Raw genomic sequence first — 143479 nt, 5'->3', positions numbered from 1 at the left:
GACAAATAGTGAAATATTTGGATACAGGTAATGAATTGACTTAGAATAAGGAAGGAATACCAACACTGAAAGTTAAAAAAAGAGAGTTTTTTTGAAGATTGATTCACCCATGACAGTTAGGTGCAAGATATCTATTAGGGAAAAATAGTGAAATATTTAGATACACTTAAGTAACAGACTTGGAATAATGAAATTAAATCAACACTGAAGATTAAAAAGCAAATGATTTTCAAAGATGGATAGACCCATAATAGTTTAGGTAAAATATCTCCAGTCGGGCAGTTAAGCCAAACGTCCATAAAGCCTGGCAGTCAAGACAATATTTGTAGTCAGGCAATTAAGTCAACCATCTTTTAAGGCAAGCAGCAAGACAAGCATCCTACAAGCCTGGTAGTTAAGCCAAGAATCCTTCCAGACAGGCAGTTAAGCAAAGCATCCCTCAAGCCAGGCAGTTCAGCGAAATATCCTTCAAACCTTACAGTGAAGCCAAACATCTTTAAAGCCGGGCAGTTAAGCCAAATATCTTTCTAGTCAGGCAGTTAAGTCAACCATCTTTCAAGCTAGGCAGTTAAGACAAGCACCACATCCTTCAAGCATAGTAGTTAAGTCAAGAATCCTTCCAACCGGGTAGTTAATCAAAGCATCCTGCAAGCCATGCAGTTCAATCAAGGTTCCTTGAAACCCTGCAGTTAAGCCAAACGTTTTTAAATCCAGGCAGTTAAGCAAAATATCTTTCCAGCCAGGCAGTTAAGCTAAATATCTTTCCAGCCAGGCATTTAAGCCAAATATCTTTCCAGACAGGCAGTTAAGCCAAATATCTTTCCAGCCAGGCAGTTAAGCCAAATATCTTTCCAACCAGGCAGTTAAGCCAAGCCTTCTTCAAGCCAGGCAGTTATGACAAGTATTTTTCAAGTTACAAAGTTAATAAAAGCATCCTTCAAGCCTAGTAATTAAGCCAAAAAGATTTCAAGCAAGGCAAAGCAAAGCCAAGACTCTTTCAAGGCGACCACTTCAGCCAACCATCTTTCACTACAAGCAGTTGAGCAATGCACCTTTCAATCCAAGCAGTTATACTAAGAATTCTTCAACTCAGGAAGTTAAGCCAAGCATCTTTCAAGCCTTGTATCTTTCTAGCCAAGCATCTTTTACACCTGACAGTTAAGCCAAGTATTCTTCAAGCCACGCAGTTAACCAAGAATCATTCAAGGCACACAGTTAAGCCAAGAATCATTCAAGCCACACAGTTAAACCAAGAATCCTTCAAGCCACGCAGTTAAGAGGAGAATCATTCAAGCCACGCACTCAAACCAAGAATCATTTAAGCTACGCAGTTAAGCCAAGAATCATTCAAGCCATGCATTTAAACCAAGAATCATTCAAGCCACGCAGTTAAAAAACCAAGAATTATTCAAGCTACGCAGTTAAACCAAGAATCATTCAAGCCGTGCAGTTAATCCAAGAATCATTCAAGCCATGCAGTTAAGCCAAGAATCATTCAAGCCATACAGTTAAGCAAAGAATCATTCAAGCCACACAGTTAAACCAAGAATTATTCAAGCCATGCAGTTAAGCCAAGAATCATTCAAGCTACGCAGTTAAGCCAAGAATCATTCAAGCCACGCAGTTAAGCCAAGAATCATTCAAGCCATGCAGCTAAGCTAAGAATCATTCAAACTACGCAGTTAAGCCAAGAATCATTCAAGCCACGCAGTTAAGCCAAGAATCATTCAAGCCACCCAGTTAAACCAAGTATCTTCATGCTATGCAGTTAATCCAAGAATCATTCGAGCTACGCAGTTAATCCAAGAATCATTCGAGCTACGCAGTTAATCCAAGACTCATTCGAGCTACGTAGTTAAGCCAAGAATCATTCAACCTACGCAGTTAAGCCAAGAATAATTCAAGCCACACAGTTAAATCAAGAATCATTCAAGCCACACAGTAAAGCCAAAAATTATTCAAGCTATGCAGTTAAGCCAAGAATTATTCAAGCCACACAGTTCAGCCAAGAGTCATTCAAAACATGAGGCCAAGCTAAGAATCATTCATGCTATGCAGTTAAGCCAAGAATCATTCAAGCCACGCAGTTAAGCCCAGAATCATTCAACCTTTGCAATCAAGCCAAGAATCCATCAAGCCAGGCAATTAAGCCATGCATCCTTCAAACCACGCAATTAAGCCAAAAACATTTCAAGCCAAGCATCTTCAACTCAGGGAGTTAGGCCAAGTATTTTTCAAGTCAGAGAGTTAAGCTTACCACCTTTTAAGCCAGGTAGTTAAACCATTCGCCTTTCAATCCACGCAATTGATCCAAGTATCTTTTAATCCAGGCATTTAAGTCAAGCATCTCTCAAGCCACATATTTAATCCAAGCATCCCTCGAACCAGTCAGTTGAGCCAAGCATCTTTCAAGCCTGTTAGTTAAAAGAAGTATCCTTCAAACCAGGCAGTTAAGCTGAGCACCTATCATGCCAACCAGTTAAGCCATGCATCTTTCAGGCCAGGCAGTTAAGCCAAGTACCTTTCATGCCAAGCAGTTAAGCCATACACTTTTCAATCCAGGAAATGAAACCAAATACCTTTCATGCCAAGCAGTCAAGCCATACACCTTTCAAGCCAAGCAGTTAGGCCAAGCATCCTTCAGGTCTTGTATTTAAATCTAGTAAATCGATAGTAAAGCAAAGCAGCTCTTAAGCCAGACTTTTAACTGTTAAGCCATGCAACTTTCAAGCCAGGTAGTAAAGCCAAGCATTCATCAAGGCCGGCAGTTAAGCCAAGCCTCTTTCAAGCTAGGCAGTTAATCCAAGCATCCTTCAAACTAGGCATTTGGGCCAAGTACCATTCAAGACAGACAAAAATCGATAGTAAAGCAAAGCAGCTCTTAAGCCAGACTTTTAACTGTTAAGCCATGCAACTTTCAAGCCAGGTAGTAAAGCCAAGCATTCATCAAGGCCGGCAGTTAAGCCAAGCCTCTTTCAAGCTAGGCAGTTAATCCAAGCATCCTTCAAACTAGGCATTTGGGCCAAGTACCATTCAAGACAGACAATTAAGCAAGGTATCTTTTAAGCCAGGGAGTTGATCCAATCATCTTTCACAAAGGCAGTTAAACCAAGCCACTTTCAAGCCAGGTAATTAACTCGAGCACCTTTCAAGCCATGCAGTTCTGACAAGAATCTTTTGAATTAGACAGTTAAGAGAAGCATCCTTCAAGCCAGACAGTAAATCCGAGCATCCTTCAAGTCAGGCAATAAAGCCAAGCATCTTTCAACACAGACAGTAATTCCGAGCATCCTTCAAGCCAGGCAGTAGGCCGAGTGGCTTTCAAGTCCGGCAGTTAAGAAAAGCCACTTTCAAGCCAGGCCATTAAGCCATGCACTTTTCACGTTAGGCAGTTCTGACAAGAATTTTTCAAGCCAGTCAGTTAAGCATAGCATCCTTGAAGCCAAGCAGTAAGCCGAGCAACTTTCAAGTCAGGTAGGTTAGCCAACCATTTTGCAAGCCAGACAGTTAAGCCAATCGCTTTCAAAGCCAGGCAGTTAAGCCAAGCATCACTAATGCAAAGCAGTTAAGCCAAACATTGTTCAAGTCAGGCAGTTAAGACAAGCATAGTTCAAGCCAGACATTTAGGCCAAGTATCCTTATATCCCAGCAGTGAAGCCAATCATTCTTTAAGCCAGGCAGTAAACCCAAGCATCTTCCAAGCCAAGCAACTAAACCAAGCACTTTTCAAGCGAGGTAATTAAGCCAAGCACCTGTCATGCCAGGTAATAAAGTCAGGCATCCTTCAAGCCAGGCAGTTATGCCATGCATCTTTAAAGACAGGCAGTTAAGCCAAGCGCCTTTCAAACCAGGCATCTAACACAAGCATCTTTTAAGCAGGGAAGTAAGACTAGGCATCCTTAAAACCAGTCAGTTAAGCCCAACTTCATTAAAGCCGTTAAGGCAAGCATTCATAAATCACCTTTCAAGACAGGCAGTTAAACCAAGCATATTTAAGCCAGTCTGTTCAGCTAAACCCCTTTCAATCAAGGCACTTAAGCCAACCCCCTTTCATGCTAGGCAGTTAACCCAAGCAGTTAAACCAAGCATCTTTCAAGCAAGCCAGTTAAGTCAAGCATCCGGCAAGCCAGGCAGTTAAGCCAAGCACTCGTCAAGTCATGCAATTAAGACCAGCATCCATCAAGCCAAGGAATTAATCTATGCATCTTTGAAGCCATGCAGTTAAATCAACCATCCTTCAAGTAAGGTAGTTAAGCCAAGCATCTTTCTAGCCACACAGTTAAGCCAAGCATCCTTCAAGTCAGGCCTTTAAGCCAAGAATCTTTCAATCCCGGCAGTTAAGCCAAGTCTGCTTCAAGCCAGGCTTTAGGCCAAGCATCTTTAAAGCAAGGCAGTTAATCCAAGCATCCTTCAAGCCAGGCAGTTAAGCCAAGCATTTTTCAAGCCAAGCATTTTTCAAGCCAAGCAGTTAAACCAAGCATTCTTCAAGACACACAGATAAGCCGAGCATCCATCAAGCGAGGCAGTTAAGCCAAGTATCTGTCACAGAAATTTAATAAAATGGGTTATCCGTTAATAAGTAGTATAATTGGTTAGGAAGCAGGTCACAAGATTCGTGATCTGTGATCCAGCCCCCTCGAGCCTGGGAAAAAAAACAGTCTGAGAATGTTTGTATGGCTACAAGTACCACCGTTGTATGAAGGTGACGGACGGAGGCATGTAACAGTCAGATGTGGCTGCATCACCTGCCACTGCTACCTAGAGTCCAGGGAGGCTCCCACAGCCCCATGAATGAGCAGGCCTTTAAAGCAGGCCATACACGCAGAGGATTGGTGCGCTGATTTGATCGCGATTGGCACGAACGTGTATGGGGGTTAAACAGGACAAACCCGTCGCGACTAGCATGTCCTCTCATCCTATCAGCATGTTTGACCGGACAGGCCAATCCCGTCGCGAAAGGCAGGATGGTCTGCCAGTCTCGTGCATGTATGGGCACGGTCTAGCATGCTGATTGGGTTGACTCTCCTATTTTGACATACTTCGTCCCTTGATCGCAGCACTTTTAATATAATAAAGATAAACTGATTGCAATTCGCAAGTTTGTAATATTATGCATTTCATTACTCTTTATTTTAGGTTTTCCCCTCACATTTCCATTCACCAAGTTATGGTTTCCTTAAATTTCCTTTCCTTTTCCATGGTATAGTTTATCTTTTAAACCACACATTATTCTGCCTTATTCTTGCAATAGTATCTTGTATTCTTATAATAAACAGATACTGAAATAAAAAGAAATAAAATAATATTCTAATTAAGTTTATGAATGCTCTTCATAGGAAAAAACGGTGTAAAATATGGATAGAGGATAAATTAAGTAGCTACTGACAATTCTATTAACTTACGCATATCTCTCTCAAATTTTCTCTCTGCCTATGTAAACGTAATCGTTTTCAAATTTCTATAAATTAACACAAAAACAAGTACAGTACGCTTAATCAAATGCGCAGTAGTGCTTCAGCATGAGATAATCTCCAGAAAGGTCTAAAAATCTATTTAGTATATTCCTCCCAGGAGACACTTGCATTCTCGAATTAATGGGGATAAACGGAAAAGGTAATTCTATAGTGACTTCAAGAGAACTAAGTACATTAGCACCGTGGCAGACAAATCCCCACCACGTAGAAGCCGACAGAGAATGCCTATCACGTTCCTTCGTATGATTATTTCAAGTCAGATTTCATAGATTAATATTATATAAAAAATAAAGAAGGTAAAAAATACCAAAATTTGGTATTTTCAAGATTAGATGTAAGCTACCAATTTTACTTGATACCAGGTAATGTCTCAAATTTAGTTTACAAATCCCAAAAAACGTAACCATGTGGGCCTATCCTGGGTGCCCAATCCTCTTGAACTAAGCAGGCTAGTCTGTAGCGTGTGTGGGCATTTCTCACATGATTGGAGCATCGCTCCAATCCTTAAGGACAAACCGTACAGTCAGTCCTCTGCGTGTATGGCCGGCTTAAGACCATTAGGCCAGTAGGCAGTATTCAGTAGACCAACAGCCATGATAGAATTCCTTCAGACATAGCTGGAATTGACACTTGACAAGCGTCTCCAAATCTACCTTCTTATAACTTAGTATCTTGTTTAATATAGCAGTCCCCCTTTGTGTCTTTTCTCTCTGCATGTGTCCTGACAAGCTGTAAAACATTCCAAGTATTATTTACACCTTGTGAGAAATTATGAGCACCAAAGTTACTTAACGGTTATAAACAAATAATTCCTAGACCAGGTAATTATGTGACTGAATAAACTCCAACTCATTTATGTCAAATAACCTACAGACCAATAAATTGTTCCATTAACGATGTAACAGTCACCTACTTGCCCCGCTTTTAATCATTGAGAACTGTTTATTCTATAGAACATTGTGCATGCCACTCACCTATCAATGCAGGCAGTTATGCCAAGCATCCTTCAGGCCACTCAATTAAGCCAAGCCTCCTTCAAACAATTCACATAAGTCAAACATCTTTCAAGCGAGGGAGTTAAGCCAAACATTTGTTAACCAACACAGTTAAGCCAAGCATCCATCAAGCCAGGAAGTTAAGCCAGGCACCTTTGAAGCCCGGCAGTTAAGTCAAGCATCTTTGAAGTCAGGCAGTTAAGCCAAGCAGTTAAACCAAGCATCTTACAAACAAGCCAGTTCAGCTAAGCATCTTACAAGCCAGGCAGTTAAACCAAGCATTTCTTCAAGCGACACAGTTATGCCAAGCATCCGTTAAGCCAGGCAATTAAACCAAGCATCTTTGAAGTCAGGCAGTTAGGCCACGTATTTGTCAAGCCAGGTAGTTAAGCCAGGTATCTTTCAAGGGACGCAATTAAACCAAGCACCCTTCAAGCCAGGCAGTTAAACCAAGTATCCATCAAGCCAGGCAGTTAAGCCAAGCAGTTAAACTACGCTTCTTTCAAGCAAGCCAGTTAAGTTAAGTAACCTTCAAGTCACACAGTTAAATCAAGCATCCTTCAAGCCACACAGTTAACCCAAGCATCCATCAAGCCAGGCAGTTAAACCAAGCATCCATCAAGCCAGGCAGTTAAGCCAAGCATCATTCAAGACAAGTATTTAAGCCAAGCACTTAAAAGAAAAGTTAAAAGAAAAGCCAGGAATGACTGGAGAGAATATTTAGACATGAATGCAGATAAGGCCGGCAAAGCTATGAATTCAGGGAGTGGCTATGGTGTAAGAATTGCTCATAGAATTGTTAATACAATCACTGGGGAAAAGAAGAAGCATAATACCCATCAAAAAGAGAGATGGATCTGTTATAACAAAAAGATGAAAAAATGCAACGCTGCATGAAATACTTTAGTGAGGACAAGAATAGGATATATGAAGGGAATAATTTGACTGATATACCTGAAGCTCTGGAAGACCTTGATGTGCCCATGAATGAATTCAGTATGTCTGAAGTCAAAGCTATTATTAAAAAACTCAAGAGATGGAAAGCCATGGATACGGTGGAATTACTCTTGAGATGATATTGGCCAAAAATTAAGTGACTCCCAGAATACTTACAAGATTATTTTGTAGAAAGTTGCGTGAAGAGGCAACACCTGATGAATGGATGCTAGGAGTGTTTGTGAAAATGCCAAAAAACAAAAATAAAAATAAGGAGATCTGATTGATTGTAATAATTACAAAGGCATCACACTTACGTCAGTTGTCATGAAAATATATAGTATGCTCATTCTAAAGAGACTAGAGAGAAAGTTTGATGAAAAGCTGAGAGATGAGCAAGCTGGATTTAGAAAAGGTAGAAGTTGTACTGACCAAATTTTCATTTTGGGACATGTGGTACAGCAATTTGTAGAATATAGGAATCCACTTTTGATGGCATTTGTGGTCTATGTTACTCTATGAAAAAGCCTTTGATAGTGTGCACAGGCCAATTTTGCAGATAGTCCTGCTTTATTGTGGAGTTCTTCTTAAATATGTAAATTTGATTAAGTCTCTTCATGGGTATAGCAAGTGCAAAGTTAATGTTAGTGGAGTTCTATCAAATGTATTTCCAGTGAATGGTGGAGTACTCCAAGGGAATATGTTGTCACCTATGTTGTTTATCCTCCTCATGGATTTTGTAATGTATAATACAGTTGGGGATGGTGGAGAAGGATTGCACTGGATTGATAACAGGAAATTAGCTGACCAAGAGTATTCTGTTGACGCTGTCCTTATCAGCAGAACACTGCAGGACTTGCAATACTTGCTTACCAGAATGCAGGAAATGTCATATGATGTTGTGCTCAAGAGGAATAGAAGAAAGACAGAGATGGTGAGAACGAAATATGCAATGGAAGATGAAATATCATTAGAAGGAGAAAATATTTACGAGGTAGAATCCTTTTAATATTTAGGAACTGTGATATCTAATACAGGATCTTTAGAATTTGAGTTCAATGACAGATTGAAAAAACCAAATCAGACAGTGGCTAGGATAAGTTAAATTTGGAAATCAAATCTGAAATTACATATAGAAGTCAGGCTATATATCAGTTTAGTGAGTTTGGTGTTACTATGGTCATGAGTCGTGATATAATAATGAAACAATCTCCAACAGATTTAGTAGACTTGAGAATAACGACATCAGAAGAATATTGGGAGTTAAATGGCTGGACAGGAATAGAAATGAAACTATAAGAAAGATTACTCAAGTACCATATGTGAATGAGATCATGGTGCGGGGTAGATGGAGATGGTTTGGGCGGTATTAGGACAGTATCGAAAGCCAGAATGTCGAAAGACAGTGTCGAAAGACAAAGTGTCGAATGGACAGAATGTCGAATGGACAGTGTCGAACAGACAATGTGTCGAAAAGATAAAACGGATAAAGGATTACAATTAGACATCAATATAAGCAATAAAAATTATTTTTATGAGAAAATATAAAATATGAAAATACAGACACAAATGTATTGATGTATTAAAAAATACTTGCAGCAATGTTATTAAAAGATTGTGAGTGATGTTTCTAAAATATTCTAATCCAGCATCGACGTCGTATCGAAAATATTTTTTAGTTTATGGTTGAGGATAGCATATTTTTTTTGTATTTTCTTCTTATATCTCTAAAATCAAACAAAAACTCAAAAATAATAGAATAAGTAGTCTCATCTTAGTTTTCGGTAATGCAGTACACTAACGGTAGTCATATTTTGATCAATAAGACCATGAATGATATATAGTTGTTTTCCATTAGTGGCCGAATGTAAGAAATTAATGCTCTTCCATAACATCATTAACTCCCATAAAAAAAAGACTAGCAAGAGAGATAATTGGGGATCAGTTGAAGAACCCTTATGGAAAGTGCTGGAGTAAGAGCATAGAGCAGAAAAAAAAAATCTGAAGCAAATATGGGATGGAAGTTGAAGAAATTAAGAAGTTGGGGGAAAAGGACCCTGAAAAAAAAAGAAATCAAGAGAAGAATTATGGAAAAAATCGAAGAAACTGTTGAAGAAAAAAAGAAAGTGGTGAAAAAAATAAGATTTATAGAAGGAAATGGCCCACAACCTTATATCAGGTAAATGAATCTGGATAAGGCATCCTTTGTAATGAAGACAAGATTAAATATGCTCAATTTAAAAGTAAATTTCAGGGGAAAATGTGTAGAAAGTTTGTGTGACATGTGCAAAGATGAAGAAGATACTGCTGAACATTTATTTTTATGCCCAAAATTAGGACAGTTAATGAAAGTAGACATAAGTATAGGTACGCTGAAAAATCCTAGCAGGGATCCGGTTGCATACATAAATAGGGCAATGCATATGAAAGAAGAATTTAAAAAGTCCAAACTGACCACAATAGGTTGCCAAAACTGATGATAGCAGGGTGTTATCCTATCTGATTTTTAGGTAGAATGGGATAAAAGTAAAGATTGAGAATCTCATTATTAATTCATTTACGATACAGGTAAAATAAGCTTAATTACATTAAGAATAATCTTAGAAGCTTTGCACCTATCTATAAAGTGAGAGAGTGCCCGCAAACTTATTTTTGGGAGTGGGCAATAAGGAACCATGAACCAAGACTTGAAAGTTCCATCACAGAACCATCTTCTATTGGACCTCAAAGTATTAAGATTCTGGGTTGTTAAATATATTTTTACACCATTTTCATCAAATAGTAAGAATGGCTCTCCCCTTGTTACAGTAAAGTTTTCACCGCTAAAAGTTGAAATGCAAACTCTCCTTACTGTCCAAATTAGAGATTCCTTTCTTGGAACCTTTCCAACAATGGAAACTGGAATGTAGTTTGTGCACGGATTTATTATAGACGATGGGATTTCTTCAAAATGTTGAAATGAATTTTAATCTTATATGTAACTTTTAAGGATCAATATGATAAATGTCTTGCTGATGTGAATGTTCTGTAGTTTTGCAAATTATTTCACCTTGCGTTATTGCTCTGCCCTTACAATGGTGTCGTTTTTCACATTTCCAATATATTCGATCATTAATCAATTTATCTATCAGGTATGCATAGCCTTCGTATTGCAGTTTCTTTCCACCCACTTGAGTCTTGATTATTTCCATTATTATAGGTTTATTATAATGGAAATTTGAATTGAAACTGGAATCTCGAAGGAAGGTAACTGGTGGTGAAGAGCTGGTGAGTGAATCTCTAATAGAATGAATACTGTATATGTTAGTGTGCGAATGTTATACGTACACATTGTGGTTCCATCTTATGTCTCTTCAATGTGATATAGAAATATTAGACTTGTAGGTTACTTCTTAAAATAAGTCAAAGTTTTAGGTTAACTTTAAACAATTTATTGATAGCTCCATCACTGGAGTATGGATGGTTTGGTCGGATGACCATTCCGTATGAAAAGATGAATAGAACTGCTTTACAATAAGCTTGCGTTGATAACGTAACATTAGCTATCTCAGCGTTTCATATAAATACAAAGAGAAATGATCACGTAGCCTTATGGCCGGAAGTCAGGTGATTCCGGTAGGGATCAATACGTCAATTGTTTCTCACGGGAGGCGTTGTGACATGTTTACAAGACATACATAAATGTTTACTCATGCAATGCTTTCCAAGCATTGCTTTAGCATGGTCTATTTTCACATCCTGTTATGGCTGCTTTCCCACTCCTAATTCACCAATGACCCCTTGGGTCATGGGTTTAATAATGTATATATTACATTAGCTCGGACAGCTACCATTCAAGCATTGAACATTAAAAGTTACGTTAAAATATGTTTCCTAGGAGTGTGACTGGATATATATTTTAGTCATAGCCATAAAAAAGTGATTAAGGATGAATATGCAAAAAAGTATATGCAAAAAAAAAAATACATACCTAACGGACATAGTCATAAATAAAAAAAAAAATGCATGGAAAATACAGATCCATGTAGGCTATATATGGCCTAATTCTAGCAAATGATTATGAGGTACCACAAAAAAAATTGAACATGTACATACGAATTGGTAACTTGTTAAAGAATAGTTGTTACCTTTGTTAAAGATACAAATATATTATAACTGATATTATTGTTTGTTAGTAACTGATTAAGAATATTTGTTACCTTGGTAAAGATATAACTACATCAAATTGATATGATTGTGCATAAGATATAGATTCCAGGTACGTACACGCACCCTGGTTTCATATATATATATATATATATATATATATATATATATATATATATATATATATATATATATAGGGCTTAGATATTTTATTAGGTGCCCAAAAGATACTTTTTAACTGTTTATATATAAAATACAAATGCATTGTCCTGGAGTCTCTTCAACTACATATTACCAGCATGCTGACCGCTTTTCACACACTTCTAAGTTCCAGACAATTTTACCCCCCGAGTCGAGTGAAATGGCCAATTTCAAACAGTTCTAAATGTAAATGCTTTCAATGCAATAGGAGTGTTGTCTGGACGTGGCAAAACGTTCCTCTGGAGCTCTACCTGTTTTTGCCTCAATCTACGCCAAGCAAGGATGTTAACGGCGATAAGAATCACCACAGTAACACTGATTGATGCCAGCGACATGTAGAAACAAAGATTCCCCACTGCATAAGTCGGTGACGGGTGGTCCATCTCAGCTAGTTGTGTCAACCGATTAGCCACCCGTGTGTTGTATGGGAGAGGTAAGGATGGGATTGTAGTGGTCCACGTGAAATTCGCGAAGTAGGCCCGTTCCCTGATGACAGTGTTAATTCCTTGGACCGTGTAGTTCGTGGACGTCCCGATGCAACCGTCAGCTGCAATGAAGACCTGGGAGTGGATCGTGGATCCGTCCGGACATGATAAATTGAAGCCGGCCTTGTCGTATCGCATCCACAAGCCGTTGTTCAATCTGTAATTGAACTTATTATTGTCAAAAGGATAAAGTTTTTTCAGACAATCTTCGTGTGTATGGGAGAGAGAACCGTTTAGCACTATACCTAACTCGCATGAATCCATTGATATATGATGGAATTCAAAGGAGTCAGCTGTACATACTTTATTATTCATGGCTTCTGAACAGTGGGTTAATTTATCTAAGTCTCTAATGACCGTATATGTTTCCTTATCAGGGGAAATCAATACGTGTCCTGTCAAACTGGATATTACTGGACTTGAGTCATTCGACATGAAAGTTGGGAATGGTGATATTTTGTATGCTTGCCAGGCATCAGAAGAATCAAAGGGAATTGTAATCATGATCCTGTAATTTTCAACGCTTACTGATATTAAGCTATAATAAAATTCTATCTTATGGGTGTCTAACAAAGGAACATAACCCATTTTCTTCCGTCTGTTCTCCAAAATTAATGTTAGGTCTTTAATAGGCAAAAGATGTTGTGATAAAACACCCTTAGTTGCTAACGTAATAGCTTCCACATAGTCTTTTGATTTCTCAATAAAATGTGAAATTTTAGTATGGATATGATCTATTTTTGAATTATAATACGTTAACGTTGCCAGCAAGTTTTGTACTTCCATAATCTGACTGATATTACTAGAATGTTTGTTTGCCAAACTCATTATTTGATTAATTGATGTAATTGATTCCTCAGTTCTAATAAAACTAGTTTGTTTTCATGTTCTAAAAACTCAATTTTCTTATTTTGATCACTGATTTTAAGACGATTTGAAATTCCTAAGTCTAAACTTGCAACAGATCCAAAGATGTTTAGTGCAGCAAAAATAAATGGGTTACGTCTTTCAAGGTTATTGTGTCGCACAGTCCACATCAGTAGGTTCCGAGCCAGAGCTTCTGCCTCGTCAGTTTTATTTTGCAAGTCGTATGATAACATTTCTGCAATGCTTAATGTTGGTGCAAGGGAACTCTCTGTATTAAAAGGAAAATGATGTTGATGCATTTCATTTAATGAAGCAGCGAACCTTTACAGGTCGCTCTTTAGGTTAGTGACGTCATCCTCTGGGAAGAAAATCGCTTGCATATCTACTTCTATAACTATATTGCTTGCTGTAATGAAAACGTCTTCTGTTCTCTCTACAATAGTGCCATATTTGAAATCTATAATTTTAGTTTTAGGGCTCTTCCCACACGAAAAAAATGTCTGAACGAACAATATCACTCCTAACAATAAAAACTTCATTTTGGAAACCTGCAATGAGAAAAATATATGAAATTACTCCTGTTGTAAGAAAAAAAATGTTTACATACAAATATTATACAAGTTTCATAGATACAAAAATTTCCCTCTCTTCCTTCTCCCTTATTTTAATTTCTTATGTGAGCCAATGGTACAATTCTCTCATCAGTGGGTTGGGATACGTTTTGAACTCTAAATCTATTGGCCGTTAATGTTTCTAAAATGTTAAACGGGCCCTCAAACTTAGGTGTCAGTTTGTAATTGAGTCCTTTGCATACATATACTTGTATGTATACCTTATCACCCACGGTATATGTTTTAGTTGGCTTCGCCATTTTATCATGATTCCTTTTCATTTGTGATTCTTCTAGATTCTTTCGAAGGATATTATAACAACTTATGCTTGCATTCATAACATCCTTTAAAGGATTTGATAAATTAGTTGTAGGCGTTAATACATGGAAAGGCGTTCTAGCTGGGGTACCGTACAGTGCCTCGTGCGGCGACATTTTAATAGATACATGTTATGAGTGATTCAAAGTACTTAGTACCGCAGGTATGGCAATATCCCAGTTGGGGTCTGATCCCCCTAGTGTAACTCTTAATATGTTTAAAACCTTCCTATTCGCTCTTTCCACTAGCCCATTCAACTCTGGGTGATAGATTATGGTATTGATTTTCTTTATGCCAAGGAATTCACACAACGAGGTAAGGAAGTGCTTATTGAATTCTCCACCCGAGTCAGAGATTATCATGTGTGGAATTCCATGTTTACAAATGTAGCACTCGTAAAACTTCCTAGCGCATTCGATCGCGGTTTTAGTTTTAAGCGCTATCAGTTCTGTATATCGAGTCAAAGCATCTATAATTACTAAGAAGTGCTTATTTCCTCTGTCTGACTCGTAAAACCCTGTTAATAAATCTAAGTGTACTCTTTCAAAGGGTTGATTGGGCACAGGATAGGTCCCTAGGCTGACAGGTGTCTTCGTGTGCCCTTTGTTTTCCTGGCAAGTGCGACAATTAGCTATGTGTTTTTTTATATCTGTAAGTATCGTATGCCAATAAGATAATGATTTGGCTTACTGTGACATTATGGAGAACCCCGGGTGGCCATGCAATAGATTTGCATGCAACCAATTTAGGACAGTGGGTATAAGTGAGATTGGTACCACTACCTGGTCGTTAGTCACTTGTGGTGTATTGCGGGTTTTCCTTGTCACGGATCTACACAGAATATTATCTTTGATTATATAATTCTGCTGCGTATACTTTATATATTCCTTTTCCTTAGGATTTCCGTTCAAAGCATTTATGATTTTTTCTAATTGCTGATCTTTTCTTTGTTCAGTCTGTATTAGTTCAGCGCTCCAGCCCAGATCTTCTTGTTCAGATACAGTTTTAACAATAGGCATGGATGTTGATATATCTATTAATTCAGCTAATGGCTTCATACAAGATGACGCGGGGTTGCGTGATAATGCGTCAGCGATGATATTTGCTTTCCCAGGTAAATACCCGATCCTCGCGCCAAAGTCTTGGATGATCAAATGCCACCGAGTTTGTTTGGGGCTGTGACTAAAGCCTTTAAAGAAGTCGGTTAGGGGCTTGTGATCAGTAAGAATCTTGACGGGATAACTGTATATTATGAGCTTAAAATGCACTAGTGAATTAAGAATAGCTAGCCCTTCCTTGTCTATTACTGCATATTTACTTTCGGAAGGTCTTAGTTTACGTGAATAAAAAGCTATCGGGAAAAACAGTTTGTCATATTGCTGAAGCAATGCCCCACCTACTCCTAGGTCTGAGACGTCTGTTGCAATAAAGAATTCCTTACCGAAGTCAGGAAATTTTAAGATAGGAGAACTACACAGTTCATGTTCCAAGGTATCAAACGCCTGTTGATGCTGCTCAGACCATATGAAATCTACGCCCTTCTTCGTAAGATCGGTTAGGGGAGCGCCTATTATTGAATAATTGCGTATAAAACGCCTGTAATACCCATTACACCCCAGAAATTGCTGTATTCCCTTGACATTAGTAGGTATCGGAAAGTTACGGATAGCCGAACCTTATCGTGGACTACTTTAAGACCTTGACTAGACACCGTAAAACCTAAATAAACTAATTCTGTTTTGAAGAATTCCCACTTACTAATCTTTACCCTTAAATTATGCTTAGTCTCTGTAGCACTAGCTCCAGTTTACGTAAATGTTTTTCTAAGGTATCAGAAAAGATTACAAGGTCATCCATATAGGCATGCAATATATCCCCTAACAAGTCTCCAAACACTATGTTGATCATTCTAGTAAATGTTATGGGAGCACAACGTAAACCAAAAGGCATACGCAAAAATTCATAATGTCCCCTGGCTGTGCTGAAGGCAGTGTATGGGATACTATCTTCTTCTAATGGTATCTGGTGAAAGCCTTTAAGTAAGTCCAAACTGGTAAAATATTTGTTCTGACCTAGCAAAGATAAAATATCATCAGTACATGGCACTGGGAATCGATCAGGGATCGTTTCCTCATTTAAGCGACGGAAGTCTACGCAGATACGCCATGTTCGATCTTTTTTCGGTACAACTATTAAAGGAAAATTATAAGGGCTGTTCGATTTCCTAATTACTCCTTCTTCTAGCATTTTTCCTACTTCATCATTTATCTCATTCTGAAATTTCATAGGAAGTCTGTGCGAGGGTACATAGATAATTTTCTGCTTGTCTTTTAACCTTATTTGGTGTTCTATGACATCCGTTTTACCTAAGGATCCATCCGTAGTGGAGAAAACATCATGATATTTAGTTAAAAGATCAAAAAATTTCTGCTGAATTTCCTCTTCTTGAATGTCTTAACTGATTTTATTTTTTATAGATTGCAAAAGGGATTCATCCGCAACTGATTGAGCGTGATTGATCTCAGCGACGGTAAGAATGCGATGTTTATAAACTTCCACATCCAAGATATGTTGATTTTTGTGAATTACTAAAGTGGTATTCAAATGATTACAGACTTCAATATTACATTGTTGTTGTGAGCCGACTGTATAAATAGCTTGCGTGATGGACAATCCGTTAGTTTTCAGAGTGTCGGAGAGGATCAATATTTCAGATCCCGGCAAAGTTTTCTTTACTTGCACTAATATATTCGAAGTTACGTTCGGTAATTTGATAATGAGAAGCTGCTATGACCGGTGAACAAGAATTCTGTTGGGTCGCTTATATTATTTCTTGATTCATGAGACAAATTATTGGTTCTTCAACATACGTTATTGTTTTATTTGTCGTCTCCTTTTTATCCAAAACCGATTATAAGGTATTAGAAGACTTATAGAATTTTCCTTTGATATACACGCCGTGTTTGGCAGGGGCTAAGGTAATGTTTTGAGTGCCAATAGATGGGTATCCTATAATTACAGCTGGATACATATCAATGTTTTGTACAACGATAAAGTTATCGGCAAACATGCGCTTACCGACCTTGTACTGAACATGAGTTACTCCTAATACATTTAATTCATTATTTCCTATACCCGAGAGCCTTACTCCGGACTTCTCTATAGGGAAGTTCGAAAATAACAAGTGATGAGTCCTCAAATCCATGATATTACGTGGACTACCAGAGTAAAAAAATAATGTGAAGGATCGGTGTTCTAAATTTACAGCATATAATGTTGGTCATAACTCATTTTGGCTTATTATTGCGTGAATTTGTTGCAAATCTACGGGAACCTGCACTGATTTATTGGATTCGGCCGTGTGTTTCATAGGAAAACCTATTGCCTCACAATGATCTGATGGACTATTTGATACAAAAGATGTTGATATGAATGACCCAACATCACTCTCTCCCCCATTGGAGTTAACTACGTGGTATTTGCTTTGCTTTGCACATTCTGAAAATTCGTCTGACATTGCGAGTTCTGGCTAGACAGCCCAGGAACAGAGTTACTTGAACCACTATTTGTTTGTTTTTGGTTTTAAACTACATTGCCGTTCGCATGTTTCTTTTTATTAAACTGAGGATTTTTCTTTTATTTCCATAGGGAACTGTCTGCGTGTTTCTAGGATTCTGTTGTTGATTACGCGAGAAGCATCGACTATATGAATGGGTTGAACTGTTATGAATTGAACAAAATCGCGTCCTACAGTCTGCAATCAAGTGACCTTGACGTTTGCAATTGTAACAAGTCATCCCTGCAGCTTGATTATTATTAACTACGTTTACTTGTTGTGGCTTAGTTTCATTTTTTGCTAAGACTTGAGTAAGCAAGGGATCAAGGTCGGTAGGCTATACTTAGACATGTGTTTTTTTATCTGTTTATACACATCTAGTTCCGTACTTTCGGGCGTTAGCTTTTTATCAAAACATCGCACTAAAGCCTCAGGCAACATAATTGTCATGCAAGTTAAATACATTAGCCGTAAGAAATCTTTCACGGCGATGTTATCTCCTGTAACCCATGTGGAATTACTTAAAATATCCTGATATTCATTCAGCCGGTCGGCAATGAGAGCCGCCCGTTCTATAACATTAAGCTGAGTTATAGAGGCTTGATTAAGTGTATTTCTTAATGTCAAAACTACGTCTAAAGCTTCCTCACCGCCATATATTGCACGTAGCCTAACTTTGAAATCGTCCCATGTAACTGCCTCTTGGAAAGAGACTCCTCTAAGATACGCGCTTGCATCCCCTTTAGCAAAGTCTATGAAACTTTTAGCTTCTTGTAATTGTACAGATGGGTCTGTGATGCGTTTTGCGTTTAAATGAACATCTACTGACGAGATCAATGACTCGACATTCTGAGGCAGGAACCCATTGACTCAACCTTGAAAAGGAAGGATAGCTGATCTTGCACTTACTAGAGTTACCACGGGAGTGGGGTTACTGGGTCCGGGAGTCACAGGTGGCGTCATGTTAACTTTCACCTTTTTTCCTATCACTACGATTCCCTGCGATCCTATCAAAATATCTATATGAATACACACGTCCACTGCGTAAACGCATATGCACTATACAATAAAGATGTGTTGCAGATTATAATAAAGTCCCCCAAAATGATGATATTAAGAGTTAATGTGACAAAGATATTTCCCCAGAACTTCTGAAAGAAAACGGAATTAGCACAAAGAGAGAAAAAATTCAGCAGACGAGAATTCGTAGTTGAATATAGATTCCTTTAATGAAGGAAGATTAAGATTACACATAACTCACCCCAGCAATAATGGACGATCGACTCGTGACATAAAACACTTCACTAAAAAAGACCTGAATGAATAAAGGATGTACTTAGCTTTAGCATATATGCGTGAAGGTTGTTTTGATCCTATGATGTCACGTCCTCTCTCTCTCTCGTTTGCAGGAAGAGTTTAGCTGGCGTGATGACCTTCGACTTGGCTTCTCGTCGTGAGTTGTTTATTCGATGAATGTTTCACTTCCCGATGTGATTCTTGAATGTATGTGATGAAAGTTGTTCACTAAACGTTGATATAGATGAAGGACATTTCTTCGTATTCTTAGGATGTTTACTGATGCTTGTTGATTGAAGATCCTGGTTCCTCAGTTTATATCTGATTTATAGCTGATATTCGATGAGTTCATGACTTCGGTAGACGTTGATACTTCGTTGTAATTGTAGATTTATTACTGTTGTAACTGCTAATTATTACAGTTGTAACCGCTGGTTGTTATAGTTGTAATCTCTGGTTGTTATAGCTGTAATTGCTGGTTGTTATAGTTGTAATCGCTGGTTGTTATAGTTGTAATTGCTGCCACCAATTGTTAGTGTGCGAATGTTATACGTACACATTGTGGTTCCATCTTATGTCTCTTCAATGTGATATAGAAATATTAGACTTGTAGGTTACTTCTTAAAATAAGTCAAAGTTTTAGGTTAACTTTAAACAATTTATTGATAGCTCCATCACTGGAGTATGGATGGTTTGGTCGGATGACCATTCCGTATGGAAAGATGAATAGAACTGCTTTACAATAAGCTCGCGTCGATAACGTAGCATTAGCTATCTCAGCGTTTCATATAAATACAAAGAGAAATGATCACGTAGCCTTATGGCCGGAAGTCAGGTGATTCCGGTAGGGATCAATAGGTCAATTGTTTCTCACGGGAGGCATTGTGACATGTTTACAAGACATACATAAATGTTTACTCATGCAATGCTTTCCAAGCATTGCTTTAGCATGGTCTATTTTCACATCCTGTTATGGCTGCTTTCCCACTCCTAATTCACCAATGACCCCTTGGGTCATGGGTTTAATAATGTATATATTACATATATATGTAAAAGATATGTCAATCTAAATTCTAAACAATGTTATATAGTTAATGGGTAATTTGATAACGAGTGATTTCAGTCATTAGACAATTGGATACTTTATTCTCAATTTCTCTCTCTAGGATGTGTATGTAAGGATATATCAATGTAAACATTGTTATATAGTTAAAGATTTATTAGGTCATTATATAAATGGATACGTTATTCTATCTCTCTTTCGTCACTTTGTCTGTTCTACACTTTATCTGCTTGACACTGTCCATTCGACAATCGGCCTTTCTACACTGTATTTCGACATTCTGTCCGCACACGGTTTGGACATGCTCTTCCTACTTCCTACGAGAGATTAGTTCACCAAACTTTTAACTGAGCTTGGAAGTCCCAAGCCTACATGACTGAGGATTATGAAGCGTGAAGTAGATGATGAATGGAGAAGTAGTGAATAGAGACGACTGGAAAAAATCTAACAGAGGCCCTTTGCGTCAATAGGCGTAGGATCTTTCAAGGCATGCAGTTAAGCCAAGCATCTTTCAAGTTTGGCAGGTAAGCCAAGTATCCTTCAAGCCAGGCAGTTAAGCCAAGCATCTTTGAGTCAAGGCAGTTAAGCCAAGCCTTTATCAAGTTAGGTAGTTAATCTATGCATCCTTCAATTCAGGCAGTTAAAACTAGCCTCTTTTAAGCCAGGCAGTTAAGCAAAGTATCCATCAAGCCAGGTAGTTAAACCACAGAACCTTCAAGCCAGGCATTAATGGCATGCATATACCAAGCCAACTGGTTAATCAAAGCATCCTTCAATCCACGCAGTTACCCCAAGCATCATTCAAGTCAGGTAGTTTAACCGAGCATCCTTCAGGCTACGCAGTTAAGCCATGCATTTATAAAGCCAAGCATATTTCAAGCCATACATTTAAGCCAGGCATCCTTCAAATCACTCACATAAGCCAAACATCTTTCAAGCCAGGCAGTTGAGCAAAACGTCTATCACTACACACAATTAAGACCGTCCTCCCTCAAACCAGGCAGTTAAGCTAAGCCTCTTTGAAGCCACGCAGTTGAGTCAAGCATCCTTCAAGCCAGGCAGTTAAGCCAAGCATCTTTAAGCCAGGCAATTAAGCCAAGCAGCCTTCAAACCATTCACATAAGCCAAACATCTTTCAAGCCAACCAGTTAAGCCAGGAATCCTTCAAGCCAGGCAGTTAAGCCAAACCTCTTTCAAGCTAACCAGTTAAGCCAGGAATCCTTCAAGCCAAGCATCCTTCAAGCCAGACATCCTTCAAGCCAAACCTCTTTCAAGCCAACCAGTTAAGCCAGGAATCCTTCAAGCCAGGCAGTTAAGCCAAACCTCTTTCAAAGCAACCAGTTGAGCCAGGAATCCTTCAAGCCAGGCAGATAAGCCAAACATCTTTCAAGCCAACCAGTTAAGCCAGGCATCCATCAGGCCAGGCAGTTAAGCCAAACCTCTTTCAAGCCAACCAGTTAAGCTAGAAATCCTTCAAGCCAGGCATCCTTCAAGCTAGGCAGTTAAGCCAAACATCTTTTAAGCCAACCTTTTAAATCAGGTATCCTTCAACCCATGCAGTTACGTCAAACCTCTTTAAAACCAACCAGTTAAGCCAGACATCCTTCAAGCCAGGCAGCTAACCCAAACATCTTTTAAGCCAACCAGTTAAACTAAATGCCTGTGAAGCCAACCAGTTAAGCCAGGAATCCTTAAAGCCAGACTGGTAAGCCAAACTTCTTTCAAGGCAACCAGTTAAGCCAGACATCCTTCAAGCCAGGCAGATAAGCCAAACGTTTTCTAGGTTAAACCACATGTCATGTGTTTATAGTATGAAAAGTAATGGTCCAAGAACACTACTCTGAGGAACACCAGATATCACATTCTTATATCAATAACACTTTGCGATCTATTGCTTAAAAAAAATCAATAATTATGCTAAGAAACGACCCACCCACTCCCAACTGTTCGAGTTTGAAAACAAGTGCCTCATGATTAACATGATCAACGGAAGCACTAAAATCAAGGCCACTCATACGAACTTCCTGACCACAATCAAGGGATTTCTATATAGCACTGGAGATTGTAAGAAGGGCATCACATGCTCCAAGGCCTTTGCGAAAACCAAATTTCAAACTAGGGAACAGATGATTACCTTCAGCAAACCTATGGAGATATTTTGCCAAAAGACGTTCAAAAACTTTAGAGTATATGGTAGTTATGGAAATTGGGTGGTAATCAGTTGGATTTGAGCTACTGCAAACACATTTACATGGTGAAGTAACATTATAAATTCTCCAACAAGTGCTAAAAGCTCTTCTTGCTAACTTGCACAAAATAACAGATGACTTCGGAGCTAAGAATTCTGCGGTTTGTACAAGAAACAAAGGGAAATACCATTTGGGTCTACACCTCCATAAGCATCCAGGTCCATCAAGAGAGCTTTAATTTCATGAGATCAAAAAGCTAAACTAGTTAGTTTAGCTTTAGGAAAACAGAAATGAGGAAAATCAAGTTTATCATTACTCTGCCTACTGTCAAACACATCAGCCAAAAAGGTTGCCTTTTCCTCTAGAAAGTGAGTGACAGAGTCATGTGGTTTAAGTAAAGAAGGAACTGTTGCATCTACACCAAAAAGTGCAGATTTAAGAGTAGCCCACCACTTATGATCTTGGGTTTTACCATAAAGGGCTTTTTATGGTTAAATTGTATTCCTTTTCAGTTGAAGCATAAACTCACTCAGCAAAAACGCCAAGCTGCGTATAGTTATTCCAAGTCAAATCTAATCTGCTACCCTTCCAAAGATGTTAGGCCTCCTGCTTCTCCAAATAAGCACGTCTACAATCATCATTGAACCATGGTTTGTCCTTCACTCGGTACTTTAGCACACGAGAAGGGATACACCTATCAATTATGTTGACTAGATTCTTATTCAAAGGGACAACAGCATCAGCATTATTATACAATTGTAACCAATTGAAGCCCAAAAGATCACTCAAAATCCCATTCTAGTTTGCTTGAGATTTCATATAAAGCTTACATGAGTATGATACATCAGGGACAGGCTGCTCAGTCTTCAATACTAATGAAATCAAGACATGATTGGAGAACCATCCTTACTTGTTATAACGCAAGGGGAGTCTACGAGTATACGAGGTTCAAACAGTTACCAGACCTGTGAGTAGCTTTACTTGTGATTTGCTGACAGCCTGATTCAGAGGCATAATATAAAGCTTAAGCCATAGCGATCGATAGGAGAAACATAATTTAACCACTCCCTATGGTGAGCATTGAAATCACCAACAAAGACAAGAGGCCTTTCTATCGTCTTCTTCTATAATAGCGAGAAGACAATCAAAGATAGAATCATTCATGTCAGGATTCCGGTAGATTGAACACAAATAAAAGTTGTTATGCCTGCCACAAACTTTTATTACCTGAATCTCATGGCATCCACATTCATAGCAGGACTTATGAGAAGTGGAGTACTCATTCCTGATATACACCACCATTCCCCTGGCCTTAGGGATGGCATCACGTTTCAACATTATTGGCTTCTTAAAACCACTTATAAGAGGCTCAAGAGAGTGCCTCACATTAGAAACCAAAGCTTCTGAGCACTAAAGAATATCATACTGTCTGGACGCAACTGTAAGGTCTTGAATAGTTGCACGAAAACCACGAATATTGCAATACAGTGGACGACATTAACAAAATCTAGGACGTACTGGTCCCGGATTTTGCTGTGTCTAGACAGCATAAGAATTAATGGTAATAAAAAAGATACACCATACTTAAAAAAAACATATTAAGAAGAATGATAATATAAAAAAATATGCCCAGAAATATAAATAAAGAGATTGGTCAAACCCATAGACTATAGAAAAAAAAAAGTCGGAAAAACTGGTCAACATGGAAGCTAAATACCCTCCAGGATAGCCACTTCAACTGAAGGGGGAACAATAGGGATGGTTTCAAAGAGAAAAGAAATAGATAAGGAAAATACAACCTCTTGATAAATCCCCAGACATCCATGGCCCTTCTATTAAGCCTGCCCAACACACCATTTCAAAAAAAAAAAGAAAAAAAAGAGAGAGAGAGACGAGTTAGAAACAAAAATTGAATAGTGTGGCCGAGTGTACCTTCAAGCAAGAGAACTCTAACCAAAGACAGTGGAAGACCATGATACAGAGGCTATGGCACTACCTAAGACTAGAGAACAATGGTTTGATTTTGGAGTGTCCTCCAGACTCCTCCTAGAAAAGCTGCTTACTATAGCTAAAGAGTCTCTTCTACCCTTACTAAGACGAAAGTAGTCACTGAACAATTACAGTACAGTAATAAACCCCTTGCGCAAAGAAGAATTGTTCGATAATCTCAGTGTTGTCAGGTGTATGAGGAAAGACGAGAATGTGTTAAGAATAGGCCAGACTATTTTGTATGTGTAGGCAAAGAAAAAATTAGCTGTAACCAGAGAGAGGGATCCAATGAATTGCACTCTGGCCATTCAAAGGATCTAATAACTCTCTAGCGGTAGTATCTCTCTGTGTGTACTGTGTAGGCTAAACACACACACACACACACACACACACACACACACACACACACACACACACACACATATATATATATATATATATATATATATATATATATATATATATATATATATATATATATATAGTAAAAATACCCGTTATGCTAATTGAATAAATCACATTCTATATTGTATAGTGTAGGTCTACAGTGTAACTAGAGTTCAGCAACTACATTTAGTCACCTTACTATTCCTTTTATTGGGTGTTTATTATAGTTGTTCAAACTACGTTGCAAACGGATATAAAAAAAACGCAGAACTTGCATCTCTGTTAGCTGTTTAAGGGTAGTTTATTCATAATAAATAGTTAGGATAGGGTATGATATCTACGTGTTCATGTGTAGCCAGTTCAAGAGGACACTTTCCTTTGAGAAAAATTAAATTCGCATATTTCAAAAATGAAAGTTGCCTTAACGATTGGGTTTAATTTTTTGTACAAAAAAATTCCATACAAAATTTAGATACAATTTTGTGGCATAACATAAAATAAAACTAGTATAGAAACAACCACTTGAAATTCGAACCAACAAATCAGTTCTTCATCGTAGCACAATAAATACGCATTCGTTAATGAACTTACTTACATTTTACAATTGGATTTTACCAAGTTATAATCACGATAGAAATCATATGAGTTAAGAAATACAAAAATAATTCATAACTAGTAATAAATTTAGGATTGATTCAAATATTCCAATTTATTTTGATGTCAAGATTCTTCAAGTTTGGATCGGACAGTATCAACAAAAATGGTGTCGCTTTCAGAGTATGTACTACAATTTTTGGTTGTTTTGTCACTTCTAATTAATAATTTAAAGCTAGAGTGGTGTCCGGGGGATTTAAAATGAATGGTAACACCATTGCATAGTCGTAATTAATTAGATCCTGGCTAGGTTAGAAAATATAGTTAGTTTTGAAGCAACCGCAATAAAGTAGCCTACTGAAAATTAAGCAATTCCTGGGTTAGAATTAAGCCTTTTACCTGGCCCAGTTGGCCAAATCACGCCTACCTAGTTTACGGTATCAGTGTCTTACAATGACAGTCTTAGGTTAATGATTACCAAAGGAAAGTCTCAATAAATCGTTCAATACCGTAATGGGTAATCCTTTCCCGCATTCTTCCATCCCATTTCGAGTTTTTATTCAACGTAATGCCACGTAATTTCCCCCGTTCCATCTGGCCCTGAGTGTCCTCTAGGCCCCAAGGTCCGACCTTATGACCAAATAATTCAAGACCAATCTGAAAGTGATACAGCAACCGGTAGTCTGGTAGACTATGGTATTATGATTCTACTTTTACCTCGGCCTTCTAGTAAAGGCAACACCGTAGCACGATACAGTACTATAAATTATCGCCAAATACATGAACCATATATATTTTCCAAGTTGTACTATTTAATAGTTAAGAGGCCCTCAGTGGGAAATTAAACTTTTTAGATTGGGGTAAGGTGTTGTTTATAGATAGACGGACGCAGATTGTCTAATGCAAGTATATTGTTTTATGATACAATATTAGATAAAATTGCATAGTTACCAATATTCTCCATGAAGAAAATAAGGATTCGTGGAGCCTCTGTAGTTTATGGGTACAGCTCTTGGACCGGCCGAAAATTGAGTAAAAAAAGTCTGCAATCGGCTCTTTTTCAAGGGAATGATCACGGAATGAAATAATATTAAATTCACTAGTTTTGTAAATGCTTGTCCCAACAATCTACATACTAGGACCACTCTGGTCATGGATGTCGGAAACGTAGGAGAAAAATGGACAACTAACCCAAATTTCCCCTCCTAACCTGGCTTACAAGCCAAGTCCATACCTTCCTCGTGACCTAACCAGGGGGGCTGACGCCCCCCTGCGGCCCCCCAACCACTGTCGCTAACATACAAACCCAACCTAACCGAACCTAGTAGTTCCCAGGTCACTACCCCTACCCGGGGCAAGCCACTGGACCCCTTCGTAAGTCTCTCTCCTTCACAAAAATTGGTATGGGTAGTGTAAGGACAGTGAGACAAGCGTCACCAAGATCAACTGATACTTTATTTGAATGCGCACGGAAATACATAACAAGGTGCGGACGGAAACGTAGGATTACATTGGCGCCAAGTCAGATTGAAGTGCCCGCCAAAATATGTGTGTTTTCTTACACTTACAAATATATGAATTATGGGTTAACAAAAACATGTCATGAAACGATACATATATCAAAATGTAGCTCTGGTAGAGCGGAATATATATACATAGGACACCACAGTGTGGCGAAGAGAGAATTTAAATAAATAAGTAGTTTGTCGATTTTCTGGACGACGAAGGGATCGGTGTCCTTACAAGTACTCCCCCCCCAAGACATCGGGCGGCGTAGAGGGCTGATGATCAATCTTCGTATCTCTTCGGGCGTCAGAGGGTTCCTCTTGTTTTTGAACGGAGGGGCGCGCTGGCGGTCGGTGTAAGGATCTCTTCCTCTTGACGTCGTTTGATGATTTTTCCTTCGTTGGGCGGCTTGTTTTGTGGCGGGACTCTGGGTCTGCCAGGTCCAGCGGAGGCGGTGTCGCTTCCTTCGAGAAACGCTGGTTTCACGCGGTCTATAGAGACCCAGTCCTCTTGGCCATGGACGTCGAGAAGGAAGGCTTTCGTTGTCTTTTTAATAACCCGGTAGGGACCTCGATAAGGTCTAGTCAGTGGTTGTCGATGAGCGTCGACACGGACGAAAACGTACTCGCAGTCATCCAGGCTTTTTGGCTTGAAGTGCTTGGTTCTGTCCTGGTAAGTTTTGAGACACGGCCTGAACTTCCTGGCGATGTCCCTTAGGTGATCCAGCTGCGTGTCGTCGGTTGATGAGGGAAAGAATTCGCCAGGAACTGCGAGCGCTTCCCCGTAAACTTTTTCGGAGGGCGAAGGTTCGCCGTCTGCGCGAGGGGCGGTGCGAAGGCCGAGGAGTACCCAAGGAAGTCGTGATTTCCAGTCCCCGTCGGTGCAGCTCGCCATCAGGGACGCCTTGAGGGCGCGGTGCGTTCGTTCGACCATGCCGTTTGCCGCGGGGTTGTATGCCGTGGTGCTGTGGAGCGTCGTCCCCATCAGGTTCGCCAAAGCCAGCCATATTTCTGAGAGGAAAGCGGGGCCTCTGTCAGTCGTGATGTCGTCAGGAACGCCAAACCTGCTCACCCAGCTTGACAGGAGGGCATCGGCACATGCTTGAGTCGTAGCTTCGGTCATCGGCGATGCCTCCAACCACCTCGTGGAGCAATCGATGATCGTAAGTAGGTAGCGAGCGGATCCAGAAGGGGGCAATGGTCCCACGACGTCGATGTGTATATGTCCGAAACGTCTTTTTGGCTGGGGAAAATCGCCCACCCCCGATTCGGTGTGACGGCTGACCTTGCTTGACTGGCAGTTGATGCATGACCTCGCCCATTCCCGGGCGTCCTTTTTTATCCCTGGCCAGACAAACTTTTCAGACAGAAGGCGAGCGGTGGTGCGTCCTGAGGGGTGCGAAAGTCCGTGGATGATATCGAATATTTTCCTTCTGCAGGAGGCTGGTACCCAGGGACGAGGGCGGCCCGTGCTGGTGTCGCAAAGAATAGTTACTCCTGCTGGTCCGAGGGGAACCGCACTTATCTTGAGCACGGATGGCTCCGTCAGGTGAACCTGTGCTTCTCGGTCGGTGCGTTGTTCGGTTGCGAGATTGGCGTAGTCGATTCCCAGGTGGATCGCGTCAATTTCAATCCTTGAAAGGGCGTCCGCGACGGGGTTTTTCTTTCCTGGGACGTAACGTATGGTGCACCCGAATTCGGCGATTGATGCGAGATGACGTTGTTGTCGGGATGACCATGCGTCCGTTGATTTCATGAAGGCGTGGACGAGGGGTTGATGATCCGTTGCAATCGTGTAGGGGGTACCCTCCAAGATGTGCCTGAAGTGGCGGACGGCGAGGAGTTCCCTATCGAAGGTGCTGTATCTTGTTTCGGCGGGTTTCAATTTCTTTCTGAAGAATGCCAGCGGTCGAGGAGAACCATCGACGAGTTGCTCAAGCACAGCCCCGCAGGTGACGTTGCTGGCGTCGGTCGTTAGTCGCAGGGGCGCGTTGTCGTCGAAATGAGCCAGGGTGGTGGCATTCGCAAGGGCATCCTTCGTCCGAGCGAATGCCTGTTGCTGGGGCAAGCCCCACTCGAGTTTTTTTTGCTTTTCCTTTCAGGACGTCGTCGAGGGGTGACAGGGTTTGTGCGATGTTGGGGATGAAGCGCCTGTAGTAATTGACCATTCCCAAGAACTCCTGAAGTTGGCGAATGGTCGTAGGTATTGGGAACTTCCTGATGGCGTCGACTTTGGTTGTCATGGGTTTTACCCCGCGCGAGGATACACGGTGACCAAGGAAATCCACTCCCTCCGCACCGAACGTACATTTGTCGAAGCGTACGACTAGGCCGTTCTCCTGTAGGCGCTTTAGGACGGTGCGGACGTGTCCCCTGTGTTTCTCCTTGGTTTTCGAGAATATCAGGATGTCGTCGACGTAGCAGACGCAGAAAGGTAGGTCACCCAGAATGCTATCCATTAGTCGTTGGAAGGTTGCCCCGGCGTTGCGTAGACCGAAGGTTGAGTATGCGAAGGTGTAGGATCCGAACGGCGTTACAATGGCAGTTTTCGGGATATCTTCCGGGAATACGGGGACCTGGAAGTAAGACTTGAGAAGGTCCATCTTGGTAAAAAACCTTGCGCCGTGCAACGCGTTCGTTAGGTCCTGCATGTTGGGCAGTGGGTAGTGATCGGGCGTTGTGATGAGGTTGAGGCGCCTGTAGTCGCCGCAAGGTCTCCAAGACCCGTCCGGCTTTTTAACCATGTGCAGGGGTGATGCCCAGGGGCTCGATGCTTTCTTACAGATACCCATGCGTTCCATGTCCTCGAAGGCGCGTTTGGCATCCTTCAGTTTCTGAGGTGGGAGGCGGCGGAATTTGGCGTGAGTGGGAGGTCCTGTCGTTGTGATGTGGTGGTAGATGCCATGCTTGGACGGGGAACCTGGCGAGTGTCGGAGCTCGGGCTTGAAAACCTCGGGAAACTCTCGTAGGAGGTCGGCGTAGGGGTGCGTTGTTACGGCGGATACGGACATTGTTGCAGGGCCATGTTCTAGGGCGCGAGACTGGCAGGTCCCCGTGTCGATGAGACGTCTGTTAGCGACATCGACGAGGAGTCCATGGTGGGCGAGGAAATCCGCACCGAGGAGGGGGCGATTGACGTCTGCGATAGCGAAGGGCCAAGAATACGAACGGCCCATGATAGATATCTTGAGGGTCTTGATTCCATAGCACCGTATGGGAGATCCGTTGGCGGCGATGAGTGAGGGAGCGTTTTTGTCGGGACCACGGTCTAGGTCGGACTTCGAAGGAGGGAACGTTGACTGCATTGCGCCGGTGTCCACCATGAGTCTACGGTTGGAAATGGTATCGAGGATACAGAAACCAATCTTGTTATGGTTAACTGCGGCCGCGATGGTGGCAGGTGGATGCTTCTGGCGTCGTCTTCTAGGGAAACTGCATGGTGCTCTACATTTCTTGGCGTCACTGCCGAACTGTTGGTGGTAGAAGCACCATGCTGGGTTAGGCCTAGGGTTTGGTCGCGTCGGTTGCGGTGGTTTCTTTCTTGATAGAATGTTGATCTCGTCGTCCTCGAGGGCCATTGCCGAGGAGTCTATGGAAGAGCAGCTGCTGAAGGAGGAGAACGGAGGCGGTGTTGACGATGATGCTCCGAGGCGAGATGCTTTGGAGGCCTCGTGGAGCTTCTGAGCCTTCGACAGGAGTTCGTTCATCGGGAGCGTGTCGGCGTCTGTCAATTGGGCCCGTACGTCCTGTGGTAGGCGTCGAAGAAAGATCTCGCGAGATAAGCTAATCTCACGTCGTCGGCCGTTGCTGTCTGTTTTGGGGAGCATGAGCAGGCCGGTTAGCTCGTCCCACGCCTCGACAGGAGAGGTGTCACCCATGGGCTTGCCGGCGAGGTCCAGTACTTTCTGTGCCCTTGCTGAGACGGAGAGGGAGTAGATACCGATGAGTTTCGTTCTCAGGTCGTCGTATGAAACTTGGCCGGCCTGGGCGTCGAGCCATGGGGAGATCTTGTCGAATACTTCTTCAGGTATGGAGGTGAGAACGATGTCAGCCTTGGCGCAGGAGTCGCTGAGTCTAGCGACGCGGAAGAGTACGTCCGCTCTCAGGAACCAGGAAGCGGTGTTGTGTTGAGAAAAGGGCGGTAGTTTGACTTTGAGCGTGGAGGCGAGGCCGTTGGGTGCGATGGGCGTGTTGCTTCCTACATCGTGGCCAGACGACGAGTCGGCGAAGAGGTGAGAGGTTGATATGTCGGTTAAGCTCATCCTACTGCCTTACGTTCACCGAAGTGTGGGAGAACCAAAGGCAGGTTCTTGCCTAAGGTAACGGAGTATGTAGAAGGTAGCACGGCCGTAATAAGTCCGTTAATGGCAAAGCCAAAACCGCTGATGCTACTTTCAACTCCGGGGTCACCAGTTGTAAGGACAGTGAGACAAGCGTCACCAAGATCAACTGATACTTTATTTGAATGCGGACGGAAACGTAGGATTACATTGGCGCCAAGTCAGATTGAAGTGCCCGCCAAAATATATGTGTTTTCTTACACTTACAAATATATGAATTATGGGTTAACAAAAACATGTCATGAAACGATACATATATCAAAATGTAGCTCTGGTAGAGCGGAATATATATACATAGGACACCACAGTGTGGCGAAGAGAGAATTTAAATAAATAAGTAGTTTGTCAATTTTCTGGACGACGAAGGGATCGGTGTCCTTACAGTAGCACTCATAATTATATCTTAACCACATTGTCATAATAAAAAAGTTACTCAGGCTTACCTTAATATTCGATGTCGCTAAAACCAAAATCCTCGGGTTCTTGCGCCTTCAACCTCTTCCGGGGTGAACTTTCGACAACACTGGCGGTTCCTACACCTCCATTGTGGCCATTGTGCACATTACGGGCATCATGCATAAGGGCAACATCACCAATTTTACACTTCTCACATGGACCCATAGAATCACCTAAGAGCCCTTCTCGAAATAAATAATGAAAATTTCGGGGGTAACTTGAGTAAAGTCCCATAGGTGTAAATACCTTATTGTCTTCAACGAATCAATTTGATCAATATGAGTGATAAACTCAACAACATCGTTCAAAGAGTAACTATACGCAACACGTCTATCCATTAAGGCGGTTAGAGTTGGAAAGGGTCGACTCCAGGTCAATCTCGGGTCATGTGGGGGGGATTAAAATTTGAAATCACGCGGCCAATGAAAGGGTTAGTTCGGTCGGTTTGTTTGACACTGGTTTTATCTACCGAAATATCATAACTAGATGTTGGATAACCTAACCTTTGGTTGTATATATAACAAATTAGTATTCGGCATAATTTCAGGACGTGTCCCAACGAAATAACAATCTTAACAAGAGGTTAAAAATGAAGATTGTTGGAATTAGCGAAAACATAAGTCCGAACATCGATAACTATTCAAGCTTGCGCCACCAGCTGATAGGCGATCAGAGCGCTGCCCAACGGTTGTTATTATAGTCAGGCAGGAAACAATGCTTGGAGGAAATTTTACGATCGAGTAACTTGGCCGTGGCTTCAGCGGACAACGCAATGTAACGACCTTTCCCTAACCTAACAATTCATGATAATTATCATAGCAGTATCAAATGTCACTACAGTGAACCCTCGTTTATCGCGGTAGATAGGTTCCAGTCGCGGCCGCGATAGGTGAAAATCCGCGAAGTAGTGACACCATATTTACCTATTTATTCAACATGTATATTCAGACTTTTAAAACCTTCCCTTGTACGTAGTACTGTTAACAAACTACCCTTTAATGTACAGAACACTTAATGCATGTACTACAGTACCCTAAACTAAAACAGGCACAAATATTAAAGGTGATTTTATATCATGCATTTCCTAAACATGCTAAAAAGCACGATAAAAAATGGCAACCAATGTTTTGTTTACATTTAACTCTGATCATAATGTAGAAACAAACTGGAGGTAGAGCTTTGCTTATTACCCAGACATATTTCCCATACTTTTCCCTTAGAACTACATCACATCTTCCTACTTTAGATATATATATATATATATATATATATATATATATATATATATGTGTGTGTGTGTGTGTATATATATATGTATATATATATATATATATATATATATATATATATATATATATATTTTTATATGTATACACATATACATACCTACATATATACATAAATACATGCATACATATATATATATATTACTGTATATATATGGGTTATGGAAAAAATCCGCGAAGTGGTGAATCCGCGATGGTCGAACCGCGAAGTAGCGAGGGTTCACTGTATAAACGACGTGTCCCTAAAAACTACAAACTTAACGAAAGGTGTAAAAATGTAGATTGATGGGACAGTATTAAATTGTAAAAACGAACGATTCTTAGACTGGGATGACACGGGCTCTATCTATCGGGAAAGTTGGAAACTAAGCAGGAGCTAGCCGTGACTTGCGTTCGGACTGTGCTGAACTTAGAAAATATTGCCGTGGTAAAGGTAAATTATGATATTACTGTATTCAAAAAGATAAAATAACATCATATTATGGTATGCTGGATCATAGTAAAGAATATCTTCCCCATAATGAAAAACGATTTGGCTATTAATAAGAAAGATATCGCCCTGTCCCTAAAAACTACATTCACCCCGGATTCGTTATAGAACAGTGCAATATTGGTTAGGTCATTGGAACTTGTATAATTGAATAGATCTATGCAAATACAGTATTTGTAATCCCATATACTACTGGTGGAAACCTCTATTAACGAAATAATAAAAAATTCCCGTTTTGCTCCTTTAGTCATCTTGGCACAAGTCACAGGAGCCTCCTTCCACCTGGTAGTTCAGTAAAAGACATAGGAGGTTCATGTCACAAATACTTGGAGCCTTTGTATATCAGCGGTCAGCTCTTTCCCTGTGGATTAAAAATGGACATCAACTAGCTTAACCTACAAGCCTTGTCCTTACCTACTTACCTAATGGGGGCTAACGTATTCTAAGTTAGCCGTAGTCATACGTGCAGGAGGCCACTATCATACATATACCCCAAATACTTGTTTGAAAATAATAAATGTCCTGTTTTTCATACAAAACGTCTCTCTTATTTGTTTTATATATTAAAATGTTCAATATGAAAATAGTTCTTTTTTTATTTATCTTGTTAATAATGAAGGTTAGGTTAGGAATGTTCGATATATTTAGCCTGAAAATGGGAACTGGAAGCCAAGTCTATGTTCGAATAGAGAATGTAGTGTGAAGCTACAACTCGCCCCTTGTTAAGTGTGTATTCATCCCTTTAAATTTGTATACTCTATTCCTTTAAGATGCTAGTCGTGGAAAAGCAACAATGGAGTAAACCTCTGTAAATGACACTTGTTTGAATAGCTAGGAAAAATACAAACAATTTTTTAAAATTGTTTGTTTGTACACTAACAACACCTTACATTATTTTTATGGATATTCTTTCAGTGAAGCTGGAAGGTAGCCATTAGACTTTCAATGCAAGGTGACAACCCTACTTACCCTCTGTAGTTGGTCAGTAGGGTGTGGCTAGTGGCTACCCAGCCGCCTATATCTATTCAAAGCTTAGTGAGCTACGTCACTTTTTTCTTTTGGTTGATAGAGAATAGACTTCTCCCCTCTCTCCTTCTCAAGACTTAACCTTACAGACAATGCTTTACGTTCCTCCTTTTTCTTTTGCGTGTGTAACTGTGTTCTCTCTTTGTGAGGGTCGCCCTTGCAGCACCTTCATGTCATCGGGTGACTATACCGACCCACACTGTATGTGCCCGACCTGCAGGGGCCGACGCTGCAAGCAGGGTTTGCCCTGCGACGAATATAAGGAGTGGCCTGTCTCCCAGTGGGAGAAATTTGGGCATCACTGGAAGAAGAAACAAAAGAGAGATCTTTCTCCCCCAGGGTCCTCTTCTGGGGCGAAAAGATCTCAGGTGTCTTGTTCACACACTCCTGGGTCTCTCAATGAAGCTGCTCCTTGCTAGCCTTCCTCTGAGGGCCGATTGAGTAAGAGCACAGACTGCTTAACTCCTTGGCAGCCTAGGGGGTACTGAGGGGAGTTGTTGTTTCCCCTAGAGGAGCACTTTTGCCTCTAGCTGCCGGGGAGCCATTTTCTCTTGCAGAAATGTTGTAGTCTTTGGGGGGTTTCTGCTCCCCCTTCAAAGGAAGCACTGCTGCAATTCCTTCAGCGTAATGCTCGGAGAGACCCTTCGCCAGCCGCTTCAACACCTACAAAGTCTTTCACCCTCTCCTGGCCCTTCCATACATGGACAAGGTCAACGCTTTCGCTTGCCCCTCCAACGGCCTCCTGCTGACGACGAGTCCTCTCACCATCCTTAGACTTTGTCGTCACGTAACCCGCAGCCTTTTGTTTCTCCCCACAGGAAATGTTCCAGCTCATGTGCGCACCTCTCGCCTGCTACAGATGTTATGAGTGATGATCTTCAAGTGACCAGTGTTCCAACTGCTCGTCGATCAGCTGGACGAGACACACCACCTTCTCGTCCACAGGGACGATCACCCTCAGGACGTCTTTCGTGACAATCCGAGGATCATCACAGAGATCGCACATCATCACGCTCTCGGCGTTTTTCTTCACAAAGGCATTCACAATCTAAAGCTAAGCGCTCGCAATCTAGAGCTAAGCAATCGCAATAAGAGACTGCAGGTCATCACGATCACAGGCTGGATACTCTAGATCACGATCTGGACACTCGCTTTCACAAGCTAGACGCTCACGATTGCAGTCAAGGCACTCACCTCTGACACCGAGTCGCCCAGGGTACAGGCTTACCACTAGGCAAAAGAGGAGGAGGAAATGTCATGACCTGATCCAACCTCGTACGAGCAGGGATCTTGGCTCACCTCGGGAGATCTCTATTCGACCATTTCAGTCTCAACTTGTCGAGATTGTTCCTTCGGACCAGCAACCAGTTTCCTAACCACTCGTGGAAGAACAATCCTCTGTTCCTTAGTCTCGTGATCCGAAGGAACCGCAGGCTCTTTCCAGACTTTCCGTTCTGGAAAACCACTTCCCTCCCCGTAGAGAGTCGAAAGACTAAAACTGTTCCAAAAAATGTGAGAGTGAGGGAAATTCGGAGGCTGGAGTTAGATAGATCCTCTGAGGTGGGTCCCTCTCATGACCCAGCTGACGACTTCGACCTACCCCATAATCTTATGGATGAGAGCTTGGAGGTAGATGAGTTTATGAATACTGACGAGGAATATCTCTTTAAGGCAGCAAGTCCTAAGTTCCACTCCAAGGCTGAGCGTAAGGAGTTGCAACATGCTTTCTGGCAAGCCCTGGCCTGTATGAGGACTGTAAAAAAACTGTCGGATCCTGGTACCACTCCCCAGGAAGGCAAAGAAATGGTCCTTTATCAACTATTTGGTACCCAGAGACCCATTAAGACCAGTGCAGTCTTGCCCTGGTTGAAGAGATTGACAGCCAGAAGGAAGGCTATCACTCAGATAGCAGGTGCTTCCAGTTCTCTGAGAGCAGACTCCTCATCTAGGGCTCACCCAATTCCTTTCAACCTGCAAAGGAAGAACTATGAGATCGAGAACGAGCCCCTTCCTAACCTGATTCTCGACTCCTCAGTAGAATCCCCTTACTGTACTAGGGGTCTTTCAGTACAGAGACTTTTTTTTATTGAGGCTTCCTTTTAGCCATCTGAGCTCCTCAACATAGAGTGGCGCAAAGTACGCCATGCAGACTGCTTAATGGTTCGACCTATAGTTGGGGTCATTAGGCCACATTTTGCACTCCAAGGACCTATCTAGAGTTTACAAGGCATTCACTGGAGTCTTTCCTTTTGTCGGGTATCCGCACTTTGAAGTTCCTTTCGCACCACATGGTTAACCTGTGGGCAAATGCAATCCTAAAGGGAAGGGATACCGTGATTGGGAGATTCCACTGGCAAGTGCCGAAATTGAAGGTCACTTGCCTTAGAAATTCTAGAGGGATTCTCTCTATTCAACCCCCTGCAGGTAGAGAGACCAGCTGATAGGTGGAGACTATCCTCTAATCCTCCAAGGATTCTCTCCAAAGGCTTATGACTTCTCAGCCCTATGGGAGGGATCAGCCTAGCACTTCGAATCTCTCAACATCTAGGTCCTCTGGACCTACAAAGATGTCTAAGCGGCCTTTTCAAGCTAAAGAGCAGAAAGGAGGCAAGCCTTTCATAGGAGAGAGGTGGTAGAGGGGGTGGCCACTCCCACTATGAAGGCCAGTCCTCTCATCAGTCCACCAGTGGGAGGATGCCTGCGACGCCTCTGGCAGAGACGGAGAAGGCAGACACGGTCATCCAGACAGTAAGACCAAAGGACTTCATGTGCACATTGGTTCTCCAAGACGCATAGTTCCAGATCCCAGTCCATCCGTCTTCAAGGAGGTATCTCAGATTCATACACGAGAACAAACATTACCAGTTCAAAGTTCTCTGCTTCGGTCTCGCAACAGCACCCCAGGTCTTTACCAGGGTGTTTGCCCTAGGGTCATATTGTGCTCACAAGACCAGCATTTGTCTCTTTAAGATACATGGATGACTAGCGGATTCTAGCAGACTCGGATTTGACCCATCTTCATTACCGGAAAATGCTTCTCAAGTTTTGTCAGGGTCCAGGGATTTGATAAATCTCAAGGAGTCATCACAGCTTCCATCTCAGAGACTGGTTTATTTCGGTATACTGTACTGTAGTTATAGACACCCTCCTTCAAAAAGTCTTTTCATCAGGCAACAGACAGGCTGAGAGAAGTGGCAAGACCCTTCCTCAGACAGGAAAATCTTCCAGCCTGACAGTGGTTGTGCCTCCTTGGCCATATGACCTCCCTGATTTGTCTTGTTCCCAACGGCGGCCTCAGGATAAGATCCCTGCAGTGACAGCTAAAGTCCATGTGGAACCAACACCCCGGCTCCCCGGACATCTGGTGGGTGGCAGAGGAGAACTTCTCTACACACTCATCAAAAAAAGGATGGGGGGCCCATTTGCTGCATCACACGGTCTCAGGCCTTTGTTACGAGTTAGAAAGATACCAGCACATAAATCAGCCCCTCTAGCTCTCCATCAGTTGCTGGCGGGTCACTCTGTAGTGTTGATGCGCGACAATACTATGGTGATGGCTTTCATAAACAATTAAGGCAGTACCTTTTCACAGCCCCTATGCCATCTTGCAGTGGAGATTGTATGATGGGTAGAAAAACATTTGATGTCCCTATCAGCTCACTTCATTCCAGGCAAGAGGAATGAGCTCGTTGACAACTTGAGCAGGGCGATTCAGATAGTGGACTCCGAATGGTCTTTGAATCCTCTGATAGCTAACAAAGTCCTGACTTTGTGGGTTTCCCCGACTGTGGGCCTGTTCGCGACATCCTTAAACTTCAGGCTCCTATTGTACTACTCCCCAGCCTTGGACCCTCGGCAAGATGCATTCCAGCAACGGTGGGACAACATCGACATGTATACCTTTCCCCCCATTCTATTTGATAAGAAAAATGCTCAACAAGACCAGAGCATCCAACAACTTAATGATAACCCTCGCTTTGGCAGCATGCAGAATGGTTCCCGGACCTTCTGTAACTCATCGTAGATCTCCCAAGAGAACTACCTCCACGACCAGATCTACTCAAACAACCACACGTAAACATATTCCTCTTTGGCTTCACGCATGGAGACTATCCAGTGTCGCCTCTCTCAGAGAGGTTGTTACGAAAAGGATGTCTAGATACTTATGCAAATTCTCTCCCTCAGTATACTAGACAAAGTGACAGTCTTCTTTGGTTGGTGTCATGGAAGAGGTATCTCTCCCCTTGAAGCCACTATTCCAATAAGTGGAGTTTCTTGTATACCTTCGAGAGGAAAAATTATTTTTGGTCTCGGTGGTGAAAGGCTATTGCTCAGCCTTAAACCTAGCCTTTAGATTGAATAGAGTAGATCTTTCCTCTTCGTTGGAGCTTTCTTTTCTCATAAGTAGTTATGAGATCATTTGCCCCCAGTTGGAGATAAGACCTCCCCCTTGGAACGTGGTTCGCGTTTTGAGGTCCTTTAAAGGCCCTCTTTACGAACCATTATGCCATGCAACAGACCATAACCTCAGTTTGAAGACGGCATTCCTACTCGGTTTAGCCTCGGCAAAGAAAGTTAGTAAACTTCATGGTCTCTCATACAACATCGACCATTCAAGAGGATGGGGGAAGGTGACACACAGCTTCGTCCCTGAGTTCATTAGAATGACTGGATCCTAGATTCTGGCCTTCGTTCTATAACCAATGATCCTAAATTGTTATGCTGCCCAGTGGAGAGTTTGAGATATCTTGAACATACTGCAGCAACTTAGCCTTAGCTGTCAGCCCTATTTGTTAGCTCAGGTAGAATGAAGAGGGTGTCACCAAGAACACCATTTTTTCAAGGATTTACAAAGTTGTAGACTGCTCTAAATCCTGATCCTCCTCCAGTTCAAAGACCTAGAGCTTTTGATGTCAGGGGGCATCAGTACGTCCCTGGCATTCGAACGCAATTTTTCTGTATTGCAAGTGTTACAAGGAGGCGTGTGGAGGCAATAAACGACCTTCACCACTATCTTCAAGATGTGACCCACAGGACACTTGATACGTTCTCTATCGGTCCTGTGGTGGATGCACAAGTGGTTTAAGAGTATCTCGGGCTCCTTATTGGACAGGTAGCAGATGGTTGAGGGCATTGGTTACCCAGATTAAGTCTTGGATGAATGAAAGTATGTCTGGCTCTTTTCCTTTCTTCAGTTTCTCCTCTCTTGGGTAACAGTGCCATGGGTCCCTCTGCAAGTTGGCTTCAACCTTTGCAGGTGATAACCATTTCCCTCGTGTAACCTAGTATAGTTTGTTATTATTATATATTTGTACACGTCCCCAATGCTTCCCACGAGGTAAGTATTGGGAAACGTCTATATACATGTGCAATATTCCTATTTAAACTCTGAATATTCTTACTTAGACATTCATTTGCTATCTCACAACCACATAGGTTGCTCAGGTCGCTATCATACTCACTTTGTATTTGTTAGCGAGGTGGCAAGGTTCTCCTCTGATGCAGTCTTAATACTGTACAGTACAAGGAAACCCCAGGTCAATGACTAGGCCAGTAGTCGGACTTACCACCCACCTAAGGGTGAGTCATCCTTATAAATAACATAAGGTTTGTTAGTGTAGGAATAAATGACAAATTTGGAAATAATTTGTATTTTTCCCTCCCTAACTAATACAAACCTGTAGTTATTTATATAAATTGTCCCGCCATCACTTGTCCCCTGATAAGTCCTGCCTGCAATCAAAAGTGACGTAGCTATAGGCGGCTGGGTACCCCCCAGCCACCATTTACCGACATACTACAGTTGGGTAGGTAGGGTTGCCACCTCGCATTGAAAGTCTAAAGGCTATCTTCCAGCTTTGCCGAAAGAATATCCATATAAATAACTACAGGTTTGTACAGGTATTAGAGAAAAATACAAATTATTTCAAAATTTGTCATATTTATCAAAGATTTTCCTTATACAATATTTATAAGGTTGATAAAATTTATCCTTTAATTTCACAGTATACTGCCACCGGTCAGTGCTCCCATTTGGGACCGTGAAAGTGAGGACCGGCGGCGACGTAATCAGCAAGCACAATTGCAGCAGCAGGCTTTGGTCACAGCCTCTCGTGCAGCTCCTCCTTATGGCCACAGGAAAGGATGGATACCACGATCTCAAGAGGTAATGAATAAATATACCCATTGTTCTCATATGTATCTGATAATCTGTAGATATGGTTAAAGTTGATGAATTAAAAGTATTTTTGATGTACAATTGGGAAAAGTTAAGCACATTGGTAACTCTTTGGATAAGAAATTAAAATCTACATTCTCAAAGAGGAAGAAGATTCTCAAATTGCTAATTTCTAATATTTGCTCACCCTAATTACACAATTTAAACATTTTATAAAGCTTCACTCTTTAATCTTTAATCATTTATTGTTCCTGCACAAATACAAACACTTCACTATTTATAGGTATACAGTATTACTTTTGGCAAAGCTGAAATAGGAGCCATGATAATTTTAGTGAGGGATAACTACCCCACCTGCTAGTTTGGGGGTGGGAGTAGCACAGCTAACCCGCTCACTCACACACTTGGGCTGAACAGCTACTTTGGTTTTTGGCTCGGTAGAGAACAGACACACTGTCGCTCTCTCCTACTTTGACTTGCGTTAATATAATTTTTTTTTTTTTTCAGATTGTGTGTGGGTTTGGTAGTCCGATGTGTACTTTTCCTAGTCCCGAAAGCTGTCTTGTGGTACCTTCATGTCTTTACTCATACAAAGCTTTTGGGCAGTCTTGCTCTCCAGTCGAGTTTAGCCCTCCAACTTGTAATGTCATCAGAATTTCTAAATTCTTTGAAGAGGGACCCATACGAACCTCTCAGGCGCGTGTTGGATAGGGATCTTACCCTAAAGATGGTGTTCCTTCTCACCTTGACATCACCCATTCAAGGGGGACAGGGAAGTCTCTAGGTTTCGTCCCTGAGTTTATTGCTAAAACCTAGAATCGTACTTTATCGGATCGAAGGTTCCCTTCTTTTCAGGTGTCTAGTTTTCAAAAGGTAACTGATGAGCCTGATCAGCTTTTACCTGACCTTGCCTGTAGAACCTGTTCATAAGCACAGAGAAAACCAAAAAGATAACAAACACCATTTCCTTTTGGGTAAGGGAAGTTATTTCCTGTTCCATGCATTTCTCAGCAGCGAATTCTCAAGTCACGACCCACGACATCAGAGTCATTGCTGCCTCCTTGGCCTGTAAGAAAAACTTCTTTGTGTCACAGGTTCTTAGGGAATGGTTTTGGAAGACAAACCGCATTCACAGTCCAATACCTGAGGGATGTGACTCGTAGGACCATGGACACCTTTACACTAGGTTCTGTAGTAGCTGTTCAGCAGGTGGTCTAGCTTCCTTGACTCCTTAACAGGATCAGTATCTGCAGATTGATGGCTGAAGTTACATTTTAGTCTGGGATGAAAGTGAAGAGTGACTGGCCTTTTCCTTTCTATCTTTCCATCTCTTGGGGTACAGCATCGGTAACTCTTCACCAGCTGGACTTGATCTGAGACTGGTAAGCTCACTTGTTATCAGTTACAGGGCCTTTCAGACATCCTTGAGTCTGTTCCCAACTTTTCTTACAAGGTGAAAGGTGATAAACCAAGAAAACTTATTACTGCTACATTAGCAATATAGTGTCGCTTCAAGTTCGGCACAGTGAATTTTCCACCATCACCACCCCCGATAAGTCCCAGCTGCTTGGTTAGAGTGAGCTGAAAGGGTGGTGGTTGCCACCCAGCAGCCAACAGGGTGACTACCCTGCCAATTTTTCTTACCTCTTAAAAACGTTTAACTGGCGTACTCCAGCCTTCGATGTTATTCTACTCTAGCAGTACCAGCTGAACTCGGTTGAGTCCCTTGTCAGGCTGGGAGGAACGTAGAGAGTAGAGGTCCCCTTTTTGTTTTGTTTTATTTGTTGATGTCAGCTACCCCCCAAAATTGGGGGAAGTGCCTTGGTATATGTATGTATAAGTAAAGAACTCGAAGTTTTTATAGTTAGAAAAAATATAGATTACCTTCAAAATTTTTCATGTTTTATTGAAATGCTGTTTGTTTCAATGCAACATACAAACCTGAAATAGTCGTTAAAGCTTTTATGAGGTGTAACTACCCTCCTCTAGTTAGCGGGGTAGTCTAGCCACCCTGCTCACACCAGCGCTAGCGTCTGACTGGTTTACGATTAAAAGCAACTGTCCTAAAGCTTGATAAAGAGTCCTTTTTCTTACCTACCTATGCCAGTTTTGCCGATCGGAAGCAAAGAAATAGATATTTTTGTCATTCATAGGAAGGAGGTGGTCTCGATTGCAAACATTTATCAACTTTCTCCAACCGAGTTCTGGACACAACTACAGTATTATGTTCGTCCCGCCTCCCTGGTTTGTATTACAGAACTAGTTTCTAGATAGACTTATGCATACATTATCTGTCCAACAATAGATTGAAGATACATCTCAGTCTTACCTTTTGGATGTAGTTGCGTGCAATCAGTCTTTTTTGACCGGTCTCTTGCCCGACAGCGATCACTAAAGAGATTGGCTATAATAACATCTTCTAGGGAATATTGGCTACCCTGGAATCACTGATCCGTAAGCATACTTACAAGGTCAACGTTAGTAGATTGGAGGCAATTCCCACCCTACATAGTAGTTGTATGCAACTGGTTACATGTCATGACATTATTCAACTTGAGATGTCTACTGCTAGGAAATTTCTCGGCCCTTCGGAAGTAACCGATGAGTATTAACCTCTCTCTCGAGAGTCAAGGTTTCTTGTTCCACTCAGTGAAACTTGCTAACCCATAAGGAGAGGAGCAACAGTCACAATCTCTGAGAATTGTTGGCTATCCTACTGGGTAATTGTTTGACTAGGTAGCCCAGAGTCCATCCCATTTTCCAATAAATCGGAAGGGAAGAATTTTCATTTTTTTTCTTCACAGTTAAGTTGCTCCCGCAGCCTTAATAGCATTTTACGAGCAAATGCCTCCTCCTGTAGAACTGCATAACGTTACCCATCAGGCTTCTGCAGGAGACAGGTCGTATGAGGGTACTATGGTCTATTCTACTTGGGCATGAGGCCAGGCATGATTCTTGTGAGGAAGTGTTGCGCACCCATTCACCGAGCACTGGCTAATTGGGTGGGCTAGCTCTTTCGCCTGACAGAGGACTGCATGTGATCTAGGTCGCCTGTTATTTTGATGGTAGGGGTGGATACTTTACAGGACCAAACCTCGGTCAGTCTTTGTAATCGGAGAGACATTGTTACGTTCACACTCTGACCCTATATCAGATTCCTTTGCGAGGTAGCACGTTATCGAAAATATAGCGGACGAGGGTGCGTGCCTCACTTCTGCTACGCCTAGTGTTCTCTTGGGCGAGTCTTTCCATCAAGATTCGCACAACTAAGAAGCATTGTCTAGAATAAAAGTGAGTTCTACCCTACGAGCACGCACAGGGGTACAGATGCACAAAGGTGGACTACGTCTCAGTGGGGCGAACTGAGATAGGCGCATGCCAGCATGCTATATAAGCTCTCGCCCCGTGAACGCGCACACTCCCCTCGCAAGCGTGCACAGGCATATCAGTTACCTGTAAGAGTTGAGAAAAGCACTTGAGCCAGCATGCTTTTCCAGCTCTCGCCTCACTAGCACGTGCGCCAGGCAGGACAAACTGGAAGAGGTCCGCAAGCCAGCACACCTTACCAGCCATCATCTCACCAATGCTTTCTGTGCTCGGTATACTTTGCAAGAGAAGGTAGCTTTTCCTTTACAGGCCTATCTCTCAGTCAGACATGTGGATGGAACCCATTTCCTTGAAGTTAATCACAAGAAAGGACACGAGGCAACATCCTCCCGTGCTCTCCCTTTTCCTTAGCACTCCACTGAAGCCAAGGAAACAGGCTTGTGGGGTTCAATTGGGAAGTCTCCTTCTTGAGGGATACTCCCTGGTTCCAGGACCCTGTCCAGGCTTTCTCAGGGTCGACCGATCATCCTCCAACAGTTCCATCTTTGGTCAAGACTACACTAGGCAAGGTCTTTCCGTCTGAGGATCGAATAAAGAGACAGAGACAGCATGGAGTTTTCTCTCCCTAGACAAATTGTCAGCACATCAATGGCAAAAGCTGCTGGGGCACCTAATCTATCTAGAGAAGTTAGTGCCATACGGCCGTCTCCGCATTCAGTCTCTACAGTGGCAGTTAAAGACCTTTTGGGTTCAGCACAAATACACACTGAGCACTCTCGTGCCGGTAGGGTTCGAGCAGAAGAGAGACCTGAGCTGGTGGGTGTCAGATACCAACTTGCTCAAGGGAGGAGACCTTCCCTCTCCTCCCCCAGATTTGTTACTCTTCACAGATGCATCAAAAGAAGGGTGGGCGGCTCATCTATCGCACCTTACAGCATCCGGACTTTGGTCCGAATCTGAAAGGCAATGCCACGTAAACCTGGAAATGAGGGCAGCCTATCTGGCCCTCAAGCATTTCCATCGGCTCCTTTCAGGGCACACTGTAGTGTTGATAAGCGACAACACTATGGTGGTCTCTCACATAAACAAACACGGAGGTACCATTTCACAGCACTTACTGTATGCCAGCTGGCTGTGGAAATCATTAGATGGAGGGAAGACAACTCAGTAGCCCTATCAGCCCATTTCATCCTTGGAAAGAACATGCTGGCGGACAATCTGAGAAAGTTGGCTCCGAATGGTCCTTGGAACAACAGATAGCCAAAAAGTTTTGACTTTGTGAGATTCGCCGACAATTAACCTGTTTGCGACACCCCTAAACCGTTAGCTTCTGGTGTACTGCTCACCAGTACCAGGTCCCTGGGTGTTCTGGCAGGACGCTTTTCAACATCTGTGGGACAGAATGGACGCCTATGCGTCCCCGCTTACCTTCTGCCTAGTAAGGAGGCCATTGAACAAGGTCAGGGCATCGCAAGATTTAACGATGGCCCTCATAGCTCTACTGTCGTAAGAATCAGAATAGTTACCAGACCTTATACATCAGCACACACAGGCTCCGAGGGAGCTCCCTCCAAGTCCTGATCTACTCAGACAACCACAAGTGAAGCTTTTACATTGAGTTATACCGTCGCTGCTGTGAAAAGAGAGGCTTCTGAAGCCAGTTGTTAAGCATATGGCAGGATACCTCCAAGAGTCATCTGTCGCAGTGTATCAGGCGAAGTGGTCCGTCATTTCTGGTTGGTATCGAGGAAGGGGGTATCGCTCAACTCAGTGCCTCTAGATCAACAATAGCAGAGTTCTTATTGTACTTCAGGGAGGAAAAACTCTGTTAATTATTGGTGGTCAAAGGCTATTACTTGGCCTTAAGCCTCATCTTCAAGCTCAACAAAGTTAATGTTTCCTCCTTGATGAAATTGTCTCTCCTCATACAGAACTTTGACCACACCTGCCCACAGTTGGAAGTCAGACAGCCTCCTTGGAACGATGTCAGGGTCTTACGTTTCCTGAAAGGAGCCCCTAATGAGCCTCTTCATCAAGCCTCGGGCCGAGACTTGATTCTGAAAACGGCCTTCATTTTAGCTCCTGGCCTCTGCCAAGATAGTCAGGTGCAGCAGGGTCTCTCCTACAACGTAGCCCATTTAAGGGATGGTTCCAAGTAACACTTGTTTCCTCCCTGAATTTGTAGCCAAGACTCAAAGTCCGGCTGTAGGGGATCTTAGATTCAGGCCCTTCTGGATTGAGTCTCTGATCTGTAAAAAATTATCCTGATCAACTGGTACTCAGCCCTGTGATGGCAATGAGGAAATACTTAGAAAGAATAGCAAGAGCCCTTCCTCAGATCATGAGGCTCTTTGTAATCACGGGGAAAACCAAAAGGAATGTCATGAAGAACTCAGTTTCTTCCTTGATCAGATAGGTGATCCAGAAGGCCTTTCCATCTGACCTCTCATCTTCTGATCGACGTTCCCTTGCACACAATGTCAGGGGTGTAAGTACATTCCTGACATTCCGTAAGTTTTTCGCTGTGAAGCAAGCATTGCAAGCGGGCGCGAGGAAACTTCAAACAATGTTCAGTGCCCACTACCTGCAAGACATAACCCACAGGAGCCTAGACATTCTAAGTAGGTCCTGTAGTGGTTGCTCAAAATGTGGTCTAAAACACCTCAGCTCCTAGGGTAAGTAGCAGTTGATCGAGGTCAAACGTTACCCACGAATAAGGTTAAGTTGAATGTGTGAGTGAGTGACCACTTCCTATTTCATCCTCCCCTCTCTTGGGGCACTTCATCCGAGGAACTGTGCGAGCTGACCTCGTCTAACTGCAGGGTAGACAAGATATGTACTGTATATACAGTACAGTATATATTTTATGTTCCTGTCCTCCATGCCAGGTGGAGTCGGGAAATGTCTAGGTTAAGTGAGGAGCTTAGCTCCAATTTTATGCTTATTCAGTCTAGTCATATTGTTAAATTCTACATCTAGCGCTGATTGCCAAGGCTGTCATCCTATAAGGATAACGAGGGGCATCCTGGGACAGTCTTCCCACCAGTTGGTTTTAGGACTTCCACTTATCTGGAGGCGAGTCTCCTACATAAAGAGCGGAAGGTTTGTTTGTTGAACTGGAAGAAATAACAAATTTGGAAATAATTTGTATTCTTCCTAGCTATATAAACGTGAAGCTCTCTACAGATATTGGTCCCGCCAATACCTACCCCTGAGAAGCCTTGCCACTATTGCAAAGTGACGGTCAGTCACTAGTGCTGGTGTGAGTGGGGTGGCAAGGTCTCCCCCCCCCCTACTAACTAGCGGAGTGTATTTACACCTCACAAAAGCTTCAAAGATTAGTTTCAGCTTAGCCGAAATAAATACTCTTTTAAGAACTCGGATTTCGTAGCTAGGAAAAATACAAATTATTTCTAAATTGGTCATTTTTTTTCAAGCTTGAATATTTCCAATTTAAGGGCAAAGTATTGCTTAAGTAGAAGTAAATTGTGTTGTTTAGGAATTGTATCTAGTACAGTACAGTACAGTATACCATTTCGATAAATCTCTATACAGTATACTCAAACATTGGAATTAGCCATTATAAATTTACATATGTATTTGACTCTGTATATTTACAGTATATTGCTAATGTTACCCTAATTTAATTATTCACTTGGTAAATATTGAAATTGTCTTTGAAGCCAGAAAATAATAAAGTGAGATTTTGATAGTCGTCACAGTTGATAACTCATGATACTTTCTTTCCATTTAAGACTTGATACTTTGTTTACCTCTAAAAATGATTAACTGTGATTAACAGTATTAATTATATTGCAGGATTTTAGTGATGGAGGGGCATTTCCTGAGTGTCAAGTTGCACAATACCCAATAGGGATGGGTAAAGGAGGTGGAGGTGGAGGAGGTGGTGGTGCAGGAGGGTCCACATCTAATGCTTTAGCTGTACAGTTGGATGAAAAAGGAAAAGTAAAGTACGACGTTTTAGCTCGCCAGGGTCATGGAAAAGATAAGGTAAAGTAGGAGAATCATCTTTTTATATGATTAAAGAATATTTCATCTCAAAAAAACTATTTTTATTATAGTATACAGTACTTATAACACTTATGTGATGAAAAACTGTAATAAATGATACTGTAGTTTGTTCCTATGCTGATACACATCATTTGTCCTTTAAATAAGAGTAGGTCTTTAGCAAAGCTGCAGTTGATGTTGAATTGTTAACAAGGTAAGTACAATAGGTAGTAGGAGGGAGGTCAAAGAATTTGCCTGGTTGCCCGACTGTATCATGTCACTTTCTCTTTCCTATTTAGCTTGGGATGGTGTTTGTAAGCATTTCCGCTGAGTGGCGGAAATGTATCAATGGTAATCATGGGGTATGGAAAAATTTTGTTTTTTTACAAGGATACAAAATTCTTACCTATGTGTGTTGTGTACCTACATGGAGTGCGGGAGTGTACGCAATTCCAATCCTGAAAAGATCATTTGTCTCATGATGTATACATTCTTTTAGTTATGCAAAATTATTCATAAGAAATATTTTACTCTGTAGCATTTCAGATCCAGTAGTTATTCTGTGGTTTCACTGGTTTGAGACTGTTGAGAGTTGATCAGAAAAAGTACCTTGATTTTAAAAAGTGACACATGCATTGACAGAGCCTTGAAGGATCCTCCCTTTCTGTAAAGAGTTGATCGTAAAAAGTAACTTGATTTAAAAAAAATGACACATGCATTCTGGGAGACAATGAACTTTCAAGGACAGTAACTCAGCTCCTTTAGTAATTTCCCTTCTGTGGGAGGGAGTTACTTGATGCTACCCGTGTGCTCGCTCGTACCTTCCTGCCTGATTGTGATAGTCTTTGTCTGCTTAGCATGCTTACCGTAATGTGCCCCTGAGTGTGGACTTTCTGGATTTCTAGTGTCATGGTTTTCCATTGGCAAAGGGAATGTTGCATTTGCTCTTACTCTTCTACTAACCTTTCTCCCTCCACTTTCTCTTCGTTGGCCTTTTTGAGGGAGATGATAATGAAAGGGATGGTTTTATAGGAAGCCCTTTTGCTTTGTTTGTTGGGACTTGGCAATCATACTTTTCCTTTGGGAGGGAGTGGCAGTACTCTCCAGCTAAGCCAGTCATGGGTACGCAGGCCAAGTGAAGGTTGGCCGTTGCACTCGGTTTTCCTGTTTCCTGTCGTGACATGATTGTTTCTTGCCCTTAGTGTCCCATTCCATTGGGAGCTCGTTGGCAACAGGTACCCTTGACGTCAGTTAGACTGTGAGCCGGCGATAGAGTGATAAGGGTATCAATCATATACTTCCTTGAGCCGATAGAAAGCTCATGCATCTGCTGTACCTTCGGGGTTGATTGGAATCATAAGCTAATTGTTTGCTCAGGAGGATACCGATTTTTATTTCTCAATTCACCCAGAAGTTTTCTCATCACTGGGCTGGTTGATGTAAGTGAGATTGGTGTAACAGTTTGTTGTTTGTACCTGCAACATGATAACATTCCTGGACCGAAAACCAACTTATTAGGCGATCAAGGGTAAGGATCTTGCAATCCTCCTGTGGAGGGAGAAGCACTCTCATTACAACTTATTATATAGGTAGCAGGGGAGCTGTCCACCATGTGTGATCAATCACGGACATCGGAGGATGATGTTCCTGTGAGTATATCCCCAGAGTTCCAGTTCCTGTTCAGTAAGCCCTATGGTTTCTACCTCCTTGGAAACATTGTCGCTGAAGTCCCATACCTCACCTATGAAAAAGGTTGGCAACAAGAGAAAGTGTTATGCTCCTCCTTTATCTTCTCTTCCAATTCTGATGCTTCTTTCCAGAAGTAGTAGTCCAGAAAGACCAATCACAAGAAGTTTTAGGAGATTTTGAGCAATCTCTTTTCACGTGATATAGAGACTGTTCTGAATGTCCACCTTGTGGGGTGGTAGGTGACTTAGACCTTATTTGACTGTGCATGTACATTGGCAGTCATGTGGTTGAAGGGCTGAGGCTCACCTTGGTGTCTCTTGGTTATTAAAAGGAGAGAGAGAGACACCTGGCCATGTTCCCTGGGTCAACATGACCATATTCATGGGTCACCTAAACACTGGTCCCCATGCCGGACTATGTACCTCTATACAATTCTCAGAGATAAGAATACTGTATGCACTAGTATTTCTTTATCGTTGCGCATGAGTGCCAGACAGTTATTGAAGTTGCCTTCCTTGCTCCCATATGGGACCTTAAAGGATGTCATGCCCAGGGAGGAAAATAACCTTCCAGTCTGGATCTAGGAGACCGCCTCCCACCGTTAGGTAAGTCTCTTATTCAAATTATGAAAGGTTTGTATCTGTATAAGAGCAGATAAAATTTTAAAGTAATTTTTTTCTTAGTCCGTAAAAGTTATACTTCCCTCTTCAACCACCAATCTCAGTCCTTAGGCTGAAGGCAAAAGTGGTGGGATGCAGGCTAGTGAATCCCCACATAACTACATTACCTACTTGTTAACGATTCGTTGACCTTTCTAACTCTGCTGAAGACATACTTGTATTAAAAGCGCTCGGTTTTTGTATAGCTAGGAAAAATGCAAATTGCTTTAAAAATTAGCAATGCTTTCCACTAATGGTAGATGAGAACATGCCCGGTAAGTGAAAGTTAAGTGTAATTAGTTACCTTTTTCTAATATGCAGAAATACCGAGAAAAATTAGTAGCTTAAAATGTAAATATAAGGTTATATCTTGCAATAGTTTGTGATGAATCAAAACCTGAAGCCTGTTGATAGAGGCTTGATGCAGTTGTCTCCAAGTTCCAAAAGAAAATACCAAGGAGGGAGATTCTCCATTTCCTGAAATCCTTGATTAATATCTTGTCCCTGTTCCCTATGGAGGATGTTTAGGCAGTGACCAAGAAGTGTAGAATGGCGAGCCAAGATTCCCTTCTCCACCAAGCTGTTACACCCTGGTCCACATCTTCGGCACTTGCTTTTCCTAAGGCTTCTCCGGTGGTGATAAGAGCCCAGTCAAAGGCAGTCCAACACCAGGAAGGGTTATCCCGAGAGGCTGCCCTTTCAGCACAAGAAGGCTAAGGGGATGCCTGAGGCTCAGGGGGCAGAGATGGCAGTGCTACAGGGCTGAACCCTGGACAGTTAGTGTCCTCAGCTTGGTGTATGTTATCCCGTTCACTAGCTCTGATCCCTTCTTACCCTAATTCATCCCCCAATGAAATCATTGCCCTTCATGAAGAGATCAGTGAAGGACATAGCCCTTTGGACATAAGTTCAGACCTTGTTAAAGCTGTCTGGTTTCAGTTCCAGTTTTATCAGAGTAGATGCTCACCAGAAGGTCAACTGGGCTAGCCCAACCACAGCAGTGGCCTCTCCAGTAAACAGCTTAAACACACGGTCCCGGCCGTGGATCGCTCTGCTGTCATCCGAATGCTCAGGCTTTTACAGTTGACTGTCTGGTAGAGAAGGCGTCTAGAGGCTGGAAATCAATCTCGGCTCTGAATGAGTTTGTTCTACGGACTCCGTTTTAGTGATAAGCAAGCTGCTGCCAGCTACAACTTGTAGGCGATCTGTCAGGATGCCAACCTCAGTCTGCTACCATATATTTAATCTCAGTGGTCCCAGATAGTTCAATGCTGTAAGAAAAAATATGAGTACCATTCCCTAGATTTAGTCATAGCAAGTGGACACAACAAGCAATTTTAGAACTTTGGGTAGCTTTTTTTCATTTGAGCCAATATTGCATCTCTGGTAAGATTTAGTTTTTTTATGACTAACATGGTATTTATTTCTATGTAACAATTTATTGAATTACTGACTGTTGAATTGCAGAGCAAACTACTGGAAGAAAAATATAATTAAAGAAAGGAGAAAAAATTATAATCCTATAATCAGAAAAAAGAACTGAGATAATTACACAATTTCATACCTAAGTAGGGCTTGTGAAAACGTTTGAATTTAAATTAAAACCATATATTATTACAATAGGTTAATATTTGTACAACTTCACAAACATATCTGTTTAATGGCACAAAGTACACAGGCTGATTACAAATACCAGAAACAAATGATGAAATGAGCCTAATAAAAAAAAAGTTAGAATACTGTCAAACTCAAAACCTTGACTAGGAATCCCAATTCTTCTATTTAAAGTAGTGATCTAGATTACTGAGAAGTCAATAACAGAGTCACAGGCAGCATTCCTCCCATTTTGCCTCTTGAGGAAAGTCTTCAGTACGGTAAGATCCACAACCAACCTGTCAATGGCTGATAACTCTGCTATGGCTGCAGGCAGAATGGTACCTGGACCTACTGCTGCTGGCAGAGGTTCTGAGAGGGTTACCTATCTTTCCCGACCTGTTGGATCAATCGTATCCCTACGACTTTACACCTGCAGGTTATTCAGCATCTCCTCACTTAGAGAGGATTTACACAACTAGTGGCAAAACAGATGTTAAGTTACCTTAGGTCATCATCCTCAGTCTACCGGGATAAGTGGGAAATCTTTTGTCATTAGTATTGTGGAAGAGTTCTCTCATCTCAGAACCACTATCCCTTTCATTGCCCTAGGTTTTCTTTCTTTCAGATTTTGAGTCTTCTGGACGTAACCAATGATCTTGACTGGGTGATTTTGTGTCCTGTGTATCAAGCATACACAGGGCATTCACACCCTGATGAAACATCTTTTTATCAGTACTGGGAGAGTCAAGAAGAGAATTGCTAAAAATACTCTTTCTGGATTAGGCAAGTCATTGACCAGGCCATTAATCCTTCCCCTTCATGACAAGGATGGGCGGCAGAGCTTACGATGTCAGAGACGTAAGTACATCTTTGGCATTTACAAAAAACTATTCTGTGATGTAGATACTATATGGAGGCGCCAAACCACCTTCACAGCCCACCACCTGCAAAACGTAACACACAGGTTCCTAGATAGATTTTATTAAGGAGCATGGTAGCTGCTCAGCAATTGTTATAGCTACCTTTGCTCCTTCACAGGACTATTATCTGTAGTTCAGGGACAGAGGTTACGGTTTTAGTCTTGGGTGAATAGAATGATACCCTTTTCTTTTCTTCATCTTCCTTTCTCCTGGGGGGCAGAATCTGTCTTCCCTGTCAGCTGGAACTCGTTAAGTGCCGATAAGCCCCATGTAGCTTGTATATATTATATGTTGGTATTTCTTGTTACACCCCTATTCTCATTATGATGGAGAGATACTGTCTTGGTAAATCACAGTGTTTATTTGTAAACCTAATGCTTATATTTTGCCCAAACGGTGTCAAGATTGTGTTTTTACATTCACTTTCCACCTTTGCACGGGCCCTCGACCTACTAGCAGTGTTAAGCAACTGGTTCACGAAGTGTCATGATGCTTATCTCATGCATTTTCATGCCTAGATAGATCAACCCCGAGTAAAAAGTTCCATCCATTTGGAGTGAAGACTTCAATCCTAAGTGTAAGTCTCCTATGTAAAGAATAAGGGTTTGTATTCCTGTAGGAACAAATGACAAGTTTGGAAGTACTGTAATTTGTATTTTTCCTAACTATAGAAACCTGAGTTCTTTACACAAATGTTACCCCCCCCCCCATCACTTACCCCCAGAAGTCCCATCTGCAATCAAAGTGGATTAGTTATGAGTGAGATGGCACTGGTGCTTCCTCTGCTACTTGCTGGTAACAACCGGTATAGTTGTTGACACCTCGTTAAAAGTTTTTATAGCCGTGTTCCAGCTTGTACTGTTATCTTCTGTGTAAAGAATACGTTTGTCTAGTTAGGAAAAATACAAATTACTTCCAAATTTCTCATTTTTATCATGATTTTACTAAATTTAAATGTACTAAATGATCTTACCAGTCCCAGTGCTGGCCCTTAGTCTTAAATTTTGTAATTTAATCCATTCCAATCACAATTAAGATAAGGACTGCACCCAGGTAGGTATATACACTGAGGCGATATTCCACCAACATTCTGAAGTTAGTTACGCATAGAATTAAAGTTCATTAAGCACTCAAGAATTATTTTTTTTATCCAGTGTCAGAAATATTGCAATGCCCCTAAAATGAACAAGGTATAAGTGTACTAGTTAGATATCCTGATGTATTATGTCATGGATTCTTATTTTCAACCTGTTCACTTAAATCTATTGAAAATATGTTTTGTAACTTAATAGCACATAAGTTTACTGTATTTTTATTGTCTCTTTTACAGATCGTTTACTCAAAGTTAACAGACCTTTTACCATCTGCCATTACTTCGGAAGATGACCCTGAGCTCCAAAGACCGACATTAGAAGAAATAGAAGATACAACAGAAAAAACCAGACAAGCCTTAGAGAAGCTTACCCAGGTGAGTACATACATATACCTAAGGCACTTCCCCCAATTTTGGGGGGTAGCCGACAGCAACAAAGAAACAAAACAAAAAGGGGACCTCTACTCTCTACGTTCCTTCAGCCTAAGCAGGGACTCAACCGAGTTCAGCTGGTACTGCTAGGACGCTGCAGCCCAACCTCCCACATGATCCACCACAGATGAAGCTTCATAATGCTGAATCCCCTACTGCTGCTACCTCCGCGGTCATCTAAGGCACCGGAGGAAGCAGCAGGGCTTACCGGAACTGCGTCACAATCGCTCGCCATTCATTCCTATTTCTAGCACGCTCTCTTGCCTCTCTCACATCTATCCTCCTATCACCCAGAGCTTTCTTCACACCATCCATCCACCCAAACCTTGGCCTTCCTCTAGTACTTCTCCCATCAACTCTTGCATTCATCACCTTCTTTAGCAGACAACCATTTTCCATTCTCTCAACATGGCCAAACCACCTCAACACATTCATATCCACTCTAGCCGCTGACTCATTTCTTACACCTGTTCTCTCCCTCACCACTTCGTTCCTAACCCTATTTACTTGAGATACACCAGCCATACTCCTTAGACACTTCATCTCAAACACATTCAATTTCTGTCTCTCCATCACTTTCATTCCCCACAACTCCGATCCATACATCACAGTTGGTACAATCACTTTCTCATATAGAACTCTCTTTACATACATGCCCAACACTCTATTTTTTACTACTCCCTTAACTACCCCCAACACTTTGCAACCTTCATTCACTCTCTGACGTACATCTGCTTCCACTCCACCATTTGCTGCAACAACAGACCCCAAGTACTTAAACTGATCCACCTCCTCAAGTAACTCTCCATTCAACATGACATTCAACCTTGCACCACCTTCCCTTCTCGTACATCTTATAACCTTACTCTTACCCACATTAACTCTCAACTTCCTTCTCTCACACACCCTTCCAAATTCTGTCACTAGTCGGTCAAGCTTCTCTTCTGTGTCTGCTACCAGTACAGTATCATCCGCAAACAACAACTGATTTTCCTCCCATTCATGGTCATTCTCGCCTACCAGTTTTAATCCTCGTCCAAGCACTCGAGCATTCACCTCTCTCACCACTCCATCAACATACAAGTTAAACAACCACGGCGACATCACACATCCCTGTCTCAGCCCCACTCTCACCGGAAACCAATCACTCACTTCATTTCCTATTCTAACACATGCTTTACTACCTTTGTAGAAACTTTTCACTGCTTGCAACAACCTTCCACCAACTCCATATAACCTCATCACATTCCACATTGCTTCCCTATCAACTCTATCATATGCTTTCTCCAGATCCATAAACGCAACATACACCTCCTTACCTTTTGCTAAATATTTCTCGCATATCTGCCTAACTGTAAAAATCTGATTCATACAACCCCTACCTCTTCTAAAACCACCCTGTACTTCCAAGATTGCATTCTCTGTTTTATCCTTAATCCTATTAATCATTACTCTACCATACACTTTTCCAACTACACTCAACAAACTAATACCTCTTGAATTACAACACTCATGCACATCTCCCTTACCCTTATATAGTGATACAATACATGCACAAACCCAATCTACTGGTACCATTGACAACACAAAACACATTAAACAATCTCACCAACCATTCAAGTACAGTCACACCCCCTTCCTTCAACATCTCAGCTTTCACACCATCCATACCAGATGCTTTTCCTACTCTCGTCTCATCTAGTGCTCTCCTCACTTCCTCTATTGTAATCTCTCTCTCTCATTCTCATCTCCCATCTCCCCTCACTGGCACCTCAACACCTGGAACAGCAATTATATCTGCCTCCCTATTATCCTCAACATTCAGCAAACTTTCAAAATATTCCACCCACCTTTTCCTTGCCTCCTCTCCTTTTAACAACCTTCCATTTCTATCTTTCACTGTCTCTTCAATTCTTGCGCCAGCCTTCCTTACTCTCTTCACTTCTTTCCAAAACTTCTTCTGATTCTCTTCATATGACTGACCCAATTCCTGACCCCACCTCAGGTCAGCTGCCCTCTTTGCTTCACGTACCTTGCGCTTTACTTCCACATTTTTCTCTATATTTTTCATACTTCTCTATACTATTACTAGTACAAATATAGTATTAAACAATTAGCCAATTGCAGTCCATCAGATGAATTCAATGACAAAGGGTATTTTTTAATTCAAAATGGTCATTTCATTACTATAAAACTTTCCCAGTGCACCAAATTGGGAAACTTCACATTGAGGGTGACCTCTATCCAGCCTTCCATTTGGGTTTGCAGTAGCAAGAGAAAGAGACACTCTCTCTCTCTCTCTCTCTCTCTCTCTCTCTCTCTCTCTCTCTCTCTCTCTCTCTCTCTCTCTCTCTCTCTCTCTCACACAAAATGTAAAATGTCAGTTTTAGGGTTGTAAGGCCAAAAGTGAGCAAGTTTTAGGTTTGTAAGGCCAAAAGTGAGCAAGTTTTAGGATTGTAAGGCTAAAAGTGAGCAAGTTTTAGGGTCGTAAGGCCAAAAGTGAGCAAGGTTTAGGGTTATAAGGCCAAAGTGAGCAATTTTAGGGTTGTAAGGCCAAAAGTGAGCAAGTGTTAGGGTTGTAAGGCTAAAAGTGAGCAAGTTTTAGGGTTGTAAGGCCAAAAGTGTGCAAGTTTTAGGGTTGTAAGGCCAAAAGTGAGCAAGTGTTAGGGTTGTAAGGCCAAAAGTGAGCAAGTTTTAGGGTTGTAAGACCAAAAGTGAGCAAGTTTTAGGGTTGTAAGGTCAAAAGTGAGCAAGTTTTAGGGTTGCAAGGCCAAAAATGAGCAAGTTTTAGGGTTGCAAGGCCAAAAGTGAGCAAGTTTTAGGGTTTCAAGGCCAAAAGTGAGCAATTTTTAGGGTTTTAAGGCCAAAAGTGAGCAAGTTTTAGGGTTGTAAGGCCAAAAGTGAGCAAGTTTCAGGGTTGTAAGGCCAAAAGTGAGCAAGTTTCAGGGTTGTAAGGCCAAAAGTGAGCAAGTTTCAGGGTTGTAAGGCCAAAAGTGAGCAATTTTTAGGGTTGTAAGGCCAAAAGTGAGCAAGTTTCAGGGTTGTAAGGCCAAAAGTGAGCAAGTTTCAGGGTTGTAAGGCCAAAAGTGAGCAAGTTTTAGGATTATAAGGTCAAAAGTGAGCAAGTTTCAGGATTGTAAGGCCAAAAGAGCAATTTTTAGGGTTATAAGGCCAAAAGTGAGCAAGTTTTAGGGTTTCAAGGCCAAAAGTGAGCAATTTTTAGGGTTTTAAGGCCAAAAGTGAGCAAGTTTTAGGGTTGTAAGGCCAAAAGTGAGTAAGTTTCAGGGTTGTAAGGCCAAAAGTGAGCAAGTTTCAGGGTTGTAAGGCCAAAAGTGAGCAAGTTTTAGGGTTATAAGGCCAAAAGTGAGCAAGTTTCAGGGTTGTAAGGCCAAAAGTGAGCAATTTTTAGGGTTGTAAGGCCAAAAGTGAGCAAGTTTCAGGGTTGTAAGGCCAAAAGTGAGCAAGTTTCAGGGTTGTAAGGCCAAAAGTGACCAAGTTTTAGGGTTATAAGGCCAAAAGTGAGCAAGTTTCAGGGTTGTAAGGCCAAAAGTGAGCAATTTTTAGGGTTATAAGGCCAAAAGTGAGCAAGTTTTAGGGTTGCAAGGCCAAAAGTGAGCAATTTTTAGGGTTTTAAGGCCAAAAGTGAGCAAGTTTTAGGGTTGTAAGGCCAAAAGTGAGCAAGTTTCAGGGTTGTAAGGCCAAAAGTGAGCAAGTTTCAGGGTTGTAAAGCCAAAAGTGAGCAAGTTTTAGGGTTATAAGGCCAAAAGTGAGCAAGTTTCAGGGTTGTAAGGCCAAAAGTGAGCAATTTTTAGGGTTGTAAGGCCAAAAGTGAGCAAGTTTCAGGGTTGTAAGGCCAAAAGTGAGCAAGTTTCAGGGTTGTAAGGCCAAAAGTGAGCAAGTTTCAGGGTTATAAGGCCAAAAGTGAGCAAGTTTTAGGGTTGTAAGGCCAAAAGTGAGCAATTTTTAGGGTTGTAAGGCCAAAAGTGAGCAAGACCAGCCATACGTTAGACAATTGCAGTCCATCAGATGGATGCAATGACAAGATTTTTTCATTCAAAATGATCATTTCATTACGATAAAACTTTCCCAGTGCGCCAAACTATGAAACTTCACATTGCAGCCTTCCATTTGGGTTTGCAGTAGCAAGAGAAAGAGACTACCTTTCGACAGCCACCGCATTAAACCACGAGTGAGAGTTGCCATGTACTATACAGTACATATACAGTAACACTTTTCATTTATTTCAGAAAGAGAGATATATATTTACAGAAAACATCTTTCCAAATGTTAAATTTATATCATCTATTTGAGAGAGAGAGAGAGAGAGAGAGACTACTGTTATATGAATGCAAATGTCTGAATCTAAGTTGCCAGCAATAATGTTTGTTTTGCTTCATCATTTGCCTGGCAACCATACAGTAGACTTGCAGTATTAATGAAATGCCAACAAATTTCTGTTATGTAGAGTTTTATTTGTTAATGTACTCTATTAGTTTTTACGTGCAAGAAATAATTTTAAAAGAATTTAAAAAAAAAAATCTGAAAATAACATAAGAGTCCGCAATATAGATATACATACAGTATATTTATAAATCCCCGATATTCTGAGAGCATGATAGGGGAACTATGATGTGTTAAAGGATTACTATAATCCTGATAATGTTAGTAAAATACCAATATAGCTCTAAAAACATCTATTGGTTAGTGTTCATCTGAACATTTGTATTACTCCCCAGGGTAAAATTTCATCAGCCATGCCAGTGAGATGTGCTGAAAAACAGGCTCCTGCTCAATATATAAGATACACACCTTCCCAACAAGGAGTTTCCTTCAATTCAGGGGCAACGCAGAGAGTCATCAGAATGGTAGAACAGCCAAAGGATCCCATGGAACCACCCAAATTCAAGTTTGTTGCTTATGCATTTTAGTTTCAACTATTAATAGATAGTTTAATTAGACCAGTGTTTTACAAATTTCAACTTATAAACCTGGCCAAATTAACTAATCTTTTTTATTGAATATGTGGTTTTAAAAAAAATTGTCATTATTTTCATATTTACAGTTGTAGATTTTTCAAGATTTAAATAATTTATTGGTTTGGTTAAATTAGCCAATGATGATAGTAATAAAGTTTTGTGGGTGTTATTAACTTTACCATTTTTATGTATCTTATTTTTGTATTAACCCCTTCACTACAAGGCCTTGGGTTTGTAACCATTGAATATACATGCACGCTTATTCTATGATAACATTTTCTTTTTATACTGCTGATTACAGAAAAATATTTTTAAAGTGTCTTTTTCTATTGTATATTATTCTATATATCAGAAAAGCACGGCACGTACTTTATCTTCGAGAAATTCTTTCGATTCATTGTGAAGTGATTATTAAAAAAAAATCAAAAAAAATTTTTGCTATATTTTGCTCTAAATACTGTAGTAGTAAAGCACTGTAGTTCTATGTGAAACTGCATAATTCATAGTGGTGAGAGAGTGAGAGTAAGTGCTTTACGGGTGGAGACTATCCAGCATCTCCTGCAAGCAAAAAGCTTTTCACGAGGCACTGCACAGGAAATATCTGGATATCATTGGAGGTCCTCTGCAAATGTTGTAAAAGGGGATATTTCTCCAGTCAGACGACTCTAGCACAGAATGCGGATTTCCTTGTCTTCCTTCGCCAGGAGAAATGACTCCCTGTTCTGGCCATCAAAGGGTACTACTCAGTCTTGGGTATGATCTTCCAGCTGAAGGGCATAAATCTCTCATCCTCTTGGGAGTGGTTTATGTTTGTGAGGAGCTTTGAAGATTCTTGACCACCGGCTATCTCAGGCTCCGAAGTGAGATGTGATCCTAGTCTTCAGGGCTCTTACTCGTACCCCATTCGAACTCTTGAGGAGATCTTCAGATTAGGATCTGACTATCAAGATTGTCTTTTTGATAGCCCTAGCATCAGCGAAGAGAGTGAGCGAGTTGCGCAGCCTCTGTTACCTAGTCTCTCCTGTTCATGGTTAAAAGGAGGTCTACTTTAGTTTTGTGCTGAAGTTAATGACCAAGACCCAGAATCTAGCGGCACTAGACCCCAGGTTCAAGTCCTCCATCTTCTCCCCCTGAGGGCTGTCAGGTGGTATGAAGACAAAATTCACCTGTATCCTGTGAGGGCTCTGCTTTGCTATCTGAAGAGGACTTGAAGGCAGATATCAGGAAGAGGCAGACATCCTTTACAACCTCTTATCTATGAGAATGTACCCTCAAGTCCCTTGGTACCTTTATTCTTGGACCAGTGTGTCCTGTTCGAGCCTAGCTCCTTCTTGAGCACAGAATGTACAGTAGGGTCCCGAATTATGCGAGAATTTGGTCGATGAAAGGCCTCGTGTAATTGGAAATTCGTATATTTCGAAACACATCATGTCGGCAAACAGCAACCTACCCGTCAATTTTTTTTTTCACTCCATTTCTAGCTTTCTAGCTATATATATACTGTATATACACTGTGTGTGTATGTATGTATGTGTGTATATATATATATATATATATGTATATATATATATATATATATATATATATATATATATATATATATATATATATATATATATACTGTAGCTTTTATCTTAACAATACTGTAAGAAATCCTTCTTATAGAATTTTTTTATAAAATACTGTACAAAATTTCTTTTATGGATAAATAAAACAATAAAAAGTTGTTAAAGTTTTGATAATTTTCTATGACTGTAGTATTTACTACTGTACTATGCATAGCTTACTGTTTTCAGTATTTTCCGAATGATGTAGAATTATTTCCTATAGATACAAAAAACAAAAAAGGGTTTTCAAGGTTTGATACAGTACGTATCTAGCAATAGTTAAAAATTACAGTATAGTACTGTATATCCATGATGACACTCCCACACGTAAACACGGCCACTAGGCGCAAGTGTGCAGTAGGCTGCTGTACGATAATCACGCTTTTTTTGCCCTGAGCGGTCATTTCACTAATGATAATTTTTCAAAGTTAATATAATTTCTTTATGCTTATAATTCGTAATTATAGTTAAAAGTAGGGATATTAATTAAATGGTTGAGTAAAAAAAACAATTAATACTACTATTATTTAATTTCAAATGGCTACATAATACTGAATATTCTAATGGGTTCTTTTTATCTTCAATCGTAAATCTTACGCCTGGATAAGCAACAAAAGGAAAGGGATAGGTCTCTCTCTCTCTCTCTCTCTCTCTCTCTCTCTTCATATCGTTTCCTGTATAGTTTTCAAATATGTTCGTCATACATTTGTACATTATTTATCCACTTTATTCTCTCTCTCTCTCTCTCTCTCTCTCTCTCTCTCTCTCTCTCTCTCTCTCTCTCTCTCTCTCTCTCTCTCGGCGTTTCCTTTCCCTTTATAGTTTTGTGAAATTTCGTTGTCCAGTCATTCGGTAATGAGAAGTCATTTTCGCTTTCGACATCGAAAGAAAACTTTGTTTCTTCAATATACTCATCACTGGAGGATTCAGAACTAGTGCTCTCATTATCAAACAGGTTATCATTATCAAATTCCACAACAAGAATATCATTTATTTCATCTAAAGAAATAACCTTCCTCTTTAGACCTTTCATTACAAAAGGAACAACAAATAACCACATATGCATGAACGCCCGAGCGCACTGATAGGAAACCAGTTCAAACCAGAGTTTTGTAACATCAAGCTACCTTCAGAAAAATAGTTGCCAGACATCATATAAGTTTCTATTCACAGTCCCCATATGCTGAGAGTGTTGCCAAGTGGTGATCCTATACTTACTATACGAGTAAAGTAACATCACGAGACTGACGGCTTGTAAAAGGCAATTAAAGTCATGAACGGAATGTACAGTTGAAGGCGGTACCGAGTAGATCGTGGTGAACGGTTTATCACGTGGGTGACGCTTAACAGGTTAAAAAAACATTTTATATAGTTCGGTATTTTCTCTATCCATCCTCTCCCAGAAAACCTTCAAATGTGAATTATCGGAATGTGTGCAGATCTTGGCAGTGCGATAACTAGTTAGCGACTGAGAATAAAAAAAATAAAAAGCCCGATTGACGATGCTGATGAAGAGGATATCGAATACTGATTTTTCCCTAATTGATTTTTTCTACGTTCTGTCTAATCCAATGTACAGTACATTCTTATGTAAAGGGCGAACCCCAACATTTCTTGATGCTGCTACACTTTAATTATAGATATTTTACCACCTATTTATAATCTTTATTTATAATAACATCTTTAGTAAACGCTCTTCAATATCACTTTCAGGAGTAAATGCGTTTATGATCGACGATGAAACGTAAAAAAAAAAACGTTTTCCTTTTAAGAAAGCGTTTTTTTAGGAAAAAAAAACAACACGAAACAAAATTGCTCATATTTCATATATTTTGATTTTCTAAGGATAAATAAAACATTAATTATAACATTATTATTACATAGTACCTGGTAAGATATCTTTTGCCGCAAAAGTTAACCTATAGACAGATGTTAAAATTGGTTAGCGAGTTCGTTATGATCGGCGATGGAACGTACTAAACAAAGTAATGGGTTTGGTTGTGGTGACATGTTTGGCAGTAGCATGATATAAAATAGTCTTTATTTTGATGGTTTTTAATTTAAAGTTTAATGAATAAGGATTTTTCACCATAATCACAACGTAAGTATAAAAATTAATTAGTACAAATATGGAATATTGTACATATAGGTGTTGGACAGTTAGGCTAGGCCTAGCGACAAGTTCACACAACAGATGGGCAAACCTTAACATTTTTCATCCAAAACTAGTCTTAAAATGTTTGAACAGAAATCTTTCTCTCACATTCTCCCCCCCCCCCTTCTCAGACATCGGGGAACCATCACCCCCCCCCCCCCCCCCCCAATACAATTAAGAAAACAATAGATTTCCTACGCTTCGCGGTGCTTGACTCGCGGATTTAGAATGCTCCTCGCAAATACAGGAAAATTAATTTTGAAAAACTATCGATCGCGTAATTGAGGAATCGCGTAATTAGAACACGTGTAATTCGGGACCCTACTGTATCTCTCCTATGGTACCATTTTGACATAAGCCAGAAGTGAATGTTGAATAACTGGCTCTTCTCCTTCATCTTTCTACCTCTCTCTTTGGTTTACCAGTCAGTGGTACCTGTTGGTAAGTTACACTTCAGAGCACCGTTCTTTGTAACTAAAGATGTATATGTCCCCCCATTTCCCATGAGAGCTGAGTAATGGCTAATCTAATATTAACCCTTTACTTATATGCCTAGTATTTGATTCTGTGACTTCTTTTTGGGAAAGGTTTCTGTTATTTTGGGACTTACTGTACAAAAGTTTTGTACTTCTCAGGTCCTATGAGTTTTTCATCTGCATGATGAACAGATAGGGGTTGGCAGTGTCTTTGCTTTGCTTCTCCACAGATCAACCGTTTAAACTCTCAGAATTTTCTACATCCAACCCTCCAGGCTGTGAGTATTCCTAACTAAAGGACAAGGGTTTATATGTCTCCCAGGAACAAATCACAAATTTTAAATCTAATTTGTATTTTCCTAGCCATACAAACCTGAGCCTTTTAATATAAGTGTCCTCCTTGAACCACCCCTCTAATTCTTGGGTTAAAGTATCAAATGTGAAGCGAGAACCATCCAAGAGGGGTGTCAAGATTTTTGCCTCACTAGTGCTCTCATTGGATAACTGCTCATTATCCACTTCAACTACCAATTCCATCTCTCACCAAAGTAATCTCCCTAATTAAAGGACTCATGTTTGTATGGCTAGGAAAAATGCAGGTTACTTTTGAAATTTGGTTTGTTATACACCAATACAAAACCTTGTTCATTACATAGGGGAAAATAACATTGCAAGCTGGAACACTGTTATAGAACTTAACAATGTGTCAACAATCATACTGGTTGTTTCCAGTGGGTAGCAGGAAAGTACTATCCCCCACTAACTCACTACAACTCTACTTTAATTTCAGCACGTTCATGTCCAAGACGGAGACTGATCCTCACCAACTTTGTCCTATGTGCATAGGACACTCCTGCACACAGACCTTTTCATGTGAATAGTGGTGGAAGTGGTGTGGCAGGAGGAGTAAGAAGTCTAAATGGGATTCTTTGTTTTCTGAGTGTTCCTCGAAGTTGAAGAAATCCTTACTTCTCCCTCTCTCTTGGTACCCTCCCCTCAGTCTCTTCTTCTTTGCCCTCCTCCAGATGATGATTGAGAAGAATGGTGGCCGTTAACCCTTCGGTAAACCGCAAGTCAGGAAGCTCTTCTTGTCTCATTAGTGAGACAGCTAAATCTTCCTTCCATGGAAGTCTGCATCTCAAGACTCTTTGTGTCTCTTGTGGCCTTCTTTGGGACTTCGGGTCCCCCGTTGGACAGCTTCAGTAGGTGTTGGTGCGTGGGTCTGAGCAGGACAGTGTTTATTCTTCTGCCTGGGTTGGCTATTGCACATTCCCTTGTAGAGCCAACAAGGAGTCCCTTTAGTTCAGTATCTTGTCCCCGAACATTTGTCCTTCATAGCAGATTCTCTGCGGGCACCTATCCCCTCAGGGCAAGTGTGCTTGATGAGCTTTTTCAGCACGAGGACAGGCCCTCCTCAGCTCCCCTAGTTGGAAGTAAGACCATCACGTTGGAAGGTTACGGAAATTCTACGTTCCAAGAACAGAGCTCCCAACAATATTAAATTAAGCCTCTGACCAAGACTTGACCTTGAAGACAGTCTGTTTGCTTAGCCTGGCTTCTGCTAAGAGGGTCAACGAGCTGCATGGTCTCTCCTACACATCACCCATTCAAGAGGATTAAGGCCAATTTTGTTCAACTTCGTCTCCGAGTTCATTGTGAAGACAAAAAATCCGGCGATATGTTACCCTAGGTTTTCTTCCTTTTTAGATTTTGAGTCTTGGGGAAGTGTTTTGATTCTTTCAATCTACCTTGTTTCGAAGATGGTTCTCCTGTCTAGTATTCGGGTGCTGAATCTCATTTTAATTTGAACAGGAACTGGGACTGTCATTCAGTTAATTTGTTATGCATGTTGCATAACATTTTTCATAGTTCTGACCATCCTTTGCATTCAAATCCTCTTGGACAGTACCATCCTGTTCATAATACTAGGTATGCAGTTAATTCTAATAATCATGCTTTCTCCATCATAAGGCTCAATGTTATTCGGTATTCTAGAAGTTTTATTCCACCTATGACCAAGTTGTGGAATGATCTTTATAATCAGGTAGTTGAATTGGTTGAACTTCTATAGTTCAAACTTGCAGTGATTTTTTTTATTTTGAATATGCTGACATAAGTCTCTTTTTATAGTATATGTATAAGAAATCTATTTTGATATTGTTACTCTATTGAAATGTTTATTTTAATTGTTCATTACTTCTCATGTAGTTCATTTATTTCTTTATATCCCTTCCTCAATGGGCTATTTTTCCTCATTTAGAACCCGTGGTCTTATAGCATGCTGCTTTTCCAACTAGGGTTATAGCTCCACTAGCAATAATGATAATAATAATAATAGCAACCGATTATCCTGATCAGTTGCTTTTGTGTCCTGTGAGAGTGCTGATGTGCTGTCTCAAGCATATATAGGGAGATCACCCCAGACTGAAAACCTCTTCATCAGTACTGGAAGGGTCAAGAGGTAGTTGACAAAGAACACTATATCTTCTTAGATTAGACAAGTCATTGACCTGGCCATTAATCCTTCCCCTTCTCAACAAGGAAGGGCACAACCCAGAGCTCACGATGTCAGGGCTGTAATTACGCTCCTGGCATTTAAAAAAAAAAAAAACGTTCTGTAACACAGGTACTACAGGTGGATTTATTTGGCCATCGTTCTTCCTTCTGAGCCTACTACCTGCGAGATGTGACACACATGTCCCTAGGTAAGTTTACTCTAGTCCCTGTGTTAGCTGCTCAGCAAGTGGTATAGCTACCTTAGCTCCCTATTAGCAGTTGTTCGATGACAGAGGTTATGATTTATAGTCTGGAATGAATGTAAAGAATGACTGGTCTTTCCTTTTCTTCATTTTCCCCTTTCTTGGGGTACAGCATCTGGCTCCCTGTCAGCTAGAACTCATCGACTGCAGATAAGCCCCATTTAGTGTGTAGCTATTTTGGCTATTGATATTTCTTGTTACGTCCCCATTCTCCTTATGAAGGGGAGATGGGGATCTGGGTAAATCAGTTTGTATATTTGTCAACTTACAGCTTATATTTTGCCCAGATGGTGTCACAATGGTGTTTTTACACTCATTTTCCACCTTTGCACATGTCAAGTCACTGGTTCATGAGGTATCAGGATGCTCTTTTCATGCATTTTCATGCTCAGATAGAGCAATCACAGATAAACCGTTCCATTTATTTGGAGAGACAACTTCCATCCTTCTGTGTGTTCATCTCCTAAGTAAGAAACGAGGGTTTGTATTTGTGTAGGAACAAATGACAAATTTGGAAGTAATTTGTATTTTTCCTAACTCTAGAAACTTGAGTTCTTTACACAAATGTTATCTGCCATCACCTACCCCTGGAAGTCCCCCTCTGCAATCAAAGTGGATTTGTGGCTGGCCGGCTACCCATTGGTAACAGCCGGTACGGTTGTTCTCACTTTATTAAAAGTTTTATAGCCGTGTTCTGGCTAGCACTGGTATCTTCTCCTATTTAAAGGACTCAGGTTTGTATAGTTAGTTAAAATAAAAATTACTTAAATATTTGTCATATTTTTATTGTAAACTATTAATTTGTATTAATTTTTGTTGTTAGGGGTTATAAATTCTTCAATAATTGGCATTACAGACCTTTAAAAGTTAGTGAATACAGTAAGTGCATTTAAAGGATGTGAAATTCAAGTGAATTTCGTTTATTTCATCTGGAAAAGATTATTTTTGTTTGTGAGCGAGCTGCCAGAATAAATTAAACTTGTAAATCAAGGTACTTCTGTACCTGGAATAATGAGAGCCAACAGTACATTTTTTCATTAGAAGCTTAGGGAGGAAGAATTGAAGTGAAGTGAAGTGATGAAAGAAAATAACTTGCCTTTTGAGGAATTTTGCTTCAGACTGAAGCCTGATAACATTGTAGCAACACTTATTGGGGACTGTTAAAGATGATCATTTACTATCCAGATTCGTACTGCAGTTAGAATCCATCTTAGTAAATGCTTAGTGCATTAGTATTTCAGATTGTAATTTTATATTGATTTTTGATATTTGTAAATCTCAAGAAAAATTGAAGAAAAATAATGTTTTTTCTCCAGAATCAATAAGAAAGTACCTCGCGGTCCACCATCTCCACCAGCTCCTGTCATGCATTCACCTACCAGAAAGGTAACAGATTATCGTTTTGTGTCCTTTGCAGTATTTTGAAATGGTCTGTGAAACATGCCTGTAATTTGTAATTTCACTATTTGCTGATGACATTAGTAGATCTATGATTTGCATATCCTTTCACATGCTGATAAGAACAAACTTGATTAAAATTACTAATAAAGTGCATTAAAGTCTTTTAATGTACTGTACTATCTACCGAGATTTTTCAGGTTCTGAAATTAAACATTTTCACCACATGATCATTATCATATGGGAAATAGTTATTATACAAGTACAGTGACCTGTTAGTATTCTTGTGATTGGTATGTAAATGAAAGTTAAGGAATATTGACAAGTCAAAAGTTTGACTCAGGAAAAATGGTAACTTTGATTTAATAATTTTTCTTATTTCTCGACTCATGTTTAATGTTTTCAAAGATTTCGAAAAAATCTAGATATCTTCTGCTGTGGGTTTTACATATTTTTGTCATTTTTTTTATTGTGGCAACTCAATAGTGCTGTACTCTGTTATACTTAAGTTTTTTGTGATGTTAATTATTTCTATTAACCTCCCCTAATGTTCATATTGCTATCATCTCTGGAAGCTCGGAATGAAAATCAGTTTCCTATTTTCTTTTTCTTTTCCAATAATTTAATACCTCTAGTAACAAAAGGAGACCAGCATCTAACAATAATAACATGCTTCGCGAGTCAGATAACTTCTCCCATCCAGTAGTCGACATGGAACAGCAATGACGTGCTCCTGTGCTCTAGATTTCAGGTTTTTTATGTTTATACTGACTTGAGATGTCTTTTTTCAGATTTGTCAGCAATTGCTGCACTGTTGTGCATAAGAATTGTTTATTGATGATCATGATCTTTGTGTTTCGGGCCTAGGGGCAATTTTTCTTTTAGAGATTCTAGTGAGGAGCGCTTACTCACCGTTTCTCTGAGTACTATGTTTCATAATCAATTACTGTAAAGTTGAGAGCATAAAATAAGCTAACTTTTAGTACAGGGATAATCTGGAGAAGGCTAGGCTACATGCTCCCAATGTACAGATCATTGCCCATACAGTATAATATACTGTATTGTAGCTTTGTTTTACGATCTGTTACATGACCTTTAATTCATAAGCAAGGAATTTACAGGTTATTATTACAATTCCTTAATGAATTATTTTAAATCTTTTGATATATGTATTAATATGTATACTAGTCTAAATATTTAGATAGATAAACACTCACGCACAGATTGAACTCTTCCCACCTCATCCCCCTTTCGTAACTACAACCCGCTGGTTTGTTAAATTGAAAGAAAGTCTGGTTTCTAACTGTACCTATCTGGGTACCTAATCTCACCAGGGTATGACTACTCCCCTCCCTCGAGTGTAACAGGAAAAAAATATATATATACAGTATATTTATATATACTGTATAGTAGAAACTTGCTCTTTATTTTATATGGGAGATATATACTGCATTAGAACTGAACGTTTGGTCCACATTTTTATTAGGTGGGTGCACTATTGCAAGATATATATGATTACCATAGATAGAAGATTTGGCTTAAATAATGAATCATCAATTTATCGGATTCTTTAATGTTGCCTGTTACCTTAATGAGGTTAGATTCAGATTGTTAGACATGTGTAATATTAAAAGATATACAGCATTATGATGAGGTTGAAGGTTGTGACTTCAAATTATTATTAATCTATTTATCATCTTCATTAATGATGCCAGTTACCTAAATGAGGTTAGGTAAATTAAGGGTTTTATCAGTTACTAGAACTAGTCATAACAATTTTTAAAACTTTTTATGGATTTTTTCTGTTGGCAAAATCTTTTCATTTCAGCCATTGAAGATATAAATAGGTGCAAAGGTTTTGCTTAATATTGCACAGTAAAATCTGTATCTGTTGGCCTTGACATCAGAAAACAAATCAGTGAACTACAAGCATTTCTTTTGCCAGATTTAAGGCTAAAGGTTTACAACAAATTTTTTCATTTCCTGCCTAGAGGCATTTAATTTTATTTGAATGATTCCATGGTCATTAGGGTAATGTGCCTTCCTTATTTTCTAATATTAAAGTATATACATGACATCTGTCAGAGAATGCTATGTCATTTAATTTTACTATTATGTCTCCAAACTCAAATAGAATTGGATCCAAATCCAATGAAAAATTTATAAACTAGGCTTCATGATCTAAGAAGTACTGTTTATCTAAAACTTTTGCTAGAATATTTTATTTGAAAGTCTTAGCAACACCTCATTTGGGTGTCAAATCTGTGTCACAGTTCCAGAGCTTTAGGGCCTATAGTAGCTGTTGGGGTATGGTCTGATAGAATGGTAAATTTAAGTGATTGGTATGGTAGAATTATACTTGGGTTGCGATTTAGTAACCTTTTAAAATTATTTTTATTTGAAATACTTCTCCCATAGTTTATTTATGGTTAATTGCATATAGTTTACCAGTACCATGTTGCCGATGCTAAATAATTTATAGATTTAGCCTTGTGGTGCGTGATTAGAAAACTTAGGAAACTATTTATATTGTGTTTTACTACTTTCTCAGTTTTCAGACACCTTATCATGTTTTCTTCTAAATATGTATGGTATTTACACTCGTAGTTTCGGGGGATGTTAAAGAATGAGAGGTCTACCTGGTGAGGGACCTATGGTCGTGGTTCTAACACGCCCCAGTTACTATACCAACACTCATTAGAGTGAATGAGCTGGGTTTATTCCTGGCATTCCATGCATCTTTTTTTCTCTCCCTATGTTTAGCAATATTTATGCCTTAGAAATGGTGCTAGAGGAGCATTTCACTGGGCGACACAGGTTCCTCGGCCAGAAATAGATTTTTCCTTCGTCAAAATCCCTTTTTAAGGGTGAAAATTTAGTGGTTGCACAATGAAATTATATAAATAATACTCCTTGTTATATGTATGTCTGCATATTCTTGATACAGTAGCAGGAATTTGAAATCAGGTGATCAGAACCAGGTTGAAAAAAATTCATTAATTGTTGATGGTTTAAAATGCTCTTGAAATTGGAAAAAAAAAAAGAATAGAAAATGCTTTCATAAAGCATGTGATATCCTATGAACCAAGAAAATGAAATAATGATATACAGTAAGAAAATATTGATAAAATATGACCAAGATGATCACAGTAATATGACACCATAATAAATCTACGAAACTTAACATTTTAAGTTCAACATGCATCCAGATTTAGTTATAACCTGTCTCTCGGTCCTAATCCAGATCGTAAGTCAGCAACTACCTGTAATGGCATAAAGAGGATAGGGAAATATTTTAAATTTGAGACTGGAGAAATTATGCAACATGCATAGCTTGTTATTGTTTTTAGACGCTGGTCTCATTGCATTACTGAAGCCATTCGTGTATTGGAAGGAAAGAAATGGTAAAATTTCTTTTATTTTAAGGCATAACAGTTAAATTTCAAGCTTTCAGAGGTGGAAGCAATATATACATCAGGTGAATATAGAAATAAGAAATTTCATTTTTTTTTTTTTCATCAGTTTCATTATTAGTCTTACCAGTTTTTTCAACTATTAAATGACAGTATTAAATTTGGAAAAGGTTCAAGGTAGCATTAGAGTGAACTTATTTTTCATGTATTTATTTTAAGTCAACATACAAAGCACTTACTTATGTGGTCTGCATGCATTGTCTTTGAAGACATTTGTTTATGATTCCTCAAGTAGCTTTTTTGTGAAAAAAAAAATTCTAGTTTACAAGTTTATCAAAATTTACATGAAGCACAGTACTGTAATTAAATAACTAAAATGAACTTGGTTTGTGGGTTACTTGAAAAATTGAGGCATTTTACTATGTAGATCATGATTGAAGCCTATATATTTAAATTCATTATTATTTCTATGGTAGGAATTTATTCATGGTAAGTTGTGTTCGTTTGTTATACAGCGCATCTCATATCAGATATTGGGTATGAATGATTTGACTGCCATATAAAGACTAATAAAAAGGTTTTAACAGCAATTACTAAGGCACTATTATATTTGCCGAAGGAATGTTTGACAAGGAAGGCAGTTATGTAGGAACTAACTTGTCAGGTAGGTGGGTGTGGAGTTCTTGTAATGGAAATGTCTTTTAACCATTATATGGTTTTCCAAGAGATGCACAAGGTTATGCAGTGTTTGTGTCTTTCTAAAAATGCAGACCTCTTACACCTTTTCACAAGAATATTTTGTATGCAGGAATCAGGTGGTCATTTGTGAGTATGTGAAATTTAAAGATTTATAAATCATTATATAGTTTGAATAGAAAAGTGAGATTCTTTAAGATGATAATTGCATATCATACTGTATATGGTTTCCTTATTCCAACAGTGTCCTTATTGTCCTGAAGACAGCATATTTTAATAGTATTCTACTTTTAGGTCACAGTGAAAGAGCAACAAGAGTGGAGAATCCCACCTTGTGTAAGTAATTGGAAAAATGCCAAGGGTTATACAATTCCTTTAGATAAACGTCTGGCTGCTGATGGAAGAGGTCTACAATCTGTTCATATTAATGAAAAGTTTGCAAAGCTGTCTGAAGCCCTCTATATTGCCGATAGAAAAGCCAGAGAACAGGTTTGTATGTTTTTTCTTTAGTCTGCTTTTTTCGGTAAAAAACAGATTTTATTCAACATATTCACATGATAAATACAGAAATATTTTGAAGCATGGAGATTCATTCTGATGATCTTACAGGTGGAAATGAGAGCACAATTAGAAAAGAAGATGGCTCAGAAAGAAAAAGTTAGAAAAGAGGAATCACTCAAGGTACTTGCTAAGAAAGCAAGAGAAGAACATGCAGGACTGCGGCCAACAACAGCAGGAGCTGATGATGCAGAAAAAGAAAGAGAAAAATTACGCTTGGATCGTGCAAGGTGATAAATCTTATACTTTCACTAGCTTCTTTGTAATTTTGTTTATTTGGGGGATTTTTTTTGTCATTCACATAAGAATACTGAACTGATGTTGTATGGATATTGTTTGTTAGTTTAATACTAATATGACTTCTAATTTAATTTAATACTCATATGACTTCTATTGAATTTTCAACACTTTTTCTTTTCGTTTTTTCAGGGACCGGAAGCGTGAGAATGCCATTGCAAATTCCTCGGCAGAAAGACGTGGTAAATTGGCTAACCGTGAGCGTGATGTCACAGAACAGATTGCTCTTGGTTTACCTCAAAAGACAGCAGGTGGCGGAGAGGCCCAGTTTGATCAGAGGTTATTCAATCAGTCTCGTGGGATGGATTCTGGATTTGGTGATGATGAAGCCTATAATGTATATGACAGGCCTTGGCAACAGGGTAGCAACATCAACTCTAACATTTATAGACCAACAAGAAATGCTGAAAGTGAATATGCTGCCGATCTTGATCAACTTTTGTCTACTGCTCGGTTTGTACCTGACAGAGGTTTTTCAGGTGCAGATACAAGTGCAAGTCGCTCTGGTCCAGTAGAGTTTCAGCGATCAGGAGTTGGTGATGAGAAAGATGATGATGACTTGTTTGGTGTTATTGGACTTCTGTCAGAAGCTAAAAAGGCTACCAAGAGAAATCCAGATGGAGATGATCGTGGAAGAGAGGACAGAGATAAAAGAAGGAAAAGAGATTGAAGATTTTACACTTTTAAAATTTGCTTAGGGTTGATTGATATTGAATTTTTGTAAACAATTTTTTTATTTTCTAGGAATAACCATTTATCACAAATGACCTTTCCTTCATTGTTTACTACAGAAACAACTGGCATAGCTTTGAAAGTATGATAGGTGATGTGGCATGAAGCAAGTTGTTTCTAGATTTTGGTAGAATGTAAAGGCAAGTTTTATGACTAAGAGAAGAGGTTTATCATGTGCGAAGAGCAGGGTTTCTTTTAATGTCTGGAAGGGCATTTGAAGAACCCAAAGCTATGAAAACAGTACTTATTTATGAAAATATTCAGCTAATGAAGTTGTCTGTGAAAGGACAATGTACAGTAATCAAATCGTACAGTTAGCACATTTGATTGATTTTGAAAGTGCAGCTGAAATGTCAAATATGTAAAAATACCATATAAGTTTGGGAGCATGAGGAACGAATTACAATATAAAGACTGCTAAAAGAAACATTGAAGAAAACAGGAGGATGCTTTAACAGTGCAATATATTTCATCCAAGCTATAGCCAGCAACATTTGTAATAATGATAAAAGTTGGTAATTTTAAGGATGGTGGATTTTGAATTCATTGAATAAGAACTTACTTTACCCTAAGGTGTGTTTGACTGTAATAAATCCAGCTGCAATTCTTCCAATAAGGTAGTAGAAAGAAATAATTTATCCAAATCTGATAAGAAAAGGAAAGAGACTAATGGATATTTTAGAAATATATTAACTATTACATGATGTTTTTTATATTTTACTAAAGAAAGTCATTGTTAAACCACACAAAAAGATTTTGTAGTTACATGGTGTCAAGGAAACTTTAGACCCAATTTCATCAATATCATAGATTATTTTAGAGCAGTTTCTTTGTACAGTAATTGTTCATGTGCCTGTTCTCTAGTGGAGTGCTCTTCTTCGCCAGTTATTTTGTAATCTATCAGGTTTTCCAATCTGTTACTCGTCTTTCTTATTACTCTTTTAGAAACAGATTCACAAAACAATTGTCCCCCCAAGGTAATGTAATTGCTTTACCTCTTCTATAACCTGCCGTTTACAATAAGGTCCTCTTCCTCTTTTCCTGTTAGTTGCTTTTTACATTTCAGACATCAAGAATTCTTTGCTCCAATTATATTTTGTAATCCTAAGCATTTCTTTAAATACTATCCCTTTATCTTTCAGTTCTTGATAATAAATCTATGCTTTTCCCAAATAACTTTACCATTGCTTCCTCTCTGATCAACTCAGTTTGATTTATACTTATAATTCTATTTATTCCTCTCGTGTTCATTCTTAATTTTCCATTTTTAAAACATTTTTAAAATCTTAATTCCCAAATTTTACTGATAACTAAGTCATCTTTATGTAGTTCCTATGACCTTCCCTTTCTGTACTCTTGAGTAGCTTCCTCTCTTAAAGGCTTCTTTCTAGATCATGCATCATGTTGTAGTGTCGGCTGGCTTAATGAGGCCTTCAGGTGATATGCCTATTGTATTTTCATAATACCCCGTCCAATTACTTGTCTTAATACCATGACAAATGCCTCTCAAGATTTACAAATATCTTGAATAATATCTTCCTTTTTTATATGGTACTTCTCATGTATCCTCTCTGTATTTATTGCCTCAGTTGTTGATTACACTGATAGCAAGCCAAAGTTTTAGCAAGTTGTTTGTAATTTTTGTCTTTGGTTTTTCTGTTATTTTCATCATGGGCTATCATATTCTCTTCAAATATGCTATTCTCTGTTGATCGTTGTAATTTCAACATCCTCCAAATCAAAATCATATTAATTTTCTTCATTCAGTAGATTATTTACTGCATCCATTATTTCCCTTATTTCTGCTTGAATTCCATCCTTTTTATCTTGTGTATTTTGCCCGTTTTTATCTTTTATGTTACTCACCCGTTTTGATGTTCAAACTATATTCTTTGTTCTTTGAATGTCTGCTCTCAGAATTTTATTCCAACTACTTTTTCACTACAATTACGTACTCCTTTATGATGCCATTTTTCAGAAAATAAGTTTTTTTTTTTTTTTCAATCGCACTGTAATTTTCCCTTCATCCTTTCCTTCATTATAAACTCAGCACATGATACTTAAACGGTGTAGAGCTTACCTTGCCTGGTATAACAGTGCAGGCCCCTCAGTATCATGCCATCTACGCTAATCTTCATGAAATTGTTCTGTCGTATTCTCTACTCTATATGTTTTTAATTCTCTGTAGACTTCATACACTCTATTTAGCATATTAATCTTTGGCATGGTCATAATTCTAGTGGGTTTTTTTCTCCATTATTGGTTTTCTTTCCAAATTTGTATATTCCTATTATATCCTCAAAACCAATTTTGGTCTGTTCATTCATGCCCATTTAAGTACAGTATGTTCCTTCCATTACACCATCTAACTATGGGACTTTCGTCATTAATCTAATATCCTCTCCCAATTTTTTTTATTCAGGTCTCGCTATTTAAGAAAGTTATGCTTTAGTATCTAAATTCTCAATAACTCTCATTTATACCTTGACTATTAATGTAAGCCTATTTCATTTTGTCTTGTCCTGTCTGTACTCCACCAGAATATACATTTCCATGGTTTTCATGCTCATCGTTTGTAGGCGACATGTTTACATTTCTTCTTGTTAGCCTTTGTACCACCTTTGTAACTTCCACCATTATTCCAACAATAACTATGCTCAATCTTAACGTCATTGTGCCAACTGAAACTTATTGTCTTTTGGTATTGAACTGAATTAGATCATATACAAGTATGTAAAGTAGTGTTATTTGAAATATGTTGTGCTAAAACTTGAAGTAAAGTTGTGTAGTACAGTACATCATTCTGCAGGTTATCAGATTCTGGATTTCAAGTGTCTTGGTTATAAATGCAGTGTAATTACAGGATGTCATGTTATTTTACCCAATGACACTGAATATCTATTTAGATGTTCATAGGCTCAAAGTTTCTTATATTATTTTTACTAGCTTGAAATAATTCTTTATTGTCTATCATGTAAAATTTCAAGCTCCTCACTCTTGTCTAATTTTTTTTTTGGGTTGTAGGACTACTTTCAAAGTCTAGAATTTCAAGAGAGGAACATATCAAAATTAAACCTAGAAAATGTGAGTTCTGGTACTGCCTTGTAAGGCAACTGAAATTATGTATCTGTAATAATATTGCTTCAGACATTTACATAATACCAGGATTTGGACCCATTGATGCCAGTAGTCAAGTGATGTACTTTTATTAGTTCTCTATACATTTGCTTTTGTTTGAAGTTGAATTAATCAAATACTTTAGCGTGTCAAGTTTGCTTTACATTTTGACAGTTTCAGTAAACATACAAATCTAGGTAGTAATTGTAGTGTAAGCAGTCATTGAATTAAGTTTAATATATATTCCTTGTTTCTGTAAATAGAAAAATGAATTCTGAAAATTATATATTTTATCTATGCAGAACTTTTGTAGATCTTGATGCATCAATTATCTTTGCCAACAATATTTCATCAAGTAAAGATTAATAAAAACTGGCTACAGTATTTGATATTATTCTATGATTTAGCCAGATGACAGAGTCAAAATATTTATTGTTGATAAAAATTTGTTTAAATACTTGATGCTTATAGGACTGGCAATAACACTTTTCATTCAGTTATTTGAGTTTTGTAGTTTGAATATTAAATCACCAACGTGTAGTTATTTTTTGGAGTGTTACCCACATAACAAATTTATCTTGAGAGGAGTAAGGATTGCACACATACAAAATCCAGTTATTCCAGTAAGTTACTGGTCAATAGAAATTACGCGATAGTCCTTGTTTGTTTTATCAGGAAATAGGGAGACGGGGCCATCCTGGTGGGAGCAGGAGAAAGGCTTTTGAGAGGGCTTTACACATTAGTAGATATCAATACATTATCCCTGCTGTCTTCAGAAATACGTTATTGTATTTTCTCCACAATAATTCTCCAAATTGCGGAAATTGAAAAAATCAAAACAGTGATCTCAATTAACCTTTCAAAATTTCATTATTTTATTTCCTATACCTCTAAAGATTAAGGTACTTTATGTCTTCAGCATATATTTTTTATTTGTTATACCTTTATATTGCTAGAAGAAAGAAACAGACTCCATTGCATTATTTTACATCTCAAATTTACTACTACAAAAAATTAACAACTAATTAAGTTATTTGATAAACTTATGATGTTTTGAATTGTGAGTACATTTTCAGTTATATTTGTTCATGCATGAATGTAAACCATCATCCTTTAATAGAAGTAGGATTTCAGCAAACCTGGAATCCATTTGTTAAGATTTATAAGGTGTTGATGGTAGTTGCTGCTTAAGCCCCACTCACCCTACCGTTCACTGATCAGCTACTTTTAGCTTCAGCTGCCGAGTAGTACTGACATACTCTCTGCCTCTTAACTATCTGATTTAAGGATTTTACTGCATTATCTATTTGCAGTCATGTGGGTCTGCCTTGGCAAGCTTGGCGGCAATTGTAGTAGGCTGTGGATCCACATTTTGTGTATCTTTATGCAAGGTGCATGAATGCTCGCAGTCATCCCTCTGTGACAAATTAAGTCGTGGTCTCCTTTGCAGTGGTCTGAGTATGGTCAAAGGGGGAAGAAGTCTAAGAGAGATTATGGCTTCAGAGGCTCCTACACCTAAGCTTTTGATAAATAAGCTTTTTAGCTCGTGCCTCTCACTTTGCAGTACTCAATCTGCTGCTCCTTTGTTGGCTTCCTCTAGAGATTAGTCCCCAATTTGCCCTTGGGTACAGTATGCTTCAAGGGGAGGTAGCAACCTTCCCCTAATGAAGCTTGCCGCTGCCTCAAAGTTTGGGCGCTTTTGTGACAACTGATGATAACATTTGCAAGAATTTAGACCTGAGAAAATTGTGTCTCCCCTGAGGCTTCAATGGCATTCCATCTGTGGAGAACTTGTAAAAAGTAGTAGCAGATGCTATTCCGCCTGTGGAAGGACCAGAAAGAGTCCTTTTCTGCTGTAGAAGATCTTTGATCCTCTCCCCCTGTGGTTCGTTGCCAGAAAATTCTCGACTTCCACTTCTGGCAAGGGAAAAAGATGTATATGACCTCCTTCCCCTCAGCCCTGTATCTTTGACCTGTTCATCAGCCATCTAATATTGTACTACCTTCTCCAAAGATGAAGACGACAACCAATCATCAGACTCATGAGTCTTTTCTCAACCTCCATTCATGCACTTACTAGAAATGTAGTGCTATACACCATAGCAACCCCAGGGGAAGGTGAGGTGGTATGAGGTACTGGTGCTTATGCTCCTGCTTCCAGTATTCATCCTCGTGCAGGAATAAGCCCACACACTGTCTGTCAGGACAAAGTCCGCTGTCCTCATCCTCATCCTTCATCAAGGTTGACAGCCCAGCAGAGGGAATGTAACGCTGTACTTCGGATGATCTACGTGAACAGAGAAGGGGTCTGCAAGAGTCACATGCACAATTACCTCCACTGGCACGATCACTTTCACATATATAATCACCTCCATGCACACGATCCCCATGAGACAGGTCTCCACACGTACGCTCCCAACATATACACAATCCATTAGCAATGATCCTTTGTACAAAGTTACCATGTTAAAGGTCTTTACCAGCTAGTTGGGCATCGGCCAGATTTTTTCGTTGGACAAGTTTCATCAGGACACACCAAGGCAAAGCAACCTTCACCAATAGACTGTCCAAGGCGTACCAGTGCGGCATTTGACTCCTTGTTCTTGTGTTCATCCTTCAGTGGTACAAGCATGTAATACTTCATTATCCAAGACAGATGAAAAAGCAAAGGACGCCGCCCCAGCCTCTGAGGAGTCAGACCTGGCTTTCATACCCACCACTTTGAGTTACCGTCCCTGTTCCATTTTAAGTCCAAAACCTGAGTAAACATCACCTACAGAACACGTGATGATCTCCACTCTCGGGAGAGAGAAGTCTCAGGACTATATCAACCCTTCATTACCCGACTCTGGTCTCCCACCTGTGGAGATGGAGAATCTTGAGACAAAGTCTACATTCGTGAAGATATTGGGTCTCCTCTGAGATTTCAGTGACCTTTGGGAGTCAACTTTGACCCCTATCAAAGTCAGTATGACATTTACTGATCAGTGCTTTGGCTCCCCTGAAAGTTTGAAGCTACCTTGATCAGAGTTAGCACTAGGGATTCTAAATAGTGTAAATTATCATATCTCTGGTCCGAGAAATTCGCAGTTCTCAAGCCAATAGAAAAAAAATCCGTCCTTCTTCACCTTCTCGACAATGATCATTCTATATTCCTGAGAATCCAGACCTCTCTCTTACATTGTGACATCAGTAACATCATTGATACCAGGATCCCTTGTGAAAATACTCAAGACAAAGGAAACTACATTTTTAGCGTATTGAGTCCACTGCCATGGAAGCTACTAACATTCTAAATCTCCAGATGACTTCGTAGATAGACCACTTGTCAGAGCTGTTGCCTACTTCTTTACTTCCCAGGACTTGGCAAATTCTGAGAAAAAGTATTAGTTAAGATACTTAATCCTGTCGTGTGGCAAGACAATCACCTTGGCTCATCAATTTGCAAACAAGTCTGCAAAATTAATTCTCTAGGTGTTGATGCAGTAGCTCCTCACTTCACGAAGCTGGTAGATCAGCTAAAGGCCCTTGTGTTAAGGAATTCTTTGTTTTTGTTGTTGAAGGATACAGCCCTATTCCCACTACAAGACGTTGACACAACAGTGGAGGAAGACAAGCCAAAACTCCCTCATCCATCGAGCAGTTACTTTTATAGGACCAACCAATTCAAAGGTAGCCAATAGAACATTGACAACTGCCGCTCCATTCAAATCATCTCTGAAGATATTGACATTGCTAGCGATTTCCAGGGCCATGTACATCCCTTCAACTTTTTAGAAAAGTTGTGGACAGTGCTACAGCCTTTCGTTCCCCTTCTGGCAAGTCCAGGACAGGTATCAGGAGAAAACAAAGAGAACGCTGAGATGGGCAGTACCATGGAGCCAATAGCTGGTCAGTGGAAGTACTCCAGGATGGATACCACCTTGCGTCATTGACTCTCATCCTCCCCTCACTCTGATACCAATGATATTCAACTCACCAGCCAAGTTCCAGGAAAGCCCTTGCCCTCAGGGTAGAGGTGAAGATGTTAAAAAAGAACGTGTAAAAAGTCCTACAGGACGGTTCTTCAGTTTTTTATTGTTCATTCACAAGGGGATGGGGACGGCAAACAGCGTAAAATCCATCATCAGGAGGAACGGCTTCGTACTTTCTGTAGATCTAAAGAATGCGTAATTCTAAATTCCATTTAGCTGTCTTTCAGTAAGTACCTATGCTTTGTCCTCAGGGAAGTATTGAACCAATTCAAAGTCCTATGCTACAGATCGACTCTCATACTCCAAGTTTTCACCAGCGTTCACACTTATCTCTGCTTGGGCACACGCCAATGACGGTCGTCATCTGAGAGACCTGGATGACTGGCTGATTCTTGCCTCTCTGAGGTAGTTGCTACAGGATCAAGACAAACTTCTTTTTTTTCTTTTGCCACAATCTGGGGACCATATTTACTCGGGAAAAGTCCAGCCTCATGGCCAAGCAGAAAGTGGACTACCTTGGTATATTAATAGAAACTGCAATAGTGAGAGTTCATCAAAAAGTCATGTAAACTGACTCTGGGAGGTAGCACAGCCTTTTCTCATTGACTAAGAACGTCTGACTTGACAATGGCAATGACTTCTTGAAGACATTGTTGGAGAACCATGTTGCTAATGGGCATCTCCACAATCAATAGTGTCTGAAACATCACTGGTCAATAACCAGAAACACCCATCATCGTCTTGTTCTGGTGGAACAGATGGCACATGACAATCTAGCCTTGTGGCTTAACGTCAAGAACCTCATCAAGGGATCCACTCCAGTGCCCTCATCTTGAAATGCTGCCGTTCACAGATGCTTCTAAGGTGGGATGTGACATACCTGAGGAACCAGACCGCTTCGTGCTGCTAGTTTGGAGAAGAAAAGCAGTACTCTTAGCATTGCAAGTTTCACCGTGTCTGATGGGCCACACAAGTGTTCAAATGTTGAGGAACATGACTTGAGTGGTGTACATCAACAATCTTGGAGGTACTGTTTCCTAGCTTCTATGTGAGTTGGTGAAGCAGGTGCAGACTTAGGCATTAAACCATACAGTAGAGCTGTCAGCGAGAGTCATTCCAGGCAAGAGGAATATGCTAGCTGACACTTCCAATACCCATGGGACAATTTCGATGTCTACGCTTTTCCATCATTCTTCCTGGAGATGGCGATCACTATAAAATCCATCATCAGGAGGAACGACTTCATGCTTTTTGTAGATCTGAAAGATGTATACATCCAGATCCCATTCACCTGTCCTACAGGAAGTATCTCTGCTTCATCCTCAGGGGGAGTAGTGTACCAATTCAAAGTCCTGTGCTTCGGATTAACTCTCACTCTCCAAGTTTTCATCATTGTCCATACTCATCTCATCTCAGCTTGGACACACGCCAACGGTGTTCATCTTCTGAGATACCTGGATGACAGGCTGATTCTGTCTCTGAGGTAGTTGCTTCAGGATCAAGATAAACATCTTTTCTTTTGCCACAATCTGGAGATCATGATTAGTCAGGAAGTATTGGAGTCTCATGCCCAAGCAGAAGTACTATGTGTGGATGCTGATAGAAACAGCAGTCACAAGAGTGTTTCCATCTGACAACCATCCTGTAAGTCCTAGGTTGAGGTCAAAGTGGCTGCTCGATGGACCTTTGGATGGGAGAGGCTTACCTGCCACATTGGCAGTAACTATCATCACCTTGTTATAAATTCTATCAACAGTTCCAGCTTCGATGAGATCATACTACTATTAAAGGATTCAGGTATGTATAATTTGGAAAAATATAAATTACTTGAAAAAAATTTAATGTTTTTACAAGTGCTGTTATCTTTAGCTACTTGAAATATATATCTGTATATAAGATCCTTTTTTTCTTTTAATTTCATAATGGTGTTTTCTCTGCACAAAAGTTTAATGTTGACGTAGACAAAATATAGAACAGGTGTCTTTACTTAAAAGAAAATAATGTGTGAGAGGTAAATGCAATGTTGAAACTGCTGTTGAAATTTTTGGAGTTCTTCCATTAAAGTATCCCAGGGGAAAAGTAAGTATGCTTTTGTTCTTTAAAGTTTAATGATTCTTGGGGGTTAACATAGGTTAAAGACTAGTATGACGACATTGAGAGGCACATGATGGAGCAAAATTTAGTTTTAAAGCAACTCAAATTATTTGATCTAATGATTCTTAGGCAATTAATTTATATACTGAAATAAAAGTTTCTTTCCAATCATTGAGAGGTAAATGTAAAGGGGTTGGTTACTTTTTGAGTGGATAAAAGTTGCCTTAATTGGAAATGAGTAGTTTCCAGCCATTTGTTTTACTGTATTATCCTGCAAAGTGTTATTTGTGCATGAAGAATTTACCTCCATTAATTTTTATCCTAATTGCTGTTATGTATTTTATAGAAAAAGCAAGGTGAATATGTAGTTGTTAGAAATAGGAAGATTTTTTATCTTCTATTTGTATGATTTAGATAATATTGAGAATGGGAAAATAATTGGATTATTATTATTATTATTATAGTATGCATTGTAAGTATGTCTGACTTGCAATAAATCTTATTTGTATAAAGCTGATTTTAATTGATCTGACCCTTTGCTGTGAAATGGAAATTATATTATTCATATTAAATTATTTGGAAAATACTCTCAAGAAGGATTATAATGTTTGCTTGTTATTTACAAGTACAGGTAATTTGTATGTACAATGTTTTAAGGTTTCCTGGAGATTAAAAGATTCAGTCCGTTCTTGGAACAAAATTTGGTCATCCATATCCATGGGAATTACGTTCAAACACCTCCCATGAATGAGTTCCATAATTAATATTGACACTAAACTATGAATGTTAAACTCAATTTTGCTTTTATGGTACTGTATAAACACTTGAATATACTGTGGGTACTGTAGTTTTTTTATGGTATACAAATACTGTAATACATAAACAACACTGAACTTTACTGTAATAATGATATAACAGTAATGTATATTACAAATTTTATTCTTGCAATATAATTTCTCTGATTTAAAAGCTTATTCACAGTAAGTACTGTCTACATGTATGCCTTTTAGAATACAGTACTACTGTATACTGTTCAGTTTAAAAATATGGCTTTTACATACATACATATACCAAGGCACTTCCCCCAATTTTGGGGCGTAGCCGATATCAACAAATGAAACAAAACAATAAAAGGGGACCTCTACTTTCTACGTTCCTCCCAGCCTAACAAGGGACTCAACCGAGTTCAGCTGGTACTGCTAGGGTGCCACAGCCCACCCTCCCACATTATCCACCACAGATGAAGCTTCATAATGCTGAATCCCCTACTGCTGCTACCTCCGCGGTCATCTAAGGCATCAGAGGAAGCAGCAGGGCCTACTGGAACTGCGTCACAATCGCTCGCCATTCATTCCTATTTCTAGCACACACTCTTGCCTCTCTCACATCTATCCTCCTATCACCCAGAGCTTCCTTCACTCCATCCATCCTCCCAAACCTTGGCTTCCTCTTGTACTTCTCCCATCAACTCTTGCATTCATCACCTTCTTTAGCAGACAGCCATTTTCCATTCTCTCAACATGGCCAAACCACCTCAACACATTCATATCCACTCTAGCTGCTAACTCATTTCTTACACCCGTTCTCACTCTCACCACTTCGTTCCTAACCCTATCTACTCGAGATACACCAGCCATACTCCTTAGACACTTCATCTTTTGATAAATTGAAAAGCCTTTTAGTAAGATGAATGTTATCTGAAGGTTGCATTACTGATATCTTTGAACCATGGGTTTTTTGGCCTTGAAATAGAAAAATAATATTTCCATCAATCTTCCATTTAAAAATTACAGTAAAAGGACAACTTTATGACCTCAGAATAAAGAAAAGTTGATACAGTATTTAGCTACTATTCCACTATATCTCCTCTATCTGATGGACAGCTTGTATGTCTAGAAAGGACAGTGGAAGCGAACAAGCACCATACCAAACAATCGTCATTTCTTATCACACCACTCGTATATCCAATGGATGCCTTTGCCATTTGCTTCCTGTAGATCTACATCAGAATATGCAGGTCCTAGTGAGCAGCAGCGTAGGATGTGGTCCTTGATCTGGGGCGATTCACACAGGGACAATCAGCATTGGTGACATATCCCCACTTTTGAAGTCTCTCCTGTTTTCCCAACCTTGGATCTTGCTCTATTTTAGGTGGTCCCCTCCTTTCTGTTACGGGACGCTCCATAAGTTAGGTGTTTGGTAGGGTCAGGTAGTGCTTCATTGGTTGAATTACAGTCACTCTCCCTCCATTTCATCAATCTGTAGGCAACATGGTCTAGATGTTCAGGATCCTCCACAGCCATGAAGCTTTTCTTTGATTTTAGTTGCTGTCTTGTTGCTTGTTGTACATAAAGTGGATGCCTTGGATCATTCATCTGTTTGACCCTTTCATTTTTGATAATAGCATCTCTTCAAATTTTAAGTGGTGCAATACCGGCCAGTCTATAAAGAGACGGGAGAGGTGTTGCCTTTAATGTGACAGTGATTGTTCGACAGGCTTATTTAGCTCTGGATTCACTTTCTTTGTCTGGCACAATCTTAATCACACTGGTGAACAATATTCTGGAGTAGAATAGCAGACTGCTAGAGCTGTTTTCTTAAGGATTTTTGGATCTGCTGCCCAGCTGATGTTAAATAATTTGTTGGTGCTATTATAGTATGCTATCTACCGTCGAATTTCTATTATAGTATGCTATCTACCGTCGAATTTCTATTATAGCATGGTATCTACCACAAAGTATGTTATCTACCGTCAATATTAATCCTCCCGTTTGATGAGGATTATCAAACAGATTACTTACCACCAGTATGTTATCCTCATTGGACTTTAATGATAGTTTAATAATATTTATTGGCTGGACAACATGGGTGCATAATTATAAGCAGTTTGTAGGGAAACTTTTTTCACAAATTATTCAAAGCTCATCATACAACAATGTTACAAGTTAATCAAATGAAAAATCAAATATTACAAAACTGAAAGAAAATAATCTATGAAAAATATTCAATCAAAATTTTATTCTACTACTGCTTGTAAACATATCTTGCATCATTCAAGAAAGCAGGAAATACATCGTCGCCTTTTCTCAGAACTTTCCAATTGAAACCACCACACTACACACTTCCAGACACATTAAACCAATCAGTGAGTGTATTAGGTGATTTCCCAGCTAATTATAAAGTAGTGTTAATTGGGGTCTCATAAACAAAATAATAAACTAATTCCAAAATTTCAGAAAGGGGTGGTAGATAGCAAAATCGGCGGTAGATAGCATACTATAATAGCACCAATTTGTTAATGAGGTTGTTTCTTGTTGATAGTTTTTTCTTTAGTTTTTCTGTTTGTTCTTTAAAGCTAAGCTCTGTCAAGAGTGATGCCTAGATATACTGGATAGTCCTCACTTCACTCCGCATTCTCTACAGGTATAAACATACTAAAACATTACATTGCATTATAGCGCACCGTGCCGGTTGACCCTACATTATAGCGCACCGTGCCGGTTGACGCCAGGTTTATTTTTTCAATGAATCATACTTTTGAAACAATATAGATGTAACATCACATATTCTAATAACTTCTACAAACTTCTGTACTGATATAGCAGTGCATATTTAAAACAAAATGAACACTTTCAAATTAACATATAAGCCTCCTCTGCCGCCCAGGAAAAACCATAGATAAAAAACAAAATCTCAAGTTTTGAAAAAACTATGGAAACCTGTGTATCCACGGCAATAATGCAGAGTAACTCAAATTTGAGTGGTGGAACCTCACTCTTGTACTACTAATAAATAATAATAATAATATTAATAATAAATTCGACTTGCTCGGGCTAGCGTGCGCTAGAAAGTGACCACTTACTAAATACCTCTTCAAACATCGAATAAGTTTCACCCAACACTAAATTCTCATTGGCCACTGCCTACATAACAACTGAACTTAAGTAACGAGACACTTAAGATCTGCTTACATGTCGTTAGGACAATTATTTTTCGCTATACTTCGTAACGCGAAAAAATTCTAGTCCTCACTTCACTCCGCATTCTCTACAGGTATAAACATACTAAAACATTACATTGCATTATAGCGCACCGTGCCGGTTGACCCTAGAAAATACCAAAGAAAGGGAGAGAAAGAAAGAAATGGAGAGAAAGAAATAAATGTTCCGATTGAATGATTTACACATTTAACCTCTTTTTGAAGCCTTTGACAAACATGTTTACTTGAAACAGACTACCAACACTCATGTCTATGAAGACACCTATCATTGACGTTATCGTTTGCGCTGTTTGAACTTGTAGCCACAGTTTTAACAAAAAATTCTGTTTGGTTACATTACAGGAGCTTTTAAAAAACTTCTTAAAGATAAATCGATCAAAGGACAAAATCATTCCAGCTTCCTCTGTATCAAGCAAAATACATAAAATATGGAAAAGCATTTGTGACAACTTCCGATATCAAAAACTTCACAGTATTGGTGATTATATCTTTTTTTTTTTTTTTTGGTTCAACTAAGAAATCTTCAAATTACAATAAACTTAATTCCCTAAATCTCAGATACGAAAACTTTAATGATCTATCAAAATAATAAAAAGTTTTTCAATATAGGAAAATATAATCCGCACGGATTCTGCAACACCATATTATCAAAAAGATCCTTTGTATGCACCGATCTACCAGCTTAATGTTTCACAGGTGCTTGCAAAGATTTAACAAGTGAATTTTCCGTTGGATCTATGTAACCCCTCATTTCATGCATGCACGTTATGGCATAAATAGCTTGATCACTGGAGATTACTAAAGCACCGGAATCTAATAAAAGCGTCATAAATAAAGCAACATACAATGGCATTTCGCTTTGCTCGTGACCATTATTGTAAGTTTCTCTTTGTTGAAAGACAAGTTGGTAGGCCTTGTCGGTGCTGTCATTCATCGATGATAGAAGATGCCCATGACAACTGAGGTCCCCCAATTTCCTGTCCAAATTAGATGCCACCGTTAAAGACGACTGCTGGCATTTCATTGCATTCACGATCCTGGAAAGTAGATTCCAAAAATAAAACATCGTACATATATACTTATAATTTCAAAAACCTTTACCTTCTATATCAAAGTTAAATTTCAGCGAAAATTTTTCCCATTTTTTTTTTTATCTTTTTTTTTATCTTTGAGTAAACACTCAAAGTTTAACAATAAAGTTTCCCTCGTTAATATCAACAGTCAAGATGGAGAGGACTTTCACTCTGGAATATTCTACTTAAGAATTTTTACCTCCATTTTATTAATAACCTTTGGTATAAAGCACCAAACCTCAAGTTAAAGCATCAATTCCCTCTGTACCGGGACACCAATATTAGAGATTAAAAACCTCAACATATTTTTAAAATTAGAAAAACAGTCTAAAGAATGAATAACTCTCACGAGTCCATAACTCTGAAAAATGTAAGCAAGAATTGACCATTCATCCATGTTAGTTGACAACACTTCAAAAAATCCGCTCTTTTGTACTCTTTCTGGGCTAACATACATTGATGACCTGAACAGTGTATTCAGTACAAGTTTCAATTCTTTGGTTTTCTATGATTTCCAAATCTGGCTTTTTGCTACCTACTTGCATTAAAATCGATTTTTTTTTTTTTATCTGGAACAACGTTCAAACATTGCCAAAGTACTTTACATAATTCTGTCGACTGCCTCCTGCTCCTTCATGTTTAATTTTAAAGATTCATTTGCTGTCCAGTTTCCAACCACTTTTCATAATAAAAACAATGCGCTGTATTCATCGCTAAAAACATCAGAACTACTCCAAACCTACTACTGAGGTGTCACAACATATAAATTTCCCAACACCAGAGGCGTCACAATATAACTTAAATCTGAGGAGTCACAATATAGTGGTAAATTTCCTATGTCTGAAGCGTCGCAATATAGCGGTAAATTTCCTATGAGGCGTCGCAATATATTGATAAGATTGCCTACATCCGAGGCTTCGCAATGTGATAAATTGCCTACATCTGATGCGTCACAAAATAGTAATTAACTGCCTACATCTTAGGCGTCACAATAGAGTGATAAACTGCCTACATCTGAGGCGTCACAATATAGTGCTAAACTGCCTACATCTGAGGCGTCACAATATAGTGCTAAACTGCCCACATCTGAGGCATCACAATATAGTGCTAAGCTGCTACAGTACATCTGAGGCGTCACAATATAGTGATAAACTGCCTACATCTTAGGCGTCACAATATAGTGATAAACTGCCTACACCTTAGGCGTCACAATATAGTGATAAACTGCCTACACCTTAGGCGTCACAATATAGTGATAAACTGCCTACATTTTAGGCGTCACAATATAGTGATAAACTGCCTACATCTTAGGCGTAACAATGAAGTAATAGGTTAAATAAGCCTGATGCAAGTATATAGTTAAAGTAACGACCAAAATAAAAAATTAATTTCTGCGTCAAAACGTGATCTCAAGTAGAGCATCTGATATTTCCCCATTAAGTTCTCAACTAGCTTTGCTCAATATGTAAAAATACAGAAATACTTTATCGTTTTCATTTTAACAATACCTCTCACGACAAATTTCGTGGAAATTATGTAACAGACAATTATGTCCAAAAGATTTTCGTTAAAATAACGTTTTTGTTAATTCAGAAGGCTTGGCATCTAAACAAGGTCTTTAACGACATAGTTTATCCTAATACTGTAGTTACGAAATTTGCCTTCAGTATTCGTCCACTGTAAACCTTTCAAAATATAATTTAGAGTCTGTAAACCAGTTATACTCTCTTGTAAATAAATCCAAATCTTGAGGCTTCAAAACAACCATCCGCAGCTATGCCATCATCTAAAAATACTTCAAATTTTCACTTCCTTAGATCTCCAATATCTAATAGACTTAAGAAATTTAGTAAAGATGTACAGCTGCTTTCAAAAATATCTAAAGATAATCCATTATAAAAACTTTTTAAATTTTTCCCCAATGAGAAAGATATTGGCAACGTTTTAATAGATTTCTATGCGATAAGCAGACTGTAGACTGATTAAATCCTTAAAAAGTTTGTAATAAAAAACCAGCCTTTGCTTACCATTTCCATTCTTGGTCACCGTCAAAGGAATTATTTCTTAGTTTTTCTGATACCAGTGTCACCCATTCTCTTTTAATAAATTCTGATTCGTCCCTTTCTGACCTATTGTTACCCAATCCAACAACCACAGTAACGATTTTGAAATGGAATTTTGTGATCGCCCTTTTAGGCGTCAATGCTCATCTTACCGGACCCAATCTAATTCTATTCAATGTATTGTGAATAACAACAACCAACAGGCGATTAAAAACAATAAAATAAAATAAACACAATGCTCCAATTTCCTTGTACCAACTGCTAAGTATACAAAATAAAAACAGCTATATTTTCACTTATCTTTTCGACGTCTTTCTTGGTATACATTCCCGGCTAAAATGTCAACTCTCGGCCTTTATTGAGCTCTAGACTTCTTCCATCAAAGTTGATATGAATCCACACTTTCCCTCGATCTTTAACTAGCTTGACACTTTCGGCGATGCTGCTCTTTGCGTACTAACTCGTTTCTGCAGCAGTTTTAGATGTTCCTTGTCCTCCAAGTTGATAAACAATTGCATCTAATGCTAACATTTTCGTATCAGTTTCCTCAAAATAACGCGATGCTCATTCAAATGGTTTTCCATCATACTTTAACGAGGTGCGGATACTTGTTGAATATTCTGCTGGAAATCGGATAATAGATTGTCCATCACTTCTGGAAACGGTTTCAGCATTCTGATTGCTAGCGTGAAAACACTATTCACATCTGAAGCTGTATTTGACCCTGCCTGGCGTCCTGGCTAATAAATTCGACTTGCTCGGGCTAGCGTGCGCTAGAAAGTGACCACTTACTAAATACCTCTTCAAACATCGAATAAGTTTCACCCAACACTAAATTCTCATTGGCCACTGCCTACATAACAACTGAACTTAAGTAACGAGACACTTAAGATCTGCTTACATGTCGTTAGGACAATTATTTTTCGCTATACTTCGTAACGCGAAAAAATTCTATTGGTGTGTATCTAATTCTTTATTTTCCCATATGGTCTTTAGTTTCCGGTTAGCTTCGTGATTGTTGAGTTGGAATGCACACAGTTTTCCTGGGTTTTGCATTGAAGTGCCATTTTTTTTAATAAACTTAGATGATAAAGCTCTTGATAGTCTCTCTATTTCTTCAAAGGATCGTGACTATATAACAATGCATAGGTCGTCTACATGTACTGTATGAATCTTCATATATCCTGAAACTCTGGTTGGTCATTTGTATAAATGTTAAACAAATGGTTCCCTGTGGCAATGATAACCAATTTATTTGACTTTATATGTGTTGATTGCCTTATAAATATATATAATAGGGAGAGCAAAATTGAATAAGATAAAGACTATAACTAAAGGATGGTCTCCTTAGTTTGATAGACAGACTTTAGAGAAAAAATATTTAAAGAAAGTGAAGTCTGTTAAAAACGAATTACCAATATAATTACCTATTAGGGAGGAAAGAAATTGAATGATATAAGGAAAAGGTCCAGGAAACAACAGATGTGAATAAGTTATATTGTCTTCTAAATAGTGTATTGAGAAATAAAAAAAAAAAAAACTACCAAATGGGTAGTATAGCTACCAAGAACTGGCTAATTAATTTCCAGAATTCTTTAAAAACAAAATATAAAATATAATTAGGTAATTTCCAAAGTAGGAAACTTTTCCAGTCTTGCTGACATAATTGTAAGAATAATAGATACTAGTATTGATGAGTGTGTTTTGTAAATCTGAGAAAGCGGCTATAGTCACATTGGTTCTGAAAATTGCTCTTGGTTATCAGGAATTAAGTTCATATAGACCTGTTTCAAATGTATCCTTTATTTCAAAAGCTCTAGAATGTATAATTTTTTAACTAGTTGAACTTATAAAGAATTGAAGCATACAGCAAATTATATTCTACGGAGACAGCTATATGCCCTGTAGTAAATGATGGCTGCAAACAAATGTGTTATCTTTATATCATTTCCTCATCTTGGTGCTGCTTTTATAGTCCATTGGTATTGAAGATCAAGCACCAGGTCCATCAGAGTTTCAAATCTAACTGGACAAGATACTAGCTACAGAGGGAGAAGAATTGATGCTGGATTTATTAAGAGCAATGTGGGAAGAGGAAATGCCTAAAGACTGAAAGAAGAGTAATGGTATACATATTTTAAGCTGAAAGGTGATGTCATGGATTGTAGAAACAACAAGAATTAAAATTAACAGTGCATGATTTTAAAGTCTTTTAATAGGTTACTAGATGAGAGATTGAGAAAGATTGCAAAGAATGGGAAACAACAGTATGTATTCATAAGGGGGAGAGGGATTGTGGATGCCATCTCTATAGTAAGGCATCTACAGGAAAAGTGGCTAGAGAGAAACCAGAGGCTTGTCTGTACTTTTGTTGATTTAGAAAAGGCTTGTGATGGAATACCAAGAGAAGTGATGTTTTGGTGCTTAAGGAAGGAGAAAGTCCTGGAGAAGTTGGATAGAATGGTAGAGACGATGTACAAAAGAACAAGTACAGAAGTAATTAGAGCTGCTGGGGAAACAGAAACTTTTGAAGTTAGTGTTAGATTACACCAGGGGTCAGCATTAATCCTTTTTTATTTGTGGTGGTCTTGGGTGTGTTAAATGAAGAAATTAGAAATGAAAAGTTGTGGGGAGTTGTTGTATGCAGATGATTTGGTGATTAGGTCTACCACTGAAAATGAGGAAGACTTGCAGTGAAGGGTTGTAGAGTAGAAAGAGACTTTGGAGAGGGGTAAATGAGGATAATACTGAAGCTATGATGAGCAGTAAGGAAGGTAGGGAGAGAATACCCATATGTGAAAGTAGAAGCTTGTTTTTAAAGAAGGTGGAACAAGTTAGACACCTGGGGTCTTCTACAGGGATGAGAGGCTGAAGTTGAGAATATGATAAAACCAGCCTGAGAGAATGATAAGAAAATACCAATCAAGCTAAAAGTCAAGATCTATAGCACAGAAATAAGACCAGTGTTAGTGTGTGGAACAGAAACGTGGGCTCTAAGATGAAGAGAGGAAGCAAATCTTGAGAGAACAGATGAGAATGCTAAAGTGGTTTATGGTAATATCAGTGTTTGAAAGATTGGAAAATGATAAAATAAGAAAAATGGCAGGTGTGGTAAATATTAGCTTACAGTGCTAATAAGAGTGTCATGACTGAGATGGTATGGGCACGTATTGAGGATGGATGGTGGGGAGGGAGTGAGGAGGGGTTGTGAGGAACCTTTTAAGGGGAGGGAGATAGAGCGGGGGCCGGGGCAGAGAATTGGATGGTGAGATAAGGTGATGAATGATATGGAGAGAAGAGTTTTTTTGGAAGAGGATGCCTTTGATAGAAGGCATTGGATAGGGCACATCAGGCAACCTTCCCCTTAATTATTATTATTATTATTATTATTATTATTATTATTATTATTATTATTATTATTATTATTATTATTATTATTATTATTATTATTATTACTATAATTACTATCAATTTTTTTGCTTATTATTATTAATTGCTAAGCTACAGCCCTAGATGGAAAAGCAGAATGCTATAAGCCCAGGGGCTTCAACAGGGAAAATAGCCCAGTGAGGAAAGGAAACAAGAAAAAATGAAATACTTTAAGAACAGTAACATCAAAATAAATATCTCCTATATAAACTATGAAAACTTCAAAATAACAAGATGAATATAAATAAGATAGTATAGTATGCCTAAGTGTACCCTCAAGCAAGAGATCTCTAACCCAAGACAGTGGAAGACCATGGTACAGAGGTTATGGCACTACCTAAGACTGGAGAACAATGGTTTGATTTTGGAGTGTCCTTCTAGAAAAGCTGCTTACCATAGCTAAAGAGTCTCTTCTACCCTTACCAAGAAGAAAGTGGTCACTGAACAATTACAGTGCAGTAGTTAACCCCTTGAGAGAAGAATTGTTTGGTAATCTCAGTGTTGTCAGGTGTATGAAGACAGAGGAGAATATGTAAGAATATGCTAGACTATTCGGTGTGTATGTGTGTGTGCGTGTGTAGGCAAAGGGATAATGAACCGTAACCAGAGAGAAGGATCCAATGTAATAGTGTCGGGCCAGTCAAAGGACCCCATAATTCTCTAGCTGTAGTATCTCAACGGGTGGCTGGCGCCCAGGCCAACCTACTACCTATTATTATTATCAATTGCTAAGCTACAACCATAGTTGGAAAGGCAGGATGCTACAAGCCCAAGGGCTCCAACATGAAAAATAGCCCAGTGAGGAAAGAAAATAAGGAAAATAAAATACAAGAGAAGTAAGTAACAATTAAAATAAAATATTTCAGAAACAGTAAGAACATTGAAATAAATCTTTCATATAAAAATTATGAAAAAAAGAGAGAAATAAGATAGAATAGTGTATCTGAGTGTACCCTCGAGCAAGAAAACTCTGCCTAAGGGTTAGAAGACCAATTAAATAGATTTTTAAAGAAATTATCAAATCAGAAAAACATTAATGAAATATTGTTAATCTACTGATTAGGGTCTGTACGTCTTTCTTCACATGTTCAGTTTTCTTACTTTATTTTACTTTACTTTAAGGGCTGTTTCCTGACCCTATATGACTTACAAGATCTGTTTGTCGTATATAATCTTAGGTATTCAGCGTATCACACAGTTTATTACGTTTTTATTGTGAAATCCACATTATCGAATAACTTAGAAAACAAGTCTCTTCAGTTTCTTCTTGAAAGGCTTAATATCTTAATTCTTTCTGATATCTAGCTGGAGCTTGTTGTATAGTCTAGGGGCCGCATGTTTGAAAATTCTAAATCCTATAGTAGACATACATCTAAGCTCCAACAATATGAATCCATCGGTAAGTATTCTTGTGTCTACACAATTCGTCGGCTGCACGATGTGTAGCAGTTCTCAATATTCATGTTAAACTATTTAAGAGGAAGAGAAAACCAGGTTTCACTGACGTCTGCAAGCGTTTTACTATATAAAACTAAGTCTTATAATATAAACGAGTTCACTCAGCCATATTTTATAAAGATAAAGAATTAGCACTACACTCACAAACATTAAAGTGCCTCAGAAGTCACCCTCAAATGGCCTCAAAATGATATCTGCTCAAACTAAATGCTTGTAGGTAAAACTCAACGCATCAACAAATCCTTTGTGAACTATATTAACCTATAAAAAACAAAATTTGTGTAAAGTGTCAATCAATCAATATATATATATATATATATATATATATATATTATGTGTGTATATATATATATATATATATATATATATATATATATATATATATATATATATATATATATATATATATATATATATATATAAAAGCTACTACTCTATTCTATCCATATTGGAAGAATACCAAAATAACGCAGATAGTTATTATGATGACATCATTGAAAAGGCTACGCCTCCAATCAGAACTTCTGATGCACGATAATAGCCAAACAATAAGAATATATAATATCAGTATCTCAAAATTACCAAATCTGTTACAACGAAAAGAAATCTAAAATTAATGGAAAGTTTTTTCATAAAAATATAACTTACTATAATACTATTAAACCATATTTTTTAATGATCTACATTACTTTTCTACATTTTGTACGATAGTTTGAACAATGATCCGGTCATCCGGCTCTGTGCATCTTTGCTACAGCTGGTGGTGCCATCTTTCCCTGGCGACTTGATTTACTTACTTCGATTGCCTACAGATTGTGAAGGTAAGTTAGATTACCCTATTTATATTTGTGGTTAAAATTAAGGTAGTGGTTTTCTGTGGTTAAATTGGCCTTGGTAACCAATAGATTCTGTTTGTACTGCTCATTATCTTAGTTTTATTACATGTTAAGGTAATGTTAGTCTTCCTTGACCTGGAACCTACGGTAGTGTATGTATGATTAAGCCCTACTCGAAAACATTCTATTCTACGGTAAGGGTTTATTGTATTAATCTTTGTTTACTTGGTACATATTACAGGCTATTTTATCCTTGCATATATGTAGTTGGTAGTCTAGGGTAAGGTTTACTGTGTCGGCTCCGTTTACGTAACCGGTAGGTTGACGCTATTATTTTTACATGGGCAAAATTTCATTCAGCAAAAGGCATTTATCTTCATATTTTTTGTGTTCGTTCACCTTTTTAATAGACGGTGGGGAGAGTTTTTCTTCAGGAGGTGAAAGAAATGCCAGTTTATCAGCTGATCACCAAAACATCAACTCTTAGTTAGAAATAATGATTTATTTACTGGTGCTCGCCTACAGAAACTCGTAGGAAAATTATAGAACAGTGCAAAAATGGTTAGTAGAATATAACTTTTTAGAATGTAATTTTGGCCTTTTGAACGGTTCAGATATTTAATTTAGGCGGAAGTCCATAGTTTTTTATTTGTGGTTGGTCAACTACCTAAAATGAAAAGCTATGGCTTCGGGTTAGGTAGCATCATCAATTACGTTCTAAACACCACCATAGGTATGTGTAGATCGTCTGGTTACCGGGCCTGCTACTCGCATAGAAAACGAGAATCCTTCCTTCATCGTCACCCATATTTTACTGTCTCTTTGAGTATGTTGGTCAATAACGTTAATTATTCACTTAATGGTATTTTCTCTGCCGTGGCTCGCTACACTCACAATTAAACTTTATTTCATTGCTCCTTTGTTCTGGCAAGCGGTACACGTTGTGCCACACACGTTTGCTGAGTTGGCGAGTATTTTGACCAATAAAAAATCGATGACCCAACGTTTTTACCCTATACTGTGTACTAGTATAATTGTATAATATTTAGGTATGTATTTACAAGACCACGCACTCCATTTTCTCCCAAATTATGTAGTCGTGCAGCTCTCCTCTTCTTGTACATTAATTAGGAGGATCTTTAATTACTGGGAAAGCAAACAATGGCAAGATATGTTTAGCAGGGGGGGGAGGGGCTATAAAGAAAAACTAGCTTGGTTTCCTCACTAAATGACCTGGAACTGATATAGCAACATAGTCAACCTAACAGAAGTTTGTGATGCCAGCGTAGATTTGATATACTACTGTATATATTAAAAAAATATACACTAAATATAAAATAAAGTGATTACTCAAGTGTGGCACTATTTTTTAATTGTATATTTATGGACACTTTTGAGTAATTACTTAATCTTTGAATTAGTACATATTTTGAGTATATACCCAATATACGCTGGCATCACAAACTTTTGTTAGGTTGACTATGTTGACGATGTCAGTTCCAGGTCGTTTAGTGAGGAAACCAAGCTATTTCTTTTTATAGCCCCTCACCCCTTGCTCAATATATCTTGCCATTGTTTGCTATCCCAGCATTTAAAAACCCTCCTAATTACTGTACAAGAAGAGGAGAGCTGTACGACTGCATAATTTGTGAGAAAATGGAGAGCGTGGTCATGTAAACAAATACCGATATTCAAATTAACTTTGTTGTTAATACCAGTGATCATAAAAAAACCTGTCACCATAATAAAAAGGATATCAAAACTGAGTAATGGTAATGAAACATGGTCAAAACACTTAAACTTTTGTTTGCTAGGTTGGTGTGTTTAATCATGGTCTTGTCATCCTCTGCCTATTATCAGACTAAATATATCAAACACACGTTTCTACCTTAATGTTTCATTATTAGCATAATGAATGAAATAAGAGCTATCTTTAATTATATTGTACAGTACGTAATATTCCTATGTGGAAAACAAATAACAAAGGTTCAGAATATGAAATATTGTGCCCTTTATTCTGTTCAAACATGTAACTTGAGACAGATGCACCACCTATCAGGGTTTTTCTGAACTGCCTGGTGGATCTGTGCTAAGATGACAAAAAAGAGCAAAACGGGAATTTTTTTATTATCTATAACTTTGTTAATTGAGGGTTCCTCCAGTAGTATACAGTATGGGATTTAAAATTAGTTTGTTCCGTCACCAAATGCAAACCTTTCAACTCTTTACTGTCTAGATATGCATGATAGCTGAAACTAGCCGTAAAACAAAAATTTTATCTAGTTGTAACTACCCACTGCTAGTTAGTGGGGAGATTAGGACCAATCACCCCCCTCGCATACACAGAAGTCAAAACCAGCCACTTTTTATTTTGGCTTGGAAGAGAGTAGGCGTCTTTTTTTTCTCCGCTTTACTTGGTTTGAAACCTGTAAAATAATGGTCTTGAAATTGGAATGTTTCCTTTTCTCTTTAATATAAGAGATTGCATTCCTATTTCAGAATGTGTTTGTTCAGGGAAGGGCTCCGTTGCTGTACCTTCATGTCTGTGTTGGAGACTGATCCTCATGCCCTTGTCTTTCGTGTAGGGGTCACATATGTATGCAGGAATCTCCCCGTAGGGTGTGGCTTCCCTCCCAGTGGCAATGATATATCAGGCATGTAAAGGAGAAGGAGAAGAAGGCTTCTTTGCTTTCGGGGTCATCCTTGAAGTTGAAGAAAACTTTGCCGACTTTCTCTTGAATGCTCAGCCCTGTTCTGACAGCTCGATCTCTCTTTCCCGGGGACTGCTCATGTATGAGTGCAGGCACCCTGACCCTCGGACAATCTTGCAGGTCTAAAGTCACTGTTGCTTCCCCAAGAGAAACAGCACAGCCATAGGGGAGTTTGTCTGCTATTATTATTACTTGCTAAGCTACAACCCTAGTTGGAAAAGCAGAATGCTATAAGCCTGAGTGTTCCAATAGGGAAAATGACCAAATAAGGGAAGGAAACTGCAAGAAAAGTAATTAACAATTAAAATGAAATATTTTAAGAAGAGTAATAATAAGGTAAATATTTCATATATAAACTATAAACACTTTAAAAAGACAAGATGAAGAGAAATAAGACAGAATAGTGTGCCTGAGTGTACCCTCAAGCAAGAGAACTCTACCCCAAGACAGTGAAAGATCATGTTACAGAGGCTATGGCACTGTCCAAGACTAGAGAAAAATGGTTTGATTTTGAAGTCTTCCTAGAAGAGCTGCGTACCATAGCTAGAGTCTTTTATCCTTACCAAGAGGAAAGTAGCCACTGAATCATTACATTGTATGTAACCCTTGAGCGAGGAAGAATTGTTTGGTAATCTCAATGTTGTCAGGTGTATGAGGACAGAGGAGAATATGTAAAGAATAGGGGACTATTCGATGTATGTGTAGATAAAAGGAAAATGAGCGTAACCTGGGTTCCCCTTGGACGTCGGCTGTCGACGGATACCCTTCGAAGGAATGCCTCCAGGTATTGGACAACCCTTCCGTTTGCAGGATTGGCGGCAACTTCGACAACAGGTGTCGATCGTCCTTCTCACCCGTGGGAAAAACAGCATTCACCTGTGTGGTCGCCTCCTAGAGGCTTCCGGAAAAGAGTAAATGATTCATCAGTATCTTGTTCCAGCTCTCAGGATACTAGCTTTTAGGAGGTAGATGGGGGGGGGGGTTGGATCAGCTGGCTGTTTACACCTCTAGCGCTCTGCTATCGTGTCCATGGGAAACATCAAAGCACTTGTTGCCTAGGCCAAGTTCCACCCTTGGGCCTAGCGTTTCAACCTCTTCCTGGGTAGAACTTGCTGTCTTGCCTGCCTGTCAACCCATAGCTCAACATTCTCCCTTAAGGGAGAGGGGGAGGAGGGTCTAATTTTCTACAGTTTCTGCTAGCTGAGGAACTTCCTGTTCCTGGTCTTGTAGGCGAGTCTTGGGCAATATCGCACACCTTCCCCCTTATCGAGATATTAGAGAGCTATTGTGTATGGCATAGGTCAGTGTGCTCACTCAGCTGGACACCAAATGCCATACTCGCCAACTCTGGACTTGTCATCTTGAACATAAGCACAGCTAGGTCAGCACACTCTTAACTATGCACAAACCTCTTTATGGCAAGTCTTCTATCCCTACCTACAGTATTTGGTTTACCTTGACGAGACTTCGACATTATGCTACAGTCAGGAAAGGAACACTCACTGTTACCCAACTTATTTGCGCACTTGGTCCCAGGTGGGTGCTTGGACGCACACCTTACTTCTTAGCATTTGAGGTCTTGCTGACTCCCACCTAACCTACACGCACTTGTGGAGTGCTGGCCATATGCACACTCAAATCGTCAGCAGAGCGCACCTGCTAAGCATGAGCCAAAAGCGCCTCGTCAAGGCTCGCCTTGTTGCATGCTCGCCTCTACCTGAGAAGCAGGTTGGTACCCCTTCGGTGGTGGTCTCCTTTTTGTTGAAGTCTTGGTTCAAAGACCTATCTCAGGCTCGACCCAAGCTTCCCCAGTACCTTCACCCACGAGTACTTAGGTGATTCCCTTGGAAGTTTCGGGTTCCTAGGAGAAGAGTTCTCCCATATCTAACCCTAGATGCAGCAGTTGCCAGATACCTCTTTGTCCAGCAATGCCACGTCTTCACTCCTGCTGGAGTCTTCTAGATACGATCAATATCTGCGCACCAAGCTCTCTAACATGGGTCATGACCCTGCTTGGTAGAAACTAGGCATCATCCCTGTCAAGACAAGGAAGAAGAGATGGAATCAGTGAGCAGATTCCCTTCCTCCGGAGGACTCTGTTCTTCCAAGAATGAGTAGAGGCTCTAGCTCTCTGAAGAAGATCGTGTATACGGATGACCATCGATTTATACTGATGGATCTGGATCCGGTTGGCCCAAGTTCTTCGGCTCCCAGGCTGCCTTCCCCCTCTTCCGTTCCCATTAAGGAGATTAGACCTACGGAATCGGTGAGGAAAGACACCACTTCATTTCTCACAGACTTCACCATTCCCCCATGGGAGTAAAAGGATATGGAGACGATTCCTAAGACTTGGACCTCGGCTGCTGGCCAATGGTTTCCAGGGAATATACTGGAGATTCCAGGTCCGCTCCTGTACCCCTGGAGCACAGTTGCCTCCCTCCCCCAGGTTTCATTCCTCTGCTCGTAGATCGGGATGACTTTGAGCCTCCCCAGGCTCCTATGGATGTGAGCTTGGGAGAGGAAGAACCCTTTGATGAGGGATCTGATCACTACAAGGGCATGCTCCTCCATTCACCAACCTTAAGATCACCCCCTTGGAGGTAGCTGGCCGATTCCAGCCTACAGAAAAGACACCATCCTGGATATCTCTTATGACACTTGGGCCCACCAAGGCTAAGGTAGCCTTGCCTTGGTCGAGGGGGTCCAGGGCTGCCAACAAGAGTGTGTACGCTCAAGTGGAAGGAGAATTACACATCACTGGTGTTCAAAAAGAACTTCAATATGACGTAGGTCTTGCAAACGGTTGTGTGGAAATATTAATTAACATTCACTGCCTACTACCTGCAAGATAGGAATTGGGTAAGAGAGGAGCTTAGCTCCAGGGTATGTATTACCTGGTCGAGTCCCACTACTTATTTATCGCTTCTTCGCACAATTGCTCAGGCTGTTATCCTTCATTGAGAGGTAGCGAGGTGATAGGGTAGGCTCTTCCACAGCTCGTTCAAACCACAAGAGATGCGCCCCAGGTCAGTGACCTGCCAGTTTTTTTTGGGCTTCCACTTGCCTAAACATGAGTCTCTATAGTAAAGAGCTGAAAGGTTTGTATTTGGTACCTGAACAAATGGCAAATTAGGAAATAATTTGTATTTTTCCTAGCCATACAAACCTGAAGCTCTTTATGCATGCTGGTCCACTATCACCTACCCCTGGAAGGCCTGCCTGTACTGTAATTGGAAAAAGTGGCTTGTTTTGGCTACTGTGTGTGAGCGGGGTCCTTGTTCTTACCCCCTCGCTAACTAGCGTTGGGTAGTTACACATTGCTGAAAGTTTTACGGCTAGTTTCAGCAGTCGCCGAAATATACCTCCATAGTAAAGAGTTTCAGGTTTGTATGGGAGAAAAATATAAATAATTTCCATATTTGCCATACATCATTTGTAAAGATCTAATCAATTATGTGAGTTCCAATGTTCTAACTAATGTTGCACTGTTCTATAGTGAAACCTGTAGAAATTATTTCTCTCAAATCCTCTGATTAAACTCTTATTTCTTCAGGAGGAAATTACTGTATTCATTAACTAGAAGGCTATCTCTGAAATTTAGCTATTAGTTGAAAGCCAAGTTATAGAAAATAATATATGTTCAGTGCAATGTTATGTAAAAAGAAATATAAGATTGTGATGAATTTACTTGAAAGGCCAGCAGGTAAAATTTATTAGTTTGATATGTTAATTTTTAATATTTATAATAGACATGAAAGTCTGACACATTTCTAACATAGGATAAACATGCTCCTGGCAAAAACTTTAACACTGGTTAATCTATCAAGAAGGAATACCAACTCCTAGTTCACATCTTTCATTCTGGTAAAATTGCATTATTGGATAATTGTGCGCCCTGACATGCTCTAGGTTAGGTTAGCATGCAACACTAATCACTAGTGCTGCATTTTATAGTTAGGAGTTATTAATTATATACTCAAAGTAGATAAATTTTCATTTATGTCTTGAATGTTTTAAGTTGGTAAGCTTGCTAACTAAATTTATTCTATTCATATGTAGACAAATATTCCTTTGGTGGTAAGGTATCACGGTTAGAATGAGGTTAACTATATAATATTTAAAGAAAAAATATTTTCTTCAAGGGCTTTTAAAAAGGATCAAAGATAAAAAGCTATAGCTATACAGTATTATATGTAGTATACATTATTAGCTGTTAGTCAAAAATAAGTCAAGTTATGCACATATGCACAGCTATGAATTTTTTTGATTGAAATTAATGTAAATTTGTCTTAATTATTTCCAAAAGGGCAAGTTATAATCTACACAGTATGTGTTGCTCATCCAGCAATTGATCAAAAGTAAACAATAACATTCTATATTATCGAATAGAAGTTATCCTTTTTTTCATGTTTTCAATATCCAGTTTCATCCAACAATTGTGATGAGTAAGATCGAATTCATGTTTTGTCAATGGTATTTACATTGGGGTTAAACAATGTTCTAAATGCTATTGGTTGTGTGAAATCTTGCTGTGTAAACAGGTGCTTTAGTGGCTGAGGCAGAAGCTTGATGATAGTGAAAAGTAGACTTGCCAACATACAATGATTTCTCGTTCAATATGCAAGCTTTATGCATTTAACCATTATTGCTAGTGCAGACATTATCCAATTTATTCTGTAGATATTAACACTGCATAAATAAATAATTCATATTTATTTTGTTCTGGCCATAAAAACTTAAGTGAGGTGGCAGCAACCTGCCGGCAGTAGCGCGGGAGATACTCAGTCCACTTTTGCACTTAATACCTCAACCACTTCTGATTTAACCAAGGTAGAGAGCCTACATCTCTGCTGCACTCAGTTTTCTATTCGTCTGCTATATTAAATTTTTCTTTTTCTCTTTTCGTGTGTGACTGTGCTGTTTTCTGAGGAAGCAAACATGCTGGTTTATCCAGGTATGCCTGGCCGCACTTGGAGATGTGTTTACCAGCTTTGCCCTTTGTGTAGAAGACACTCTTGCTCGGAGGCGTCTTCATGCAGCGAGTGTTGTGTGTGGCTATTCTCCCAGTGGGAGTGGTTCCGCAGGAGGGGAAAGAAGTTAAAGAGCGATTCTCCACCTTTGAGCTCTGCCTTGAAGGATAAGAAGTGCAGACTTTTCTTTTCTTCCACTGCCCATATGGTCTTCCGTAGGACGATTGGGTTAGCGGGATGTCCCTTTGACCCTTGATGCCCTTCTCGTTGGGAAGACCCTTTTACTTCCACTGGTGAAACAGCAATGTCTTCCTCCCATGGGGAGTCTTCCCTTGATGCTTTACGTCAGTTGTGGCTGTCCTTTTTGAAGGACCAACTTTTGGAGTTGTTGAAGTGTAGCGCACAGCAGGAGCTTCCATCTGCTGCTGTCAGGGATGGCTTCAGCCTTTTCTGCCCCCATGAACCTAGAGAAGGAAGGGAGTCCCTTCTCTCTGGTCTTGTCCCATGCCTCTTATTTCCTCCACAGTTCCTCCTCTACCTGAGGCTCTGCAGGTTGTCCCTCGCAATGGTAACAACCTGGCTCATGCCCTATTCCCCAAGGTGAGCGTGCGTGCCAAGCTTGCTAAGTGAGAGGATCCGATTCTGCAGGGAACTTTGTCAGGCACTCTCGCGGCCTTTTTTGAGAGGACGCCCCCTCAGTTTTCTCGTAAACACGAGTTATCAAGGGGACTCTCCTGTTAAAGTCGGTAAAGCTGTATACCATCCTCCAGATCTTTCCACTTTTCCACCTCTGCCTCCTTCGCATAATGCCAAACACCGCGCCCTTTCAAGGTCTGACGTAAGCCTAGGTTCATGAAAGAGTCTCAAGTTCTCTCTTCCTTGTCAGTGTGCAGGGGACAATTGCAAGCAAGATAACATTTCTCGCTCACATGTCTCAAGAGCATTTGTGCTGACCCAGCCTGCTGCAACTCCTTGGGATATGCCACTCCATTTGCTCCAGTTGGGACTATGGTTTTATCGGTTCACTCTGATGGTACTGTTGCCGTCCCTTTGACGACAATGGTGTCTCCAAGGAACCCAAGGCGACATAAGCATGATAGCAACCTTTTGTGCTCCCCCTGTTCCTTAAGCCCCTGCCCCACTGCCAAGAGCACCAGCACTGTCTTCTCCTCCGGCGGAAGCCCCCATACGCACGTCATCTATGCTTGTTTCCAGGTACTGTAAATGGGGGCTGCCAGAGCAAAGCTTTGTGAGCCTGACCCCATGTGGAGAGGGCTGGGCCTCTTCCCAGTAATGATCCCACAGAGGTATTTGAAGGTCAAGGCAGGTCACATGGCCTCCAGGATACAATCTTCAACACAGAACCTATAGTGGATCAAGTCGTTCGTGGAGTTGTATAGACACCCGCCCATTGAGGCAGACTCTACTGCCTCTTCCGTTCTGTCCGTGGGACTCTCTACCACCTCTCTGGAGCCCCTCTGGAGCTCGCAGACTTCAGTCCCCGGATTCCTTCCAACCACGAGTCTCCCAAGCCTACAGGGACTCCTCCGAAGGTGACACACAGCATCCAAGCCTTTTTCATTGGCAAGTCTCAGTCGTAAGGACACAACTTCCCTCCTGAAGAATTGGCTGTCATAAGTAGTTGATGGCTCCGTTCTCCAGAGATGAATCCAGCAAGCCATCACTGCTATGCTTGCTCTTGCACCCAGGGGAGTTCTTCTTAGACTTTGTTCCCCTACTGAGGTACACAATAACAACTTTGATCCACTACTGGTTCAGCTTGGAGGTGGATGTAGATCCTGACAGTGCTTCAGACTGTTCAACAGATAGGCTGCCAGCGCCACCCAACTCTGAAGCTCTGACCACCGAGTAAATCCTGTCCTGCATCTGGACAATCAATGTCCTTGGGGAACATACTTCATCCCAGAGGGGCGAGACGTCACCTTAGACCTCTGTCATGTCCCTAGGCCCAAGAAGTCAAGGTTAGAGCTTTCTTGATTCCAAGTTAGCGAATGGTTTCACAAGGAAGGTTAACTTGCTGATCTCTGCGAGAAAGGATTAGGATTCGCTTATGGCTGGCTACTAGTCTAGAGTTTCTAGACTACTACTACCCCCTTTTGTGAGGGTAGAGTTTTCTTGCTTGATGGTACATTTTGGGCACACTATTCTATCTTATTTCTCTTTCTCTTGTTTTTTTTTTCTAAGTTTTTATATTTCATATATGAAAGATCTATTTTAATGTTATTTTTCTCTGAATGTTTTTATTTTAATTGTTCATTACTTCTCTCTTATTTTAATTGTTCATTACTTCTCTTTTATTTTATTTCCTTGTTTCCTTTCCTCACTGGGCTATTTTTTCCCTGTTGGAGCTGTTGGGCTTAATACATCCTCCTTTTCCAACTTGGGTGGTATCTTAGCTAGAAGTAATAATAATATAGGAAGTATGACATCCTGGATGATGACTCTTCTCCCCTGCCTGTAGACCCAGCAGTGACAGTTTAGGCCCAGGGCTTGTCAGCAGAGAAGCTAGTGGCTGCTGTTGCATCAGGTGCGGAGAGGTTAGATAAGGTGACCCTTTGAGTTTCTCCTTGGATGGACCACTGGTCGGGGACAGTAGGCTATCTGTCTGATATGGGAGACCTGTCCAACCCTGATATGAAGATGATGTTCAAGAATATCGTCCTTTCTGGTGCCTGGGCGATTAGAGTTTTTGGCCCATAATATGCCAACCAGTGGGCCAGGTGGCTCTTGAAGAGGCTGAGATGCCATCGTCTCTAAGTTTCTTAAACGAGTCAAAGAGGGACATTCTCCTGCTCTGCAACTCCCCTATATCCACTCCCCCTTTTTTCCTGTGGACAACGTTGAGGCCATTGTAGGGAAGTAGAGGAAACTAAGTCAAGACACACTTCTCCTCAGGGCTGTAACATGTTGGCTCCCCTCTTTGGCACCAGATGTATCGCAAGCTCCTGCTGTTTAAACAGGTGCACAAGGCTTTCAAGGATCCTTCCAGGTTCTGAGACTACTGTACTGCCAGTAATAGAGTAACCCTACTAAACAACATTTGGCCCCAAGGAATGGGGGGAAGAGAGCTACTAAAGATGGACAGTGCCACTACTAGGAGGTCATTCCCCCACAGTTCCATAGATGAGGTGACGCCTGAGATGCAGGTGTCAGTGTTGGGAGTTCCATGGGGCCGAACTCTGGACAGTAAGGGGGGAGGTGGGTATAATAACAAACCTGTGGTTTATACATAACCTGGATGCAGTCACAGAGTGGTGACTTTTTGCAGGGGCTGTCAACCTCTTGGGTATTATCTAACTGACTAGGGGTCAGGATATCCATCCCAAGCTTCTCAAAGCTCGGATGTGGCATTCTCGGAACAAACTTTTCAGCCAGTTGAATGGACTTCCACCCACTTATAGGCAAGTCTTGTATGCTAAGAATGAGGGTTTATGTTCCTTTTGGAACAAATGACAAATTTAGAAGTAATTTGTATTTTTCCTAACTATACATACGAAGTTCTTTACACATACTTGTCCCACCATCACCTTCCCCCAGTAAGTCCTGCATGCAATCAAGTGGTTGAGGTAGTGTGTCTGCTGGTGGACTATCCTTTTCCCCCCACTACCCCTGCTACTGCCTGGGTGTTGCCACCTTGCTGAAAGTTATTATGGCCAGAACACAAGCTCCCGCTGAATCTAATTCCTATGTTAAGAACTCCAGGATTGTTTAGTTAGGAAACATTCAAATTCCAAATTTGTCATTTCGTCACCTAGAAACCCATTGCTCACTTGGAGCCCCCATAATAGATTTATATAAGGGGCAAGGAAACAAAAAAATATGTGGTGCGCACCAGCTATAATGATCAGAGATGCATAAAGCACACCTGAACCATTTAGAAAAATATGTGGTTCATGTACTGTATATGGCAAGAAATTGAGGTATCTACTATATATTGCATAGAGAAATAATCATTGAAGATATTGTTTTCACATTAAGTAATTTAGCCTTTTAATTGACATTAATAACTGATGTTGTTATCACACCTGATAACTTAAACATATTCATTCTCTCATTAATTAACTAAGATATTTAAGGGAATGTTCTAAGTTATATTTTAGTTTTATCTACGCTGTATCAGGTAAAAAATATGACAATTGAAAGAGCTTTATTGTTGTGTAGATTGTAGCCAGCGACTGATTATTAAGAGTTTTATTACATTGTAAAGCATGTTCACTACAGGTATATTCATATAGTTGCATATTAACAGTCAAGCTTTTGCGTGTGAGCTCAGTACTGCTCTGTTAGTGTGATTGCTTTTGAATCAATTTAATACTTTCATTTGGAATGCTTTGTGAAAATCTCATATATTAAGTTTTAGTATTAAAGCGAGTTCTCATTCTTTAGCTGTCAGGATAATGGCTGACAAAGGGTAAGTAATGTTCCTCCATTTTCAGATATTGATGTTAGGGAAAATACTGTACATTAGTTTTAAGATCTTATTTTAGACTTATCATTTAAAGCAGCTTAATTCTGAGTTATTTCCAGCTATGCTACATACACTGAACTCTATTTAAAAGAAGGTACAGTAGTCACATTAATATTTTAGCTTTCTGGCATTTTATCTCTTTTACATTTATATTCATTTGTTAAACTTATCAGATAGTAATTTCACAAGATTTTTCTTGTGGTGTTTAGCTAATTTTTTGTGTGATAAATTCTCATGTCTACTGTTTCAAATAGTTGCAAATTTGTAACTTATGGATAACATCATTAGTACCCGGTATTACAGTACATTAAAAGGTAGGGCGAGAAATAGAAGATGAGACATTTGGCCAGCTGGTTTAGCTGGTGATATAATGATTGACTTTTTATTTACAGAGCCAAAGCCAGTACCAGCCCTCTTGATAGTATCGCAAATCTCTTTAAAGTAGACAAGATGAGTGGTCGTATGATGAAGTACCCTTACACCCTTACTGCCAAGATTGCACAGTTCCCACTTGGTTACTATGTTAAGAATCAGTGGATTTTCAAGTACTACATCATCTCCTTAGGTCTTTGTATACCTGTCTTCAGCTGGATCCAGAAGCAAGGTTGGTTTTATTGATTTCTTGTAATTAAGGAAATTCAGTTAGTGTAAAATGCTTATACCAGTTTTGTTTTACAGTACTAGAAATTTTAATGTATTAGATATTTTTAAATCTTATGTCTAAATGCAAAAAAAAAAAAAAAAAAAAGTTCACCTTTTAATGTAACCTAACTCATGCAAATTACAGTATTTTGTGAATTTTATGCTACCGAAGATGTCCTTGTCTCATAAAGAGGTTTAATTTCTTTTCTTTATTTTTTTTATACATCCTTTAATTGTTGTATGGTTTCAGTGAAACTTATAACAGCAACTAAAACTTTTAACAAATTAAAGCAGTTACTGGTGGGTGCAGGTTAGGCCCCTACAGGCAACTAACTGAACACTCACTTTAATTTCAACTGCAGTACAGTATAGATGTACTTTGCTGCCTCATAATTTGGATGTTTTAAACTTTTATTTTTATAATTGAATAAATATGCTGGATATTGTTGTATCCAAGGGATATTGAAGGAAGACGACAAGAGTATGCAGTTGTTTCCAGATAAACAGTAGTTGCCAGATAGTTTTCCATGCAAACCTGCAGTTATCCACAATATACTTGTTTGTGTTGTGCGGTATAACTGTTGGTATTTGTCTCGTTACGATGGCCTTACGAAGACATCAATGTGCACCTAAGGAACTTAGACAGTGCTAATGCTCTGTCGAAGTAAGGTGGTTTTACTTCCGCAGAGTGTACTTGGGAGGGTTGCCACCCTTCGTATTCCTTGCAGTTTCTTTATGACTCTTGATAAACATCAAGGTAATGCTGTCTCTAACATGAGCGCCCTATGCTCCTCCCCATTAGGAGCATCATCATTGGCCTACCCAACCCTGTAGAAGGCAAACTCCCAATTCCTCCTCCATATCTTCATTAGATTCTTCACGCTGTGAATTCTAGAATTAAATAAAATTACATCAAAGAAGCAAAAGAAGCAAAGTGTGACTGACCAATCTCTTCCCTAGTGCTGCCCTTTCCTCTTTTCTGGACGGACACGCACACACAAACCTCGATGGATGGACAGAAATGTACTCGGCCCAGAAAAGGGGGTATCGGTATGCGGTACAGGTGTTCATGTGTCTGCTACCATTACACTCACCGTTAATTGGTGTGAAGAGATCCATCTTCTTCCCCATCCATTCTGCACATTTGAGGAACACTTCAGGGTCTCCTTGAAGAAAACAACTGAGAAGAAAGGTGACTGTGGTGGAAATGGAACGTACGTCAGTCTCTTCACCTATACAATTGACGAGTTCTTCCCTTGCGTGCTTTAAAGCGATAAGGGATTTCACCATCAACCCTTTCATCGCATATGTGACCACCCCACCGGAATCAGTCTCCCTGTGATCAGACTTAGATGTAATCGGACACCACTAACTTTGTCTTGGTGTGATTGGTCTTCCATGTGTTTAGACACCTCAAAATGACTCAATTCACAGTACACCTGTCACTAGCTTCATCCCATCTTTCCAGTCTACATATCGAGTTCATCCAATGTCCAGAGATCCCTCTATGCATCGAGATCTTCCTATGCACCAAGACCAGTCCACGATCCGAGGTGTTCCCATGGGCCAAGACCAGTCAACTTTTTAAGATCTTTCCATATGGGGATATTTTCACCTCTTACTGAGAACATCCAATGCTTTCCTATGGCTAAGAACCTAGTTCTTTGTCAGGCTCTTGAGAGAAGGAGAGGGGAGAGATAGAGGTACATTGGGCACAGAAGGGGTGTCCGATCTTCAAGCTGTCATCTCTTCTACCTCGTTAAGGTATTGCGCAAGTTGCATGCTAGGTTTGGTATACAAATACAAGGAGGAGGGGGGTTTTACTGAGGTACATGTCGAGACCCCCTCTTGTAAGGGGCTAAGAGCCCCGGGGCATTAGAGGACCCTATGGCACCAGATTCTAGTGCAAGAGGAGTGTCCCGAGACAGTCTTCATCTGTCCTTGCACTAATTCCTAAGTGTAATAACCTCAGGGAAGCAGCTGGTGCTCCTGTTGAGGTAGGGGTGAAGTTACCATGGTTGGAGCTTGATTTGGGGGTTGGCAGGTGTTGTCCTTTGGATAGGTCTTTCCAGACCTCTGAGCCATGGAATCATTATTCTCTAGTTGATCAAGCTAGGTCTAGCCTCCCGTGCTCTCTTTAGTGACGACGTTTATGTACCAGTGAATGCAGTCCCATCTCTTCTACCAATCAATCCCAGAGACCTCGCTGATAGCAGGGAAACTGCAAGTCACCTGTATTCTAAAGAGTAAGTATGCTGTCGCATACCACTTTGCCTGGCAGAAGGCACTAGCTAAGAAAACCCCCCCCCCCCCACAATTTTGTGAACTGCTATTTTTTCTGTAGAAGGAAGGGGGGTTTACAGGGGTGAGGCAGAGGAAGGCAACCCAGGACTCCCTATCCCATCAAGCAGTTACCCTTTCCCATCGAACTGTTACCTTCAAAAGCCCAGGTCATTTCTAATTCTAGAAAGCTTGTTACAAAAATAGTTGTTTAAACTAGAGGAGGATGTTGAATTGAAAGAGCATAAAATTTGTTGATTGCATGGTATTCTAGCTTCCTTGGAGAAAATATTGGATCATGGTAATTTTACAATATTTTTCATACAAATTGTCATCTGCAACCACTTAAATTATTTTGATTTGATCAGGCCTTCAACTTCTAAGAAATCCAAAAGGGGCTCTACACTTACAAATACAGATCTTAAATAAGTTTTTGTTTGGTACCAGGTACGTAAGTGTATCAGGAACTGAGAAAACTGATCAACTGGCTAAGCAAATGGCTGCTGCATTATTTCCAAGCAACTGTCCAGTTCCATGTCAAGGTTTTTATTTTGTGATCAGGAGCAATATTCTTACAATCTGAGAACCTTGGATGTTAATAATTGAGCACAGATTGAAAGTGTGATTTTTTAATGGCTGGTGATATCAATTCATACTCTGAAGAATGCTTTGTCCCTAAGTGTAAGACATCTGCTGGTTGAGTTTTCCCGTTTTAAGGAGTTTGGAGTTTTATTTTTTTTATGGAATGAAATGTATGCCATGTCTTAAATCCTTTGAGGGTAGGTGATGTTTTAGGCCTATACCATTTGTATTTTTAATTAATTTTAGAAGTAGGGTGAGGACCCTAATAGAGGTCTGTCACCTGAATTTTTTTTTTCATTACTTATAGGTCCTGATTTTCCATATCTTTTCAATTTGTCTTGATTTATTAATAAATTATATTTGTAGTCTTTTGAGTTATTAAACAATAAATACATCACAGCTGCATTAGGGTAGTGAATCACCCTCTAATATTTTTGCAGTGAAACATGCCCCCACCTTTGTCAGTGATATATCCTCCTTGCTTATGGCTGTAAAACCTCCCTGTCACTTTAGACAGTGAAACATTCCATAATTCTGCCAGTGAAACATCCTTCTCGTAGAAGCTCACCATAGAGTATGCTTAAATTGCTCAAGTAGATATCCCAACCAAAGAGGTTGTGCACTACCTTATTTTGGGGGTTGGGGCTTTGTCACCTTATGTCCCCTCCCCTTTACACCTAGAATAGGTCATCTTTACTTTAGACATCCACCTTCCCCTTCAACTCTGCTTGAGATGGTACATCCCAACCTGTCGTGGAGCATTGTAACTGGCTTAGAAGTTTTGCAATGTCACTTGGCTTGGGTTAATTACATAAAAATAAATGATGAGATGCGGTGAATTAGACGATTTTTACATCGTATGAGGATTTATTGTCTAAGTTAATTTTCACAACAAAAATGAGCATAAATCCTCTTCTAAGCGAGTGAAATAGAACTTTAAATCTTGAGATTACCTAACTTAGGAAATAGAAGTTTCTCGCTGACTTTCAAATGATTTGATCAGTTCAATACAATTAAATTAATTTTTCAACAATAAATAAACACGGGGAGAGCGGACACTCGGGGAGACAGTTATATACATACATACTTATACCAAGGCACTTCCCCCAATTTTGGGGGGTAGCCAACATCAAACAAATGAAACAGAAAAGGGGGACCTCTCCTCTCTACGTTCCTCCCAGCCTGACAAGGGACTTAACCGAGTTCGGCTGGTACTGCTAGGGGTGCCGCAGCCCACCCTCCTCCGTTATCCACCACAGATGAAGCTTCATAACACTAAATCCTCTACTGCTGCTACCTCCGCAGTCATCCAAGGCACTGGAGGAAACAGCAGTTCCTACCGGAACTGCGTCGCAATCGCTCGCCATTCATTCCTATTTCTAGCACGCTCTTTTGCCCCTCTCACATATCCTCCTATCACACTGAGCTTCCTTCACTCCATCCATCCACCCAAACCTTGGCCTTCCTCTTGTACTTCTCCCATCAACTCTTGCACTCATCACCTTCTTTAGTAGACAGCCATTTTCCACTCTCTTAACATGGCCAAACCACGTCAACACATTCATATCCACTCTAGCTGCTAACTCATTTCTTACACCCGTTCTCACCCTCACTACTTCGTTCCTAACCCTATCTACTTGAGATACACCAGCCATACTCCTTAGACATTTCATCTCAAACATTCAATTTCTGTCTCCGTCTCTTTCATTCCCCACAACTCCGATCCATACATCACAGTTGGTACAATCACTTTCTCATACAGAACTCTCTTTACATACATCCCCCACCCTCTATTTTTTTATTACTCCCTTAACTGCTCCCAACACTTTGCATCCTTCATTCACTCACTGACGTACATCTGCTTCCACTCCACCATTTGCTGCAACAACAGACCCCAAGTATTTAAACTGATCCACCTCTCAAGTAACTCTCCATTCAACATGACATTCAATCTTGCACCACCTTCCCTTCTCGTACATCTCCTAACCTTACTCTTACCCACATTAACTCTCAACTGCCTTCTTTCACACACCCTTCCAAACTAAAAGAAATTATTGGATATCTTGTGGCGTGTCGACACCTGCCATTATTGAGGTAGGCTTACCATGGCAGGTGGGGCTATTGAGGGTTGCCCACACACTCCTCAGACTTGAATGTAACTGCTCTTCGACTGACCTACTCTGGGTATTATTATTTCCCATACATTGCTGGGGGGGGGGTCTGAGGGCTTGTCTCACCTAAGGGTAGCAGTGGCAGGTGATTTCAACCGAACCATACTGGTTCTCACATTGCGACCTCTCTCCCCGGTGTCCCTGTTGACATGGTAACAGATTCAGAACGTGTGCTTGGATCAGCACATACCAAACAATGAGGAAAGTGGCTCAAACTGCTTCCCACACTACCTATGGATGGGGAGATGAGGTCATAGGTCAGTAACATCTGCCCTACTTCCTGCGCATTTACTTTTTTTTTTTTTTTACGTTATTTGTTGTGTGACAGCGACTCATAATCTAGCCAATACTGAAACATTCCCTACCCAAAGTGGCCGTGTATCATGAAGAAAACAGTAGCGCTTTTAATACCCTCCTATAGATTTATGTTGCTTAGGATTGACATCAATCCACTATTGATCTCTGTCAATTTTGGGAATAGACGTGAATCGACATATTCTTGATAATATCTCGAGTTATTTGATATGACCTCTTTGCAAATGTTGTGGTTATGGTACGATTTAAGCTGACCTTATGATACAAATTAGGACTGAAGTGGATATCTGAACTCTGCCCATAAGATTGTGGTATCCTATTGGAAACTTTCTGAGTTTCATTCCATTTGTCAGTTCTGGCTGCTCTTAGCCCAATAGTTTTCAGTAGTGTCTGCAACCACACCATCTTTGTGGTATAGGGAAGGCAGTTAGGGGAGCCTCTAGGTCTACCTAAGTCATCAGCAGCCATTGCCGAACCCCCTCTGGTCCAAGCTTGCGTGGAGAGGGGCTTGGTTGCTGAACATGAGTGTAACCTATTCTTGAGGTTGCTAAGCTCACCAGCTTTTTACAATATTTTATTAGTTAAACACAACATAGTTACATGGAAAAAAAGGAGTTTTAGAGCTTATGAGAAGTAGCCGGCTCACACATATCATACAAGGATGATGCTCCAGCTCTCTCAGAAATGCTGAGCCTACTAAAAATGAGATAATCGTCTTCATTCAAAAATTCTGTTCCAGAAAACATACCCACAATTTCTCTAAAAATTAATAAAAATCTTTGCATTAAATTTGATCCTCTTTCCAAGGATCCTGGATATTTATGTATGGTTGGTCCCTAGGACATTGTCCTTTCACTTATTTCTGCTACCTTTATACCATAGCATAGTTGATCTAAAACCTTGTTTTTGATATTTTTTTTTTTTATGTTTTTATGAGGTTTTAAAATGTTCCCTCATCTCTTGCAACTCTGTCTACATAACAAATTATCTGTAAACTCTTACTACATGTACTTTGAAAGTATCAGATGGGTTGCTAGATTGAACTTAAATTGATATCATTTATCATTTTTAGTTTTCTATATCATTTATCATTTGTTTTCTATTGATCTAGAGGCAGTAACTGCTGTCTTTCTCCTAAACTTTTTTTGGGTGTTAGGAAACTGAATCTATCAGGAGCTCATTAATTTACCAGATGCTTTAGGGATTGGCAGTTGATTAGTAACAAAGACCCTAGGAGATCTTTAATTATTGGTCACTATTCAGTATAATTGGATTTCTTATTTATACTAATCTATTTTTGACAAAAGATATACAGTATCTGCAAAATGTAGTGTCTAAAAAATCATAAGGAAGAAACTGATAGGTAATGTGGTTACTGTATTGAAACTTTACTCCTTTGTAGAGTTCATCATGATTCCTAATGAAATTTCTTTTATTTTCCAGTCAACACGCCCGCCAACATAGAACTTTGGGATAAGAAGCGTGCAGGACATTAAATATTGATAATGCTGTACCATAGGTTTGATTAAAATTTCTTTGGATGTATTTTGTCAAAGTTTATTGTGTCTAAGAAAAAATACAATGTAAATACAGTTTTATGTTTTTTTACGTTACTCCTTATTGTTATAAATGATAATTTTGTGTCCCTAACAAGGTCACCAATTTCTGTTTCCAGACATTTGTGAGGCACTCTCAAAGGATTCTTAACAGGTATGATAGCTGACAATTAAGCAAAGTTAAGTTGGGGTAGTTGGAAAGCTACTTGAAAAGCAGCATGGAAAGTAATGTAGTGGGGTCTGAAGTATTTGAAGAACCTATAATACCAATTGCAGTGTGCTAGGCAAGGCACACACTTGATGGGTAATTAAAGTTTTTAGGCCTCATCAGAATCATAACTGCTTTGTTTTTTAATAACCAATTTATTTTTGCCAATCTACTGGTTAAATTTTTGTTGATTTACCAAAACCTTTCATGCAACCATAACGCCACATCCTTAGATGACTAGATTTTTAACAGTTTCACTTGTGCCAACATTATTGTAGTCTTATTTTTTTCAATTACCCGTACATAATATTTATATTGCTATATGCTTCAAGCCTCGCTTGAGCCCCTCACTACGAGGGATCAGATCACCACTCTAGCTGTATTCAAGATATGTCACACCTGGTTATACATGTGCGCACTTATTTTATGATACAGTACTATATTGTTTCCATTTTGGTCTTTTATACTGTTGATCATGGAGAAAACTTTCCAGAAGTTTGCTCTTTTTTATCGATGTATTTTACTCTAGATATCAGAAAAGCGTGGCACTTTATGTAATTTTCCTTTGAAAAAAATCTTTTTATTCTTGAGTGATTATTCAAAAATATTTCAGAAATTTTGTTTACTCAATAATAGTAAAACTGCTTTATATTCACTGTGAAGGGATTGTGACATAATTCTATGGTAAATAGCTGTTAAGTTATAAAACTACTTCACAGGAATGAATCTCCATACTGAAATGTGAAAAAAATTTAATTTTTGAAAAATAAAGTCTACTATAATGCATATTATGTTGTCAAATGAATTTCACTATAATGCATAATTATGTAGACACGTAAGGTCCATTTTAATGCATTATTATCGACAAAGAAATTCCACTATAATGAATAGTTGTTAACAAGTCATGTCCTCTATAATGCATAATTGTTGACAAGTCCACTATAATGCATAATTAGGTTGGCAAATGAAATCCACTATAATGCATAATTATGTTGGCAAATGAAATCCACTATAATGCATAAATATGTTGGCAAATGAAATCCACTATAATGCATAATTATGTTGGCAAATGGAGTCCACTATAATGCATAATTGTTAGAAAATGAAATTCACTATAATGCATAATTGTTGGCAAATGAAATCCACTATAATGCATAATTGTTAGAAAATGAAATCCACTATAATGCATAATTATGTTGGCAAATGAAATCCACTATAATGCATAAATATGTTGGCAAATGAAACACACTATAATGCATAATTATGTTGGCAAATTAAGTCCACTATAATGCATAATTGTTAGAATAGGAAATCCACTGTAATGGATAATTAGGTTGGCAAATGAAATCCACTATAATGCATGATTGTTAGAAAATGAAATACACTATAATGCATAATTGTTGGCAAATTAAATCCACTATAATGCATAATTGTTAGAAAATGAAATCCACTATAATGCATAATTATGTTGGCAATTGAAATCCACTATAATGCATAATTGTTAGAAAATGAAATCCACTATAATGCATAATTATGTTGGCAAGTGAAGTCCACTAAAATGCATTATTATGTTGGCAAATGAAATCCACTATAATGCATAATTATGTTGGCGAATAAAATCCACTATAATGCATAATTATGCTACAAAATGAAATCCACTATAATGCATAATTATGGTGGCAAGTGAAGTCCACTATAATGCATAATTATGTTGCAAGTGAAGTCCACTATAATGTATAATTATGTTGGCAAATGAAATCCACTATACTGCATAATTATGTTGGCAAGTGAAATCTACTATAATGCATAATTGTTGGCAAGTGAAGTCCACTATAATGCATAATTATGTTGGCGAATGAAGTCCACTAAAATGCATTATTATGTTGGCAAATAAAATCCACTATAATGCATAATTATGTTGGCAAATGAAATCCACTATAATGCATAATTATGCTACAAAATGAAATACACTATAATGCATAATTATGTTGGCAAATGAAATCCACTATAATGCATAATTGTTAAAAAATAAAATCCACTATAATGCCTAATTGTTGGCAAGTGAAGTCCACTATAATGCATAATTATGTTGGCAAGTGAAGTCCACTATAATGCATAATTATGTTGGCAAATGAAATCCACTATACTGCATAATTATGTTGGCAAGTGAAATCCACTATAATGCATAATTGTTGGCAAGTGAAGTCCAGTATAATGCATAATTATGTTGACAGGTGAAGTCCACTATAATGCCTAATGATGTTGACAAGTAAAGTCCACTATTATCCATAATTATGTTGGCAAATGAAATCCACTATAATGCATAATTATGTTGGCAAGTGAAATCCACTATAATGCATAATTATGTTGCAAGTGAAATCCACTATAATGCATAATTATGTTGGCAAATGAAATCCACTATAATGCATAAATATGTTGGCAAGTGAAGTCCACTATAATGCATAATTATGTTGGCGAATGAAATCCACTATAATGCATAATGATGTTGGCAAGTGAAGTCCACTATAATGCATAATTATGTTGGCAAATGAAATCCACTATAATGCATAATGATGTTGGCAAGTGAAGTCCACTATAATGCATAATTATGTTGGCAAATGAATTCCACTATTATGCATAATGATGTTGGCAAGTGAAGTCCACTATAATGCATAATTATGTTGGCAAATGAAATCCACTATAATGCATAATGATGTTGGCAAGTGAAATCCACTATAATGCATAACTATGTTGGCAAATGAAATCCAATAATTATGCTGGCAAATGAAATCCACTATAATGCATAATTATGTTGGCAAATGAAATCCAATATAATGCATAATTATGTTGGCAAATGAAGTCCACTATAATGCATAATTATGTTGGCAAATGAAATCCACTATAAAGCATAATTATGTTGGCAAGTGAAGTCCACTATAATGCATAATTATGTTGGCAAATGAAATCCACTATAATGCATAATTATGTTGGCAAGTGAAGTCCACTATAATGCATAATTATGTTGGCATATGAAATCCACTATACTGCATAATTATGTTGGCAAGTGAAATCCACTATAATGCATAATTATGTTGGCAAATGAAGTCCACTAAAATGCCTAATTATGTTGGCAAGTGAAGTCCACTATAATGCATAATTATGTTGGCAGGTGAAGTCCACTATAATGCCTAATTATTTTGGCAAGTGAAGTCCACTATAATGCCTAATTATGTTGGCAAGTGAAGTCCACTATAATGCCTAATTATGTTGGCATATGAAATCCACTATACTGCATAATTATGTTGGCAAGTGAAATCCACTATAATGCATAATTATGTTGGCAAATGAAGTCCACTAAAATGCCTAATTATGTTGGCAAGTGAAGTCCACTATAATGCATAATTATGTTGGCAGGTGAAGTCCACTATAATGCATAATTATGTTGGCAGGTGAAGTCCACTATAATGCCTAATTATGTTGGCAAGTGAAGTCCACTATAATGCCTAATTATGTTGGCAAGTGAAGTCCACTATAATGCCTAATTATGTTGGCAAGTGAAGTCCACTATAATGCCTAATTATGTTGGCAAGTGAAGTCCACTATAATGCCTAATTATGTTGGCAAGTGAAGTCCACTATAATGCCTAATTATGTTGGCAAGTGAAGTCCACTATAATGCCTAATTATGTTGGCAAGTGAAGTCCACTATAATGCCTAATTATGTTGGCAAGTGAAGTACACTATAATGCCTAATTATGTTGGCAAGTGAAGTCCACTATAATACATAATGATGTTGGCAAGTGAAGTCCACTATAATGCCTAATTATGTTCACAGGTGAAGTCCACTATAATGCCTAATGATGTTGACAGGTGAAGTCCACTATAATGCATAATTATGTTGGCAAGTGAAGTCCACTATAATGCCTAATTATGTTGGCAAGTGAAGTCCAATATAATGCATAATTATGTTGGCAAGTGAAGTCCACTATAATGCCTAATTATGTTCACAGGTGAAGTCCACTATAATGCCTAATTATGTTGACAGGTGAAGTCCACTATAATGCATAATTATGTTGGCAAGTGAAGTCCACTATAATGCCTAATTATGTTGATAGGTGAAGTCCACTATAATGCATAATTATGTTGACAAGTGAAGTCCACTATAATCCATAATTATGTTGGCAAATGAAATCCACTATAATGCATAATTATGTAGGCAAGTGAAGTTCACTATAATGCATAATTATGTTGGCAAGTGAAATCCACTATAATGCATAATTATGTTGGCAAGTGAAGTCCACTATAATGCCTAATTATGTTGACAGGTGAAGTCCACTATAATGCCTAATTATGTTGACAGGTGAAGTCCACTATAATGCATAATTATGTTGGCAAGTGAAGTCCACTATAATCCATAATTATGTTGGCAAATGAAATCCACTATAATGCATAATTATGTTGGCAAGTGAAGTTCACTATAATGCATAATTATGTTGGCAAGTGAAATCCACTATAATGCATAATTATGTTGGCAAGTGAAGTCCACTATAATGCCTAATTATGTTGACAGGTGAAGTCCACTATAATGCATAATTATGTTGACAGGTGAAGTCCACTATAATCCCTAATTATGTTGACAGGTGAAGTCCACTATAATGCATAATTATGTTGGCAAATGAATTCCACTATAATGCATAATTATGTTGGCAAGTGAAGTCCACTATAATGCATAATTATGTTGGCAAATGAATTCCACTATAATGCATAGTTATGTTGGCAAGTGAAGTCCACTATAATGCATAATTATGTTGGCAAATGAAATCCACAATACTGCATAATTATGTTGGCAAGTGAAGTCCACTATAATGCATAATTATGTTGACAAGTGAAGTACACTATAATGCATAATTATGTTAGCAAGTGAAGTCCACTATAATGCATAATTATGTTGACAAGTGAAGTACACTATAATGCATAATTATGTTGGCAAGTGAAGTCCACTATAATCCATAATTATGTTGGCAAATGAAATCCACTATAATGCATAATTATGTTGGCAAGTGAAGTCCACTATAATGCCTAATTATGTTGACAGGTGAAGTACACTATAATGCATAATTATGTTGGCAAGTGAAGTCCACTATAATCCATAATTATGTTGGCAAATGAAATCCACTATAATGCATAATTATGTTGGCAAGTGAAGTCCACTATAATGCCTAATTATGCTGACAGGTGAAGTCCACTATAATGCCTAATTATGTTGACAGGTGAAGTACACTGTAATGCATAATTATGTTGGCAAGTGAAGTCCACTATAATCCATAATTATGTTGGCAAGTGAAATCCACTATAATGCATAATTTTGTTGGCAAGTGAAGTTCACTATAATGCATAATTATGTTGGTAAGTGAAGTCCACTATAATGCATAATTATGTTGGCAAATGAAATCCACTATACTGCATAATTATGTTGGCAAGTGAAATCCACTATAATGCATAATTGTTGGCAAGTGAAGTCCACTGTAATACATAATTATGTTGACAGGTGAAATCCACTATAATGCATAATTATGTTGGCAAGTGAAGTCCACTATAATGCATAATTATGTTGGCAAATGAATTCCACTATAATGCATAATTATGTTGGCTAGTGAAGTCCACTATAATGCATAATTATGTTGGCAAATGAAATCCACTATACTGCATAATTATGTTGGCAAGTGAAATCCACTATAATGCATAATGATGTTGGCAAGTGAAGTCCACTATAATGCCTAATTATGTTGACAGGTGAAGTCCACTATAATGCATAATTATGTTGACAAGTGAAGTCCACTATATTGCATAATTGACAAGTGAAGTCCACTATAATGCTTGATTATGTTGGCAAATGAAATACACTGTAATGCATAATTGTTGGCAAGTGAAGTCCACTGTAATGCATAATTATTTTGACAAGTGAAGTCCACTATAATGCATAATTGTTGGCAAGGGAAGTCTACTATAATGCATAATTATGTTGGCAAGTGAAGTCCACTATAATGCATAATTGTTGGCAAGGGAAGTCTACTATAATGCATAATTATGTTGACAAGTGAAGTGTACTATAATGCATAATTATGTTGACAAGTGAAGTCCACTATAATGCATAATTATGTTGACAAGTGAAGTCCACTATAATGCATAATTATGTTGACAAGTGAAGTCTACTATAGTGCATAATTTTGTTAAGTGAAGTCCACTATAATGCATATTTGTTGGCAAGTGAAGTCCACTATAATGCATAATTATGTTGGCAAGTGAAGTCCACTATAATGCATAATTATGTTGACAGGTGAAGTCCACTACAATGCATAATTGTTGGCAAGTGAAGTCCACTATAATGCATAATTGTTGGCAAGGGAAGTCCACTATAATGCATAATTGTTGGCAAGAGAAGTCCACTATAATGCATAATTGTTGGCAAGTGAAGTCCACTATAATGCATAATTATGTTGACAGGTGAAGTCCACTACAATGCATAATTATGTTGACAGGTGAAGTCCACTACAATGCATAAGTGTTGGCAAGTGAAGTCCACTATAATGCATAATTATGTTGACAAGTGAAGTCCAATATAATGCATAAGTGTTGGCAAGGGAAGTCCACTATGAAGTTAATTGTTGACAAGTGAAGTTCACTATAATGCATAATCATGTTGACAAGTGAAGTCCAGTATAATGCATAGTTATGTTGACAAGTGAAGTCCACTATAATGCATAATTATGTTGACAAGAAGTCCACTATAATGCATAAGTCTTGACAAGTGAAGTCAACTATAATGCATAATTATGTTAACAAGTGAAGTCCACTATAATGCATAAGTATTGGCAAGTGAAGTCCATTATGAAGCTTAATTGTTGACAAGTGAAGTCCACTATATTGCATAATCATGTTGACAAGTGAAGTCAAGTATAATGCGTAGTTATGTTGACAAGTGAAGTCCACTATAATGCATAATTATGATGACAAGAAGTCCACTATAATGCATAATTGTTGGCAAGTTAAGTCCACTATAATGCATAATTATGTTGACAGGTTAAGTCCACTACAATGCATAAGTGTTGGCAAGTGAAGTCCACTATAATGCATAATTATGTTGACAAGTAAAGTCCACTATAATGCATAATTATGTTGACAAGGGAAGTCCACTATAATGCATAATCATATTGGCAAATGAAGTCCACTATAATGCATAATTATGTTGACAAGTGAAGTCCACTATAATGCACAATTATGTTGGCAAGTGAAGTCGACTATAATGCATAATTGTTGGCAAGTGAAGTCCACTATAATGCATAATTATGTTGGCAAGTGAAGTTCACTATAATGCATAATTATGTTGGTAAGTGAAGTCCACTATAATGCATAATTGTTGGCAAGTGAAGTCCACTATAATGCATAATTATGTTGGCAAGTGAAGTTCACTATAATGCATAATTATGTTGGTAAGTGAAGTCCACTACAATGCATAATTGTTGGCAAGTGAAGTCCACTATAATGCATAATTATGTTGGTAAGTGAAGTCCACTATAATGCATAATTATGTTGACAAGTGAAGTCCACTATAATGCACAATTATGTTGGCAAGTGAAGTCGACTATAATGCATAATTGTTGGCAAGTGAAGTCCACTATAATGCATAATTATGTTGGCAAGTGAAGTTCACTATAGTGCATAATCATGTTGACAAGTGAAGTCTACTATAATGTATAATTATGTTGACTAATTAATTCTAATACCATACATAATTATGTTGATGAGTGAAGTCTACTGTAATGCATAATTATGATGACAAGTGAAGTCCACTATAATCCATAATTGTTGGCAAGTGAAGTCCACTATAATGCATAATTATGTTGGCAAGTGAATTCACTATAATGCATAATTATGTTGACTAATGAATTCCACTATAATGCATTATTATTATTTTGACAATTTGAGTCTAGTATAATGATTAACTATGTTGACAAATTAATTCCACTATACTGTAATGCATAATTATGTTGACAAATGAATTGCACTATAATGCATAATTATACGACATATGGTGAAGGTCTCTGAGCGCCATCTCTGCGACTAGAGTATTCCCCAACAGGCCTAATCCCCCAAACCTCCCCTTTTCACCTGCGTTACCCTAACCTCTCTTGTTTCCCAGCAGGTCCTAGAGGGATGCATCAGGCGACCTTCCCAGGTTGCCATTAACCATTCAACCTCTGGTCGTGCCTGCTCTTGGTTGACTTCTGCCTCTCGCGTTCATCAGTGATTTCCTTTGTGCTCTTAGTGTGTGTTATTTGTTTGGATCTCGTATCCTTTGATCTCCTATTATGGAATCTGTGCGAATGCAATGTTGTTCCCCAGGTGTAAATTGTGACCTGTGTACAGGTCTCTTGTCTCACATGGAAGTCGAGCACCATGTGTTTTGTACTACGTGTCGAAGCTGCGTCTGTTCCCAGAACGACACGTATGATAAGTTTGTGGGCTGAAGTGATATCCAGTGGGCCAAGATGGCCACGAAGTAGAAGATTGCCAAGCAGGACAGGTCGTCCTCGAGGAAGGGCAGTGGTCCGTGTCCTTCTTCGGCCTGTTCTTCTGTACCCAGTGTTTCGGGTCCTCTGTTGTCAGTGTTGCCTGGGGTAGCGGAGGAAGTACCTTTTGTGTCAGAGACAGGACCTCGCCCTCAGTCTTACAAGGAGTTTGCCTCCTGGCCCTCTGGGGCCAGGAGGCAAACTCCTTGTAAGACTGACGGCGTAATCTGGTCGTCCTTCCCCTATCCGAGGAAGGCCTCAGAGAAGGTCGTTGGGACCTTACAGAACGTGATGTCTAGCTCTGAGCATCTGCTCCAGGTTGTGCGGCTCTCTCAGCAGATGGTTTTTATTTAGCCCCATTGAACTACTGTATGACCATTTATTGGATAATTCCAGATTTTGATATTGCGGGGTTTTGAAAAGAGAAATCTGCAGTTCAATCTTACAAGTCAAAATCTGCAAAGAATGTCAATACACTAAATGGAAATACTGTAATTACTAGTCATTTCTATTCACGAAAACTACATCTTCGAATAGCTCATCACGCATGTTCCCCTGCGCACTGACAGGTAGTACTAGTGAGCTTATGGAAGTCGCTTTTTCTTCTACCGACATTATGTGCTCACATATTCTACGCCTTTATAGTAGTTAATTTGGTTATTTGGCAATCTTTTCTGGATCTTGCTTTTGTGTTGTGTTGTTCATTTGGTATTGTGTTCATCCAGCACCATTACAGTTTACTTTTGTTTCAGTGATTGCCGTCCTAGAATTATCCTTATTCCAAATATGTCAAATTTATTGATAAAAAATATTCAAGATGGATGTGAGGAATGTATATCACTCTTTGACTGAGTTTCACATTCATTCAATTCAAAACTAGACAAGAGTCTGTTAGTCAGGAAGAAGAAAGATATTAGTGGTAAAAGTAAGGATTCAGATAGTTAAATAGGGTAGTTTGAGACTTACGATTCATTATTTGATTATGTACCTACTTTTTTTTTTTTTACATATTTATACATTCCTCCCCCAGAAGTGTTATGTTAAGCTTATTAAGGCCTGTATAGGCTATTAAGTGACTTAAAGTATAGTATTAGAACTGTTCCCTTCCAGAGTGCTATGAATGTTTTGTAGCCCCACAGGAAAGAGTATGGGCAAGTGCTTGCAGTATCCTTTTGTCCCCTAACTGCACGTATTTTTAGCCTTTAACTGTACAGGACCTCTGTTTTGGCTTCATTTCTTCCATCTTAAGAGGTAGTAGGTTGGCTAGGGCACCATCCACCCATTTAGATACTACTTCTGGAGAGTTATTGGATCCCTTGACTGGCCAGATAATACTACATTGGATTCCTCTGTTCTAGTGCTCATTTTGTCTTTGCCCACTCATACACCGAATAGTCTGGCCTATTTTTATCACATTCTCCTCTCTCCTCATACACCTGACAATACTGAGATTACCAAACAGTTCCTCGCTCAAGGAGTTAACTACTGCACTGTAATTGTTCCGTGGCTACCTTACTTTTGCTAAGAGTAGAAGAGAGACTTGCTATGGTAAGCAGCTCTTCTAGCAGGACACTTCAAAATCAAACCATTATTCTCTAGTCTTGAGTAGTGCCATAGCCTCTGTACCATGGCCTTCCACTGTCTAGGATTAGAGTTCTCTTGTTTGGGAGTACACTCGGGTATGCAGTTCTATCTTATTTCTCTTCCTCTTGCTTTTTTAGAAGTTTTATAGTTTATATGTGAAGAATCTAATTTAATGATGTTCCAGTTCTATCTTATTTCTCTTCCTCTTGCTTTTTTAGAAGTTTTATAGTTTATATGTGAAGAATCTAATTTAATGATGTTCCTGCACTTGAAATACTTTTTAATGTTATTTTTTCTCTTGTAGTTTATATATTTCTTTGTTTCCTTTTCTCACTAGACTCTTTCCCTTTTGGAGCCTTTGGCTTATAGCAACTTGCATTTCCAACTAGGTTTATAGCTTAGCTTGTAATAATAATAATAATAATCTTGCTGTCCAATTACAACTTTTCAGAAGAAGAAATTCTGTAAAGATTCGTATCTTGCACATATTCTATCTAAGATCCACTGAGAGGAACAACAGTTTTGCTTTATTTCTCATCCAAAACTTTACCAGATCACATCACAGTTGATTACCTGGCTATGAGAATCCAAGTAATTTAAAAGCAAGACTAGTCAGTGTTTCATGTGTTTTACAGTACTGTAACACGTAGGTGGTTACTGCTGTCAGTACACTTATCATTGTGTACCACTGGCATTACTAAAGGATCATTGCAGTGTTCCTAAGGCCTCTAGCTGCATAAACTTTATATCTTAGTTCACCTCCATTCTTACTTCCTTGCTTCCACCTTGCTGTCCAACCTCTTTTAACTTTTACTTCATATTGTAATCACAGGGTTTTACCTCGGTTACATTTCAGCCTTGAATGGCCGTATAGGCACGGTGCCAGGCTGTGTGCAGAAAGTCCTCGAGTTACCACAGTTTCGAATTTTATGATTTTATGAATACAACACAGCTCCCAATAAGGAATTGTATTTTTTTTTTTTTGTTAGTTTCCTTCCATCATTCTAATGTTTATTTCCTCCATGTGTTTTTTTTTATAGTTTATGTTTCAATGTAATAAAGTGTATTTTTGTCATAGATTATGGCTTTACTAGTGCTGCATTAGCATAGGCAAGTGACTAAAGTGTTTAAGTTAAGTACAATACTGTATTTAAGTATGTTCCAACTTGACATCAAAACTTGACTTACAACACATAAGATGGATCTTGGTTGTAACCCTAGTACCTACTCTATCACCAAATTTATAAATCGAAAATCTTTCAAATATGGCAATAGAGATTTTAAATGTTAGAGCAGACAGAAATATAACGTTGGTCTTGTGTCCTGCCGATAGTTTGTGTTTTCATTGTGAATGTGGGCATTCCCCAAATTCAAGAACTACTACAGATACAATTTTGAGCAAAATATTGAGGAAATGGCAAATACTGTTTACATAAGCATTGGTGATGCTATACAAAAGCAAATTTGCCCTAATAAAAGCCCTGAATTAATATTGCTTCTGTTGTTAAAAAAAAATAGGAAAAAAAGTTAACTCAAAATGTTTTGGCAATATAATCAAAGACTACAGGGGCAGTACATCCATCATCTCGACCTCCTTCCTCTCAGAGTAAAAAGATAAAAACAAACCTTCACCCACCCAAATGACTTTATCCCTGATCCTGGTACAATAATACTAAAGTATCTGAATCACACACTATTCCTAGTTCTCCATTTTTATCTAGATAGGATTCTGAGTCTAGCTCTCCTAGGTCACCTAATTTTGTGCAAAGTTTTACCTTTATCTAGTGGAATTGGGTTCATCTGAATTGCTGGCCTTTACCTTGGCAGTAAACCAAAATTTTCAAGAGAGAAAATCAAAATGTGTCATCTTCATGAAAGAAAACAAAAAAAGTATTTTGAATTTTGCTTTAAGAAGGTATGACCAATTTTATTTTGTGATACTAAAACCTCTAAAATTCTAATCTAATTTGCTGTATTTGCTGAATTTCTTGCCGGTACTACAAATGCCATATCTCAAGTAGATCAAGGCTTCAATTACCTAAACCTCTAGCGAACAAAGATCCCAAGATTATTCTAGCAGAAACAAGGTCCTCTTACTTTTAAGGTGAAGAGATCAAACTAAAGTTTTCATTTGCAACAAATTTTCTCTTTCAGAGCAGATGTGTCGGAAAATAAGTATAAAAACTCTTGTACATTCAAGTTGGGTATTCTGCAATAGAAATGCAAAAGTCTGATGGCTAGAGCAAAACATAAAATTTATCCATAATCGCAAACCAGAAATTGTGTATTTACAGGAGACCATGGTTGGCAGTCATCTTTTTAATTTTGGAACTATGTGTCTATTGTTGTACTGTATACACAATTTCTTGCAACATTGTCTTAAATGTCAATACTTGGATGTAAGCTGTTGCCATCAATGTAATTATATACAAACTAGACCATCTCCTCTGTGTTCCTTCAACCCAGGCGTGGTTTCAGTAAAAGGAAATACTCAGAATCTAATGATTCTGCACCCTACTCAGTTTGTACTAGTCTGATATTTCAATGCTCATAATTCTATACTGTATGAGGAGTGATGTATTGGATTCAGATAAAATTATATAGGATGTTAACAGCAATCCAATGACTGCATAATGACAGGATGCTGTCCTTTCACGTTAAATATGATACATTGGATATCTGCCAAAGACTTGACTTTGTGTTCCTCTATCATCCATTTATGTTATGTATGGCCAGTAGATGACTATTTGAATGGAACTGACCCCTCTGGAATCCTATTTACAGTAAAGTCTAAAAAACACTCAAAGTGAATCAACTCCTAGATGGAAGGTTGAGGTTGCATTTAGAAGAAAATTCAGTCAAGATGTTGTCCTAGAGAGAATTTGAATATTTAATAGTTTTCAGATTTTACTGCTATATCATAAACTATAGGAAAACTACACAGACCTGCATTCCCAGGGTGAAACAAAACATTAAGAAAGCTTAATAAACAGTGCTACAGAAGGCAAAAATAATTCCCCTTCTCAGAGGTGACTACTGTATTACATAAACGTACCCTTGGGGAAAATGTAGAAATTAACATTAATGGAAATTACCTTAACGACTTAATATTTTCAGATGACAATCATAGTTCTGTTTAGTTAATCATATGAGGAATTACAAAAGATGATAGAGGATTTTAATAAAAAAAAGCATAAATGTTGGACTGAAAAATGACAAAAGTGTAAGAGTAATACTAATTATGTTCAATGGAAATGCAGACAATAAATAACGTTTATGAACGAACCTTAGAGATTGATAATGAATTTATGTACTCAGGACAGACAGTGATTTCCCTGGACATGAGACCAAAATTAAAAGAAAGATAAACATAGGACAGAGAGCTTTTGGTAAACAAATTGCTATTATGAAATGTAAAATTCCACTTTCTCTCTAAAAAAAAAACTATTATTAGATAGTCCTACAAGTATTAACTTTTGCAACAGAAACTGGGAGCCTTAATAAGCCTTAGAACATATGCTAGTTACAACTCAAAAAGCTATGGGAATAATTATTAATGATAGTAATACTAAGACAAAAAGAGCAACATGGATACTGTGAAGAATTTTTCTTCACTCTTCTTCCTTTTGTTTTTAGTCTCTCTACTAATACTGTAGCAACCCCTTAAACGTCCTCTCCTACATTAAGTTTTCTTTACCTAAACAAAGGGAAAACTATCTTAAATAGACCAATTTGTCGGCAATAGCGTACCCCATGTTCGTGACGTCACAGCGTAGATACGCACAACAAAAGCCTTAGTGGGCGTAAGGTGGTTCTTTTCTAAAACTACTTGGGTCGAGATAAATATCAAACTGATTTTGAATATAATTCTAATACTGTTGATTTGAATGGGGCTTTTATTTCTCAAGACCAATTAAGGTTTGTTAATTTTAAGATGTATGCTCATCACAACAGCCCATTGCTTATTTCTCATTTTAACTCTTAATTTTTAGCAAGCCAGAATAGGTAGTATTATTATATACATAAATTCCCTTAAATCAGCAAGATTTCTCTGAATATTTTGTACAAAATCCTGCCTCCTATGCACTCCTTACGACAATACATTGCCCTGTCCTAAAGTCCCGATATGTCACCTCCACTGGGTTCCCTGCGCTCAACGTCCGTCACCTGATTTAGAAAGGTGAAGCCAGGTGAGCCGAGCCCTCTCTCTCGACCTTATTGTCGCCCCATTCGTACTCGAGCAGTGTTGACGAACAAATCTGTGCAACTCTGGCTCACCGACCCCCCCCCCCCGGCCCTTTCCCAAAAGTAGACTCACACCAGTACCTGCGGCTGAAGATAGTGAAGGACACGAGCCTGGGAGTCCCTATTTACCAAAAGTGAGGATTCTAGGGGTGAGCCAGTCAAGGTTGCAAAGTGCAAAGAGTGCAACCACGGTCAACAGCCATTTGAGGACAAGGCGGTATTCCAAGAAGTGCAGGTACCAATATGTGGCCACTTAGTAAATTCCCCCATTTTTAGCTTAGACTAATTTTAACTTGATTAGGTTAGCTGGCTATTACATACTTCGGGTTGTGTGCGGTGGGATTGTGAGTATATTTTTTTCATATCAATTTTTGCTTTCGAGACTAGCAGTCTCTGAGTTACATGGGCCACGTGTCCAACTCAAGTTCGAACATTAATTATTGCAGAAGACCACGAGTCTAATCAACCATATTTTTCATTAATTTGCATTTCTTTTGTTACATTTTGTGTTTGTTAAGATGCCCATTTACTTTAATGTAAATTTGTATAATAAATCAAGATTAGGTTAATTAAACCTTGTCGTATTTTTACTCCCTCACTTTTTTTTATTGTCTATTATGAATATTTAATCTCGGGACAATATACCCGATATTTTGAAAGGAGTAAGCCTAAGTAAGTCTATAAGTGTGTAAGCGAGTGACTTATTATTGAATCTATCTGCTTCGAAGGTAAAGATCCATATCTTTAACTTTTACTTTACTTTACATCATTGCTCCCATTTTTTGGTTTGTCTCAATAATTACTTAACGTAATATTCCAGTCCAGTATCTCACTGGGGTCCCTGGGACGGAGTCGAAACAGAGCCTGAGACAAAGCTAGAGTAGGCCATTAATTTACTTTTATTTCACGTGTGGAGTTCTCCAGCCTCTGGACAAAGTAAAATTTCCTTTTTGCATTTAAGAGTGATGGTTAGTGAATTACGTCAATAAAGTTATTAGCAGTGTGTTTGTACCCTGAGTGTTAGTGCTCCTTATCCTCCCCTGTTGATCTTCAAGTAACTGACGTAGAGGGACTTATCTGGAGCAACAAGTTCCCACTCAACACATAATTAATAAAAATTCTCCACAGATACGAGAGCAAACTAAAGTAGAGGATATTCTAAAAATGAACAAGTAAAAGAAAAGGACATGGGCAGGAAATATAATGAGAATGACAGATAATAGATGGAAAAGAAGAATAAAAGAATGGGCCCCTAGAGAATGCAAACGAAGGAAGGAAAGGCAATGGATCGACGAGCTAAGAAAATTTGTTGGTATAAAATGGCATAGAAAGAGCATAAACTGATGGGAATGGAAGGACATAGCTGAGGCCTTTATCCTGCAGTGGATTAGCAATGGTTGATATATGTGTGTATATATATATATATATATATATATGTATGTATGTATGTATATATATATATATATATATATATGTATATATATATATATATATATATATATATATATATATATGTATGTATGTATATATATATATATGTATATATATATATATATATATATATATATATATATATATATATATATATATATATATATATATATATATATATATGCAAATTTATTATTATTAATATTCTAATATTAGATATGTAGATGACACTGGTAATAAATGACTAAGAAGAGAAACAGCAAACACTTCTTAACACGGAAAAAGAGCAAGAGGGAGAACATAGTACTAAAAGTCAACATGAAGAAAACAGCTGGTAATAGCATAAAAACCCTAGAACCTCCAAATTGTAACATCATAATGAACGAAGCAACAATAAAACAAACAAATGCCTTTGTATATCTAGGAAGTGTAATAACACATGATGCAAGATGTGATAAAGATAGAAAAACAAAGAATTCTAATAGCAACAAATGCATTAAACAATCTGAAAATCCTATTGACAAACAGCAGGTCAGGGATTCAGACTAATGTTGAAACAAGGAAAAACCATGTATGGTTCACACCTACTTATTGCTCAGGGGCATGGCCATTAATCAAGAACTTAAAAAATAGAATAAATGCAGCTGAATTATGGTTTTACAGAAGAATGTTGAAGATCCCATGGACTGAAAATGTAACAAATGAGGAAGTAGTGAGAAGAGTAAATCAGAAGAGATCACTTCTAAAAGGAATAAGGAGAAGGCAGATTGAATTTCTAGGACATGTAATAAGAAGAGAAAAGATCAAACTTTTGTGCCCTTCGGGAAAGATAGAGAGGAGAAGAGCAACAGTCCAGCAAAGGAAAAAGTTTCAGTACAGCTTACTGGAGGATCTAAATGAGAATGTAACAGCTGGACAATTTATACAGAAAGCTGGAGACAGGTACAGGTGGAGGCAATTGACAGCCCAAGCCGAGGACATGGCACCTATATATATATATATATATATATATATATATATATATATATATATATATATATATATATATATATATATATATATATATATATATCATCTCCTCGTACGCCTAATTGACACAAAGGGCCTCAGTTAAATTTCGCCAGTCGTCTCTATCTTGAGCTTTTAAATCAATGCTTCTCCATTCATCCTCTGCTACTTCACGCTTCCCTGTCCTCAACCATGTAGGCTTGGGTCTTCCAACTCTCCTAGTGCCTTGTGGAGCCCAGCTGAACTAATCTTTCTTGGGGGAGTGGGAAGAGCATGCCAAAACCATCTCCATCTACCCTACATCATGATCTCATCAACATAGAGCACTCGAGTAATCTCTCTTATAGTTTTATTTCTACTCCTGTCCTGCCACTTAACTCCCAATATTCTTCTGAGGCTTTGATCTCAAATCTACAAAATCTGTTGGAAGTTGTTTCATTGTCATACCATGACTCATGTCCATAGAGTAACGCCAATCTCACTAAACTGATATATAGCCTGATTTTTATATTTAATTTCAGGCAATTTGATTTCCAAATTTTACTTAACCTAGCCATTGTCTGGTTTGCTTTTTTCAGTCTTTCACTAAACTCCAATTCAAAAGACCCTGTAACTAAACATTTAGATGGTTCCACCTCATTAATCCTTTCTTCTTTCAATGATACTTCATCTTCTATTGCATATTGCATTCTCATCATCTCTGTCTTTCATCTATTTATCTTGAGCCCAACCTCATGTGATATTTCATGCATTCTGGTAAGAAATCTTTGCAAGTCCTGTGGTGTTTCGGTAATACTGTATGCATATATATGGTATAGGCCTACACACACACACACACATATATATATATATATATATATATATATATATATATATATATATATATTATACATACATACATACATACATATATATATATATATATATATATATATATATATATATATATATATATATATATCATCATCTTCGTCACATCAGGCATTACTAGTCCACTGCAGAACAAAGGGCCTTAGACATGTCCTTCCACTTGTGTCTGGATATGGTCTTTCTGTGCCAGTCCACTCCCGCAAACTTCCTTAGTTCGTCAATCCATCATCATTTCTTCTTCGCCTGCTTATTTCACAATCTTTAGGGATCCATTCTGTTATTCTTAATGTTCATCTATTGTCTGTCATTATCTTTATATGTCCTGCCCATGTCCATTTCTTATTCTTACATGTTGTTAAAATATTCTTGATTCTAGTTTGCTCACGCATTCATGTTGCTCTTTTTCTGTCTCATAGTGTTATTCCCATCATGATTCTTTCCATAGCTCTTTGAGTTGTAGCTAGCTTATGTTCTAAGGCTTTAGTAAAGCTCCTAGTTACTGATGCATAAGTTAATACCGATAGGACCATCTCATTAAATATTTTTTTCTTTTTAGAGAAAGTGGCACATCATTTTCCATAATCTCATTTTGTTTACCAAATGTTCTCCACCCATTCTTATCATTCTTTCAATTTCAGTCTCGTGTCCTGGGAAACACTTACTGTCTGCCCTAAGTACATATAATAATTAACAATCTCTAGATGCTCGTCCATAACTCTTATTTGTTGTCTCTGCATTTTCATTGAACATTATCCTAGGTTTACTCATAATCACATTTAGTCCTATATTTCTGCTTTATTCAAAATTTCTATCATCTTTTGTAATTCCCCCTATGATTCATTAAACACAACTATGCCATCTGCAAAGCTTAAGTTGTTAAGGTATTCCCCATTAATATTAATTCATACATTTTTTCAATCTAAATTTTTAAAAACTTATAGGCTTATCGAGTCTCCCTGTGTAACTCCTTTCTCAATCGGAATTTTCTCACTATCTTAATGTAGTTTCAGGTTTGCTGTATTTCCTGTGTAGATATCTTCAAGTGTTTTACATAAGATTTTTCCTATTTGTTGTTTTTAAAGGGCTTTCATTACTGCTGACTTTTTAACAGAATCAAAAGCTTTCTTATAGTCCATAAAATGCCATACTTAGAGGTTTGTCATACTCTGTTGAATTTCTATTACCTGGTTAATTACATGGATATGGTCAGTTGTTGAATCGTCATCATCACCTCCTACTACGCCTATTGACGCAAAGGGCCTCGGTTAGATTTTGCCAGTCATCTCTATCTTGAGCTTTTAAATCAATACTTCTCCATTCTTCATCTGCTACTTCACGCTTCATAGTCCTCAGCCATACAGGCCTAGATCTTCTAACTCTTCTAGTGCCTTGTGGAGCCCAGTTGAAAGTTTGGTGGATTAATCTCCTTTGGGGAGTGCGAAGAGCATGCCCAAACCATCTCCATCTACCGCTCACCATGATCTAATCCACATATGGCACTCGAGTAATCTCCCTTATAGTTTCATTTCTAATCGAGTCCTGTCACTTAACTCCCAATATTCTTCTGAGGGCTTTTTTCTCAAATCTACAAAATCTGTTGGATATTGTCTCATTGTCCTACCGCGAGTCATGTCCATACAGTATCACTGATCTCATTAAATTGATATATAACCTGATTTTTACATGTAATTTCAGGTGATATGATTCCCAAATTTTACTTAGTATAGCCATTGTCTGCTTTGCTTTTTTCAATCTTTCATTAAACTCAAATTTTAAAGATTCTGCGTTAAAGATCATAGTTCCTAAATATTCAAATCATTCCACCTCATTAATCCTTTCTCCTTTCAATGATATTTCATCTTCCATTGCATATTCCATTCTCATCATCTCTGTCTTTCTTCTATTTATCTTGAGACCAACTTCGTGTGATATTTCATGCATTCTGGTAACCAAGCTCTGCAAGTCCTGTGGTGTTCTGCTAATAAGGACAGCATCATCAACATACTCTATTGAAATATCCATGAGGAGGATAAACAACATAGGTGACAATACATTCCCCTCAAGTACTACAAGTTGTTGAATACCCACTTCTTAAGCCTGCCTGCTCTCTTGGTTGATTAAAGTCTAGCTGACTTTATATTCGGCCTATTATGATCTTTGTAAATATTTCATATTTTAAAGAGTAAACTTGTTGGACAATAATTTTCAGGCCTTTTGTGTCTTGGGGTTTTAATTATTTGTTGTTTTGGATAGTTCTGCTAATTCTATTTCATCTCACTCGGATTTTACCCTCATTTCCAATCTTTTCTTTACTAGGTTTCTGTTTTTTTTTCTGATAGTTTTCCTTGATCTTCTTTAGAAACTCTTCCACTTATCTCTTGTGCTGATTCCAGAACAAATTTTATTTTATTAATTTCTTCTTTACTTGCTTCCATTTCATCATGTAGCTGGGAGTAGCCTATCTATTTTGTATTGTTAAACTAAACTCATCAGATTTTTCTCTTATTACAGGAGTTTATTTTATTTCTTGAAATTAATTTTTCTCTCTCTTTCCCTAGATCTAAACAAATTTTTATTAATTTTCTCCCTTTCTCCTTAGATCTAAACAAATTTTTCTTCTCACCATCCTATGATCGCTTGACTTCAAATTGTTTAACACTGTTACATCTTTAGCTAAACTGACTTTTTCACTGAGAATAAAATCTATTTAATTTTTCGTTTCTCCATTTGGTGTTATGAGAGCTTTGGGTGTGGAGGAAATGGCTCCCTATATCTGGATGAAGTCACTGGCAGAAGGGTAACGGATTTGGTTTAAGGTGATAGACAAACTGTCTCTTCGGCTTTTACTTCTAATGCCTGGCGGTTGATCTTACTAGAATTAGTATGGACCGGCAGGGGTCACTTTCATTAGTTAGATAGGCACTGCATATCACAAGGAACTGGCTATCCTTTGATGTATCTAGCCAATGAATCCTCCATGGATTTAATCAGTCAATGGAAAGAGAAGAGGGCAGAATAGCCCCCAGTACCGAGCGTAGTGGGGTGCTAAGAATCTCCCGGTTTATAAACACTGAAGAAATATTGAAAATTGGTAATTGGAATGTTGGAACCTTGAATCAGTTTCGGAAGTTACAGAAAGTGGAGAGTGAATTTATGAAATAAAGTTTGGATATCTTGGCCCTATGTGAAACATGTTGTAAATGGATTGGTAAGGAAACTTTAGACCAAGGCAATATTCATATCTATTCAGGAAGAACAGATGGAGTTGGAAGAGAAGGGCTTGGAATAATGATGACACCAAGACCAGAAAAAGCATTAACCGAGTGGAGAGGTGTAAAAAGTAGATTGTTACCAGTAAAGTTCAAATCAAAGCAGTGTAATATGAGTATTATAGTTTGCTATACACCAACAAATGATTCCCCTGAACAAAGGAAAGATGAATATTATGAAGAACTGCAGCGTGTAATAGATGATATCCCAGAGAGAGAGAGAGAGAGAGAGAGAGAGAGAGAGAGAGAGAGAGAGAGAGAGAGAGAGAGAGAGAGAGAGAGAGAGAGAGAGAGAGATGAAAATCATGATTGGCGACTTCAGAGCAAAAGTTGGAAGGAATAATCAAGGGACAGAGAATGTGATGAGTGTCGAGGGTCTTGGCGAAGTTGCAAATGGAAAAGAAGCAGACTTCTTAAGTTTCTGTTCAGCAAACAATATTGTCATAGGAGGTACTCTTTTTCAGCACAAGGACATCCACAAATATGCATTGACTTCACTATATGGTATATTAAAAAATCAAATAGATCACATTGCTATTAATAAAGAGAGAAGGAGGACTCTGAGAAATGTAAGAAGCTACAGAGGTGCAGATATTGGTAGTGATCACCAGCTCCTCATTGCCACACTGAGATTAAAACTGAAAGCACCCAACAGAAAGGGAGATAGAATACCTAGGTTTGATACAACTAAGCTTTTAGAAGAGCACAGAAACATTTGAAATTAAATGTAGGAATTGATTTGCAGTTTTAGAGACTTTAAGAGATGAAGAGCAGATAATTAATGAAGAATGGTTTGATATTAAGAACATATATCAGTCAGTTGGTAGTGAAGTCTTGGGACACGCATTTACAAGAAGAAAGCCATGGATATCAAATGATACTTGGGATACTATCAAAAGGAGACAAAGAAAGAAATTGATTGTTGACAGTTTTCAAGAAAGTAATGAACATTACAATATAGAGCATGCTAAGTATGCCAGTATTGATAGTGAGGTCAAAAGAAAAGACAGGAAGGACCGGAGAGATTACTGTATTTAGACAGTAAGCTATGAATTCAGGGAGTGGCTATGGTGTAAGAATCGCTGACAGAATTATTAATGAAATTTCGGCTGGAGCAAAAAAGAAGCATATACCCATCAAAAAGAGAGATGGATTTGTTATAACAACAGAAGATGAAGAAAGACAATGTTGGATGGAACGCTTCAGTGAAGTCATGAATAGGAGATACAAATGGGATAATTTGACTGATATACCTGAAGCTGATGGAGACCTTGATGTGCCCATGAATGAATTCAGTGTATTTGAAGTCGAAACTATCATTACAAAACTAAAGAGATGGAAAGCCCCAGGATATGATGGAATAACTGCCGAGATGATACTTGCCGAAAATGAAGTGACTCCCAGACTACTTACAAGATATTTTGTAGAATGTGGCATTAAGAGGCAAAACCTCATGAATGGGAGCTAGGAGTGTTGGTGAAAATGGCAGAAAATGAGACCTGACTGATTGCAATAATTATAGAGGCATAACACTTACGTCAGTTGTTATTAGAATATATAGTGTGCTTTTTCTAAAGAGACTGGAGAGATGGATTGATGAAAAGCTGAGAGATGAACAAGCAAGATTTAGAAAAGGTAGAAGTTGCACTGACCACATTTTCATTTTGAGACATGTACAACAATGCATAGAATATAGAAATCCACTTTTGATGGCAATTGTGGACTATGAAAAAGCCTTTGATAGTGTGCACCGCCCAATTTTGTGGAGAGTCCTGCATTATTATGAAATTCCTCATAAATATGTGAATTGGATTAAGTCTTTTCATGAGCATAGCAAGTGCAAAGTTAATGTTAATGGAGTCTTATCAAATGAAATTCCAGTGAACAGCAGAATACTCTAAGGGAATGTGTTGTCACCTATGTTGTTTATCCTCCTCATGGATTTGGCAATGCATAGAACAGTCGGAGATGATAGAGAAGGAATGGACTGGATTGGTGATAGGAAATTAGCAGATCTAGAGTATGCTGATGATGCTGTCCTTGTTAGTAATACACCCAGGATTTGCAATACTTGCTTACTAGAATGCATGAAATATCACACGAGGTTAGACTCAAGATAAATAGAAGAAAGACAGAGATGATGAGAACAGAGTATACAATGAAAGATGAAATAACATTGGAAGAAGAAAGGATTAATGAGGTAGAATAATTTAAGTGTTTAGGAACAATGATTTTAATGCAGGGTTTTTAGAAAAATTGTTTAGAGAAAGATTGAAAAAAATAAAATAAAAAAATGGCTAAGTTAAATAAAATATTTTAAATCAAATCGCCTGAAATTACATATAAAAATAAGAATATATACCAATTTAGTGAGATCGGTGTTACTATATGGATATGAGTCATGGTATGACAAGGAAACAATCTCCAATAGATTTTGTAGATTTGAGAACTAAGCCTCAGAAGGATATTGGGAGTTAAATGGTAGGACAGGATTATAAATGAAACTATAAGAAAGATTACCCGAATGCCATATGTGGATGAGATCATGATGAAGTGTAGATGGAGAAGGTTTTGGCATGCTCTTCACACTCCCCAAGAGAGATTAGTTCACCAAACATTCAGCTGGGTTCCACAAGGCACTATAAGAGTCGGAAGACCCAAGCCTACGACCGAGGACTACGAAGCGTGAAGTAGATGATGAATGGAGAAGTGTTAAATTAAAAGCTCAAGATAGAGACGAGTGGCTAAATATAACTGAGGCCCTTTGCGTCAATAGGCGTAGGAGGAGATGATATATATATATATTTATATATATATATATATATATATATATATATATATATATATATATATATATATATATCCCCCTACGCCTATTGACGCAAAAAACCTCGGTTAGATTTTGCCACTCATCTCTATCTTGAGCTTTTAATTCAATACTTCTCCATTCATCACCTACTTCGCGCTTCATAATCCTTGGCCATAGGCTTGGGTCTTCCAACTCTTCTAGTGCCTTGTGGAGCCCAGCTGAAAGTGCGGTGAACCATTCTTTCTTGGGAAGTGCGAAGAGCATGCCAAAACCATCACCATCTACCCCTCTTCATAATCTCATCCACATATGGCACTTGAGTAATCTCTCTTATAGTTTCATTTCTAAAAATAGACAAGATAATTGAAGATAAAGCATGAGGTTGAATCTTGACACACACACACACACACACACACACACACACATATATATATATATATATATATATATATATATATATATATATATATATATATATATATATATATATATATATATATATATATATATATATATATATACATATGTGTGTGTGTGTGTTTCAAGATTCAACCTCATGCTTTATCTTCAATTATCTTGTCTATTTTTGTTTATCTTTATCCATGATTTATTTCAGTGGCTCCTCGTCACATAATGACTAGCCATGAAATATCCCCATGTTTTACATTTTGTTATCCCTTAATGATGTTTCCAACGGCTTGCCCTCATGCACCTTATTAATTCATTAACCTTTTATGTACATTATTCATTTTTTATCTTGTTAACACTCCTTCCGTGTTCATGACATCGTACATGAAAGAGTTCCACAGCACTCGCCTTGATGTTTGTATGAAGTATTCTATGGAATTTCCTGTTTATTTAAGTTTCATATTCCAGGATGAATTATTCTCAATAACATTTTATTTATATATGTCTGCAAAGCTGGGTATGTATACATCATCATTCAGCATGTCAAAATATTCTGTGGTAGTCTGACTGAAAGTCTCCTTTGCTTTCTTGAGAGATATAAGGCACCTTCTCACAATACGAGGCACAGGCTCTTTGGGACCGTTATTGGCAAGAAATTCCTCAAGGCGTTTCTTGGCGGCCTTGTATTCCAATCTTGCACGCTAATTTCTTAATCCAATGATCAGCGATACCATGGATGAGCAGTTGGAGTACTTCAAATAGAACTTGCCAATGGCAGCCTGTCCGTGCATGCGCGCACCAAAACTGTATACTAGTTTATCATGGTCTAGGTGCATACTTTGCAATGTAACAGGCAACCATTGTGTTTTCTTCACGAACCCTAAGTTTTTTCCGTGGAAGTGAGCACCTCGTTTTCGGTCTTGTTAATATGGATGGCTCCTATTGACCTTGTGAGGTCCTTGCAAGGGCTATATCACAGAACCTCAGGAACTGCGATACTCGCTCTCGGCCGGTGATTTTTGTAACATATATGTACAGTGCAATGTGAAGTAGGGTCATTTGGCTAATCACTGGAACAAACAGAAAATATGGTAGGTCTTTTCTCTTTTTCAATCTGTGTAGCACCAGCAGGTCCTGCAGGAGCATGGGCAGTACTGTAGTCAGTGATGAGGGCAGCTAAAAATGGCTATGTCCAGGTCATAAGTCACACAAGTTCATCTTGGGTTAGGGTAGGTGAGTGACGGTAGGTATAAGGTGTTGTTGTTTTCAACAGTCCCAGCATGTTTATTTATTCGAACGCTATTAATTCTAATGTCTAATAATGACCACGGTTATCAGAAATAAATTAAGCAATATTAATCTTCATAGTAAGATAGTGTTTAGAATAAGGATATAATTATATAAAAAAAAAAATCATAACCCTCTGTTATCCATTGCTACTCGCAATCAAGGATTTACCGTTCTCCAATGTCTTTTATAAGTTTAATTTTGTTAATTATATTCACCACTCCACTTCTATTTGATAGCGGTATTTCCTCTCTAATTTGATAGGATTAAAGAAGCCAAATATATTGCATGACTACTGTTTAATAACCCTTAACCCGAATCGCTATATATATATATATATATATATATATATATATATATATATATATATATATATATATATATATATATATATATATATATATATATATATATACTTATGAAATCAGCTGAGGACTATTTATATCTGCCAATGGTTAGATAACAAACGAACTACTATAATGGCAGGAAAAATCATGGAACGTGTAAATCACAGATCACAAGTTGAAATGTTACTGACAAACGCCGTTTAGTTCTTTTAGGAAATAGAAAAAAAAAGTTTCATCTATGGCCATATATCTTTCTATTTCTATTATCTGTATAAAATAGAGAAATAAAATGAAAAATCACAATAAAATAAATTGAATAAAACTTTCAAAATGTTGGAATGGGCATAAAATAGTTTTTCAATTTAGAATAATTAAAGTTAATTACATTAGGTGTATCACCTCCGACTGGGTGACATCAAAACATTGTCTAGTTGGCAAGTTGTAAATCTGCTAAATAGTGTTCTACTAGCTAGTGATATCATAATTATGTAGTGTATCTTTAAGAGAGACAATAAAATCCTGAGTTGAAATTATGTCGTGGTTAGGAGTGAATCTCAATGAAAGCCTATCAAGTTTAAAAGGCCAGCTGTCAAATTTAACGAAAGAAGTTTTATCCGAAGATTTTGGGGAAGAAGGTAAGCTACCTTAGCTCAAATACCCTAACATGTCTTAACATATAGCTGTAATATTTTCATTATTTGACAATTGTGAAAATGGTTATATTAATACAATAGCGTTAATGGAGAAAGTAAGATGGTGCATAGTGCATTTTTTTGGTGTTTTTTGAGCGATTCTGATGATATCTATTGGAAAACCAGAAGTTTAGACGGTATTATTCTACAGTAAAACTTTACCATTTAGAGTTATGTAAGGCTGCACACCAACTCACAGAAATTACCATATTCCAGCAGAAAGGAATATCGGAGCCTTTGTATATCAGCGGCCAGTTCCTCACACGTTCATTAAAAATGAACATCAACTAACCTAAACTTTCCCCCCTAATCTAACCTACAAGCCGTGAGCCGTGTCCTTACCTACTTACCTAGTGGGGGGCTAATGCCCCCTGCGACCTCCATATTCTAAGTTAGCCATAATAATGCATACAGGTGGGCGGTATCATACTTACACCCCTGAATATCAATATCAGGTATGTTTGTATATCGTTGGGTCACCAGGCTTGCTGCTTCCATAGAAAAAGAGAAACCATCCTATCTCTGTCCGTCGTCTCGTACACTAATGAGTGGGTAAGATTTCGTCAGACTCCATCCACCCATTTTGGTTTTAATAGAAAATAGTGCAATATTAGTTAGTACATTGTTATTTGCATATTTGAATAGATCTTTGAAGCCTTTGTATATCAACAACCAGAGCCTCGTGCATGCATAGAAAAAAGGAATTTCCTCCTAAATTTTAGTCGTTTGTAAGCTATGGCCGTCGTACAGCAAAATCTCTACCAAAGAACATCACCTAACCTAACCTAGGAGCTATGTCTTTACCTACTTACCTGGACAAACCCTTCTTAGATTGTTATAATCGTAGCTTTCTATGTGTTTTCGTCTTAACCTGCTTCACTCCTGGCAAGATAACACTAAATTGTAGTTTGTAAAGGATACCAATTCTAGAAGTAATGTGAAAGTTTACACTTTTCCAAACTATTACATTCAACCCATGATATATATTAACAGAAAGAAATATACCTGTACTTAGGCCTACGTTGCTCGAAATCACTGAAGTCTAATTCTTCGGTACAAATAGTTGAACACCGCCAAAAAATGTGGGCTTGCCATTGTGCATTGATTTTCATAATGCATTTCACCACCACTACTCATGGCCCAAACTTAGGAATAATCAGTGAGGAGTCCTATCTTATACAGTACTGTATAAATAAGATGTAAATTCCTTTTACCGGATAACTTCGTAACCTTCAACAGTTTTGGATTGATCAACTTATAAAGTTATTTAAAAGTATCAGGTTGAACTTCATCCCTTTAGGGGTGATGTGTTGCCATCTTCGTATCTCAGCAGCTAAGACGGGCAACTCCGACCCACACTTGATGCCCCCATTACCCTGTTCAAATTTTATAAATACTGTATTGAATTCTGATATGATGAAAAAATCTCTGGCAATTTCCCTGGTCAAGCGGGGTGAGATTGGGTCATTTCAAAATACTGTACTGCATTGTACCCGCCAATTAGTTGAGTAGTTCACTGCTAAATTGATCAAAATGTTATCTACAGTGAATTCTAGGAAGTACAGGAGTGAGAAAGTACGTGTCAGGATGCAAAGCTTATTTGACATAAATTTCAATGCAATTTTGATGATTTTCAAAATAATTCTATATCTATCAGGTAAGCACTTACCCAGGATATTTAGAACATTCTGAAGTGTTTTTGTTTTATACAAGTTTGCAATAGGATGTTATTATGGAGCTTGACCACAGTGATACATACACCTCAGATTTTTGCAAAAACACTATTTTGAACCCCATATACTATTAGCAG

At 38.8% G+C, this 143479-nt stretch overlaps 3 protein-coding genes across 4 annotated transcripts in view; all 3 read left to right on the top strand.

Annotated features, from left to right (window-relative positions):
- Nucleotides 1-25134: 25134 nt before the first annotated feature.
- Bx42 (Puff-specific protein Bx42) lies at nucleotides 25135-82879 on the top strand. Its single transcript, XM_068378604.1, has 9 exons — nucleotides 25135-25290; nucleotides 40217-40376; nucleotides 47535-47726; nucleotides 53921-54058; nucleotides 58852-59021; nucleotides 67405-67474; nucleotides 71890-72084; nucleotides 72205-72383; nucleotides 72583-82879. The coding sequence occupies exons 1-9, from the start codon at nucleotides 25274-25276 to the stop codon at nucleotides 73118-73120; spliced, it is 1659 nt and encodes a 552-aa protein (XP_068234705.1). The 5' UTR covers nucleotides 25135-25273; the 3' UTR covers nucleotides 73121-82879.
- roh (reduction of Rh1) lies at nucleotides 81476-114979 on the top strand. The gene is made up of 5 exons (XM_068378021.1): nucleotides 81476-81756; nucleotides 95102-95211; nucleotides 107315-107339; nucleotides 107789-108000; nucleotides 114830-114979. Exons 1-5 carry the CDS (start codon nucleotides 81476-81478, stop codon nucleotides 114880-114882), a joined length of 681 nt encoding a protein of 226 aa, XP_068234122.1. The 3' UTR covers nucleotides 114883-114979.
- Nucleotides 114980-141378: 26399 nt separating this feature from the next.
- The window catches only part of LOC137645718 (thyroid receptor-interacting protein 11-like), a 346293-nt gene continuing 344192 nt past the window's right edge, over nucleotides 141379-143479 (top strand). For both annotated transcript variants that reach the window (XM_068378600.1, XM_068378601.1), the window contains exon 1: nucleotides 141379-141612. In XM_068378600.1, the coding sequence (XP_068234701.1) occupies nucleotides 141510-141612 (103 nt within the window). In that variant the 5' untranslated portion in view covers nucleotides 141379-141509. The remainder of the gene's footprint in view (nucleotides 141613-143479) is intronic.

The sequence above is a fragment of the Palaemon carinicauda genome, chromosome 8 (genome assembly GCF_036898095.1).
Source record: "Palaemon carinicauda isolate YSFRI2023 chromosome 8, ASM3689809v2, whole genome shotgun sequence".
Lineage (NCBI taxonomy): Eukaryota > Metazoa > Arthropoda > Malacostraca > Decapoda > Palaemonidae > Palaemon > Palaemon carinicauda.
Note: the sequence above shows the minus strand (reverse complement) of the source record. Positions and strands in the feature narration are given on the sequence as shown.

What these genes read in the sequence shown, in the direction of transcription:
- Bx42 (XM_068378604.1), top strand. An exon ending in AGGGTCATGGAAAAGATAAG is followed by an intron (nt 47,727 to 53,920) that starts GTAAAGTAGGAG and finishes TCTCTTTTACAG; the next exon opens with ATCGTTTACTCAAAGTTAAC. An exon ending in TGCATTCACCTACCAGAAAG is followed by an intron (nt 67,475 to 71,889) that starts GTAACAGATTAT and finishes TTCTACTTTTAG; the next exon opens with GTCACAGTGAAAGAGCAACA.
- roh (XM_068378021.1), top strand. Translation starts at nt 81,476, where the DNA reads ATGGCGATCACTATAAAATCCATCATCAGGAGGAACGACTTCATGCTT. An exon ending in ATTGCCTACAGATTGTGAAG is followed by an intron (nt 95,212 to 107,314) that starts GTAAGTTAGATT and finishes CTCATTCTTTAG; the next exon opens with CTGTCAGGATAATGGCTGAC. An exon ending in CAGCTGGATCCAGAAGCAAG is followed by an intron (nt 108,001 to 114,829) that starts GTTGGTTTTATT and finishes TTTATTTTCCAG; the next exon opens with TCAACACGCCCGCCAACATA.